This window comes from Gorilla gorilla, chromosome 4, assembly GCF_029281585.2.
Source record: "Gorilla gorilla gorilla isolate KB3781 chromosome 4, NHGRI_mGorGor1-v2.1_pri, whole genome shotgun sequence".
NCBI lineage: Eukaryota > Metazoa > Chordata > Mammalia > Primates > Hominidae > Gorilla > Gorilla gorilla.
In genome coordinates this window covers 83,366,793-83,509,617 of record NC_073228.2, presented here as the reverse complement: position 1 = coordinate 83,509,617, position 142,825 = coordinate 83,366,793, and the positions used below count along the sequence as shown (strand labels likewise).

Here is a 142,825-nt window from a genome sequence, read left to right as displayed (position 1 = left end):
GTGGCACTGCTGGGTATAGCCCCTTTGGCTGTTTTTACGGGCTGGCACTGAGTGCCTGCAGCTTTTCCAGGCACATGGTACAGCTGTTGATGGATCTACCATTCGGGAGTCTGGAGGATGGTGGCCCTCTTCTCACAGCTCCACTAGGCCATCCCCCAGCAGGGACCCTGTATGGGGGCTCCAACCCCACATTTCACTTCTGTGCTGCCCTAGCAGAGTTTCTCCATGAGGACTCTGCCCCTGCAGCAGACTTCTGCCTGGACATCTAGGTGCTTCCATACATCCTCTGAAATCTAGGCAGAGGCTCCCAAAGCTCAGCTATTCTGTGCACCTGCAGGCCCAACACCACGTGGAAGCTGCCAAGGCTTGGGGCTTGCACCCTCTGAAGCAACAGCCCAAGTTGTCCTTGGCCTCTTTAACCACGACTGGAGCTGCAGCAGCTGGGATGCAGGGTACCATGTCCCAAGGCTGCACAGAAGAGCAGCCCTGGGCCTGGCCCACAAAACCATGTTTCCCCGCTAAGCCTCTGGGTGATGGGAGGCGTTGCTGTGAAGATCTCTGACATGCCCTGGAGACATTTCCCCATTGTCTTGGCAATTAACATTTGACTCCTTGTTACTTATGCAAGTTTCTGCAGCCGGCTTGAATTTCTTTCCAGAAAAGGGTTTTCCTTTTCTACCACATAGGCTGCAAATTTTCCAAACTTTCATGCTGTCACTTCTTGAACACTTTACTGCTTAGAAATTTATTCTGCCGGATACCCCAAATCATCTCTGTCAAGTTCACCCAGATCTCTAGGTCAGGAGCAAAATGCCACTAGTCTCTTTGCTAAAGCATAGCAAGAGTGATCTTTGCTCTAGTTCCCAAAAAGTTCCTCATCTCCATCTGAGACCACCTAAGCCTGGACTTCACTGTCCACATCACTACCAGCATTTTGGTCCAAACCATTCAACAAGTCTCTAGCAAGCTCCAGATGTTCCCACATCTTCCTGTCTTTTTCTGAGCCCTCCAAACTGTTCCAACCTCTGCCCATTACCCAGTTCCAAAGTTGCTTCCACATTTTCAAGTATCTTTATAGCAGTGCCCCAAACTCTTGGTACCAATTTCCTGTATTAGTACATTTTCACACTGCTATAAAGAATACCTGAGACTGAGTAATTTATGAACAAAAGAGGCTTAATCAACTTACAATGCTGCATGGCTGGGGAGGCCTCAGGAAACTTACAATCATGGTGGAAGGCAAACGGGAAGCAGCAACTTCTTCATAAGGCATGAGGAGAGGGGAGAGCAGGGGAAACTGCCACTTATAAAACCAACAGATATTGTGAGAACTTGCTCACTATCACAAGAACAGCATAGGCGAAACTGCCCCCATGATGCAGTCACCTCCCACCAGGTTCCTCCTTTGACACATGGGGATTACAATTTGAGATGAGATTTGGGTGGAAACACAGTCAAACCATATCATCATTGTTGCTGGTGGATTAGTTGATATTCTGAGGTAGAGATACAATAAGCTATCAGTTTGATTAGGTCTGGGTTTTGCTTTTTCTATGGTAATGTAAAAGGGCAGGAAGATTAGTATGTTACAAGTTCACTGCGATTACAAATCAGTCTCTGTACATATAAGAAAGCACAAAATCACAGACCTAGGGTCTTGACAGATATGAAAGCAAACCTATGTGATATCATGTCCACATCTTCACCTCAAACTCTCACCTAAAATTACTAGTGAGGACTTTTTTGTCCTGCTGTTAGTATTTGATAATTCTAGGTAGCATGCAATAAGATATGGAATATATGTATAACTTGATTTTATAATATTAATAACAGCCTAATTTTAAATATATATGTTGTGCCTTGTACTCTACAGAAAATGCACACTTTCCTTTTTTTCTCTAAATTAGGTTTAATTTATTTCAGAAGTTTCTAGATTTTATTGTCTCTATTTAGCCAAAGCTACAAGAAAGGTCAAATTAATATCTTTAAATGCTTTCATTATCAATCAAGAAAGTGAAATGAACAAAGAATTTTACTCAAGAAACTAGTGAGAAATCAAAGAAATGTCCAAAAAGTAGAATACAAGAATTAATAAAAACAGATTAGCAGTGGAATAAATAAATGAATCCAACTGGTTCTTTGTAATGGAATGTGGAAAGACATACTCTATTCTTCTGGATAGGAAGATGAAATATCATAATCATATCAATGCAAGTTTTATGCATGCTCAAACATGTATAAACTAAGAAAAAGTCTGAAAGGACATACAGCAAAATGTTTGCAGTTTTTTTCGTTTAAGTGGTGAGATTAAAGGTAATACTTTTCTTTTTTATACTTTTCTGTATTTTCTAAATCTTCTGTAAAGAACATATAATTTTATGATCAGGAAAAAATAAGACATTTAAAAAATACCAAATTACTTCTCATTAATACGTATAATGCAAATGCCAATCAAAATACCAGAGAGACAAATGAGGGACTGGGGAAGAACTTCAAAAAGGGCCACATGGGAGATTAAACATTATGCAAAAGAGTAATGAGGAATCTTAAAGCAAAAAAAGGGAAAGTAATCTTATTCTACAAGATATTAAAACCTAATGCAAAGCTTGGCTAGTGACTTCTAATAAAATTGCTTCCATACTTTAAATAAAATACCTGCAAATTTAGAACACAGACAAAGATAGAAACTCCTCACATGACCCACCACGAAGCCCATCAGATGGCAGAATGCAGAATCAGGTTGCAATGGACTGATCTTAAAACACATGAAGCAGTAGAAAAAAATCTTCCTGGAGCTGATGGTATAATTTGCTTCTTGAAACAATGACAGTCCATGAAATAAGGTGGGAAGATGTTTTGAACCTCTCTCAGCAGCAGATCCCTAAATCACAGACCCAGAACTTGGAGGAAACAGGAAACAGGAGGCCATCTCTGCACCTCTCCAGCACTGCTCTGGTTGGTGGGCAGAATATCACACAATCATCACGATTCTTATATCAAAAACCAAAATTCTAGACTGATTAGATAATTATTTTTTTAAATGAGAAAAGTTATTGTTTATTGAATCTTGGGCTAGGGAAGATATTTCCAAGCAAAAAGGGTAAAAAGAAAGAAAAAGAAATGATTAACAGATTGAAATGCAATAACAATGTAATATCAAGTGTTGGCAAGAGCTCAGGGAAGTGTGTGTTCTCATGACTGCTGGAACAAACTGGTATAATATTTCTGAAGGGCAATCTGGCTGGATATGTTAGAAGTCTTTAAAATGTTTATGCTCTGACTCAGTAATTCAATATCTAGGAATTTTTCCTAAATCAGTAATAAGAGAGAGATGAAAAAAAGTATTTACAATATTGAAAGACTGGAAAGAACATAAATGTTCAATAATACATATATGTTCAACAACAGGGGACTAGTAAATATGAATTATTTATATGATAAAATACTATCTAACCTTAAAATAATGTTTTAAATAATATTTAATGATGAGAATATGCTGAGAAAAGTTTATCATTTTAAAAAAGTTAAATGCAAAATGAAAGTTAATAACATGTACAAGATTATTCTAAATTTTTTTGTTGTTGTTTGAGATGGAGTCTCGCTATTGTTGCCTGGGCTGGAGTGCAATGGAGTGATCTGGGCTTACTGCAACCTCCACCTCCCAAGTTCCAGCAATTCTCCTGCCTCCGCCTCCCAAGTACCTGAGATTACAGGCACCCACCACCACGCCTGGCTAATTTTTGCATTTTTAGTAGACACAGGGTTTCACTATGTTGGTCAGGCTGGTCTCGAACTCCTGACCTCAGGTGATCCAACCTCCATGGCCTCCCAAATTGCTGGGATTACAGGCGTGAGCCACTGCACCCGGTCTATTCTAAAACTTTTTAAACTTATGAGATACACATACACACACATATATCTGGAAGAAAACTCCAAAATAGTGGCAATGTTTTGGAGGGAAAATTGGGAGTGATTTTAATTGTCTGTTACTAGCAGCTAAAAGCATGCCAATAGACCTGGCAAACTCCCACTCAATCTTCAGAATTCAGCTCAGTTGTCACTTCTTCCAGGAAGTCCTCCTGTACTACTCACTACCATATTACACTAGGTGTTCTGCTTTGCACTAGACTAGAGTCTGGGCATAACTCTATGATATTCTTTCCTTCTTTCTTTCCTTCCTTCCTTCCTTCTTTCCCTCCTTCCTTCCTTTTCTCTCTGTCTTTTCTTTTTTTTCTTTCCTTCCTTCCTTCCTTCTTTCTTTCTCTCTTTCTTGATGGAGTCTCATTGTGTCACCCAGGCTGAATTGCAGTGGCATGATCTTCTCAGCTCACTGCAACCTCTGCCTCCCAGGTTCAACCAATTCTCCTGCCTCAGCCTCCCAAGTAGCTGGGATTACAGGCCCCCGCCACCACTCCCAGATAATTTTTGTATTTTTAGTAGAGATGGGGTTTTGCCATGTTGGCCAGGCTGGTCTTGAACTCCTGACCTCAGGTGATCTGCCTACCTCGGACTCCCAAAGTCCTGGGATTACAGGTGTGAGCCACTGTGCCTGGCTGATATTCTTTATCACTGCATTGTACTCTCTGCTTTGATTCTCTACATCTCAACTACACTTTGAACTGTCTACCACCAGAAATTTGGGTGTTTTCTTTTTGTATCCCAGTGCCAATCTGTCTGCAATCTAACAGGCCTTCAAGCTGGAATGCTGGCTTCATGAGTGAAATAGATGAGCAAATGCTTCTCTGTGCTCTGTGAATTTAGAGGTTAAGGGTAGAAATGTGAACAAGGACGGGCAAATACCAGTAAAAAGCTGTCTCTCGTCACCTTGGCCAGCAGGCTGGAAAGATGTTTAATTTCACCAACTGCCTTTAGTAATTCTTGTCTGAACTCATTGCGAGACTGTTCCAGTAGATCCAGAATACCATGCTGCTTACTAATGCATGAAACACATGAGTTTCCTGTGGATCTGTGACAAATGACCAAAAACTTGGTGGCTTAAAACAATAGAAATTAATTTTCTCACAGTTCTAGAGGTGAGAAATCTGCAATCAAGATGTTGGCAGGGCCCCGCTTCCTACAAAGGGCCTAGGGGGATGCCATTTCTCACCGCCTCCAGCTGCTGTGGTTCCACGTGTTTCTTCTGTGGCTACATCACTCCCCTTCAGCTTCCCAGCCCCTGCAGGTCAGGAAGGCACAGGAGGAGGAGGTGGGAATGGGTGTGGAGGGCCACACACCAGGCCAGGGCAGCAGGCGCTCAGAACACAGTGACCTAGAAGCGGGGTACCAGGAAGCCACACCAGCCTTCAGGGCCCCAGGCATGCTCCCTCCTGCCAAAGGCCTTTGCACATGTTGTTCCTGTCTTCTCAAATGTTCCTCCCTATCCTCTCTGCTGCTGCATAGCAAGGTAACTTCTACTCAGTCAAAACTATCACTTCTAGCACAACCTAAATGTCCATAAACAGAAAACATCAACAAATGACAGTGTATTCATGCAATGAAATACTATACAGCAATGAAAAAGAATGACCTATGACCACATGCAACAATATAAGAGGATCTCACAGATGTCATTGTTGAGTGAAGAAGCCGGACTCAAAAGAGCACCTTCCTCATGCGTCTATAGAAGGCAAAAAGAAGCAGAATTAATCTACAGCAAAGGGCTGAGAAGAGTGGTTACTTCTGGGGGGAGGTATTGGATGGGAGGGGACAAAAGAACCCTCTAAGGGCTGGGCTTGGTCTTGTCCAGCTTGGTCTGGGGGCTGAGACTGAGTGCACCCGTGGGTAAAAGTTCATCAAGTTGAACACTTAAACTGTGCGTTCTTCCTACAATGAAAAAATAAAAACAAAACAGGCCCCTTTCTCTGAGAAGCCTTTTCCCAGACTAGAGAACTGTCCCCAGGATGAGTTGCCAGGGTTCTGTGCAACCTTCCTGCAGGCTATTGTCGCGCTGTGATGGTCTGTGTCCCCGTGAGATGGTGAGGTGGAGTCTCTAGGTTTCTCCAAGCAGAAGATTGTATCATCTGCAAACAGAGAAAATTGGACTTTTTCCTTTCCAAGTTGGATGCAGGGCTATTATTTTATTTCAGGCCATTTTCCAAGCTCATTGGTTTTTGTCAGAATTCAGTTCCTATAGTCACAGGACTGAAGATTCTGGTTTCTTTTTGCCTGTCAATGGAGAGTTGTTCTCAAATCCTAGAGGTGGCCCACCATTTTATGGCATGCAGCCTTCCCTACAGCATGGTAATTGTTTACCGTGGAAGAAAATCTTAGAAGAAATCTTCATATCACCTACCATACAGTTGCCTCTAAATTTCAAATGTTCATATTCTCCCTAAAGGCAAAATACATTTACTCCCTTCCAAAGATTTCATCTCATCATCAGCTCAAATCCAAAGTATTATTATCTAAATCATATCATCTCATCAGCTCAAAGTCCAGAATGGCTCCTAAACATCACAAACTTGAAGTTTAGAATCTTACCTTCTAAATGTTCTAAATCAGGTGCAGATGGGTACAAATCATTTAGTGCAGCTCCTGGGGGCACACTTTCAATTTGTGGACCTGTGATGCTAAAGAAACAAGTTATTTTCTCCAACAATCCTAATATACATTAGTGGACAGGCAGAGGATAACAGTTATGTGCATCTGGATAAAGATAGGTGGCAGAGGCTGGGCACGTTGGCTCATGCCTGTAATCCCAGCACCTTGGGAGGCCGAGGCAGGTGGATCACCTGAGGTCGGGAGTTTGAGACCAGCCTGACCAACATGGAGAAACCCCATCTCTACTAAAAATACAAAATTAGCTGGGCATGGTGGCGGATGCCTGTAATCTTAGCTACTTGGGAGGCTGAGGCAGAAGAATTGCTTGAACTCGGGAGGCAGAGGTTGCAGTGAGCCAAGATCGCGCCATTGCACTCCAGCCTGGGCAACAAGAGTAAAACTATGTCTCAAAAAAATATATATATACAATATGTTCACATACTAAAACAGCATGAAAACATAAAAATTAACAAACGAGCCATAAATAGAAAGTAATTAAAAATTAAAGAAGCTATTTCATTGAATGTTATACTGGTCAGCATTGAAGTTTGCCAAAATTTAAAGATTTCAGATTGTTGAACGTGTATGTTAATAAATTATAGATAAGAATACATGTATTTATAATATATTTTAACAGTTTCACTTCCTCAGAATAGTGTTACTACTCGAGTATCAAAGAGGCCAATTGGGTCATGAACACATGTAGAAGCATAGATGCAATGTTTATAATCTAATCTCCATGGGAAAAAAATGCTCAAAAACCTAGAGATGTGAGTGGTACCAATGCAATTTCTACAATTTGTCAAGATTGTTTAAAATGAGAATTTCTATTTCCCTGGTTGGCTGTTACTTTTCTGGAAGCCTGAGGAGAGGAGAAGCTGTCAGTGGAGGTCCCTGAAGTTACCCAGGCCCAGGAGAGACACAGCATCAGCTGACAACTGCAGTAAATGCCACTGAAGACCCTCACTGGGAAGAGGCTGCAGGACCGTGTCTGCCATGCTCGTGTTTTAAATGCTGGCCAAGATGAATCAAAACTCCTTTTCCTTTTTTAAATTTCCTTTTTTAAATAGAAGAAGTTTCAGGTACTCAAAAAATGCCACACAAGACTTATTGTGTTTGCCCTGTATCACTTCTTTCTTAAACAATTTAAGCAGGAGTTATTTCACATACTGTATTTGGCAATCAGCTTTTGTTATTTCAAACCACTGAAGACAATAAATTTGCTTTCTTCCTCTATTCTTTTTCTTTCGTTTTCTTTTTTTTGAGAAGGAGTCGCGCTCTTGTGCCCAGGCTGTAGTGCAGTGGTGCGATCTCAGCTCACTGCAGCCTCTGCCCTCGCTCGCTGCATCCCTCCCTTCTGCAGGTAAGATGCCAATATTTACCCTACTGACCGTGGCCAGTTCTTGGTATTGCTCAAGTCCCCTGGGCCTTCAGACTGGCGGGTGACTTCAAGGGACCAACCACCCTGGGCCTCTCCTGGGACAAACACTTGCCTTCACCCACTATCGATGTCTTGCTCAGCCCTCAGAGGAGCGTGGTTGGCGTGGATTACTTCATGCCTTGATTCTGCCTTCCCGGAAACCACGGTGGCAGCAGGCTTGGATGTCACCAAGTCACCGTGTTTCATGCTATTTCTGGAGGTTCTCGCCTTTGTGGCCTCGGAAAGGAAGGCGATCTGGTGCTTTGGGGAAGGCCCTCGGGATGCTCCTCCAGATGGTCTTCTTCAGGCCTTTTGCTCAGCATTGGTCTGATCAGTTCTGCCAGCTCTGGGCCATGATCTCTTGGCACTGGCGCGGCTTTCCTTCAATAATTTCATAAACTCCAGACTTCGTGTCTTTTGCATGGAAAGCACGCGGTGCCCATTTCATGGACACCGCACCCCGGAGCCCAAACGTCAGCCCTGCGGGTGTGGGGTTTGTTAGGGACAATTTTGGGCTCAGGTGGAGGGGGCGCTTCCCCAGCGCGGGCGCGTCCTGGGCCCCATCTGAGGCCGTGGGCTCCTGGCAGGAGGACCTCGAGTTTTCACATCCCCGTGAAGGATGCATTTTCCCCCACTCTCGGGGACAAGCTTCCCTTTGGTGGCGTTGGGCACGGACCACCGCCTGGCAGAAGCCCGCGACAGCGTGGAGGGAGCGATGCCCCCGCCAGGACTCCTGGTGGGTGATGGCGCCGGGAGGCCTTGGCTGGGACAGATCGGACTCGCGCCCGGCTGCGGCTTTCAGAGGCCTTTGGACACCGACTGCCATCCCGCCGCGCCTCTCGGGGTCCGCTCCCCCGGACTGGCCCTGCCCACGGAGCGCGGGTAGCAGCCGGCGGCCAGGAGCCAGTGGCGGGAGCCACCGGTGGGAAAACCGGCAGGAGGCTGCGCTGGACCCCGCTGGGCAGCGCCAATCCCTAAGGCAGCCGGGCGGGTGAGCTAACGGCGGCGGGGGCGGCTGAGAGGCTGAGGGGCTGAGGCGGCTGAGGCGGCTGACGGGCTGAGGGGTTGAGGCGGCTGAGGGGCTGAGGGGCTGAGGGGCTGAGGGGCTGAGGCGGCTGAGGGGCTGAGGGGCTGAGGCGGCTGAGGCGGCTGACGGGCTGAGGGGTTGAGGCGGCTGAGGGGCTGAGGGGCTGAGGGGCTGAGGCGGCTGAGGGGCTGAGGGGCTGAGGCGGCTGAGGGGCTGAGGGGCTGAGGCGGCTGAGGGGCTGAGGGGCTGAGGGGCTGAGGCGGCTGAGGGGCTGAGGGGCTGAGGGGCTGAGGGGCTGAGGGGCTGAGGCGGCTGAGGGGCTGAGGGGCTGAGGCGGCTGAGGGGTTGAGGCGGCTGAGGGGCTGAGGCGGCTGAGGGGCTGAGGGGCTGAGGGGCTGAGGCGGCTGAGGGGCTGAGGGGCTGAGGCGGCTGAGGCGGCTGAGGGGCTGAGGGGCTGAGGCGGCTGAGGGGCTGAGGCTGATGAGGGCCTTGAGGGGCCGAGGGGATAAGGCGGCTGACGCGGCTGAAGGGACTGAGGGGCTGAGGTGGCTCAGGGGCTGACGCGGGTGAGGGGCTGAGGGGCTGAAAGGCTGAAGGGCGGGCAGCGTGCCGGGTCCCTGCGGCAGGGTCCACCGCACGTCACGTGGCAGAATCCCGGGGCTGCTTTCTCTCTGGCTGCTCAGCCACTTGTTTTCTTACTGTGAACCTCGTGGGCTCCTGCTCGGTGTCCTTCTTTGTCTCTGTTTTTGCATTCTATTGGCAAGAATGTTATTTAGGATATTTTACTGATATAACTGAGGATGAACTGTGTTTTGCAGCATTTTGTTTTATTACGCGTTTTCTCCTAGATTTTGGTATCATTTTTACGCTGACTTGATTAAACATTTTGGAAACTTTCCTGGAACTGATAAATAGCTTTTATATGATCTTTTTCTTGAGGTAATAAAATAATTTACTTTGAAATGTCTCAGCCTAACAACTTTTGTGCTTTTGTTGTTTTGTGCAGAGGTGGGAAGACTCCTTTGCATTTTTGGTATAACTTCTGTGTTAATGATTTTATTGCTTGTTTCGCAAAATCACTTAGTGATCCGTGTTTTCCAACTTAGAGTTAACATGCACCATTTTGCGAAATAAAAAAATGTCTCGTATATCTGTTTGTATGTCTCTTTTCATTTCTCATGTTTGGAATTGTCTTCATTTTTTCATCATTAGTTTAAAGTAGGAATTTATTAAATATTCCCAAAAGACCGAAGTTTTACTTCATCTCCTAGGCATTCATTTTTCAATGTGTTATTCACTGATTTCTCCACGTTCATTAATATTGGGAATAATTTATATAAATTGATTATTGCTGCGTTACAAGCTTACGGAGCAACATTCTGTCTTCAGTATTTTAATGTATTTTTTAATTAAATATACTTTAGCCACTTATACCGTATTTAAGTTTATTTTCCTGATTCTAGGCCCTCTAATTATTAACTAGAATGCTGATAGTTTTCCCTAAGCTTCAATTGTTTATAATTTATTCATTTATGACAGATGAGCATAAAACTACTTCGTTATGAAGATTTAATGATATATTGTGTAGAGATTTTATACTATGTGCTTGGACACAAACACTCTTAAATGTTATTTTTTTCTACCTGCTTTTGACATAATGAAAGTGCATTTTTAATTTTTTAATTTTTTTTATTTAGTTATAACAGACTTTAGGATATAATGGTCCCAGATTCTTTTGTTATCTGTTTTTTAGCCACATTGTTTATACTGTTGTCATTATATAGTATTTACATGCTGTATTAGTCTACTCAGGCTGCTATAACAAAATACTATAAACTGGGTGCTTTCAACAAGAGACATTTATTTTTCACAGCCCTGGAGGCTGGGAAGTTTATGACCAAGACAATGGCTGATTTGGTTCTTGAACAGGCTTTCTGGCCTCTTCTTATAAGGGCGTTAATTCCATCATAAGGACCCCACTCTCATGACCTCATGTAAACCTAATTACCTTCAAAGGCCCTATTTCCAAATCCCATCACACTCAGAGTTAGATCTTCAGCACATAAATTCTGGGGGAAACAAATGTTCATGCCATAACACACACTGCTGACCCTTTCTTTCCGTTTCCATAGTTGTTTAACTTTATTATTTATAATATTTTGGAGGAATATCATAATTATCTTTTGGGTACTTATTAATTTTTTAATACAAAATGCATTTATTAAGCAGTGAAAATGCTAATAAAGTCATATAGTAGTTGCTTCCTATACTATATATATCTTGCGACATTTGAGAAAGATTTTGCATAATATATGTAATGCTATCGTTCAAACATCTTTAATAAGTAGGTCAGAAAGAGAAGAATGTTTTCCATCTTCAACCAAACTAAGGATACATTCCAGGTCCAAATCACCAAATACATGAACTTAGATTTAAATGTTTGTAGTCAGGCATTCAACTGTTTAATTACAGTCCACCCGGAACACACATTTTATTCTCAGTTCTCATATCAGCAGGGCATTGATAATGTGTATTTGTCTAACGGCAAGTCTGAGCATTAGCTTTTGATAGCATTTTAACCCAATTTAATATTTCTGTGTGTGCTTAAGTGGATAGACAAGCATTCTCCAACACTTTTTCTGATGCTGGAAATGTTCTCTGTCTATGCTACGAAATGTGCTAACCACTACCCACATGTGGCTTTTGAGAAGTTGAAAGGTAGATAGTGTGACTAACCAAATTTTTATATTATTGTAATTAATTTAAATTTAAATGTAGTAGCCATGTGTGGCTATTGGACACCATGCCTCTAGGTTATTACCACTGGTATCTAGATAGATCAGACAATTCACAGAAGCCTCACACTTAACCCCATTCTTCTTAATGTCAAAGCATGAAGCCTGCTACTTCATCTCTCTACACTTTTGAGTTATCACTCATTTTTTATCCTAACATAAGTCAAGGTAGATATTATGCCAAAAATTATAGAAAACTATTGTTAGGCCAGGTCCGGTGGCTATAATCCCAGCCCTTTGGGAGGCTGAGGGGGGGTGGATAACGAGGTCAGGAGTTCGAGACCCACCTGACCAACATGGTGAAACTCCGTTTCTACTAAAAATACAAAAATTAGCCGGGCATGATGGTGTCCACCTGTAATCCCAGCTACTCTGGAGGCTGAGGCAGGAGAATCCCTTGAACCTGGGAGGCAGAGGTTGCAGTGAGCTGAGATCACGCCACTGCACTCCAGCCTGGATGACAGAGTGAGATTCTGTCTCAAAAATAAAAAGTAAAGAGAAAAGAAAACTAGTGACAAAATCAGTAACTTAGCAGTTTTCCTTGAACTCTTTGATGTAGTTCAATAAATAATCTTGTGTTTTTCTTTTCTTTTTTTTTTTTTTTTTTTGACTGAGTCTGGCTCTGTCACCCAGGCTGGAGTGCAATGGCATGATCTTGGCTCACTGCAACTTCTGCCTCCCGGGTTCAAGTCATTCTCCTGCCTCAGCCTCCCGAGTAGCCGGGATTACATAATCTTGTGTTTTTAGTATAATCCCTATATGTTGATTTTATTATCTTTAAAATGATAACACTAGGAAGACCTACTTCATATTATTTTATTTTTTTGAGACAGGGTCCCACTCTGGCACCCAGGCTGGAGTGCATTGGTCCTAACAGGGCTCACTGCAGCCTCAACCTTTCAGGTTCCAGTGATACTCCCACCTCAGCCTCCCAAGTAACTGGGACTACAGGTGGGTGCCACCAAGCCTGGCTAATTTTTATATTGTTTTTTGGAGACAGGTTTTCACCATGGTGTCCAGGCTGATCTCCAATTCCTGAGCTCAAGAGATCTGCCCACCTTGGCCTCCAAAAGGGCCGAGATTAAAAATGTGAGCCACCGTCCCCCGCCCTCTATAATTTTAAATTAGGCAACTGAAGTAATGCATACATCATACCGTATCATGTTTTACAAAGCATAAAGTTAGGATAATAAGGTGGTTAAGAACATGAACTTAGAGATGAAACCATGCTGGAAAAAGTTACTGAAATTTTAAAAGAAGTATTTTAAATAATACAAAATATTTATATTATCACTTTTTTTTTTGAGACACCATCTCACCCTGTCACCTGGTTGGAGTGCATTGGCACGATCTCAGCTCATTGCAACCTCCACTTGCTGAGTTCAAGCGATTCTCCTGCCTCAGCCTCCCAAGTAGCTGGGATTACAGACACCCACCACCACACCTAATTTTTGTACTTTCAATAGAGACAGGGTTTTGCCATGTTGGCCAGGTTGGTCTCAAACTCATGACCTCAGGTGATCTGCCCATCTTGGCCTCCCAAAGTGCTGGGTTAATAGGTGTGAGCAACCATGCCTGGCCTATCATTACCTTTTTGATTATTAAAGGGTTACATTAAAATGACAAGATTTAAAATATCATTTAAATTATTCAAATTGTTATTCAAAATTTGAGAAGGAAATACTGGGTCACAAAATAGGCGTTATTCTGTAAGTTCTGTGTCCTGCTCTGAGCATAAGTGGTCTGATATTAGGAAAGTCAATAATTACCTTAGTAGTACTTTCTCTTTAAATACCATAAATAAATAATGTAATTAAATGTGCCATTTAATCATTACATGTGGTAAATCAGTGACACACACACACACACACACACTCACAGTGAATTTACCAGATGCATCCCATCAGTCTGGCAAAACACCTATGATTAATAAAATATATGTGGAGACATATTGGTCCCTACTCTTCACAGTAAAATTCAGGTGGATATGGATATATTATCTTTTCCTTTGAAACTAAAATTAAGGTAATATTCTACCTTTTAAGGGGATAATCATTCTCATTTTTAACAATGAGACTATTTCTGTCATTCACTTACCTATTTCACAATTCTGAGACAGGCTGAAACAAACAAGAAAAAACCATATGTATTAACATATGTTACCTTATATAAAAATTATTTTGACTGTACTTCTGCCCTTTATTAGGATATATGCTAATTAAATATTATGTTAAAGGATCTATAAATGATGATGAAATAATTTTCAAGTACAGTTTAAGTAAAGCTACATCTACTCTTGCTGCTCCTGTCATAGCCTAGATTTATAGCTAATTTTCATGAGTTACCGTTTTGTAATACACATCCCCCCAACCATGCCACTTCCCAGCTTTTAAAAGAACTTAAGGATTTTTAATAGGAATTTAGAGAAAGTATTGCTGCCTCCTATCAGAATTTACTGGCACCTTTGCTCACAAATTGGAAGTAAAATATGTCACTGTGACCCTTACTGGTATCCCTGATGTGTGACATCAATTGCACATTTTCTTTCCTCTGATTTTATGTGTATGTTTGGTAGATCAGATAAACCTGGGACATGTCGGCCGGGCACAGTGGCTCAGTCCTGTAATCCCAGCTATTCAGGAGCCTGAGGCAGGAGAATGGCTTGAACCTGGGAGGTGGAGGTTGCAGTGAGACAAGATCACGCCATTGCACTCTAGCCTGGGGGACAAAAGTGAAACTCCATCTCAAAAAAACAAAAACAAGAAAATCTGGGACATGTCAAAATTTCTATAATGAAATGTTTGTGTTTGCCTAAAATAAATTCCTATTAGAACAATAAAAGTGAGAAACAAAACAAACGTAAAATGGAAATGATTTATATAACCTGGCAAAACACAGTAACATTAACCTATATTTAATGAACACATCGAAACTCAAAACCAATAATTTATCATTGTAGTAAAAATATACAACAGAAATTATGAGATGGCTTCCTCAGTGAAAAGCACTGTGTGTACAATCAGTCCCTAGGTGACTTCATATTTTTCTAGTCTAATCCTAAGAATTTGCTCATAATACTATAAATGGAACTGTTTTCCAAATAATATTAACGTCTATCTTTGTCTATCACCATTGTGTCAATATTTGTGTGATCCTTTAAAATTTAGAAGGCCTAGAAGGATGCTTTTGCTTTTGCAATACAAAAAATGGCCTAACACAGATACAGATGATAGAGATATAGCTAGATAGGGGGTCACATTTTGAAATTTAGTTCTCGAAGGGACTTATTTCACTGCAAGTTTGAAATTATTCTAGTTTTAAATTTAACAAATGATAAACCTTATAGAATGATAACACAATTGTACATGTTATAAAGTCACAGGTTATATCTAATGATGTACCAATCATTTTGTGTTGAGGTTGGTAGCATTTTCTTTTTTTACTGAGACTTCAATTCTCAGTAAATGAGAACAGTTTTTACACAGAGGGGCCCTAACACCACCACATACTGGGGCTGTTCTCAGACTGTGAGGTTCTGCCCACACCAAGCCAGGATGAGAATTTTATTCCTCATACTGTTCTTGGTACTTGTTTGTATCCCATAATATCCCCCCAAAAGTTCATTTTTTATGCTGTTTGCTATTCGCTTACATTTAATACATGTATCAAAAAGTTATCTTCGTTTTTTTTTTTTTTTGGGACGGAGTTTCACTTTTGTTGCCCAGGCTGGAGTACAGTGGCGCCACAGTGGCTCACCGCAACCTCTGCCCCCTGGGTTCAAGCGATTCTCCTGCCTCAGCCTCCCGAGTAGCTGGGATTACAGGCATGTGCCACCACGCCCGGCTAATTTTGTATTTTTAGTAGAGACGGGGTTTCTCCATGTTGGTCAGGCTGGTCTCGAACTCCCGACCTCAGGTGATCCATCTGCCTCAGCCTCCCAAAGTACTAGGATTACAGGTGTGAGCCACCACGCCCGGCCTATCTTCGTTTTTAAAATAAAATTTTATACTATCGTTTAATCTATGTCCGTATAGAATAATCTTGATCCATATACTTTTGTTATTACAGGCAGAACAAGATAAAATTCCTCTCTCTGGAATAAATGCCATGACCACTGCATTTTGAGAATTTTTTTTTAAATTATTTTTTAAACAGAAATGTACCTAACTTACAGTAACCAAATTCCTTTTCAAAGTAACTACATTTCTTTTAAGTGAAAAATTAAATATTTACCTTCTGTTATCAAGAATTCTCTGAATACAAAATATTTATTTTTTTAATGTTAGAAGAAATTGAAAATATCTACATGTACTAATCTAAAAATACAGGCCCATGCTGTTAACATGTCTTCCAAATTTTAAGGAATAGGTATTTAAATGCTATGCACTTTGTTTCCAAATTTAGAAAGTGTTTCAACCTTTTGGCTGGGCATGGTGGCTCATGCCTGTATTCCCAGCACTTTGGGAGGCTGAGGTGGGAGGATCACCTGAGCCCAGGTGTTCCAGACCAGCCTAGGCAACATGGTGAAATCTCATCTGTACAAAAAATTACAAAAATTGTCCAGGCGTGGTGGCACCACCTGTATTCCCAGCTACTTGAGAGGCTGAGAGGGGAGGTTTGCTGGAGCCGGAAAAGTTGAGGCTGCAGAAGGTAAAGTGTCGAGGCTAACAGATGATAAATATTTAATTTTTCACTTAAAAGAAACATTGGTTACATTGAAAAGAAAGTTGCTTAATGTAAGATAGATAAATCTCTGTTAAAAAAAATTTTAAGTGAGCCTTGTTAGCACCACTGCACTCCAGCTTGGGTGATAGAGCAAAACCTGTTGAAAGAAAGAGGAACGAAGGGAGGGAGGGAGGGAAAGAGAAAGAAAAAGCGAGGGAAGGAAGGCAGGGAGGGAAGGAGGGAAAGAAAGAAACCAAAGAAAGAAAATGTTTCAAGCTTTACAGTAGCAAAGCCACTCTGTAATGAATAAACCACAGAACCAAAACAATCTAACCAACAATATGATAAACTTCTGATTTGAATATCAAAACCAATTTCAATAATAAATATATGGTATGAAAACCCCACAAAGGTCAAGTAGGATGTGTTATACTTGAATGAAATTATGAGTTGAGAATAGGAAATCTATAAATCTAATCAAACAAATTGAAGATTTATGAGGAAATTGTACTGCCAATGTACTTGGCAAGTTATTCAGTGGAACACAAAGATATTCTTAAGGAAGTTGCATATATATTTTAAAATGTTACCATTGAAATGGATTTTTTAGGCCGGGCGTGGTGGCTCATGCCTGTAATCCCAGCACTTTGGGAGGCCGAGGTGAATGGATCACCTGAGGCCAGAAGCTCGAGACCAGCCTGGCCAACATGATGAAATGCCATCTCTGCTAAAAATACAAAAATCAGCCAGGTGTGGTGGCACGTGCCTGTAATACCAGCTACTGGGGAGGCTGAGGCAAGAGAAGCGCCTGAACCCGGGAGGTGGAGGTTGCAGTAAGCTGAGATGGTGCCACTCCACTCCAGCCTGGGCGACAGAGCAAGACTCCATCTTGAAAAAAAAAAAAAGGTGGATTTTTAAAACTGAGGACATTAATAACTTGAAAAAGTATTCAGGGATAAAGAGAGAAAAAATAAATTTAGATTGTTGTTTACATATATAAATATATTTTAAAAGATAAGCTTGTCTTTTTTTTTATTCCTGAAATAAAAGGAGCAGATATTTAAATCCCATGCCTTTCATTTTAAAATTTGGGAAATGCTTACAGCTTCCCACACTGAAATTTATACTAACACAACTAATATAATATATGGAAAACAAAATAAAAAAAAAAACGGAATTCTCTTGACCAATCTATTTTCTTGATTTTTAAAAGTCTAAATGTATACTCAAAGAAAGAAAACTATTAATAATTGATTCTCTTATTCGAAAATATTTACTGATCATTTACCTTCCACTAAGTGATTTCCAGCTCATGGAGATAGATCAGTGGAAAAATACATAAAGTTGCCCAGCTTCGTTAAGCTTAAATTATTATTATTTTTTGAGACGGAATCTGGCTCTGTCGCCCAGGCTTGAGTGCAGTGGCCCCATCTCGGCTCACTGCACGCTCCTCCTCCCGGGTTCACGCCATCCTCCTGCCTCAGCCTCCCAAGTAGCTGGGACTACAGGCGCCCGCCACCAAGCCCAGCTAATTTTTTTTTTTTTTTTAATTTTCAGTAGAGACGGGGTTTCACCGTGATAGCCAGGATGGTCTTGATCTCCTCACCTCGTGATCCCCGCGCCTCGGACTTCCAAAGTGCTGGGATTACCGGCATGAGCCACTGCGCCCGGCCCACGCAGGGACTTTAAAACATGAGTATTATGATACGGCTTGGAATTCTAAAAATTGCATACTGTGGTTGCTTTGTGGAGACTGGATTGAAAAAAAGGGCAATGATAAAGCCTAAATTCATATAGAATATGGCTAGCCTATAATTTTGAGAGTCCCTGAAATAAGAATGTATAATAGTTCTCAGGCTGGGTGCGGTGGCTCATGTCTGTATTCCCACCACTTTGGGAGGCCAAGGCAGGTGGATTGCTTGAGGTCAGGAGTTCAAGACCAGCCTGGCCAACATGGTGAAACCCCATCTCTACTAAAATACAAAAATTAGCTGGGCGTGGTGGCAGGCGCCTGTAGTCCCAGCTACTTGGGAGGCTGAGGCAGGAGAATGCTGTGAACCTGGGAGGCAGAGCTTGCAGTGGGCAGAGATGGGGCCACGGCACTCCAGCCTGGGTGACAGAGCGGGACTCCGTCTCCAAAAAAAAAAAAAAAAAAAAAAAAAAACACAAAAACCAAAACTTGTATTAAATTGGCTTTTTTAGAAATAGCATTTTGACTTATAATTTAGACACCATCAAATAATGTACAAAAATATGCTGCTTCCTTTCCTTTCTCTTCTTACCAGACAATTGTCAATTTTCTTTTCAACTTCTTTCTTCTACTTGTTTTTTTAAAAACACTCTGCACATTTCCAATCTTAGTACTGCAGAAACAAACTCTGTGGTCAAACCACATATACAGGAAGAGTTGAATTATATTCAAGCATTTTTAAAATAAACAATTCCCCCTCACTGTTCTGTGATTATTTTATATAATCGAATGTCTTCCAGATGTACGTCCCAAACCAAACATACATCTGGTTTGTACATCTGGTTTTCAAACTCTGCTGTGTTGTCTAATTGCATCAGAATTATCCAAAATTATAATAATAAATAGATAAATGGGCACAACTCCAGATTTATGAAATCAAAATTTCCAGAACCCAGGAATATACATTGAAAGATGTCTCCCTCAGGTGATTCTGACGTCACATGTGGTCCGAGGTTACAATGCAAGGAAAATTACCTTCCTTGCCCTCCAGTTGACCCCTATATCCACATGTCCTCTTCCTCTTTTGCATTCTGCTTTCTCTCCTTCTGCACCTTCGTCCGTCCTCTCTTCCCTCCACTTCTTCTAGTCCAGATCCCAAGCCCTCCCTCACCAATTCTCCTAAAACTCCAAATGGTCAGTTGCCTCTAAAGTTCCGTCTGTTCCATGAACAAGTTATGCGGGCAAATGTAGAATTTAAGCTTGGGCCCCGCTGAATCAAGAGCTGCAATTAAAGATTTCCCTAAACCCAGAGGGGACCAGCAAATACTTATAGAAGGTTATAGATTTCCTGTGAGTGCAGATGGCTCAGGGTGACCGGATGCTGTAGACCAAATCTTATTGTCCCCCTCAAATTCATGTGTTAAAATCGAATTGCCTATGTGATGGTCTTTGGAGGTGGGGCCTTGGGAGGTGATCACGTCATGAAGCAGAGACCCCATGAATGGGATTAGGCTCAGGCCTGTAATCTCAGCAACTCTGGGAGGCTGAGGCGAGTGGATCGCCTGAGATCAGGAGTTTGAGACCAGCCTGGCCACATGGTGAAACCGCGTCTCTACTAAAAATACAAAATGACAGGTGCCTGTAATCCCAGCTACTCAGGAGGCTAATCGCTTGAACCTGGGAGGCAGATGTTGCAATGAGCGGAGATCGTGCCACTGCACTCCAGCCTGGGTATCAGAGTGAGACTCTATCTCAAAAAAAGAAAAAAAAAATGAAAGCAGGGGGTAAATTGTATATACATGCAAACATCAGTGTCATGACACCTATTTATCAGGATTTGAGAAATTAATTAATTTGACTGATTTTGGGCCACAGAGTCATTGGATAACTTGATTCCATTTAAAACAAGGGATGATTGGTTTGGTTTCAACCTATTCTGTTTTTCTAATTCGTCCTTTCCCACACTCTACTCAGAATGAATTTGACATTGTAAAACTGGCTTGTATCATAATGGCTACTATGCTTTAAAATAGGGTAGGTGCTTTGGGATCGTTGGAGTTTTAATGTACAAACCATTCATAATTTATCCCCAAAGCAGTGTGGATTGTTTTGTGAATGTTCTACATCCCCTGATCTGAAAACTGACCAGAAAAGCTACCACTGAGATAAAGCAGCCATCCGACTTAGGGGCCTCCTTCCTCCCACTCTCCAACAAGCCTGGAAATAAAGGAAAATCTTGAGTTCCTTCAAGGGAAATTCCAGGCACCCAGCTGGCCCTGCAAGTAAGAGCGACTTGATAAACAAGATCATAATAGTAACTTAAAACAATAGCCAAGGCAGTTAGAGTTGTGAGATGTTTGGTTCCCTATAGAAACTAATAGTAACATTTTAACACAAGTCCCTGAGTTGTTTTTCAGAAACCCGAAGCCCCACCAAATGGATCCCCTGGCATGCAGACCTCAGATAAGGGGGAAACAGAACTGAATTTTGAATCTCTGTTCTTTCTTCTTTTTTTCTTTTCTTTTCTTTTTTTTTTTTGACAGAGTTTTGCTCTGTGGCCCAGGTTGGAGTGCAGTGGTGTGATCACAGCTCACTGCAGCCTTGACCTCCTGGGCTGTGGCAATCGTGCCATCTCAGCCTCCCAAGTAGCTGGGACTATAGGCATGTGCCACCAAGCCTGGCTAATTTGTTCTTTTTTTTTTTTTTTGGTCGGAGTTTTGCTCTTGTCGCCCAGGCTGGAGTGCAATGGCGCGATCTTGGCTCATGTCAACCTCTGCCTTCCGGGTTCAAGCAATTCTCCTGCCTCAGCCTCCCAAGTAGCTAGGATTACAGGCGTGTGCCACCACACCCGGCTAATTTTGTATTTTTAGTAGAGGGCGGGTTTCTCCATGTTGGTCAGGCTGGTCTCAAACTCCCAACGTCAGGTGATCCGCCCGCCTCGGCCTTCCAAAATGCTGGGATTACAGGCGTGAGCCACTGCGCCCTGCATTGTTTTTTTGTTGTTGTTGTTTTTGTAGAGATGGGGAGGGGGGTGGTCTCACTTTGTTCCCCAAGCTGGTCTTGAACTCCTGGCCTCAAGTGATTTTCTCCATCTTTGTCTATCACCATTGCATCAATGTTTGTGTTATCCTATAAAATTTAGAAGGCCTAGAAGGATGTTTTTGCTTTTTGCAATGTAAAAATGGCCTAACACAGACATAGATGATATAGATATGGATAGGTAGGGGGTGTATTTTGAAATTTGTTTCTCCAAGGGACTTATTTCACTTCAAATCTGAAATTATTCTGGTTTTAAATGTAACAAATGATAAACCTTATAGAATGACAACACAATTGTATATGTTATAAAGGCACAGGGTATATCAAATGATGAACCAATCATTTCATGTTGAGGTTAGTAATTTTTTTTTTTTTCCTGAGACCTCAGTTCTCGGTAAATGAGGACAGCTTTTACACAGAGGGGCCTTAACACCACCACACACTGGACTTGTTCTCAGGCTGTGAGGTTCTGCCCACACCAGGCCAGGATGAGAATTTTATTCTTCACACTGTTCTCAGTACTTGTTTATATCCCCCCAAAAGTTCATTTTTTTGTGCTGTTTGTTCTCTCACATTTAATACATGTAACAAAAAGTTATCATGGTTTTTAAAATAAAAAAGTATGTTATCTTTTAATCTATGTCCCTATAGAATTATCTTGATCCATGTACTTTTGTTGTTACAGGCAGATCAGGCTAAACTTCCTCTCTCTGGAATAAATGCCATGACCACTGCTCTTTGAGCATTATTTTTCTTAAATTATTTTTTAAACAAAAATTAATCTAACTTACATTAACCAAATTTCTTTTCAAAGTAATCACATTTCTTTTAAGTGAAAAATGTTTACCTTCTGTTATAAAGAATTCTCTGAATACAAAATATTTATTTTTTTTAAACTTTAGAAGAAATTGAAAATATCTACATATTACTAATCTAAAAATACAGGCTCTGGGTTTATATGGTGTTAACATGTCTTCCAAATTTTAAGGAATAAGTATTTAAATGCCATGCGCTTTGTTTTCCAATTTAGAAAATGTTCCAACCTTTTGGCTGGGCATGGTGGCTCATGCCTATAATCCCAGCACTTTGGGAGGCCGAGGTGGGAGGATCACTTAAGTCCAGGCATTCGAGACCAGCCTGGGCAACATGGTGAACCCCATCTCTACAAAAAATTACAAAAATTGGCCAGGCATGGTGGCACTACCTGTAGTCCCAGTTACTTAAGAGGCTGAGATGGGAGGATTGCTGGGGACAGAAAAATTGAGGCTGCAGAAGGTAAAGTGTTGAGGCTAACAGATGGTAAAGATTTAATTTTTCACTTAAAAGAAATATTGGTTACACTGAAATTTGGTTAATGTAAGATAGATAAATTTCTGTTAAAAAAAATTTAAGTGAGTCTTGTTAACACCACTGCACTCCAGCCTGGGCAACAGAGCAAAACCTGAAGAAAGAAAGAAAGAGAGAGAGAGAAAGAAAGAGAGAGAAATAAAGAAAAAGGAAGGAAGGAATGAGGGAAGGAAGGAAGAAAGGGAGGGAGGGAGCGGGGGGAGGGAGAGACAGAGAGAAAGAAAGAAGGAAGAAAAAAGGAAGGAAATAAAACAAAAAAGAAAATGTTTCAAGCTTTACAGTAGCAAAGCCACTCTGTAATGAACAAACAACAGAACCAAAACAAAAAAGGATTCTACCGACCAATCTAACCAACAATACAATTATGAAGTTGATTCAAATATCAAAAATCAATTTTAATAATAACTATATGGTATGAAAACCCCACAAAGATCAAGTAGGATGTATTATACTTGAATGAATTTATGAGTTGAGAGTAGGAAATCTATAAATTTAATCAAACCAGTCTAAGAATTATGAGGAAATTGTACTGCTAATGTATTATTTGACAAGCTATTCAGTGGAACAAAGATATTCTTAATGAAGTTGCATATATATTTTAAAATGTTATCGAGGTAGATTTTTTAAAATGAGATGAATAACTTGAAAAAGTATTCAGGGATAAAGAGAAAAATAAATTTAGATAGTTTACATATATAAAATATATTTTAAAAGCTAGGCTTGTCTTTTTTTATTCCTTAAATAAAAGGAATGGATATTTAAATCCCATGCCTTTCATTTTAAAATTTAGGAAATGCTTACAGCTTCCCACACTGAAATCTATACTAACACAGCTAATCTAATCAACGGATAACAAAATCAAAACAAATGGAAATCTCTTGACCAATCTATTTTCTTGATTTTTGAAAGTCTAAATGTATACTAAAAGAAAGAAAACTATTAATAATTGATTTTGTTATTTGAAAACATTTATTGATCATTTACCTTACACTAAGTGATCTCCAGCTCATGGAGACAGATCAGTGGAAAAGTATGTAAAGTTACCCAGGTTTGTTAAGCTTAAATTCTAATGAGGGAGAAAAGAAGTAATAGCGCAGGTACTTTAAAACAGGAGCGTTGGCCTGGCACGGTGGCTCACGCCTGTAATCCCAGCACTTTTGGGAGGCTGAAGCAGGTGGATCACCTGAAGTTGGGAGTTCGAGACCAGTCTGGGCAACATGGAGAAACCCCATCTCTACTAAAAATACAAAAAATTAGCCGGGTGTGATGGCACATGCCTATAATCCAGCCACTCGGGAGGCTGAGGCAGGAGAATTGCTTGAACCTGGGATGCGGAGGTTGTGGTGAGCCCAGATTGCGCCACTGCACTCCAGCCTGGGTAACAAGAACCAAACTCCGTCTCAAAAAAAAAAAGTGTGTTATGATACGGCTTGGAATTCTAAAAAATTGCATACTGTGGTTGCTGTGTAGAGACTGGAATGAAAAAAAGGGCAATGATAAAACCTTAAATTCATATAGAATATGGCTAGCCTATAATTTTGAGGGTGCCTGAAATAAGAATTTATAATAGTTCTCATTATTTCCCCCAAGAAATCTCTGCAGTAGAGCCCTGACCGTGTGAGGGAAGTAGTGTAGTTACCAAGTGGTGAGGGTGGGAAGGTGAATTTGAAAACACCATTTGGAATTACTGCACTTTAAAGGCAAAGCTGGCAGGTTTTCCATACACAACAGATCTGAAAATGTGTGTGTGTGTGTGTGTGTGTGTGTGTGTGTGTGATGGAGAGAAAGAGAGAGAGAGAATGAGAACCAGACAGATACAGAGAGAACTAAAAGGGGATATCAAGAATATTAAGCTGAGAAACTATAAAATGGGAGTTGCCATTAAACAGATAGGGGAAGAGCAAGTCTGGGGAGTATTGGAGGCTCCATGTGGACCTTCATTTTGAGATTCCTGACTGACACCCAAGTGAAGAAGTCAGACGGTGCTGGGTATAGTCTAGTGTTGAGGTATAATATGAAATATCAGGAAATTAATGACACAAAAATTAGTAAGAAAGTAAATAAAAGAAAGATAAGTCCAGGTCCTGAGCCTAGTGCTTCTCTAACATTTAAAAAGTAGTAAAGGTGAGAAAAAAACAGCAAAAAAGGACTAGGGGTAATTATCAAAAATGTCGGGGGGAAAGTGGGTTAAGTGTTCTGGAATTCTATCAAAGAAAGTTTTGCAGAAAGGACAGATCACCTGTGTCAAATGCTGCTGATACATAAATTAAGACAAAGGCTGAGGAATTATGCTTTAATTCATAATTTAACAATATGACTATCGTTTGTGCTTTGAGAAGAGCAATTTTGTTGGAGTGAGTAGGTGAGAAACCATATTGGAGTCCTTACTAAAAGGAATGTCTGATCTCTGGATTCTCTTTGGTGTTTTTTTTTTTTTTTTTTTTTTTGAGACAGAGTCTTGCTCTGTCACGCAGGCTGGAGTGCAGCGGCTTGATCTCAGCTCACTGCAACCTCTGCCTCCTGAGTTCAAGCAATTCTCCAGCCTCCTGCTTCTACTCACAGAAGCAGAGAGTAGAATGGAGGTTACCAGGGGTGGGAGGCAGGGGTTTGGGGAGACGGTGAAATCATTCAAAAGTGTAGTTAGACAGGAGGAATAAGTTTAAGAGATACATTGCACAACATGGTGACTGCAGTTAATGTATTGTATTCTTGAAAATGAAGAAGGGTTCTCACCACAAAAAGTAAGTATGCATATGTTCCTGAGCGCAATGTAATCATTCCACCATCTACCTATTTCTAAACAGATTTTACACAACATATATACAATTTTATTTGTCATTTAAAAAACGAATGAATTGTAAAAATAATTAAGTACTGGAAAACTTGTCACAGTTTAGGACAACTCTCTTTGTAAAATTAGTGGTTCTTGGAAGTCGAAATGCTTCCTGGTGCCGGGAGTGAGCGATGAACTGGCTTCTGTTCCTGGCTGCAGAGTCGCCTTGGCCGCCGTGCCCTGCCGCGGCTCTCGCGGGTTCGGGATGTTCTATGCCGTGAGGAGGGGCGGCAAGACCGGGGTCTTTCTGACCGGGAATGAGTGCAAAGCACAGGTGGACCGGTTTCCTGCTGCCAGATTTAAGAAGTTTGCCACAGAGGATGAGGCCTGGAACTTTGTCAGGAAATCTGCAAGCCCGGAAGTTTCAGAAGGGCAGGAAAATCAACATGGACAAGAATCGGAGACGAAAGCCAGCAAGCGACTCCGTGAGCCACTGGATGGAGATGGAGATGAAAGCGCAGAGCCATATGCAAGCACGTGAAGCCGAGCGTGAAGCCGGCGCCTCCAGTTAGCAGAGACACGTTTTCCTACATGGGAGACTTCGTCGTCGTCTACGCTGATGGCTGCTGCTCCAGTAATGGGCGTAGAAGGCCACGAGCAGGAATCCGCATTTACTGGGGGCCGGGCTATCCTTTAAATGTAGGCATTAGACTTCCTGGGTGGCAGACAAACCAAAGAGCGGAAATTCATGCAGCCTGCAAGGCCATTGAACAAGCAAAGACTCAGAACATCAATAAACTGGTTCTGTATACGACAGTATGTTTACGATAAATGGTATAACTAACTGGGTTCAAGGTTGGAAGAAAAATGGGTGGAAGACAAGTGCAGGGAAAGAGGTGATCAACAAAGAGGACTTCGTGGCACTGGAGAGGCTGACCCAGGGGATGGACATTCAGTGGGCGAGTATCTTAAATGTTCATGTCCCATGGCTATTATGACCAAATAAGCTAAGTTTACTAGAGATTAATGGTTTATGTAAGTGGTTTAATGACATAACAATTTCCATGAAGTTAATATCATAATATATATTGAAACATATTTGAGGCTGGGCGCGGTGGCTCACGCCTGTAGTCCCAGCACTTTGGGAGGCTGAGGTGGATGGATCACGGGGTCAGGAGTTCAAGACCAGCCTGGCCAGTATGGTGAAGCCCCATCTCTATTAAAGAGTACAAAAATTAGCCAGGCATGGTGGTGTGCGCCTGTGGTCCCAGCTACTCGGGAGGCTGAGGCAGGAGAATCACTTGACCTGGGAGGCTGAAGTTGCAGTGAGCTGAGATCACGCCACTGCACTCCAGCCTGAGCAACGATATGAGACTCCAAGACTCCATCTCAAAAAAAAAAAAAAAAAAAAAAAAAAAAATTTGAGACTGGGCTCAGTGGTTCACATCTGTAACCCAGCAATTTAGGAGGCCCAAATGAGCTGACTACTTTAGCCGAGAAGTTTGAGACCAGCCTGGATAACATGGTGAGACTCTGTTTCTAGAAAAAATAAAAAATTAGCCAGGTGTAGTGGTGCATGCCTGTAGTCTAGTTACTCAGGACGCTGAGGTGGGAGGATGACTTCAGCTGGGGAGGTCGAGGTTGCAGTGAGCCAAGATTGTACCACTGCACTCTAGCCTGGGCGACAGAGCGAGACCCTGTCACAAAAAAACAAAACAAACCCACCCATGTACATGCATTTGATTCTTTTCCTTATCATACAAGTAATACATTTTTTTTGGTTTGGTTTGGTTTGGTTTTTGAGACAGGTCTTACTCTGTCACCCCAGGCTATGGCGTGATCTCATTGCAACCTCTGCCTTCTGGGTTCAAGTGATTCTCGTGCCTCAGCCTCCCAAGTATCTGGGATTGCGGGCATATGCCACCACACCTGGCTGGTTTTTGTGTTTTTGTTAGCGATGGGGTTTTGTCATGTTACCCAGGCTGGTCTTGAACTCTTGGCCTCAAACAATCCACCTGCCTTGGCCTCTCAAAGTGCTGGGATTACATTTGTTTTATGTCCTTTATTTCTTTTCCATGCCTTTTTGCACTAGCTAGAACTTCCAACACCGTTTTTTGTTGTTGTTGTTTTTGGTTTTGTTTTTGAGATAGTCTTGCTCTGTCACCCAGACTGCAGTGCAATGGCGTGGTCTTGGCTCACTGCAACCTCCGCCTCCTGGGTTCAAGTGATTCTCCTGCCTCAGCCTCCTGAGTAACTGGGATTACAGGTACCTGCTACCACGCCTGGCTAATTTTTTTGTATTTTTAGTAGAGACGGAGTTTCAACATGTTTGCCAGGCCGGTCTTGAACTCCTGACCTCAGGTGATCCACCTGCCTTGGCCTCCCAAAGTGCTGGGATTACAGTCCAGTACAGTTTTAAATAGGACAAATGAAAAAGGGAATCCTTGCCTTGTTCCTGATTTTACGGGGGGAGTGGGAGTGTTTTCTGTGATTGGTTCTGTTATTTTTATTTTTACTTATTTATTTTGAGACGGAGTTTCATTCTTATTGCCCAGGCGGGAGTGGAATGGTGCCGTCTCAGCTCACTGCAACCTCCGCCTCCTTTGTTTAAGTGATTCTGCTGCCTCAGCCTCCCAAGTAGCTGGAATTACAGGCACCCACCACCACATCTGGCTATTTTTTTTGTATTTTTAGTAGAGAGAGGGTTTCATCATGTTGCTCCTGCTGGTCTCGAACTCCTGACCTCAGATAATCCACCTGCCTCGGCCTCCCAAAGTGCTGGGATTATGGGCATGAGCCACCGAGCCCAGCTGTTTTTTTTTTTTTTTTGGTTTTTGTTTTTGTTTTGTTTTGTTTTGTTTTGAGACAGAGTTTTGCTCTGTTGCTCAGGCTGGAGTGCCAGTGGCGCGATTTCAGCTCACTCAGGGGTGAGCCACCACACCTGGCCTGTGATTGGCTCTGTTTTTAGTAATTATGTGCAAACCATCTAGAACCAGCTCTGGGCAATGACGTTGCGATTTCCCTCCCTCCATGCTGGGGCCATACCAGCCCCTCTCCAATGGGAGCCCAAGTTGCCAATGACTGTGACCAAACTCTCCATTTTTGTCTGTATCCTGCTCTCTTTAGGTCAAAAAGAAGGAAAGAAACATGAAAGGCCATGTGCAATTTATTTTTATAACTCAAGGAGTTTCCCCGACTACCATTTTTTTTTTTGCCAGTGGGTGTGCATATAGAAGAGGAATGCTATATCCTGTCCCTAGAAGTACACATGGTGGTCAGGCATGGTGGCTTATGCCTGTAATCCCAGCATTTTGGGAGGCTGAGATGGGAGGATTGCTTGAGCCCAGGAGTTCGGGACCAGCCTGGGCAACATGGCAAGACCTCTGACTCCACACAAAAAAATTTTTTTTTTTTTTTTTTGAGAGAGCGTCTCACTCCGTCGCCCAGGCTGGAGTGGTATAATCTTGGCTCACTGCAACCTCTGCCTCTGTCACACACACACACACACACACACACACACACACAAAGAAAAGAAATACAGGTGGTGTTTCGGGGAAGGGAAGGTTCTGCTGGGGTCCTGGAACTGTGACTGATGGCCTCAGGGATGCAGGAATAGGCCTTCTAGCACAGCAGCTAGTAGGCTCCCCCAGGCCATCCGCTGGCGTGTGGAGGTGCAGGACCTGGGGGAGGCAGTCCTCACCCCAGCTAGGCCAAGGGGTAGGGTTTTTAGGTCTGTTTTTAACAGAACTCAGAGCACCAGGTGAAGGTGGAAAGTTGGTAAACTGGAAAAACAAGGTCAGCATCTTACATTTTCTATACTCAGCACAGTGTGCCATTTCCAATTTCTGTCCTGAGGCTTTCAGAGGCCACAACAGCCACGTTTCTTTCCATCTTCCCTCAGTCAGTATGTAGTCATTTAAAATTCTTTGGTTGTTCTGAAGATCCTTTTTTTATGTATAATTTTTACATGAAAGACAGCTGCAAAATGCAAGCCTCAGTAGAGTGGGGGAGTTTTTCAAGGTGAGAAGTCGCTGTTCTCTGCACTGAACAGGGATTGAATTTTCCTTGTCTGATGGTAGCCCATCCCCCTCCCCCCCCCACACCCCGCAGGGATAACATTCTCAGGAATTTCTCTTGTCCTAGCCCCTTTCATTTCAAAAACAATATTAGTCTTTTGTGTTCCTTTTTCATTCATTTGTTTTTTTACAGCTTTTGTAGAGACCAACCCAAGTAGATGCCAGTGGGTATTAAACAAAAACACACATACCCAGGGGACAAGCCCTCCAGCGGTGAGGAATCTCTGCCATGTTCTCTTCCCTGCTGCCCACAAACATTACGGAGACTCCCTTAGTCTCCCCCTCCTCTTCCCCACTGAGGGGCGGCTTGTGGAGATGGAGGACTCGGGCCTCTAGATGCAGACCCACTGTCAAATCCAGCAATAGTTCTCATTCTTCCAAAGCTCGAGTGCCATTTTGAGATGTCCTACCAATGACATGCAGTAAAGGACATAACCTCACAGCCTTTTTAGAAGCATTTTGAATATCTACAGTTGCCTCAATTCACGGGGCATTTCACTCCTCTGATCCAGGTTAGAGTTTTGCTAAATCTGTAACATCCTGAGTAGCACACTAATTTTTTTTTTTAGCACACTAACTTTAACTACATTAGTTGAGTGTAGTTGATACATCTGTGGCCTCGTGTCTATAAAGAGCACACTAGATTGTACCCAGCACTTTTGGATATGACATGCTAATTAGATGTATTTAACTATTCATAGGAAAGTGTATGATAAATGACTGTAATATTTCTAATAAATATATTTTGTTTCTAATTATTTTTTCTCACTGACATTTATCAATATTTTTTCAAAGTGCCACCCTTGAACTTAGTCTGTTTTCAGACCAGCATCTTCATGCGTATATCCTTGTCAGGTCACAGTCTCCACTGCAGCTGCTCTTGCGGGTGGTGCTGGAATTTTCCACAGAGGACTGGGCTCCTGCTGGTTCCTCCGCTGCCCGTGTGCAGCTTTCTTGCTCAGGCCACAGGCTTACGTGAAGATCACCCTTCAAGGCCTACCCAGGACACTGCTGAGCTGTGCAGATGTGCACACGATATGTGCAATGTCATACGTGTGACTAAATGCCAACTGAGACCCCAGAAACCACTCGCAGGGGGAATTATGCCAAGATTGAGGAGGCAGGGTGAAGATACTTTTTTTCTTTTTCTGGTTTTTTTTTTTTTTTTTTTTTTTTTTTTGAGATGGAGTCTAGCCCTGTCGCCAGGCTGGAGTACAGTGGCACGATCTTGACTCACTGCAACCTCCGCCTCCCGGGTTCAAGCAATTCTTTTGTCTCAGCCTCCCGAGTAGCTGGGACTACAGGCACGTGCCACCACGCCCAACTAATTTTTGTATTTTTAGTAGAGAACAAGGGGTCACCATGTTAGCCAGGATGGTCTTGATCTCTTGACCTCATGATCTACCCGCCTCTGCCTCCCAAAGTGCTGGGATTACAGGTGGGAGCCACTGCGCCCGGCCCCAGATATTTTGTAAATGATTGCTTCCTTACCCCTTCCTAGTTCATGTTTTCTTATACATAGTTACGTTTCTTCTTTGCTATACTAAAAATCCCTAATTTTAGTTGGTCAGAGAGAGGGATTTGAGACTGAGCTCCCATCTCCTCGGCTGCAGCATCTGATTAAAGCCTTCTTCCTTTGCAATACTTATCTCAGTGATTGGCTTTCTGTGGGTGAGCAGCACAGGATCTAGGCTGAAGCCCTGAGGCTTCAGTGACAAAATCTGTTTTTCATAATGCGATCTGTCTTAATTGTCCTCAAGAATTAGTATTTGAGTGCTCTCTAGATTCTCCTTTGTCACCCTTTCTTCCTTTCTTCCTTCCTTCTTTCCTTCTCTTTCCTTCGTTCTCTTCCTTCTTTTCTTTCTTTTTTTGAGACGGAGTCTTGCTCTGTCGCCCAGGCTGGAGTTTGGTGGCACGATATCAGCTCACTGCAACGTCCACCTCCCGGGTTCAAGCGATTCTCCTGTCTCAGCCTCTGGAGTAGCTGGGACTACAGGCGCGCGCCACCACGCCCAACTAATTTTTGTATTTTTAGTAGAGACAGGGTTTCACCATGTTGGCCAGGCTGGCCTCAAACTCCTGACCTCAAGTGATCTGCCCACCTCAACCTCCCAAAGTGCTGGGATTACAGGTGTGAGCCACCGCACCCGGCCGTCACTTTTCTTCAATCTCACTGGTGCTCGCGGGCTGAAGGGTCAGGACGGACTAGAGGCGAGCAATCCCGGTGGCACCAGGCATTCCCCGACCCGCCCGGGTCGCCAGCTGCACGGACCCTGGCAGATGCGCGCAGCGGCTGCGGCACAGGGTGGGGAGCGGCTGCTCGGCCCCATCCTAAGGCAGCTGAATGCCCAGAGCTGGTCCCTGGCTCCAGGCGCAGGCCGAGTAGGAGCTGGGCGGGCAGCGGCGTCGGGCAGGCCCTTCCAGCCGGGCTGACAGGCCGCTCTGACCCAGCCATCAGACTCCACTTGCGTCCTGGCAGCGCGGACCCTAGGGCAACTTCGCTGCAGTGGCCAAGCTGGGGGCGGAACTGGCCCGTACCCCTAACCGAGCAAGCCTAGGAGCAGGTGCGCCGGCGGCGCTGTGAAGCGGCACTCATGACAGGCAGGCTGGGCGCCGCCACCCCGAAACCTCCGAGGGAGGACCAGCCAGCCCAGGTTGGCGCTGGAGCTGCAGCGCCACCTGCAGGCCAAGGAGTCTTTTTCTGGGAGGCTGGAGCTGCAGCGCCACCTGCAGGCCAAGGAGTCTTTTTCTGGGAGGCTGGAGCTGCAGCGCCACCTGCAGGCCAAGGAGTCTTTTTCTGGGAGGCTGGAGCTGCAGATGCAGTGAAGTCACAGGTTCCGTGATGTCACAGGTGGGCGGGCGCACTGGTCTGTAACGGATTGGCTTGGCCTTACCCACGAGGCTTTGCGGTGGCTGCTTGGCTTGGCGGTGGTCGCTTGGCTTGGCGTGGCAGTGATCGCTTGGCTTGGCATTTCTGGCTTGGCGGTCCTCCTTTCGCAGATTGGAAACCGCGGGCTATCCTGCTGGGAGGTTGTGGCCGAGGCAGTAGCTCGCTACTGATGGCCTCCTGGGGTGGAGAAAAGCGGGGAGGGGCTGAGGGGTCTCCGAAGCCGGCAGTCTACGCCACGAGGAAGACCGCTAGCGTCGGGAGCCAGGGGGACCAGTGGTACTTGGGCTACCCGGGAGACCAGTGGTCCTCGGGCTTCTCCTACAGCTGGTGGAAAAACAGCGTCGGCAGCGAGAGCAAGCACGGTGAGGGCGCCTTAGACCAGCCCCAGCACGATGTCCGCCTGGAAGATCCTGGCGAGCTCCACAGAGCTGCCCGGTCGGGCTACGTCCCTGGGGTGGAGCACGTCTTGGCTCCTGGAGACACTGGCGTGGACAAGAGGGATAGGAAGAAGAGGTAATGGCCAGGCGAAGGATGCGGGCGCGCCGTCCTGTCGGGGACACTGGCTTTCTGGTGCCCGCAGGCCCCACGGCACCCGGGATGGGGAAACGTCAGAGGGGTCAGGGGCCCAGGCCTCTTAGTGAGACGGGATCAAATATAGATGATTATTACTATTGCAAAAGTGTTGGTCTACTTTACAGGAGTTTTCTTTAAAAATATTGCACTTCCCAACTGTGTTTATCCATTTTCTCAATTTATTCATCAAACATAAGCTGAATACCTATTATACAGCAGACATATTCTACTGTCGCTCAGGTTCCTTCCATCCTTAAGAACTTCATGTTGGCCGGGCTCGGTGGCTCATGCCTGTAATCCCAGCATTTTGGGAGGCCGAGGAGGGCAGATCACGAGGGCAGAAGTTCGAGACCAGCCTGACCAACATGGTGAAACCCCTCCTGTTATGCTTTTGTCTCAGCCTAGACTTAGCTAAGACCTTCATGATAAATTATCCTTTAGGCCCTCGGGGTTCAGTTCAAATAATGTTGCAGAAAGAGATGAGTTTCCTTTTTTCATTGCTACCAGATCTGTATGCTGAGGACCCTTTTCTTAGATCGTGGAATGTCCCATATTATCCTTTCCCAGATTTGTGGCAGGAAGCCATCACCAGAATTCTGAGTCTCAAGTATGTTAGTTGGATTTAACAGAGCTAAGTCTCATCCATGACTCATGAATATCCATGTATAAAGTGAGAGCTTTGGCAGGGTGCAGTGGCTCATGCCTGTAATCCCAGCAATTTGGGAGGCTAAGGTGGGCGGATCACGAGGTCAGGTGATTGAGAGCATCCTGGCTAACACGGTGAAACCCCGTCACTACTAAAAAATACAAAAAAAATAGCCGGGCGTGGTGGTGGGCGCCTGTAGTCCCCGCTACTCAGGAGGCTAAGGCAGGAGAATGGCATGAACCCGGGAGGCGGAGCTTGCAGTGAGCCGAGATCGCGCCACTGCACTCCAGCCTGGGTGACAGAGCGAGACTCAGTCTAAAACAAACAAACAAACAAAACTTGCTTCAGCAGCAAACATATACTAAAATTGGAACAAAATGGAGAGAAATTAGCATGGCCCCTGCCTGCATAAGGATGATGCACAGATTTTTGAAGTGGTCCATATTTTGCGCAGTCACTAGAAGTTCATTTGACTATTTGCTGACTAGTTCCAAAGACAGTGTGAGTCAAAGCAAACTGGGTATCACCTAATATTAAAATTGTGATTTTTCACTACAAAAATATGCAGTAAGGTGATCAATGGAGCTGAGTAACACGTGGGATGTTGTGTGCAAATATATTGTCAGTATGTATCTCAGAAATGAGAGAATGTCAACTTGCATGTCTTTCATGGAACTGAAAAAAAAAAGTAGAATTTTGTTTTCCATGTCAGTTGGAGATGAACATGGGGATTGAGCATCCTTCTAACAAAGATCTGCCGATTCAGAGTTTGAGTCTGTATGGAACAGTAGTCCAAGCTAGGTCTTGACATCTATTAGCTTTCTCCCCTTGGCGTGATTGATGAGCTCAGTAATAGTGGACAGTGTTGTTCTCTAGTTTGATGAGATAATATATTTATAAGTAAATTTAGTTACAAACTATGAACTAGCTGTGATGCCCCAAATTATAAGCCACAAAGAATAGAAAGAACTAATAAAACTAGAACTTAATAACAGTTTTGGAAAACTGCAACATTTGAATATTAGAACCTCTGGAAAAAATACACATTGGGTTTTATTTGTGATTCCAAAACCATTTCCGCAATAAAGCTCAAGAACAAATTATTTCATTGCTTCACTGTTTCTCTGAGCATTTACAAAACGTTTTCTTTCACTAGGCACAAGAAAACTGCCTAGTGAAATAAGGCAGTAAAATCCTTGCTTTTTAGAAGAATACATTGAGCCTAAGAGAAGCAACTTGTCAGGGAATAAATAGCTGCTGGTAATAGAGCTAGGACGCTTTCCATTATGCCAAGCTAATGTGAGTTAATTTACTGAGCTATACTCCCTTCAATTCATGAGTACTTCATCTTTTTTTCTTCTTCAGAAGCTTAAAGAGAAGTTGGTAGAACTCACAAATTGAAGTATATGGGATAATTAAAGTTCTGATATTAACTCTGATATTGTTTGAAATACTCTAAAAATTTAATATATTTGGTATTTTTCATTTGTTTTAAAATAGTAATTTCATTTATTACATTTTATCCATAGCATTCAGCAACTAGTTCCTGAATATAAGGAAAAACAGACACCTGAAAGTCTTCCTCAAAATAACAATCCAGGTAAGACTTCTGATAGTGAATTATTTTTGGTGGTCCTACCATAGGTAAAAAAGAAGTAAGAGTAAGGAAGTTTTGATCATGAAAGAGCAGTTTTAAAAAATCTTTATTTCTTTCTTGATAGGTTAGATTTCTTGGTAGGTTAGATGTCACAATTATTTAAAAAGTTAATTGTAGGTCATTTATTTTTTCAAACAATCTGGTCTGAAAAAAAATTAATTATGGTCCCTAAAATCCTATGTGATATTTTTGTATAAATAAGAAAAAGATTTTTTTTTTTTTTTTTTTTGAGACGGAGTCTCGCTGTCGCCCAGGCTGGAGTGCAGTGGCCGATCTCGGCTCACTGCAGGCTCCACCCCCTGCCATTCTCTTGCCTCAGCCTCCGGAGTAGCTGGGACTACAGGCGCCCGCCACCCCGCCCGGCTAATTTTTTGTGTTTTTAGTAGAGACGGGGTTTCACCGTGTTAGCCAGGATGGTCTCGATCTCTTGACCTCGTGATCCGTCCGCCTCGGCCTCCCAAAGTGCTGGGATTACAGGCGTGAGCCACCGCGCCCGGCCAAGAAAAAGATATTTTTGAGTTAGTAAGTTGTATGTTTTCTTTATAGTCACATTATAATGAATTAGACTTGTTATGAAATTGGAACTTCTATTTAATTTTTAAAATAAATGACTTATGTTTAGTAAATGAATATCAATCACAATTGACCCTTAACAATGTGGAATTTAGGGATGCTTGATTCCCTCTGCAGTCAAACATCTGTGTATAACTTTTGACTCCCCCAAGAACGTAACTACTAATAGCTAACTGTTGACCAGCAGCCTTATCGATAACATAGTCAATTAAGATATGTTTGGTATGGTATATGTATTAATATGCTGTATTCTTACAATAAAGGAAGCTAGAGAAATAAACTTAAGAAAATCATAAGGCAGAAAAAATACGCTTACTGCTCATTAAATGCAAGTGGATCATTCTATAACTCTTCATCATAGTCTTCAAGTTGAGCAGGCTAAGGAGGAGGAAGAGGAAGATTGGTCTTCGCTGTCTCAGGTGGTAGAGGTGGGAGAAAAGCTGCTCATAAGTAGACCCCTGCATTTCAAATCCGTGTTGTTCAAAGGCTAACTATATTACATAGTGATTTGTGTCACTAAAAAAAAGGAAATTAGTTTCAAAACTGGAAACTCAGCAATACCTTTCTGGCACCATAAACAAATGGCAATAAGAACTGTGAAATGGCCAGGTGTGCTGCCCACACCTGCAGTCCCAGCAAGTTGGGAGGCCTAGGTGGGAGGATCGCTTGTGTCCAGAAGTTCCAGACCAGCCTGGGTGACATAGTGAGACCACATCTCTACAAAAACAAATAAAAAATTAGCTGGGTGTTTTGGTGCACACCTGTAATCCCAGCTACTTGGGAGACTGAGATGGGAGGATCACTTGAGCCTGGGAGTCAAGGCTGTAGTGAGCTGTGATCATGATCACAACCTGGATGACAGAGTGAGACCCTGTCTCAGAAAAAAAACAAAAACAAAAACACAAACAAAACCCTGCCAAACATACCCAATGTGCACTAATACTAATGGGAAATTATTTTTTAAAGATACCTTCTGAGTGCAGAAGTCAGAAAAGCAATTCCTTGTTGAGAAGAACAGGTCATGTTACATACTTATAAACCAACAAGATGTCACTATTATTGACTTTCCCCCAATTTGAAATCGAATGAGGTATATTTACTTCATTAGAACAAGATGTGTTTTTCTACCTGCTGGTTAATTGCTATGTTAACAGTAGTTTTGTTAGAACAAGATATGCTGTTACCATTAGCTGAAAGATTATCATAATAAATATTCAAATAGCCCAACTCTAGGCTCAACAAATTATAATGAAAGTATAAAAATGTTTCACAATAACAAAAAATGCTTCTGTGCTTCCAAGATGTGATGCCTAATGCATTGGACAATCTGAACTGTAAGAGGACACCTTTAATTTAGTACATATTAATCAAAGAACTTCTCTAAGTTAGGTTTTGCACGTTATGGGAGACAAACATGAAACAGACATAGTTTTGGTCTTTGAGGTGCTCATAATAGAATAGAGCTTTCTCTATTTAATTTCTGTGTTTTTTTCAACAGAATTTTCAAGGAAATCATTTATTCATTTGTCCACTTAACAAATAATTATCAAATGTCTTTTAGTACTAAGCATTTTTTTTCTAATGTTACAGAATACAGACATTTAAAAATACTGTTGGGGCCAGCACAGTGGTGCATGCCTGTAATCTCACCACTTTGGGAGGCTGAGATGGGAGGATCACTTGAGCCCAGAAGTTCGAGACCAGCCCGGGCAACATGACAAGACCTCATCTCTACTAAATTTTTTAAAAAACAATAAAACGTTAGCTGGGCATGGTGCCAGGTGCCTGTACTTCCAGCTACTTGGGAGGCTGAGGTGGGAGGATTGCTTGAGCCTGGGTGTTTGAGGCTACAGTGAGCTATGATCATGCCACTGCACTCGTGTCTGGGTAACAGAGTGAGACCCTGTCTCAGAAAAGAAAAAAAACAAACCAACAAAACCCAGGAGCTTGTTATTATCATTGTCACTTTAATTATTTGATGAATTATTTATTCAGTGCCTACTACTGTGTTAGATGCCCTCTGGAACCGTATAGTGGTCATTTATATTGTTAAATATGTGCCAGACACTTTATGTGGTGAGGAATGAAAGCTGTAAAAAAGTGGGTAAGTTTTAAGGTAAGCATGAAGAGTGAGTAGAACTTTTCTAGGTAAAGAGGCAGAAGGATGATGTGAGCAGAAGATTGTGTGTTTGGCAGAAGGAGCAGCGAGTGCAAAAGTAAGATGCTTGAGTGAACTTTGCAGGGTTTATGAGCAGTTCAGTTTTGCCAGTGCAAAACATATGAGATGTGAATGGTTGGGAATGAAGTGAATACCTAAGACAAGCTCATGACAGACTTTTTTTTGAGACAAAGTCTCACTCTGTCACCCAGGCTGGAGTGCAGTGGCGTTCTCTTGGCTCACTGCAACCTCCGCCTCCCGAGTTCAAGTGATTCTCGTGCCTCAGCCTCCCAGGTAGCTGGGATTACAGGCGCGAGCCACCATGCCCAGCTGATTTTTGTATTTTCAGTAGAGACAGGGTTTTGGCATGTTTGACAGGCTGGTCTCAAACTCCTGACCTCAAGTGATCCACCCACCTTGGCCTCCCAGAGTGCTGGGATTACAGGCGTGAGCCGCCGTGCCCAGCCTGGACTTTTTTTTTGAACGGGTGTGATTATAGCACACTGCAGCTTTAGTTCCTAGCCTCAAGCAATCGTTCTGCCTCAGCCTCCTGAGTAGGTGGAACAACAGATGTGTGCTACTGCACCTGGCCTGCTGCACAATTATTATAAAAATGAATTAAATCCTACCTAGTGGGAGAAAATTGACTGTGATCTTATAATTTTTTGTTCCAGAAACTTTTATACTGTAGAATATATTGTCAGTCATTAAGATTTTCTATTTTTAATTGGGTTAAAATAGGATTGTTGCTTTTTAAAATTACTTTCTGACATCATTGTTTCATGCATTTTTAATGCCTTTAGTCCAGTGGATATAGAAATACAGGAATCTCCAAGGCAAATGTCAAAAAATAAAAAATAAGCAGATTAGGGAAAGGTATTCTGTGAAATTACCTTCTGATTGTAGTCACATGTAACACATCAACTTAAACAATAAAAAATTGTATAATGCAATTGTATCAGGGGTTCCCAAGACCCCCTTCACTGAGGTTTGGTAATTCACTGAGAAGGACTCACAGGACTCAGCAGATAGTCATACTTGGGGCTTTGATTTATTACATTTAATACACAAAGCAAAAAGACACAAACCAACATTTGAGAAAGGAAAAGGTGCATGTGTCAAAGTCTGGAGGAAGCCAGGCACAAGCTACAGAAGTCATCTCCTGTGTAGCTAGCAGGATATGCTTAATTCCAGGAAGCCAGGCACAAGCTACAGGAGTCATCTCCTGTGTAGCTAGCAGGATATGCTTAATTCCCCCAGCCTCAAATTTTGATGACACATGTGCAATGTTGTCTACCTTATCAGAGTTTCATTAGAGGCTCAGCACCCATGTTTTTGATGGAGGCTAGTCACATAGGCCACCTCTCCTCTCCCTCACATGTAACAAAACTCTAGACTCCCAGGAGGAAATTAATTGTTCATAGTAAACCACATTTGCACAAACAGTTTAGGCACAGTGAGCCACTCCCTTCTTCTAAGTTAGGGAATGCTGGGAACCCTCCCAAATTCAAGGTCCCAAACACCAGCCAAGGACTAGCCTTGCAAGCAAGCCTTTCTAAGGATGGGTGTCTCATGCCTGCTATATGAAATCTTTGCTGCCCAGCAGCTATGCCCCTGAGTAAATTTTTGGTGTTATCTTAAAATTTTATATAATATAATAGCAAATAATATGATAGACCATAACATGGTACTGGTTTCAGTTGCATCATTCATATTAAATAGCAAGGCTGCTTACAGTTTTGACATTTGGTGAATACTTAACAGGTATTGGTACATAAAGTTACTATGGCAATATTAAGTAATTATAATCTGTCCTTCTTATCTGATTAACCTTTCAGTAAAATTGTGGGATAAAGTAGGCATAATAAGTTCTGATTTAAAATTAGAATAAAAATTGTCTTTCATTTTATTTTCATGGATGGACCACTTTTGATTCATATTGTACTAAATCCCTGTTTACAATTATGAAATAAGATCAGATATTCAATCATTTTTGTGAATTTTTTTCGCCTAAGTATACAATTAAAATTAATTGCTTTATGTGTTTTTATATGCTTCAATTTGGGAGATAGTACTCATATTCTGTTACCTTGATCTTTAGTGATTTGCAATTTTCAAGGTGACTGTCTTTTTATAATTTAGGGTAATAGCAAGTTCAGTGAGTGTGTGCTTTAAAATGAATAATATTATTTTCTGAGCAGTTTTAGATTCACAGCAAAATTGAGAAGGTACAGAGATTTTCCATATTCCCCACGACCCCTGACATATGAATAGCCTCCCTCATTATCAGTACCCCCCATCAGAGTTCATCAGAGTTACAGTTGAGGAATCTACCTTGACAGACACATCACCCCCAAGGTCCACAGTCTACGTTAGGGTTCACTCTTGGTGTTGTACATTCTATGGTGTTGGACAAATGTGTGATGGCATGTATATACCCTTGTAGTATCACAGACAAAATAGTTTCACTGCCCTAAATATCCTCTGTCCTCCACTGTTTCGTCTCTTCCTCTCCACTGGTTTCTGGCAACCATTGGTCTTTTTGGTGTCTCAGTAGTTTTGCTTTTTCCAGACTAGTCATATAGTTGGAATAAAACAGTGGTGGATATCTTTTTGAATATTTAAACAATAAAGTTCCATGGTAATTTGATTCTGTCATTTTAGATGTTCTTTGTCCTTGCGTTTGTTTTCCTCATGTTGTGTTCATCAGAACAGGATCTGATGGCATATGATTTGACGTGCTGAGAAAGCGTGATTTCTGTAGACGTTTGCCACGTAACGGGGAGTGTGGGGAAAAATGGCATCATGCAGTATTCCACAGCACTAACTGGACCATCGTGCTCTAGGAGATGGGTCCAGATAGACTCTAGCAATGGGACGGGATAATCTCAAGAGCTGGACTTTATAAAACTAGAATCACAAAGTCTTGCATACTTACCTTGCACTTAAAAAGAAGATCAGGCAGTGAACACTACAGGTGAATAAATATGTTCCTCTCTGGTTCTCTTCCTTTTAGGGATGAGCTTGAAAACAGTCTGTATTATTATAATATGGCTCATCTACAACTAAATGCTCTGTCATAGGAAATGCCAGTGTTTTTCTTTACAATAAATGAAAAATAATTTTGTTTTCACCAGAGAGAGTAACAACTGTTGGCACATTCTGGCAGCTTGAGTGAGCTGATAGTTCTGTTCATATATATTTTTCATACCAGGTAGTACTCCCTGGCAACCTGCCACCACTGTGGCAGTGTTTCTTCTTAAGCTTCTCACTGAATGAACGGTGTGGCTCAGAGTGAATAAGCTCTTTAAGGGAGTGATCTTTCCAGTGGTTCTGTCCATAGGAGGTAAAATAGGAGGTGAATTTGAGCCTTGTTTGTGCTAGGGAAAATAGCTAGAACTCAGTAAACATTGCCAGCATCTGCCCCAGAAGAGGATTAGGGAGAGTGAGTACATTGATCTCCCTTGAGCTCTTCTCCACTGGCAGCTGAAAAGTCTTTGCAAAGATCCTTGTCCCTGGTCTCTTCCCTGTGTTTTGCCACATAACACAGCACAGCACCCATAGACCTACACAACAAAATGTACAGTTTTCCCCCCTTATCCATGGGGGATATGTTCCAAGACCCCCAGTGAATGCCTGGAACTGTGGATAGTACTGAACCCTAGATATGCAGTGTCAGGATAGAAGGAAGAGGATAAGAGTAAAAGGGGGAATAAAGAATGTGGAAGGCAGAGAGTATAGAGAGTAAATGAAGGGAAAAGAAGCAAGTGGATATGATGGAGGGTGGTAAAATGAGATAATACTTCAAAAGAAGAGTGGGGTATTAGAAAGGTGGAAAGAATATAAGGTGAACGTGCAGCACCAAAACTTATCAGATAAGACAAACTTTACTTGCCAATATGTTAGTTGTGCTTTAAGTTTAATTATTTCATCATAGTGTGGCTATACTGATGATTTTAAGCCAGTCAGATATTCTGGTCAGCAAATCATGTGTGTGTGTGTGTGTTTTGATTATCAAAAACAAAGAAAGCAATTAATTACCCTTAATAACTATATGGTGGACACAGTCTTTTAAAACATTGATTCTGAAACTTTTTGGCCTGGGGTTCGTTTTATATGATTAAATATTATTGCCTAGAGGTAACCGACACCCTGAATTAAGAATTTATTATGTCCATTCCCTTTTAAAACATTTTATTACATATGTGTATGGTCATAAATAATATGTAGAATTTGTTTTCATGTCCTAAAATTGTATATAAATTGTTTAACACTCTACATATTTTGCAACTTTCTTTTGTCTGGTCACATTACATTTTTGAGGTCAGTCCTTATTGACACAGGAAGCTCTGGTTTTCTATCAAATGACTGGATCTCAAACTCTCTTCATAATGATAAATAAATAATTCAAATAAAGAAAAATTATTGCAAATTCCAAAGAGCTTTTATTTAAGTCGGTTGTGTCTTTTGATATTTACTATTTTAGAAATAAAAACTAAAATATTTTAAAAACAAGCATGTGGCCGGGCATGGTGACTCACGCCTGTAATGCCAGCACTTTGGGAGGCCGAGGCGGGCGGATCACGAGGTCGGGAGATCGAGACCATCCTGGCTAACACGGTGATACCCCGTCTCTACTAAAAATACAAAAAATTAGCCGGGCGTGGTGGAGGGCGCCGATAGTCCCAGCTACTTGGGAGGCTGAGGCAGAGAATGGTGTGAACCCGGCAGGCGGAGCTTGCAGTGAGCCGAGATCGCGCCACTGCACTCCAGGCTGGGTGACAGAGTGAGACTCCATCTCAAAAAACAAACAAACGAACAAAAAAAAACAAGCACTCACAGCCATACATTCCAATAGCCTTTAGAACTATGACCCATTCACCATTAGAGCTATGATGTTATGACACACCATGTCTATGAAAAGCTCCACTGTACACGTGAAACAGAATGAGAGTGAAAATGGCAAATAACATTTTGTGTTATTTGACGTCTTGGCCCCTCATCTGGATCTTGAACTCCAGGGATTCTCAGATCATAATTGAGAGTCAACATTTTAAACCACATATGTGGTTGTGGATAAATGCACCCTTTATGATGAAATGGACTTTAAAGTTTCACTTATGTGTTTTTGGCTTTTTTCTTTCACTTGTCTTAAAAAATTTAAATCTCAGGCCGGGTACGGTGGCTCACGCCTGTAATCCCAGCACTTTGGGAGGCCAAGGCAGGCGGATCATGAGGTCAGGAGATCAAGACCATCCTGGCTAACGCGGTGAAACCCCGTCTCTACTAAAAATAAAAAAAATTTAGCCGGGCGTAGTGGCAGGCGCCTGTAGCCCCAGCTACTCAGGAGGCTGAGGCAGGAGAATGGCGTGAACCCGGGAGGCGGAGCTTGCAGTGAGCCGAGATCGCGCCATTGCACTCCAGCCTAGGTGACAGAGCGAGACTCCGTCTCAAAAAATACAAAAAAAAATTTAAATCCCAACAATTTTGTTTATATAGTAAAAAGGAAAATATTTTTGTTATGTATTCCTTTCCTGTCTCGTGGCACTGTGTGCTATTTGGATCTAGTGTGGTCCTAGACTAATCCTGTTCTCACATGGGAACAGTTAGAGCCCTTACAGCTCTTATTTTACAAATAAATGTATGAAGTTTATCCAAGTATTTGAAAGGAAATTCTGAAGATAGTGGTGCATTGAGGAAAGACCATCTCATTATAATTAAAATAGTTTTAAAAGTATATTTATTATGAGTTTTTGTAAATCCTGTGTCTCTACAATACATACATACAATGCGTCATGTATATTTAAGCTTAAAATGGTTAGACATAAATTCTGTTTTAAAAAATTTATATCCACGAAGAATCTTTTTTTTTTTTTTTTTTTTTTTTTTTTGAGACGGAGTCTCGCTCTGTCGCCCAGGCTGGAGTGCAGTGGTGCAATCTCGGCTCACTGCAAGCTCCGCCTCCCGGGTTCACGCCATTCTCCTGCCTCAGCCTCCCGAGTAGCTGGGACTACAGGTGCCCGCCACTGCGCCCGGCTAATTTTTTGTATTTTTAGTAGAGATGGGGTTTCACCGTGGTCTCGATCTCCTGACCTCGTGATCCGCCCACCTCGGCCTCCCAAAGTGCTGGGATTACAGGCGTGAGCCACCGCGCCCGGCCTCCACGAAGAATCTTAATGGAAAGCAAAATATGTAATGGAGACTGCTGAGTGAATAAAAGTAAGTAATAGTAAACAGTAAAAATGTAGAAAAGTGAGAGATGATAGTTAATTAAACTTACCTGAATGAATTGTAAGCATAGGACATGTAAAATATAATAAGCCTGAATGCATAGTGTGTTGTGGGAGAGAGCAGGATGTGGGACTGTTTCTGTGAAGAAAGCATGTATACAAGTTAGTCAAATTATTGTGTTATTTACATCCTAAAAATGAAAACTTCATTTTCAGATTTTTCAGATTGGCATCCTACTAATTTGACCCTTAGTGATGAGACTTGTCAGAGATCCAAGAATCTGAAAGTTGATGATAAATGTCCATCTGTATCACCATCAATGCCTGAAAATCAGTCAGCAACCAAAGAACTGGGACAGATGAACTTAACAGAACGAGAAAAGATGGACACTGGAGTTGTACTTCTCTCAGGGAATGATACTCTCCATGACCTGTGCCAATCACAGCTACCAGAAAACAAAGAGAGCAAAGAAGGTAACAAAGAAGCATAGAGAATTCAGTCCTAGAGTGCCTCTGCTTGGCTGCATAGAGCTATAGTTCTGACTTAAAAAAACTTTTTCTGGTAAAATGTGCTTTGTGTTTACTCACCTTTTGCACTGAACAGAATACCTTTTGGCAGGATATTTGTGTTCTTCCTTTAACCAAAGCAACATCTAGATAACAGAGAATTGGGGGAAAGCATGATTTTCTTTAGGAAGTAGGATTATATTTAGAATATAGGGACTAAGTATGTTTAGGGACTAACATAGGATTATATTTAGGATAACTTAGTAGAGACCTAAAGATTGCTGACTCAAACACAATGTGGTTTCTTTGCTTTATTTTTACAGCTCTGAATTCACAGCTGTTATAACTATATGCACTATAATTTAAAAGACACCTTCCCACACCTGTAATCTCAGCACTTTAGGAGGCCGAGGTGGGTGGATCACGAGGTCGGTAGTTCGAGACCAGCCTGGCCAATATGGTGAAACCCCATCTCCGCTAAAAATACAAAAAAAACTAGCCGGGCAGGGTGGTGAACGCCTGTAGTCCCAGCTACTCAGGAGGCTGAAGCAGGAGAATTGCTGGAACCCAGAAGGTGGAGGTTGCAGTGAGCCGAGATTGCGCCACTGCACTCCAACCTGGGCAATAGAGGAAGACTGTCTCAAAAAACAAAAACAAAAACAAAAAAACACCTTCCAAAAGCAAATATTAAGTGACTTCCTATCGTTTCTATGACTTTATGTATTATAGAATTGACTTTCCAAGTCAGTAATTAATGAGACTTATTGAGAATTTGCTGCATAGTATCTCCTTGGCTGTGTCCACATGGGCTACCACCTTGCGTTAATAAATGTGTTCGCTAGGGATGTTGGTTTTGGCATTGACAGTGTTCTATCACCAATGCAAATAAGACCAGGGACCACTCTTGAGAACATTAATGTCCAAGCATCTTAAAATTATACATAAGGCTTTCATAATGTGACTTCTGCTCAGCTCTCCATCTTTAGCCCTTTCCCCCGTGTGCCCTTTCTCTGGCCTTACTGAACTGCTGGTCCTGTCCTGCTGACCCATCCTTCGATTGCAGGCAAACACATATACTCTTTCAGGCCTCTTTCTGCCTTTTGTTGCTGCCTGTCATGCTCTCACTCTTTCCTGTCCCCTACCCCTTCTAATTAGGCTAGCCTCACTCTTTAAGCCTCAGCTCAGGTAGGATCTCTAGAAAAGTCATCTCTGACATGCTTTCTTTTCACTCTTTAAATCCTAGTGCCTAGCACATAGCAAGACTCAATACATAATTGCTGAGTAAAATAGATAATGACTCTTTGTACAAAGATGATTTTCAAGATTGTTCCCTACAGTCAAGGAGCAAAGGGAATAGACATGTAAAGCAATAATTGACAGTTCGGGTGGTGGAGATGCAGTAGAAAAATCAGTAAAGTTCTAGGGCAGCCCTAAGGAAGGAGATACCTAGATACCTGTTTACCTGGGGAAAAATGAGGATGAGGGTCAACTTCACCTAGCAGTCTGTTTTTTATTTTATGTATTTTATTTATTTATTTTTAGCAGTCTGTTTTAAAAGATGAAAATATTAATACATTTGTCAGAATAATAGAGGGAACCATTTCAGATGTTAGGAAGAGGTTGTACACCAATAAAGGTGTCCACAGTCATTTTGGAAATCATTAATAAGGTACTATTATGAAGTGGAGAACAACAGTATGCAGCATTGCCTGATAATATTGCTACTGCATTCCAAAATTTTGTTTTGTTTGTGATGGCTTTGTTCATTGATGTTGGGTGGATGAATCTGTGAGTGAATCTTCAACATGATTGTATTTCTTTAACCTGGTGGCATCTAGTGTCTCCCAGAAAGTGGTTTGTTGAAGTTTTTGGAGAATTAGAAGTATTTGTTAAAGAAGTAAGTATTCCACTAAAGATCAAGCTTCATTTATACTCTCAATTTATGAAATAAAATGAAATGTAATTTAAAATCTATTTTTATAAAGACTATGTCTTTTATCTAACTGTTCTAAGTAGTTTAACTGAACGTTTGGATTTTGCAGCAGAACAAGACTTGGAGCTGACATCAGAGGAAGAGCAGGAAAGACTTAAAGGATGCGAAAATAAGCAGCCACAGGTGTGGAAACGTTTGAACTAAAATCTAAATTTCTGGTTTAATACTCTTTTCTTTGCTTTAATAATATAAGCTAGCCCAAATGAAATTACCTCTCAGACTAGCCTTTGAGAATCAATAGATCCTTACTTAATATTTAATTTTAAATACATTTAAGCTAGTTATAAAACACAATATTGTTAGAATCTATCATAACTTATAGTTAATCTTTACCCTTGGAGTAGAGGCAAACATTCCAGAATTTTGTTTGCTCTTCCATTCTTACAATATCCTTACGGGATAAAGAAGGTAATGTCAATTATTGACTTATATTATTAAGCAACAGAAATTATGAACAATTTAACAGTGATGGCCACTGAGTTGGATTCATGGTATAAGAGTAATCATGGCCAGTGGCTCAAATTTTGCAGTTTTATATTGCCAGTTACTAATGCCTAGGTTTAAGATGTGGCCTTTCATTGACTTCACGGTCTACATTCAGTGAGAGTGGGGTTATGAAATCAACCCAACTGCCTATTAAGGGAATCATACCTTGCAGAATGGGATCTTTGGTGTTAGGGTACAAACAATAACTTTCTAACTTTTTAGGTGCAGAAACTTAGTAAGAATTATCTTTAAAGTTTTAGTTAGTGTTATTAGGGGACCGTAGTATATATTAGAACTGAACTGAAGAAGATAGTCTAGATATATAACCCTATGATGTTACAGTATATAATTTGAATTAAAACTTAAGAATTTGCTTTTCTTTCTGATTGGTGTTGATTCGGGCTCCTAATAATTTGAAGATTGCCTACCCTCCAGTTAGTAATCTATAGAACTTACATGTAGTAATATATAGTACTTACATGTAGTAATATATAGTACTTACATGTAGTAATATGCAGTACTTACATGTACTGTAGGGGCTCACTTTTCAAGTGAGGAAGCCTTTGTAACACTAGAAATCATCTGCTAATTCATTTTTGGTAGATTTAACACATAATGAATTAAGTTTATTCCAAACAAACAGTGACAAAGTTAAGTTTGCTGGTTCATATTTTTCTCCTCCTTTCAGCTAAGACAATTTTTTTTAACTTCTTAGTTACAAGCCAGTGATTTGGGAGTAGCTAAACCTAGATGAAGAAGTTTAACAGTTAAATTTTCATTTTAATTATTTGTGAATTTTTCTTTGTTCATACCTGTTATTTAAGGACAAAGCTATTTTTAAAACATGTAGCCCAACAGAGAAGACACCCAAGAAACAAAACAAGCAAATTAATCTTCCACTTTTGCATCTGCAGAAAATGTCTCAAGAACCAGAAATGGCTAAGGATTGTGATAGAGAGGATATACCTACATATCCAGTACTTCCTCATGTGCAAAAATCTGAGGAAATGTGGATTGAACAAGGCAAATTAGAGTGGAAAAACCAATTAAAACTTATCATAAATGAGTTAAAGCAGAGGTTTGGTGAAATTTATGAAAAATACAAAATTCTGGCTTGTCCTGAGGAAGAGCCACTACTTGATAACTCTACAAGAGGAACAGATGTGAAGGATATTCCCTTTAATTTGACAAATAACATACCTGGTTGTGAGGAAGAAGATGCATCTGAAATATCTGTCTCAGTGGTATTCGAGACATTTCCTGAACAAAAAGAACCCAGTCTCAAAAATATCATCCATCCATACTATCATCCATACTCTGGGTCCCAAGAACATGTTTGCCAGTCATCTTCTAAGCTTCATTTACATGCAAATAAATTAGACTGCGACAATGATAACAAACCAGGCATTGGACATATTTTTAGTACAGATAAGAACTTTCAAAATGATGCAAGCACTAAGAAAGCAAGGAACCCAGAAGTGGTTACGGTTGAAATGAAAGAAGACCAAGAGTTTGATTTGCAAATGACAAAAAATATGAACCAAAATAGTGACAGTGGCAGTACAAATAACTATAAAAGCCTGAAACCTAAATTGGAAAATCTGAGTTCTTTACCACCAGATTCTGACAGAACATCAGAAGTATATCTACATGAAGAATTACAGCAAGACATGCAAAAGTTTAAGAATGAGGTCAACACATTAGAAGAGTTCCTGGCTTTGAAGAAAGAAAATGTTCAACTTCATAAAGAGGTAGGGTTTTACTTGCTGCCACTCTTTGTTTTTTCTCTCAATTATCTGGTCCATTCTGATTTTCCGCTTAGGAAAAGCATATGAAAAGCATACAGTTTGGTTGTCTGAATCTGTAATTGTGTGTAGAAACAGATGATTTCTAAGTAATAGGAGTTTAGGAAAACTTTCTCATAATCTTTGTTTCTTAATTGACCTAAGTCTCTCTGTCAGTCTTCCAAGTGGCGTATGGATTGTGAAACTCATTTAGCCATATATCATGTGACCTTCAGAACCGGGAGAGGCGTCAAGAAAATCGCTAAAGGAAATGTGATGAGCTTGAGGGCTTTTTCCTTTTACCGACTTAAAGATGAGTTGTGTCTAACAATAAGATGGGAATACAGTAGAAAGGAAGCAATGACTAAGAAGAGATATAAAAATGTATCTAGCAGGCGTGGTGGCAAACACCTGTAGTCTCAGCTACTAGGGAGTCTAAGGCAGGAGGATCATTTGAGGCCAGGCATTCTGGGCTGTAGTGTGCTATGCCGATCAGGTGTTCACACTAAGTTCGGCATCAATATGGTGACCTCCTGGGAGCGGGGCACCACCAGATTTGCTAAGGAAGGGTGAACCAGCCCAGGTCGGAAATGGAGCAGGTCATAAGTAACTCCTGTGCTGATCAGTAGTGGGATCGTGCCTGTGAATAGCTACTGCATTCCAGCCTGGGCAACATAGTGAGACCTCATCTCTTACTAAAAAAAAAAAAGAAAAGAAAAAAAAGTATCCAGCCCTGAGAGCTGCAGCAAATATTCCTGGCCAATGAATCTGTTTATTGTGCTTTTCAGGTTTATCTGTTTAACTCAAACTGTTGGAACTTAGAATTGCATCATGACCACTTTAAATATTTTTCAACAACAAGTATATACACTTTAATATATTTGTTAATATAACTACTCTCCACTGTTTCTGTTGAATCAGACCTTTATGTTATGTTGCTTAATAAAGTACAGTAAGTTTTGGCATATATATTTTTTCCATGTAAGTAGCATAAATGCTCAACCAAACACTTAGTATATGATGCCAAAGTAGAAAGCTGAGTCTTCTACATTGATTAGGGCAGGCCTCCCACCCTCCTCTAAGGCATTAAATTATTTTACCCAAGTCACACTTTTAACCTATCTGATTAATTTGCTGAATTTGTCTGATTCAGCATTATGGAATTGTACTGTCTCTTTTGGTGCCACAAAATGCTAGGTAATGGCACTTTAGGGGCTTTGGATCAATCATTTTAATCTTTTTTGGCTTTAGCCCAGTTATCAATAGAGAGTGAGCTAAAGTAGATTCTTATACTGTATATCCTCCAGCTATAAACTTTTATGGCTATTGAATGTGAAATTTGGGAAGCATCTCATTTCCAGAATTCCACCCTAGCTCAGCAGTTTCACTCTGCTTTTTGTGTTGTGGCAGACTTGTATTTCAGTAAGCACCTTCACCTTTTTGATATCCCAGGATTCAAATGAAAAAAAAAAAAAAAGACAAAAGTTAGTGGGGGAAAAGAATAGCTTAGTGCAGAAAAGGGAAAGCTTCCTTTCTTTTCCTGAAACCCCACAGTGTTGTATCCTCTCAATCTGGCTGTTTAATATGAAAGTCAAGTGGCAAAGACAGAAGACACGCTTTGTGTCTTTATCTTCTTATTTCCATGTTTGTGGCAGTCAAATGAGGTAAAAATTCATAATACATAGTGAAGGGTGGTTGGGAATAAAAGCACAAAATTAAGAAGGGCCCTGGTTGAAATTTTGGAAAATTCTGTCTCATTCATTGAAACAGAAATGAAGCTGACTTTACAAAAATGTTGATGATAAAATTATAATAATTATAATTATATGATGATAGTTCCAGATGTGATAAAATTAAAGTAAGCACCAAATATTTCAATGACTAAAATTATAATTAAACTGAGTCAAGTGATGATGAAATCAATGCAAACAGAAAAAAGTTCTTTGTATTGAATAAAGCAATAACAATCATCCTGAACATCAAACTCTCACTCAAGGTTGAAGAAGAAATGGAGAAGCACAGAAGTAATAGCACAGAATTATCAGGAACCCTAAGTGATGGTACTACTGTTGGCAATGATGATGATGGACTAAATCAGCAGATTCCTAGGAAGGAAAATGGAGAGCATGACAGGTAAGCCTATAGCAGCGTTTAACAGGAGACAATTGGTCAAGTGTGGTGGCTCACACCTGTAATCCAGCAATTTGGGAGGCCAAGGGGGGTGAATCACCTGAGGTCAGGAGTTCAAGACCAGCCTGACCAACATGGATAAACCCCATCTCTACTAAAAATACAAAATTAGCCAGGTGTAGTGGTGCATGCCTGTAATCCCAGTTACTCAGGAGGCTGAGGCAAGAGAATCGTTTGAACCTGGGAGGCGGGGGTTGTGGTGAGCCGTGATCATGCCATTGCACTCGAGCCTGGGCAACAAGAGTAAAACTCCATTTCAAAAAAAAAAGCAAAAACAGAAACAAAAAACAGGAGACAATTATGTGCTATGAAATGAATCCTAATTTGGGCTAATATTCATGATGAACAGATTTTATACTTTTACTAGGATATTCAGCCTTCCTTGGTTATCAGAAAAATGCAAACTAACAATGAGACACCATGTTTTCCAATCATATTGATATTTTATTTAAAAAGTAGGAAGTATTGGCAAATGTGAAGAAAAAGGCGTTTTCATACACTTGTTAAATGAAATTGATGAATCCTTTTTGCAGGGTAATTTAGTAGCATGTATCAAAATTTCAAATATGTCACTTCTTTAACCGAACAACTTCACTTTTGGGACAAGATCCTACAGGAAAATATGACTTGTGTAAACACATACACATATGTGTTAAGGACATTGATTACATGTAGTATGTAACATACAATAGGCTAATAGGTTAAATATATATAATGTTAAGTATATATATTTATGTTAAGGATATTTATATATGTTACATATATACTTATGTATAAGGATATTTATTATAGCATTGTAATATCAAGAAGTTGGAGATAGTCTAAATCCTTAGCAATGAGGAAATAGTACAATTGTCATACCCAGAAAATAATGTAGCATGCACTCATTTTAATAAAAGAAGTTGTTAGACCAGGAGTGTACTGATTATTTCACAATTAAAGTCTATTTAAAGCCTTTAGTTTGATGACACATCTTAAGCCAGTTTTGTTGGAATTCTCGTAATATCTGCTGAGTTACAAAAGGAAGCTAGCTACAGGCTACATTGACACTGTACCTTGTTAGCAACAGAATTCTAGCTATTAAATTTTTGTTTTTTGCTGTCAATGTGTGAGTGCTGAAATACCAGATCCTCAAATTAATCTGAATATTGCCAAGGGATTGCACATGGGGATTCATGTTCCGTGTCAGCTTTTCAATATACTGGGTAAAACTTACTAAAATACAACAGAGGATCTTAGCTCTACTGAACCAAGAATTGGACAGCTCTTTTTGTAAAGAGCCAGTTAGTAAATATTTTAGGCCTTGTGAATTATAAAGGGCATAAGTGTGGCTGCATTTCAAGGAAATTTCCTTATGAAAACAGGCAGTGGGCTGGATTTGCTCCACAAGCGCCAATTTGTTGATCCTTGTGCTAAAACCAAGGTGCTGTTATGCAGTGAATCCTCTTTTTAAAGGTACCCTACATGCATGCCATTATCCTTTCTTTTAAAAGATAATGTATTTCAGTAGGAAACACACCATATTTTTCAACAGTAGCTTCACATAATTTAGACAAATTTGATTTACAAAATAAGATTATTTTCTGCACTTGTCCCCTTTTATTCTTGTTATAGAATTCCGTATTTTGACTATTACTTTGTATATTTGATGAGTATAAAATATTCTAGAGTTAGATGATTTTTATCAAGCAAGAAATACTTCTCCTGAAACTTTTAGTCTTCCTTGGTCTTTATGTATAAGCATGAGCAAAATGATAATCAGCTTATATAATCTAGAAATGTTCAAGAGGTCTTTTGGTTTTATAAGTTAATGAATTTTTATTTAATACCTTCATCTGGCATTTCAAAAATGCCATATAGATATGATTTAAAAAAACTTTTAAAGGGTAAAAATATAGTATATAGTTATATAAGAATTGAAAAATACAGCTAAACAAGAAGAAAATTAGATCATCTACAGTCATGCCCCTAGGTATGCTGGCCTTGAAAGAATGGTTTATACTCATGGATTCAGATTTCTTGTCCATTCACTCTTGAGCTGATACCAGTAATTTTCACTCCCACCACTCTTCCAAGATTGTTGTTCTCAAGTTTACCATTGATTTGTAAATCTAGACATTGTTTCTTAGACCTCATTTTATTTAACCTGTCAGCAATATTGGACCCAATGGAAAACTCTCTCCTCCATAACAGTGTCTTCACTTGGCTTTCAGGATCTCACTCACTCACCTGGCTTTTCTTCCTGCCTTTCCAGTCCATCTATCATAGTCTGTTTTGCTTTCTTCTCATATCCCACCTTTTACACATTGATATGTCCCAGGACTGATATGTCCCAGGACTCAGTCCTCAATCTTCTTTCTCATGACTTTTACCACCTTGTGTGTGCTAATGATTTCCAAATGCGTGTCTCCAGCCTAGATCTCTCTCCTTAATTCCAGACTTCTATACCAACCTGCCTACTTGACATCTCTGTTTGATTGGTCACGAAATGTTGGGTATCACAAACTTACCAGGTCCAAGATTGGGGTACCGATATTCTTTCGCATACCTACCCCTCACATGGTCTTTCCTACTTGCATTAATGGCAACTCTTGCAGTTGCTCTGCTAGAAACTAAGGTGTCATCATTGACTCCCCTCTCTCTCTGACACCTCACATCTAATCTGTCAGCAGATCTTGTCAGGAGTACCTGAAGAATATATCCAGAAGCCAGTCATATCTTCCATTTCCAAGCCACCACCATCTGCTCTCTAGATGCATGTAATAGACTGTTAATTGGTCTGTTTTTTTTTTTTTTTAAAGAAACCTCTTTTCATTAATCCTTAACTCAGTGGCCATACTTAAAACATAAGTCAGATGATGTCATTCTTCTGCTCAGATCCATCTGATTGCCTCCCATTTCACTCTGAGTATGTGTCAGGGTTCCTCCTCATACCTAGAAGGCAACACACAATATGCCCTGTTCTCTCTCTCACTTAAACTTCTGTTTCTTATTCCCTTTGCTGTGCTTCAGCTACACTAAACTTCTTGCTCTTCGTTATCTATCACACTTGCTTAAACACCCCAGGCACACCTCTGTACTGGGCAGTTCCCTGTGTCTGGGATGCCTTTTCCTCAGATAGCCTCCTGGCTTTCTTTTTCCATTCCTTCAGTTCTTTACTTAAAAGCCCCTTTCTCAATAAGGACTTTTCTGGCCATCCTAGAATTCCCACTATCCCTCCTCTCAAACCTGTAAACATTTCATTTTCCTGCTTTAGTTTTTCTCCTTTAACACTGTATATTTTGCCTAATCTATCTATGGTTATTGTGTTTATTTCACTCCCGTGAGTAGGATGTTTGTGTGCCTAGAAAAGGGCCTAGCTTGCAATAAGTAGCTACTCAATAAATATTTATTAAATGAGCAACTGAAGTTTACCCTTCGGTGTATTGTTTGAAACATTAGATTGATTCTCAGGTAAAAAAAAAAAAAAAAAAGAAAAAGAAAGGTTTCACATGGGTTCATTCTAACACTTTTGCCTGGAAATTATATGCGTTTTTGGATTTTTTGGCTCTTTGTAATAAGCTACATTCTTTGTATTAATAGTTTTCCATTTAGAGAGAAAAGCTCAATATTGTGGTTACTCACTATTTATTCTTTTACTAATAATCATGATAGTTTTACTTATGATAAAATGGATCAAAGGAATTACATAGTTCATTGGTAATTTATAAAGAAAATTAAAATATAAGGGTGGTAAATTTAATGGACTTAAAATTGTTTCCAATTGATTATGAACCTTCAGTATTTGAAGTTAAAAGACCAAGTTGGAATGTGTTGCTTTCTATAAGAGAGCTATGCTCATCAGGCACTCTGTATTCTGACAGAGCAGCTGTTGATCTTACATAGGGTTGCGGGAGGAGCGGACTTGAAGCATTGGCAGACTCTCAGCGGCATAAGAGGGTTAACATCATCTGGAGAAACATGGCTATCTGAGTGAGGCTGCTGTGGGTTGGTTAACACTCCCAGGCTTGTGGATTGGAGTGAGTTTGTGTTTAATTGGCTGTCTTTCCGAAGCAAGTGGCCCACATTGATATTGGTTGGTGAGAGAGGCCAATGGTCACTGATGATTGACTGTATTTACAACTGGGTGTGGGTGGTTGCTTGTTACAAATATAGCTACTAAGTTTGAGACAACTTTAAACTGCAGTTTTCTGTTTAAAAGTTGCCTTCCATCAACTATGTTTAAAATGAAAATGATTTCATATTCCAGAACTATAGACTTAATTTGGAAGTGTGGGTCAAGAGGAATTGTTTAATAATTGCTCTCAGGAAGATCTCTTTTTTTGATGCTTAGTCTTAACCAGAAGAATTCGCTACATAGTTAAAAAACAAGCAAACAAACAAACAAAAAGCAATTATTAATTTTGTTTCAGTTTTTAGTATTTTCAGAGACTTCTGCTAAACTCCTAATCTCCAGTGGGAAATGTTTGTCTCTTTGTTAATGTATGTAGTTATATGATAGTGATATTTTTTTTTATTCCTTAATCTTTTTTTGTTCACTTTCTCTTCCATGCAATGATAGTGATATAATGTGTGTTTACTTCATAAAAAAGTAATTACAATTTTCTGCTGGCAAATCCAGCTTTTTATATTAAGACTAAGTACTAGACTAAATATGTGGGAAATTTACCAAATTATTTTATTTTCAAACAAACATATAACTAATCAGAATATTGCTATTTTTGAACAATATATAATGACTATACTGACATTTAGGAATTTTAACACTAAGATTTTTTTCTTCCCGAGACATTTCCTTGATTTCTTTCATGTAATATGTGCCTGTTATTTTTAAAACTTGGTTTAATCTGTTTAAACATTATTACATTTAAAAACAAAACCCAAAACATAGCACAGATCTAAATATGAGTTTCATGTGTGAGAGTCATTGCCTGTGTGCAGTGGATTCCAGCTGTTTTTTTTTTTTTTTTTTGAGACGCAGTCTCGCTCTGTCGCCCAGGCTGGAGTGCAGTGGCGCCATCTCAGCTCACTGCAAGCTCCGCCTCCTGGGTTCCCGCCATTCTCCTGCCTCAGCCTCCCGAGTAGCTGGGACTACAGGCACCCGCCACCGCACCCGGCTAATTTTTTGTATTTTTAGTAGAGACGGGGTTTCACCGTGGTCTCGATCTCCTGACCTCATGATCCGCCCGCCTCGGCCTCCCAAAGTGCTGGGATTACAGGCGTGAGCCACCGCGCCCGACCAGCTGTTTTTTTTTCCTTTTCTTTTTTCTTTGTGACAGAGTCTCACTCTGTCACCAGGCTGGAGTGCAGTGGCAATCTCAGCTCACTATAACCTCCAGCTCCTGGGTTCAAGCGATTCTTCTGCCTCAGCCTCCCGAATAGCTGGGACTACAGGTGCGCCACCATGCCCAGCTAATTTTTGTATTTTTAGTAGAGATGGGTTTCACCATGTTGGCCAGGATGGTCTTGATCTATTGACCTCATGATCCGCCCGCCTCAGCCTCCCAAAGTGCTGGGATTACAGGTGTGAGCCACCGCACCCAGCTGACTCCAGCTTTTTAGTGTGGCATTCATCTTCCATTCTTACTTTCTTTGTGTTTTACACTTTTCCTTTCAAGTTCCTAGGAAACACCTAGACTCCATGGGACTAATCTTTGTGCTGTCATTCCATTCTCCAAGTGGAGTAGTTTTCTCTATTTTTTCCCTGGTGAGCTCCTCTTATATTTTGCCTCTTCTGTAATGCCTTCCTTGTGCTAAAATATAACTTTCCATATATCAACTCTTAAACTACACATTGTATCATAATTGCATATTACCTGGTTTTTGAGGCAGGAAATATATATTTCTTTATATGTTGTTGATAATTCAAAACTGTGTTTTTTGAATTAATGAATTGAGATGGAGAAGAGTTGGAATTTTACAAAATTTTTTTTATTTGTTATCAGTAGAATTATTATAAAACATTGGCTTTTTGTAGATTTTTTAAAGTTGTGGTTCTGCGTTACATATGAAGGAAGTAAAGAAAAATGAAAATAAAAAATGTACCTCAAAATAATCTCTGATTACGCCAGTGTTTGAGAAGGCTAATTTAGTAACTTGTGGTCTGCTACAAGGAGATGATGACAGCAGTTTAAGTGAAATAGATGAGGTTGAAAGAAGTTAAAATGTATAAGTTCTTTATTTCTCTGAGAAGGAATATTCCCAGTGGTTACTTTTTCTGGAAATAGAAAATAGTGTAGTCTGCCAAAGCTAGAGAATACTCAACTATATCAATGCTGAAAGACTGATTATGATGAGGGCTGGTAACTTTGACAAGGAGCAGTTTCAATAAATAATTGCTGTGGAATCCTGACTGTAGTGGATAAGCATAGATACCCCTTGAGGGAACCGTTATTGGGAAAGGCAACAGAGAAATGAGTGATAACTGAAGAAGAATGTGGGATTCAAGGGAATTTTCTTTCTTTTTTATTTCAAAATAGAAGCTTTTAGAGTGTGTTTGTATGCTGCTGGGAATGATAGGGACAAGGATAACATGTTTATGAGATTTAATTTTGTATGTCTAAGTGTTTGAAAGCTCGATTCATTATCTTTTGTAGGTTTTTAGCAAACTAATTGTCCTTAAAGTGTTTATTCATGTAGAGTTTTATGGTAAGAGTTTGTTCCTTCAGCATTGGTTCAGAAATGTAACATATTAGCATAACTGAACCTGTGAATGGTGACCTAAAATTTAAACTATCATATGCAGATTGTTTTTAATTGTGAAATAATAAACATGCAAACACTTAGGCCATACTGAATAGAATTTAAACATCCCTGATGAATAGGTATGATCTGCTGAGGTACTCTAAAATGTCAGGAGTATCAACTTTATAGTTGTTTAGATTCTGGGGAGAAGGGGAAGGTTTTGTTTAAGTACTTTAGAAAAGCTAACTGTTGACAGTCTATCAGATTATTACTTCTGGATTATAAAGTGTTTTGTTTTGTTTTTTTTTTTTGAGACAGAGTCTTGCTCTTTCACCCAGGCTAGAGTGCAGTGGCACAATCTTAGCTCACTGCAACCTCCACTTCCCAGGTTCAAGCGATTCTCCTGTCTCAGCCTCCTGAGTAGCTGGGATTGCAGGCGCCCGCCACCGTGCCCAGCTAATTTTTGTATTTTTAGTAGAGACGGGGTTTCATCATCTTGGGAAAGCTGGTCTTGAACTCCTGACCTCGTGATCCATCCACCTCGGCCTCCCAAAGTGCTGAGATTACAGGCGTGAGCCACTGCACCTGGCCTATAAAGTTTTTTTAAAAAATATTTAATCAAGTTGACCTACAATGGATTATAAAGTTCTGAAGTATCAAAACCATGTTTCCCTGGACCAACATTGCCATCAGCATGTATTGTGTGCTCAATGAGTATTTATTTGTTGAGCGCGTGAATGAATGGGTGAATACATGAATGAATACCTGTTGATGGATTTCATTAAAAATACCTTTTAGTTTTTTGAAAGTAGGTTTCTAAACTTGCCTCTGTATAAAGTTTTTTTATTAGAAAAAAATTGCAAGATTCTGACATTATTTATAGTTGTAGTCAGAAATGGAATGACAATGTGGGTTCATCTGCTATCATCTGTCTTTAAAACACTTGAAAATAAATGTTACCTTCACAGCATATCATGAAGCACATGTTTTTGAGGCAGAATTCTTGGGTTTGAGTTCTGGGTCTGCTGCTGACCAGCTGTATGGGCTGAGGACAGTCACTTGGCCCTTCTGTGCCTATTTTCTTTCTTTATAAAATTCTTAATATGTTACTGACCTCACAGAATTGTTATGAGGATTATATGAGTTTGACACATGGACAGTGCTCAGAATGATGCACAGTACCTGCATAGTAAGTCCAGAAAAAGCTTACTAATATCATCATTAAAAAAGGGTTTCCCTTATATAAGAATGTGAGTAATATTTTCCAAATAGGTTTTAGTGCCCGTAAAAGCTTGTTTTTATTGAAAAGGACGACAATGAGAAGACCCTGGTATATTTATTTTTATCACATAATGCAGGTAACATGTTTTTTTCTTTTGGTTTTACTATGAGAAATCTTGACCTAAATTTAATTCTTTGTAATTATATTAGTAGTAGTAAATTTCTTTATCCCTTAATGTTGCTGTTTCTGTTTATAGTTTAATGTCCGTTGTAGAAAATTACTGCATTTTACATTACCTGTAAAAAAATTACCTATACACTTGATGAATAGAAGTAACACAAATGCAGACATTTTATATGATAAAACAGTGGTGTTAGATATTCTTTGTATTTTACATCTTTGCTAGTTTTCTAAAAGGAATTGTTTTTTTTTTTCAGGCCTGCAGATAAAACATCTAATGAAAAGAACGAGGTATGGTAAAAAAGGAAATGATCTTAAATATTGTTTTTAAAAAACAAGTTCTAAAAGGTAAAAATGAAAAAAACAAGATGTTTTGTTGTAAGGCTGTTTGCTTAGAAAAAGTGATGAAGAAACAGTAGCCGTTGATAATGGTACCTTTTAAGAACAATCTGTTGCTTTAAGAAGTACCTGTATTTTTGCTCATACAAAAAAAATGGAGAAATACCGCTTCTGTACCTTTAGTATATGCTATAAATCTTTCGAGGACATTTTGAAACAGTATTATTTATCTTATAGGTCAAAAACCAAATATATCCTGAGGCTGACTTTGCTGACTCAGTGGAGCCATCTGAAATAGCCTCAGAGGATTGTGAATTGTCTCACTCTGTTTATGAGAATTTTATGTTGCTGATTGAACAACTTAGAATGGAGTATAAAGGTAGGACCACTGCATAAATGCAAGGCCTTTTGATGTATCCTGCAGTAATGTGTGTATACATTGCTGAGAACTGACGTGTAATAGTGAAGCTCATCTCAGAAATACGCTCAGTGTTAAAATAGAGAACTAACTTATACTCTACACCAAAGAGCTATGATAACTCCACTGTACTTTTCTCAGTGTGAGTGGCATTCCCAGTCTTTTTGTTGACTCTTTCTCTCCTATTCCTTCCCCCAATGTCAGGTTACCATTTTTTTCTCCACCTGGAATGCTGCGAGAATCTTAGGAATCTTAGAACTGTTTTCCCAAATACCCCACCTCCTAAAACCATGGTCTACTCTGCAGTCATAATGATAAATTTTTAAAAATTTGGATCTGATCATGTTACTCCTTTGCTTATAACTCAGCTACTACTTCTTATTGCTATAAGGTTAGAGATCTGAATCCTGTAGCTTTATCCTGCATCGTTTTTACTCTTCTCTTTCTCTGTGTCCCACTCTGTGTCTTATATGTTTGTTCCAGCACTGATAGCTTCAGTGAGGTATAACTGATATATGATAGACTGCACGTATATAAAATATACAATCGTGTGCACATTTGAAACCACCATAATCAAGAGAGTTAACATGTTCATCATCCATAAAAGTCTCTTCTTGTCCCTTTGTCTTTCTTTATTAAGAAACTGCTAAATTGTTTTCCAAAGTATTTACGATTTTGCATTCCAACCAGAGGTATACGACATTTCTTGTTGTTCTGTATCATCACAAGCTCTTATTATTGCTGTTTTTAAATTTTGAAATTTTAGCCATTCTGATGGGTGTGTATTATGCATATCATTATGGTTTTAATGTGCATTACCCTAAGGACTAATAATGTTGAGCATCTTGTATGTGCTTATTTGCCACCTGTGAACTGTCTTTTCCAATCTGGGTAGCTTATGAACATTTAAAATTGAGATTCGATTCAATGAGCTTTTTTACATACACCAAAGATAGTCAAACCTTTTCATTTTCAAACTATTATCTTACTAAACATAGTAAATATTTTAAACTTGTGACAAAATGGTCTCTGTCACAGCCAATCAACTCTGCCATTGTAGTATGAGACCAGCCATAGACAATACATATGTTAAAAAACACAGCTGCATTCCATTAAAACTTTATTTGCAAAAATAAGAAGCTGCCCCGCAGGTTGGATTTTACCCATCCCTATTATGTGATCATGACTGTGAATAAAGACAGTTTTACTTCTTCTTTTCAACTCAGGTAGCTTTTATTTCCTTTTCTTTCCTAACTGCACTGGCTTCAGTGCAATGCTGACTAAAATAGTGAAAGGAGACATTCCTGTATTGTTCCCGATCTTACAGGGAAAGCATTCAGTTTTTCATCATGACACATGTTAGTTGTAGGTTTATTAGAGATGCTCTTTATCATGCTGATGGCGTTCCCTTGTATTCTTTGGTTACTGAGAGGGATTTTTTTTTTTTTTTAAATCAGGAATGAATGTTGTATTTTATCAAATGCCTCTATCTACTGAGATGATCATATGGTTCTTCTCTTTTAGTTTTTTAATGTGGTGAATACTTATATTTTAATGTCAAACAAACCGTGTATTTAGGGATAAACCCCACTTGTTTATGATGTATTATCCTTCTAATGTATCATTGGATTTGATTTGCCAAAGCTTTATTTAGAGCGTTTTAAAAGACTATTTTTTAGAGTAGTTTTAGCTTCACAGCAAAATTGAAAGTAAGGCACAGAGATTATGCCTGTACTCCCTGCCCCCTCACGTGCATAGCCTCCACAATTATCAATATCCTCACCAGAGTGCTACACTTGATCTCATTTATATTCCTGAATTGATAATCATAATCACCCAAAGTCCATAGTTTATATTAGGGTTCAGTCTTGGTGTCTTATATTCTGTGAATTTGGACAAAAGTATAAGGACATGTATTTATCATTGTAGTATTATCCAAAGTAATTTCAGAGCTTTAAAACTCCTTTGTGCTTCATCTGTTCATCTTTTCCCACCTTCCCTCCCCAACTCTTGGCAACCACTGACTTTTTTTACTGTGTCTATAGTTTTGCCTTTTCCAAAATGTCATTTAGTTGGTATCAGACAGCGTGTAGCCTTTAGACTGGCATCTTTCACTTGGTAATATGCCTTTGTGGTTCCTTCATGTCTTCTCATGGCATGATAGCTCATTATCGCATGGCTGTACCAGAAGTTGTTCACTCACCTAAAGGAGGATATCTTGGTTTCTTGAGAAACTGGTTACATTTTTACGTCCATGTTCATGAGGGAGTTTTCTCTTTTTGTAATATCATTGTCAGATTTTGGTTCAGGGTAATGCTAGAGTGACAGAATGAGTTGTATTTCTCCTCTATTTTTTTTTTGAGGGCGGGGGAGAGGTCATGTAAAATTGTTATATTGCTTCTTAAATATTTGGTAGAATTCACCAGCATAGCTATCTGGGCCTGGAGTTTTCTTTTTAGGAAGGCTTTACTTATGCTTTCTTTTATAGATATAGGACAGTTCATGTTATTCCTTCTTAAATTGGACCTTGGTAATTTTTGTTTTTCAAGGAAAGTGTCCATTTTATCAAAGTTGTCATATTTAGTCACATAAAGCTTACCTTATTATATTTCTATTCTTTTAGTATCTGTAGAATCTATAAAAATGTCATATTACTATGTTTCTGAAATTAGTAATTTGCATCTTCTTTTTTATGACCAACCTGGCTAGAGTTTTATCACTTTTATTGACCTCCTCATAGTGTGTGGTTTTATTGATTTTTTTCCTATTGTTTTTCCATTTTATTGGTTTCATCTTTGATGTTTTGGTCTGTTCGGCCTGCTATAACAAAATACCATAGACTGGGTAGCTTATAAACAACAGAAATAGATTTCTCACAAAAGTCCAAGATCTAGGTGCTGGCAGATTTGGTGTCTGGTGAGGGACCAATTCCTGGTTCATAGATCTCTTTTTTCCCCTGTGTCCTCACATGGCAGAACAGGTGAATGAGCCCTCTGGGGTCTATATATATAAGGGCACTAATCCCACTAATGAGGGCTTGGCTCCCATGAGCTAATTACCTCCACAAAGCCCCACCTTCTGATAAGCCCATCACCTCTGTGATTAAGTTTCAGCATATGAGTTCTGGGAGGATGCAAATGTCAGACAATACCAGATGCTTATTGTATCATTTCCTCTGCTTGCTTTGAGTTTAATTTGTTCTTCTTCTTTTTCAGTTTCTTCTCTTTTTTTAGTTTCTTAAGATAAAAGTCAAGACCACTGACTTGAGAGTCTTCTAATATAGACATTAAGTGCTAAAAAATTTTAAGTACTGTTGTAGCTGTGTTCCACAAATCCTGATATGTAGTATTTTCATTTTCATTCAGTTCAAAATACTCTCTAATTTCTCTTTGCATCGTGTCTTTGACCTAGGGTTATTTAGATGTGTATTACTTTGTTTTAAAATATTTGAATATTTTGATGAGATATTTTGTTACTAATTTGTGACTTGATTGCCATGTGGTCAGGGAACATACTTTGTATGACTTAAATCTTTCTGACTTAATTCTTTCATTAAGATTGATTGCAGGCCGGGTGCAGTGGCTCACGCCTGTAATCCCAGCACTTTGGGAGGCTGAGGCGGATGGATCACGAGGTCAGGAGATCGAGACCATCCTGACCAATACGGTGAAACTCTGTCTCTACTAAAAATACAAAAAATTAGCAGGGCGTGGTGGCAGGCTGAGGCAGGAGAATGGCGTGAACCCGGGAGGCGGAGCTTGCAGTGAGCCGAGATCCCGCCACTGCACTCCAGCCTGGGCGACAGAGTGAGACTCCGTCTCAAAAAAAAAAAAAAAAAAAAAAAAAAAGATTGATTGCAGAACCTAGAATGTGGACTGTTTGGTAAGTGCTCACTGGGTACTTGAGAAGCATGGTGTTGTTCAAGTGTGCTCCATTCTTGCTGATTTGCAGCTCCCTTGTTTTATCACTTATTGAGTAAGTGATATTCAAATCTCAGATGTACTTGTGAATTTGTCTATTTCGTCTATTGATTTTTGCCTCATATATTTTGAAGCTGTTATTAGGTGCACAAACATTTGAGATTACACGTTCTTGATTAACTGAATTTTTTTTTTTTTTTTTTTTGGTATTTTTAGTAGAGACGGGGTTTCACCATGTTAGCCAGGATGGTCTCAATCTCCTGACCTCGTGATCCACCTGCCTCGGCCTCCCAAAGTGCTAGGATTACAGGCATGAGCCACCGCGCCCAGCCGGTTAACTGAACTCTTAAAAGTCATTAGGAAATGACTGTTTATAGCTGGTAATTTTTTTTTTTTTTTTTTTTTTTTTTTTGGTGTGAAATCTACTTTGGTATTAACATAGCCATTTCTTCTCAGGCTTCTTTTGTCAACTCTTAGCCTGGTATATCTTTTTCCATTCTTTTGAACAATTTATGTTTTTACATTTAAAGTGCTTTTTTTAATAGGAAGCATGGAGTAGGTTCTTGCCTTTTTATCCAGTCTGACAATCTGCCTTTTAATTGAGATTTTTAGGCCAGTTCCATTTATAATGTGCTTATTGATACAGTGAAATTTGTCTGTCATCAAGCTGTTTGATTTCCATTGGTCCCCCCAGTTCTTTGTTCTCTTCTTTTTCTGCTTTCTTCTCAGTTAGTCCAGTAATTTTTATGATTTATTTTTATCTCCCTTTTATGGCTTATTAGCGATAACTATTTTTTTCTATCTTAGCAGTTGCACTACAATTTATAGTATATGATTTTAACATCACAGTCCATCTTCAAAAAATATTATGGCATATCATATATGGCATAAGAAAATTATGAATGAAAACCCAAACATTGTATGTTCTCACTTGTAAGTGGGAGCTATGCTATGAGGATGCAGGGGCATAAAAATGATACAGGTTGGGGACTTGTGGGGAAAGAGTGGGAGGGGGGTGAGGGATAAAAGACTACGGATTGGATCCAGTGTATGCTGCTTGGGTGATGGGTGCACCAAAATCTCAGAAACCACCACTAAAGAACTTATTCATGTAACCAAGGACCACCTGTTAACCCAAAAGCTATTGAAATTTTTTAAAAAAGAAAATTGGAATAGTATACTTTCATTTCCTCTCTCCCAGCCAGATACTTCTGGATTTGTAGGATTATAGTTTTCTTTACATTTAGAAAGTTTTGGCCATTCTTTTTTTATTTTTCTGTCTCTCTTTTTCCCTCTTTGGGGACTTATTCCTGCTTGAAGTTTTCTCATAGTTCACTGAGGTCTCAAATTTATGAATCTTCTCTTTGGTGATGTCTAATCTGTGTTCACTTCCATCCATTTTAGCTTTCATTCCTGACATTGTAATTTGAATCTCTACAAGTGTAGTTTGCTTTAAAGAAAAATCTTCCGGCCGGGCGCGGTGGCTCAAGCCTGTAATCCCAGCACTTTGGGAGGCCGAGGTGGGCGGATCACGAGGTCAGGAGATCGAGACCATCCTGGCTAACACGGTGAAACACCATCTCTACTAAAAATACAAAAAAAATTAGCCGGGCGCGGTGGCAGGCGCCTGTAGTCCCAGCTATTCGGGAGCCTGAGGCAGGAGAATGGCGTGAACCCGGGAGGCGGAGCTTGCAGTGAGCCGAGATCAAGCCACTGCACTCCAGCCTGGGCGACAGAGCTAGACTCCGTCTCAAAAAAAAAAAAAAAGAGAGAGAAAAAAAAAAAGAAAAATCTTCCATGCCTCTGCCTGTCTGCTTGAGCTTAATTTTAATATGCAGTTGAGTTCCATATGAACAGCTTGATCTTTCTGATCTTGCTTTTATGATTTGGTCTAATTTCCTGCTCCTGAGGCAAGATCTTTGTGATGACTCTATTCATTGCCATGCGAAGTCTGAGTTTTCCCAGCATCACTCATGGGAATGGACACTCTTTTTGGCACATCGTGAACACCAGACATGTTTCTTTCCAGTGTTTTTTTAGATGTTTTTTTCCCCTTGATCTGGGGCGGTTTTCTGGCACACATGTGCTGTTTGTTACTCTGCTAGATACCCAGGAGGTATTTTTGCAAATCTTCAGTGTTCTTTCCCTGTACTCTGTCTCCTTTCCGGTGTTCTGTTTCGTGATCTCTGTCTGCCTTGGCTTTACCAGACTCTCAGCTTCATCATCTCATCTCAGGGAATCTGGTGGACTCTATGTCAGTTTTTTCTCTCTGTGCGGTAGCCTGGAAACTCCGTGAAGGCAGGGAGCTGGAGTGTTGGATGAATTTCCTTTGTTTCCTGTCTTACGGGGATCATTGTCTTCATTACCTGAAGTCCACTGCCTGGTAAATCATTGTATAATATATTTTGTCTGTTTTCTTTTTGGTTGTTTCAGGCAAGAAGGTAAATCAGTACTTGCTGTCCATTGTGGCCAGAAGCAGATTCCAGTAGAGCTTCAGCACCTGCTGTCGACTGGCAAGAATGCTTTTCTACCCCTTTGCTTAACTGCTTCCTTCTCACCCTTCATTTCTCAGTGTAGCCATCTCTTCCTCAGGGAAATCTTCCCTGGGCCCATTATAGATCACATTCTTCTGTGTGATCATAGAACTCTGTTTTCTTACACCATATATCTGAATTTATAATTGTCATTTTTGTTGTGTTTGTTCCTCACTTCACTTAAGGCTAAATGAGAGTAGAGGTCTTATCTGTTTTATCTGCAGAGCTTAGTAGAATGTCTCCCACTTTGTAGGCACTCAGTGCATATTTGTTCAATGTATGAAGGAGACAATGTTAAAAATGCACAGTTTTTTAATACCTAAAAGTACTCATATATTTTATTTCTACCTTTTCTCCCTGACACAGATTCTGCTAGCCTACCAAGAATCCAAGACACATTTTGTTTGTATGAACACTTACTGAAACTTAAGAATAATCACTGTGACCAACTTACAGTAAAACTTAAACAAATGGAAAATATGGTCAGTGTACTACAAAATGAGCTATCTGAAACAAAAAAGACAAAATTACAGTTAGAACTTCAAAAAATTGAATGGGAGAAAGAGCTGTACGATTTGAGGTATGATGTTCTAGTTCTAAAGAAATATTTATACTAAAGACAATATATCAGAATTTTTGTAACTGCTGACTTACCTTCTGCAGATTAATGGGGGAGAAACCTTTTTGGTCTTGTGGAATATGAAATTCTTGGAAATAATAAAACAAATTATTAACTGTGAACTCTTCTAATAAATAAATGTATATTCTTCGCAATCTAAATGGCCATATAGAAGTCCACCATATAAAATCTTGTTATTCATTTAACAAATTGTAATTTGGGTTTTAAAATTATCTTGTATTTATAATTAATGATGTAAGGAACATCTTTTATCGTTACTATTATTTGTAGACACAGGGTCTCTGTGCCTGGGACTGGAGTTCACTGGTGTGATCATACCTCCCTGCAGCCTTGAACTCCATCCTCCTGCCTCAGCGTCCTAAGTAGTTGGGACTCCAGGTGCACATTCTCATGCTTGGCTAACTTTTTAAGTGTTTTGTAGAGACGGGGTATCACTATGTTGCTCAGGATGATCTCCAATTCCCAACCTCAAGCATTCCTTCTGCAAAATTGGCCTCCCAAATCATTAGTATGACAGACATGAGCCATCATGCCCAGCCCAGAACATTTTTTATATAAATGTTTTTCTACATTCCTAAACTGTTTGCTTTGAATAAATTCTCCAATATAGAATTATTGGTTGAAATATAGGAACTTTTTAAAAAGACCTTTGATCAATATTTCTTAATTTTTCACAGGAATGTTTGTGTTAATTTATAGTTCAAGCAACAGAGCATGAACTGGTCACTTTTCTAAACCCAAAGTAATTTTCAAAAAATTTATACAGTTTTATTCTTTTTGAAAACTTTTTTTTAATTTCACAGCTTTAGGTATACAAGTGGTTTTCGGTTAAATGGATGAATTGTATGGTGGTGAAGTCTGGGATTTTAGTGTGCCTATCACCCGAGTAGTACACATTGTACCTCAGTAGGTAGTTTCTCATCCCTCATCCTCCTCCCACACTCTCCCACTTCTGATTCTCCGATGTCCATTATACTACTCTGTCTGCATTTGTGCACCCATAGCTTAACTCCCTATTATGAGTGAGAATGTGGTTTTATTTGGCTTTCCATTCCTGAGTTAGTTCACTTAGAATAATGGCCTCCAGTCCCTTCCAAGTTGCTGCAAAAGACATTATTTCATTCTTCTTATGGCTGAGTAGTACTCCATGACATATATATACCACATATTATTTATTCCATTCATTGGTTGATGGACACTTAGGTTGATTCTGTATCTTCGCAGTTGTGAAATGTGCTGCAATAGACATACGTTTGCAGGTGTTTTTTTTTTGATATAATGATTTCTTTTCCTTTGGGTAAGTAGGAGATTGTTGGATTGAATGGTAACTCTATTTTAGTTGTTTGAGAAATCTGTCTACTGTTTTTCATAGAGGTTGTACTAATTTACATTTCCACCAGCAGTGTATAAGCATTTCCTTTTCACCACAGCTGCACCAACATCTATTGTTTTTTGACTTTTTAATAATGAGCATTCTGGCTGGAGTAAGGTGATATCTCCTTGTTGTTTTAGTTTGTATTTCCGTGAATATTAGTGCTGTTGAGCATTTTTAAATATGTTTGTTGGCCATTTGTGCATCTTCTTTTGAAAAATGTTTGTTCATGTCATTTGTGTACTTTTTGATGGGATTATTTGCATTTTCTTGCTGATTTGTTTGTCCTTTGTCAGATGCATAGTTTGCAAATATTTTCTCCTATTCTGTAGGTTCTCTTACTCTGATGATTATTTCTTTTGCTGTGCAGAAGTCTTTTCTTTTCTTTTCTTTTCTTTTTTTTTTTTGAGGCAGAGTTTCACTCTTGTTGCCCAGGCTAGAATATAATGGCGTGATCACGGCTCATGGCTACCTCTGCCTCCCGGGTTCAAGCTATTCTCCTGCCTCAGCCTCCTGAGTAGCTGTGATTAAAGGCATTGCCACCACGCCTGGCTAATTTTGTATTTTTAGTAAGACAAGATTTCTCCATGTTGGTCAGGCTGGTCTTGAACTCCCGACCTCAGGTGATTCTCCCACCTTGGCCTCCGTGTCACTGCACTCCAGCCTGGGTGACAGAGCAAGACTCTGTCTCAAAAAAAAAAAAAAAAAAAAAAAAAAAATACATATATATATATATATATATTGGTTTTTGGTTAAATGGATGAATTGTATGGTGGTGAACTCTGGGATTTTAGTGCGCCCATCACCTGAGTAGTACATATTGTACCTCAGTAGGTAGTTTCATATATATATACATATATATATACACACATACATACATACATACTTTTTTTTTTTTTTTTTGGTAGAGATGAGGTCTCATTATGTTGCCCAGGCTGGTCTCAAACTTCTGGGCTCAAGTCATTCTCCTGCCTTAGCCTCCCAAAGTACCGGGATTACAGATGTGAGCCACATGTTAGGCCTAATCCATCTTGAGTTAATTTTTATATATGGTGAGAGATAGGGATCCAGTTTCATTCTTCTACATGTGGCTATTCAATTTTCCCAACACCATTTATTGAATAGGGTGTTCTTTGCCCAGTTTATGTCTTTGTACGCTTTGTGAAAGGTCAGTTGGTTATACATATTTGGCTTTATTTCTAGGTTCTCTATTCTGTTCCATTGGTCTATGTATGTACTTTTATACAAGTACCATGCTGTTTTGGTTACTTTAGCCTTGTCATATGGTTTTAGATCTGGTAATGTGATGTCTCTGGCTTCGTTCTTTTTGCTTGGGATTGCTTTGGCTATTCAGGCTCGTTTTTGATTCCCTGTGAATTTTAGGGGTACTTTCTCTAATTCTGTGAAGAATGACAGTGGTATGTTAATATGAATTGCATGGAATCTGTAGATTGCTTTGGTTAATATGATCATTTTCACTATATTGATTCTTCTAATCTATGAACATAGGGCATATTTCCATTTGTTTGTGTCATCTATGATTTCCTTCAGCAGTGCTTTCTAATTCTCCTTTTAGAGATCTTTCACCTCCTTGGTTAAGTATATTCCTAGGTTTTTGTTGTTGTTGTTCTTGTTGCAGCCGTTGTAAAAGGGATTAGGTTCTTGATTAGATTCTCACCTTGGTCATTCTTGATGTTTACTAGTGCTCCTGATTTGTGTACATCGATTTTGTAACATGAGACTTTTACTGATTTCATTGATTAAATCTAGGAGTCTTTAGGGTTTTCTAAGCTAAAACAGAGATAGTTTGACTTTGTCTTTTCCAATTTGGATGTCCTTTATTTATTTCTCTTACCTGATTGCTCTGGCTAGGACTTCCCAGTTTTATTCTAAATATGCACGAAATAAGTAAAATGGACAGTAATTGATGATTATTTTATTCCGTATCTCTCATATGCAGATAAAATTAATTCCAAATTCATTGTTGAAACACATATTATCCTTTACTTTTAAATTAAATATTAGATCCTGTCTTGTTCCAAAAAGGGATTTTAAAATTGGTGATGAAATACTTAAGAATCAAGAAGATAAGTTGAAAGTGTTACCCAAAAGAGAAACATAAAAAGGATGGGGTAACAGTTATAGACAGCTTAGGCTAGTCTTGGATTATAGTAATCTGCAGATACATGTTGTGTGAATGACATCTGAAGGTGTTATCTTACACTGTAAATCATTTTTATGACTACACATACACTATTTCATGAAGATGAAAATGCATTTCTAGTGAATTTCTAAACTTGTTTGTAAACAGTAACTTCTTTTAAATTAGCTAACTCTAAATGATCTGTTCCAATTAATTTTCAACTTGCATAACGTGAAAAAGAAGTAATTTTCAACTTGTAACTTTACTGAAAAATTTCAAATATGCTTTTCCATAATATTTGCCAGGGTTACTAGTAACAGAAACTTACCAGTTAATGGAATATTTCTTTCCTCACTACCTCTCAAATATATATGTCCCTTGGAAGAGATCGAAGTGAGAAATTAAAAACATGAGAACTAGAAAGGAAACAAGAGCATAGGAGTTTTTATGAGGATAATAAACCCACATGGGAAGAGCCAGATCACAGAATAAACTTTTTTATTTTTTAACAAAACACATTTTAATGTAATCCATGTTTAACTGCAGACTTGCCTTAAAACAAGAAAATGAGGAGAAAAGAAATGCCGATATGTTGTATAATAAAGATAGTGAACAGTTAAGAATAAAAGAAGAGGAGTGTGGGAAAGTGGTTGAAACAAAGCAACAACTTAAATGGAATCTGAGAAGACTTGCTAAGGAATTGAGGACAGTAAGAAATAACTTGGATCTGGTAAATTAATCTTTGGTGTAAACTTCATTTTTCTAACTTTATGTTTCATCGGTATTACTTATAATTTTTTGGCTTCATGTATATCATTTAGGTTTAAAATAAACCAAAACTGTTATTTCCTCTTAAGAATGAACTATGACATTTATAGATAAAATTATTTACTGTAAACCTTGTCATCTAATAGATGCTCAGTCTGTGTTTTTAGAGTGGAGGATAAATTGAGTTTAATCACTAATATAGCTGTTCATTTACACATTTTTTATGTTAAAATACAGGCTAAATAGCTTTGAAACTATAAGGACACTAGTTAAATGTTTTGAAAGAAATTTTATTTCACAATGCTGTATCTTCCCGTAGTTAAGAACTGTTTTTCCTCTTTGACAGATTTAGCTGTCATGTATGCAGTTAAGATTTGAGTGATTCTTGAGGGATAAAAGTTCTTGTGTTTTAACAGGCTACTTCTTTTTAACCGTTTTATAAGAGAGGCTCTGCTCTTAACCTTTTAGATTTTCTTTTTCAGTGCTATTAGACCAAAACCTCCGTGTTATCTCTAGGTTGTGCAGGAGAGGAACGATGCCCAGAAGCAACTTTCTGAAGAACAGGATGCCAGAATATTACAAGATCAGATTCTGACGAGTAAACAAAAGGAACTAGAAATGGCTCGAAAGAAAATGAATTCTGAGGTATTTTCTTTAGTCATTTTCAAATATATTTTTGTATGTGAATATATTTTTAAAAAACAACTCTGTGCAACTTGGAAAGTACAATGCATTTTTGAACTACACACACACACACACACACACACACACACACACACACACACATTTGAGGGTGGTGATGGCGGTTCTGGCATTTTTGGCTCATTGAATAAAGTCATGTTCTTAATTCAACTCCATTTGTTTGCAGGAGTCAAGTAGTGACATTCACAGTGGCCTTATCCAAAGGAGAAACATTTGTTATTTTTCATAGAATTAATGATCTTTCCACAATCTCAAAATCCTTGCTACTAACAACAGACGTTCTAGTTTTCAGACATTATTTCATCTTCCTAATATATTAATGGAGAGGTTAGATTATTATTTCCACTTGCAGTGAGGATGAAATGTATAGCCAGTTCAAAGGCCGTACTTCAGATGCCGTTTCCCTTACTTTTGAGGAGAGTAACAGTTTGCTCCAAGTAGCGTCTCATTTCAGTGCAAAGAGCTTTGAAAACAATGATATGCCATAATATAAACTTGGTGATAATTTATTGGTAAGTGTTTTTTCTTAGAAAAATAGTTCAGTGTGTGGGAGACTGAGGCGGGTGGATCACGAGGTCAGGAGATCAAGACCATCCTGGCTAACGTGGTGAAACCCCATCTCTACTAAAAATACAAAAAAAATTAGCCAGGCGTGGTGGTGGGAACGTGTAGTCCCAGCTACTCGGGAGGCTGAGGCAGGAGAATGGCGTGAACCCTGGGTGGCGGAGCTTGCAGTCAGTCAAAATTGGGCCATTGCCCTCCAGCCTGGGTAACAGTGCGAGACTCCGTCTCAAAAAAAAAAAAAAAAAGAAAAGAAAAATAGTTCAGTGTATTTCACCTTGTTTCATGCTTATTTCTGTTTCAGACATTATAAAGAGGAAACTTAAGTTATTGTAATAACAGATAATCTCATGATTTTCTAAGAAAAGCTCTGTAACTTCTTTTTTTACCACTGGTGTTTTGAAATAAGCCTCTTTTATATTTATATATACACAACACAGAAGTAATTGTGGTTTGGTGGAAGAGCACTAGAAGTAAAGTAAGGGGACCTAGGGAAAATCCTGCAACTTGGATATTTTTTGACCTCTCCTTTCAGAATTGTGATATAAATGAGTTCAGTGATACATGTACAAGTGCTTGGTACAAGGCCAGGTGCAGCGGCTCACGCCTGTAATCCCAGCACTTTGGGAGGCCGAGGTGGGTGGATCACTTGAGCCCAGGAGTTCCAGACCAGCCTGGGCAGCATGGCGAAACCCCATCTCTACAAAAAGTACAAATACATTTAGCTGCGTGTGGGGGTGTGTGCCTCTAGTTCAGCTACCCAGGAGGCTGAAGTGGGAGGATCACCTGAGCCCGGGAGGCCAAGGCTACAGTGAGTCTCGATTGCATCACTGCCCTCTAACCTGAGTGATGGAGTGGAGACCCTATCTCGGAAAAAAAAAAAAAAAAGCCTAATATAATGCTTAGATTTAGCATTTATGAATAAATGTAATTCTTATATAACTGATGAGAAAAATGTTAGAAAAATAAATAGCTATAGAATATTCTCAGGAAAAAAAAAACTTAAAGAACATTGGAACATTTCCTCTGTCCAGATATATGCAAAGCTACAGCTTTTACTATAGGGTGGTGTATAGGTTAGATGTCAGAGTGTAAAGCCAATTTTTTAATGTAGTCAAATTTATTAATCTTTAATGCCTTTGAGTTTGTTGTAATTTGGAGACCGTCTTTTCCAATTCTGAGATGCTTAAAAATTCTCTAGTTATTTATGTTCTACATTCATGGATTCATTGTCTTCAAATAAACTTATGAAGTTTTGGGAATTTATGCTCTATGAGGTTTGAAGTTTCGATAGAATATTTTTTTCCAGTTGGATATCCACTTATGGCAATCTTTTCATTGTATACATGTATAGGTTATTTAATTTCAGAGAAAATCATAATCTGTCATTTTATTGAGTGCTACTGAATGTTTCCTTTCTTACTTAGATTTCTCATAGGCATCAGAAAGAAAAGGATCTCTTTCATGAAAATTGCATGTTGCAGGAAGAAATTGCCTTGCTGAGACTGGAAATAGATACAATAAAAAATCAGAACAAGCAAAAGGAAAAGAAATATTTTGAGGACATTGAGGCTGTGAAAGAAAAGAATGATAACCTTCAAAAAATTATAAAACTAAATGAGGAAACATTAACAGAAACAATACTCCAGTACAGTGGACAGCTGAACAATCTGACAGCTGAGAACAAAATACTCAATTCTGAACTGGAGAATGGGAAACAGAACCAAGAAAGACTAGAAATAGAAATGGAATCATACCGTTGTAGACTGGCTGCTGCTGTACGTGACTGTGATCAAAGTCAGACAGCAAGAGACCTAAAACTTGATTTCCAGAGAACAAGACAAGAGTGGGTTCGTTTACATGACAAAATGAAGGTTGATATGTCTGGCCTAGAAGCTAAGAATGAGATTCTTTCTGAAAAACTTTCTAATGCTGAAAGTAAAATTAACAGCCTACAAATTCAGCTCCATAACACAAGAGATGCTCTTGGAAGAAAGAGTTTGATTTTGGAACGTGTGCAAAGAGACCTCAGCCAAACACAGTGTCAGAAGAAAGAAGCTGAACAAATGTACCAAACTGAACAAAGCAAACTGAAGAAATACATTGCCAAGCAGGAATCTGCAGAGGAGAGATTATCTCAACTACAAAGTGAAAATATGTTGCTTCGACAGCAACTGGATGATGCTCACAAGAAAGCTAACAGTCAAGAAAAGACAATCAGTACTATCCAAGACCAGTTTCATTCTGCTGCCAAAAATCTTCAAGCTGAGAGTGAAAAGCAGATTCTTTCACTACAAGAGAAGAACAAGGAGCTGATGGATGAATATAATCATTTAAAAGAAAGAATGGATCAATGTGAGAAAGAGAAAGCAGGAAGAAAAGTAAGTATTAAGAAAGATAAAATATTTTTCAACCTTCCTGAAAGAAAACGTAAAGTAATATTTGGTTATGGCTAAATGTTGTATCTAGTTGAATATAAAATGTATAGATCATAAATGTATTTGCTGTATCAGCCTAGAAATGTACCAGTGAAAAAGAAGTTAAACCTGAAAGATGCTTTACTTTGCATAAAGAAATTGTGTCACCTATGAAATTTCAAGTTCAGTTACAGTGTTAATAGGTACAGACTAATACTCATGATGTAGTCTTATGCTGCTGAAATGATCATTGCAATGCCTTTATGTGGCCATGTTTTAATACCATGATGAAGCAGATAAACAGAAATGCTCATACCTGACATGAGTATTTTGAAATTAAGATTCAGTGGGGAGGGTTGCTTTGACCGTTAATTCCAGATTTCCCAGGTGAACTGAAGTATACTGCTGTATCTCATAATACTTTTCCTTCAGTAATTTTGTAATGTATTTAAGTTGGTATAATTTTATTTTTATTCATATCAATTTGACTTAAATCTGAGACGATTTCAGTCTCAAATTACTTGTTATGACCTCTCAATTCTTTAAAGGCATTTACTTTTTTTTTTTTTTTTTGAGATGGAATCTTGCTCTGTAAGTTTTGTATTTTTAGTAGAGACGGAGTTTTGCCATGTTGGCAAGGCTGGTCTCGAACTCCTGACCTCAGGTGATCCGCCCGCCTTGGCCTCCCAAAGTGCTGGGATTAGAGGCGTGAGCCACTGTGCCCGGCCTAAAGGCATTTACTTTTTATTAAATCATAATTTGGGACAGATGTGAATTTCAGCAAAGCCATGTTACATTTAATCTTACCACTGGTATTTATAATTTACTTTGAATGTTTTTACAAAGAATTTGCTCATAATTTTCATTTCAAGGCTCACTGCCTATCATTCGGATATAACTTTGATAGTACACAGGTAACTGTGGCTATCTGTGATTTATTTGTTTGGCATTGAGTCCCATTTTCAAACTGATCAGAAGTGGCGGGATTCACATATAGCAGGAATGGACTGAATCGGTGAGACAGTTGTAGGAGCTGAGCTCAGGAGGGAGGTAGAGGCCAGGTTACCTAGGGCCTCAAAGGCCATTGGAATTTTACTTGTATTGTGAGATAGGAATCTTTTAGAAGGATCTGAGCAGGCAATTGAATATGCAAGGAACTCTGAGGTTGATTTGAGCTTCTAATAAAAAACAGGGAAAACATTTTACCAGTGTGGGATGTACCACCAGCAGCCCCACCCATGTATCAAATTCTTTTTGAGACTTCAGTAGGTTGTTAAGCACTGCAGATGTTTCAGGGAAGAGTGAGTAGTGGGCTGAATCTATTGCCTAAGTTAACAGAAAACCGATTTGGCAGGAAGATAACACCTTCTTTGTCCTTAACTAAATTCAGTAATAAACAAGAATGTGTGCACATGAGGAAAAGAAGGCGAATCATATATGTGTTGATGTTTTTCAAAGTATATAAGTTAGAGTTAAATCTTACTACCATAATTTAATAATAAGGTGATTTATAAATCAGTAACAAAAAATACCTTCACAGGTAGTTATGAGAGAATTCCAACAAGAATGGACCAATCTCCTAAAACAACAACCTACGTCAACCTCACGTTGTCACATTAATTTAGATGAGACACAGGATTCAAAGAAGAAATTGGGTCAAATCAGAAGTGAAGTATGTATGAAACATAACATGTCAACAGTTAATCTATAGGTGGTGAAATAATGTCAGATGTTTTAGGATACTGATTGCAGTGGATAGCTTTCTTTTGTATTTTTATTATAATTCATTTTATTACAATTTAATTATCTTTATAATACACTTGTTTCTTAACCTCTGGCTTTCATTCTATCCTTTTCTCCTCATAAGTACATACATTTTAAAAATAAGGATCATTTCCAAAGATCCTTAGGAAAATTGGGAATTATTCAGTATTCCTCACAGAAGTTGAGAGGCTTTTTTTTTTTCCTGTGAAGTAGTATTTTTTTAGTGATTTCTCTATTGCCATGGTGAGGCAAGCCAGATTAAATTATAGGATAATGTTTAATAGAATGTTCCAGAAAATTGTCTTATTTCTTATCTTTACTTTTGTGAATGGGTACAGAATCTGTGTATATTTATTTCATGAATTTCAGGATAACTGGCACAGAAAGGCCATAGTACTGTTCTCCAAAATGCAAATGTTTTAATTTACAAACTACTTGAAATGTTAGGTACTTCCTTTATTTTCCTTTCATTTTAAATATATTGTGCTTTTTTACAAATCATGTATAGTATGTACATCCAAAGTAGAGAATTAAGAGATATATCTAGATTCTACCACTGAATTTTTAAAAACAAGTTTACTGAGAGAGAATTCTCATACCATACAGTTTACCCATCGAACGTGTACAATTCATGGTCTCTTAATTTATTCACAGAGTTGCATAACCATCACCATCATCAATTGTAGGACATTTTCATGACCCTGAAAAGAATCAGCAATCTATTTTGTTTCCATAGATTAGCCCATTCTGGACACCACGTATCAATTGGATCACACAATGTGTGGTGGTCTTTTGTGACTGGCTTCTTCTACTTAGCATAACATTTTTAAGGTTCCTTGTGTTGTAACATGTATCAGTATTTAATTTCATCTTATTGCTGAGTAATTTTCCACTGTATGGACATACCACTAATTTATTTAGCCATTCATCAGTTGATGGACCTTTGGGTTGTTTCCATGTTTTGGCTATTATTAATCATGCTGCTGTGAACTTTTATTTACAAGTTTTTGTGTTTGTATATGTATTCCTTTCTCTTGGGTATATACATATGAGTTGAATTTCTGGGTCATATGGTAACACTATGCTTAACCTTTTGAGGAGCTGCCAGTCTGCTTTCCAAAGTGGTTGCACCATTTTACATTCCCATCAGCATTGTATGAGGGTTCTAATTTCTCCACATCCTTGCCAACATTTTTCATATTTTTGATTGAAAAAAGGATTCCAACCTAGAGGTATGAAGTGGTACCTCATTGTGGTTTTGATTCACATTTCCCTAATGATGAATGACTTTAAGCCTCTTTTTATGTGCTTATGAGCCACTTGTCTATCTTCTCTGGAGAAATATCTGTTCAAATCTTTTGCCCACATTAAAATTGGGTTGTCCTAAATTTCTGAATTTTAAGAGTTCTTCATATACCCTAAGTGTAAGTCCCTTATCAGATATGTTTCCAAATATTTTCAATGGCTTTCCTTTTTATTTTCTTTTTTATGATTTATTATGTTTTTAAAATTTATATAATTTTAAATTGTAGAGAGAAGGTCTCACTATGTTGTCCAGGCTGGTTTTGAACTCCTGAGCTCAAGCAATCCTCCCACCTCGGCCTCCCAAGTGTTGGGATTATAGGTGTAAGCCGCCATGCCCAGCCTCCTTTTCACTTTCTTGATGGTCTCTGTTCAAGCACAGAAGTTTCACATTTTGATGAAGTCCAGTTAATTGTTTTGTTTGTTTGTTTTGCAGTCACAAAGATTTATGGCTATGTTTTCTTCTAGGAATTTTATAGTTTTAGTTCTTACATTTAGCAGTTCTATTTTGTTACTTTTAGATATGACATTTGGTGAAGTCCACCTTTATTCTTTTGCATGTGGATATACCGTTTTCCCAGAACCATTTGTTGAAAAATCTATTCATTTCTCATTTAATTTTTTTTACACCCTTGTTGAAAATCAGTTGACCATAAAAGTGTGGGTTTGTTTTTGGATTCTCAGTTCTAATATATTGAGCTATGTCTATCCTTATGCCAGTAGCAAATCACATTTTAGGAAAATTCGTTTTCAGTCCTGTTGCTTATTACCAGTTGTCTTATGTAAGAATAGAAATTCAAGTAGCAGAATGTCTTTAATTTCACTTTTTGCTTCTTGAAGGAGTGTATGGCCAGCTTATGCCTTGCTGACTCCATGACATGATGAGAGTCAGGCTTACGAAGACAGATCCCATTAATTTTTTTTCTCCAGTCATACCTTTTGTCTCTCACCCAGTGCCTCTCTCTTCATTCCCATTTCCATCAAATCTTGGTCACAGGATATGCTGACTCCGTCTACTATTTACTGCATTATGTTTTTATTAACTCATTGTAAGTCATAGAGTCATGTGTAGATTTTAACTATCTATGAAGGGCAAGATTAAGTCTAGGCTGTCATCTTTCCTCATTGGAAATTGAGCTAATTCATCATGTTGCAGCTTACAGTTACATACTCTTTTGACCCAGCACCTGGTTCTCTTGTACACTCCCGGAGCTGAATCCTCTTCTTGGCACAGATACTACATTCTCAGAAACCAGAGTTCCCTGCATTTACCTCCTTTTGCTTAAATAGAGATGCATAGCTATGCTTTTATAGTTCAATACATAATTCATTGAATAAATACTTCAACCCATTCAAAGAACAACTTCCAGGAGTGCAGCAACTGGAAATCAGGTCATGTCCAGGCATTTATCAGAAACAAATGGTTGAATTAGTTGTATGAATTTCAAAATTTCAGAGCCAATTTGTATGATATGGAGAAGCATTTTGATACAACATAAAGATGAGATGCTCTTCCCTTCTCCATACAAATGAGCTTGAAGTAAGGTAAAGGGGAAATTGCATTTAATAGCTTAACACTCAAAGGACACTACATTTTTACTTCTGAGATTGTTAAAACTGATTCCATAATATTTTGTTAATTTTCTCACTGAGGAAATGGAAATTAAGATTGAATCCTAGATTGATTAATAAATATCCAAAGCTGCTTATCACTTTTAGAATTTCAGTTCATTGAAATCAGGTACAATGTCTGATTTTTGGTTATTAATCAAATATTTCTGGTTTTTTCAACTTTATGCTTCAAATTATATATCTCCTTCCTTCTTCATCTTCCTTATTTCATAACTCGGGGGACAAATTCTAAAAGCCTCACTGGCATAGTCATCAGAATTTGTAATCGAAAGGAACTTTTTCTAAACTTCCTCTGCAGTAGTTCTTACATCCTTCTCCTGGTTGTCTGCTGCTTCCCATTAGAGTTGTTTGTCATTAATAAATTAACCTCAACATTTTTTAGATCTTACTTTAAAGGAGATTAATTTCTTCTGGGTATGTTATTCTATTTCTTGTTGTCTCCTTGTTTAAATTTATTTTTCTGGTTATTTTTTCCTAACAAATTACCCAAAGTTGAGTGGCTAAGAACAACATTCGTTTAGTTCACCAATCTGTGGCTTGGGAAAACCTTGGCCGGGACAGCTTGTCTCTGCTCCCTTCAGCTTCACTTGGGATAAATCAAAGGCTGAGGGACTGGAATCATCTGAAGGTTTGTTCACTAAGATGTCTGTTGCTGATGGTGGCTATTGGTTGGAACTTTAGCTGGGGCAGGTTGCCCAAATATCTACATTGGAACTCCTAGGCTCTCTTTGTGGCCTAAGCTTCCTCACAACACGGGGGCTGGGGTCCAAGGGTGAGCAGTCTGCGGTAGAGAGCCTCTTCTAACTTAATGTTGGAAGCCACATGGTTATCACTTTTAACACTTTCTGTTCATTAGAAGCAAGTCACTAAGTTTCACCCATAGTCTATATATAGGATGAATGATTTTGCTTTTATTTTTATTGATGTATTTTTTTTTTAGACATGGTGTCTTATTATGTTACCCAGGCCGGCCTTGACCTCCATGGCTCAAGAATTCTTCCTGCCTCTGCCTCCCAAGTAGCTGAGACCACAGGAATGTGACACCACACCTGGCTTCCTTTGATTTTTTGTGGACCTGTATAATTGTACATATTTATGGTATACACAGTGATATTTTGATATGTGTAAACAATGTATAATGGTCAAATCAGGCTAATTAATATATTCCATCACCTCAAACATTTACCATTTCTTTGTGTTGTGAACTTTCAAAATCCTCTCCTCTAGCTTTTTAAATATTAGCTAGCCAAGCCAGGTGTAGTGGCACACACCTGTAATCCCAGCTGTTTGGGAGGCTGAGGCAGGAGAATGGCTTGAACCCCGGAGGCGGAGATTGCAGTGAGCTGAGATTGCACCACTGCACGCCAAGCCTGGGTGACAGAGCAAGACTCTGTCTCAAAAAAAAAAAAAAATTAGTTAACCATATTCACCCTATAATGCAACAGAACACTAGAATTCATTCCTCCTATGTAACTGTAATCTTGTATCCATTAACCAGCCTCTCCCCATCTTCTACTCCCCTTTACCTTTCTCAGCCTCTAATACCCACAGTTCTACTCTCTACTTCCGTGAACTTTTTTTTAAATTTTAGCTCCCACATGAGTGAAAACATGCAGTAGTTATTTTTCTGTGCTTGAATTATTTCACTTAGTGTCACTTAATGTCCTCATCCATGCTGTAAATGACATGATTTTATTCTTTTTTTATGGCTGAATAGTATTCCACTGTGGACATATACCACATTTTCTTTACTCATCAACCACATTGATCTGTCGATGAACATTTAGGTTGATTCTGTATCTTGGTTGTTGTGAATAGCGCTGCAATCAACATGGGAATACTGGTATCCCTTTGATATGCTGATTTTCTTTCTTTTGGATAAATACTTAGTAGTGGGATTGTTGGATCATATGACACTTCTATTTTTAGCTTTTTAAGAAACTTCCATGGTTATACTAGTTTACGTTCCCTCCACGAGTGCATAAGAGTTTTCTTTTTCTCTCCAACCTCGCCAGGATTTTTTACTTCTGGTTTCTTTGTTTTTTGTTTTTTGATTTTTTTGATAGTAGCCATTCTGTGGTGAGACGATATCTTATTTGGGATTTTGTTTTCATTTTCCTGTTAGTGATGTTGAGTACTTTTCCATACATTTGTGGACATTCATATGTCTTCTTTTTAGAAATGTCTATTTAAATTCTTTGTCCACATTTCAAGGGGGATTATTAACAATTTTTACTGTTGAGTTGTTTGAGTTCCTGGCATATTCTAGATATTAGACCTTTCTCAGATGAATAGATTTGTAAATATTTTCTCCCAGTCTACAATTGTTGGTTGTTTCCTTCACTTTGTTGATTGTTTCCTTTGCTGTGAAGAAACCTAATTTTAATATAGCTTTACTTATGTATTTTTATTTTTATACCTGTGCTTTTTTTTGCATATGCCCGTGATAACTTAGCTATAAAATCTTTGCCTTGACCAATGTCCTGAAGCATTTTCCATATATTTTCTTGTAGTAGTTTTATAATTTTGGATCTCATGTTTAAGTCTTTAATCTATTTTGAGTTGATTTTTGTATATGGTGAAAGATAGGGACCTGGTTTCATTCTTCTTTTTACAGATACCCACTTTTCCCAGCCCCATTTGTTGAAGAGAGGGTTCTTTCCCCAATGTATGTTTTTGATACTTTTGTTGAAAATCAGGTGTCTGTAAATATGTGGATTTATTTCTGCGTTCTCTATTCTGTTCCATTGGTTTAATTTTCTATTTTTATACCAAGACCTTGCTCTTTTGGTTACTGTAACCTTGTAATATATTTTGAAGTCAGGTGGAGTGATGCCTCCAGCTCTGTTCTTTTCCCTCAGGCTTGGCTTGTATAGTCTAGCCTTTTTGCAGTTCCATATGAATTTTAGGATTGTTTTTTCCATTTCTGTGAAGAATGTTATTGGTGTTTTTTTGTTGCAAGTTATAAAGGGCATTTTATTTTTATCTTATTCTTTCTCTTTCTTAACTTGCAGATTCAGGGAGTACATGTGCCGGTTTGTTACACAGGTATATTGCATAATGCTTAGGTTTAGGGTGCAGTTGAACCTATCACCCAGGTAATGAGCATAGTACCTGGCATGTCATTTTTCAACCATTGTCCAACCCAGTCCCCCTTCTTATAGTCCCCACTGTCTATTGCTCCCATCTTTATGTCCATGTGTACCCAATGTTTAGCTCCCACTTATAAGTGAGAACATGTAGTATTTGGTTTTCTGTTTCTGCATCAGTTTGCTTAGGATAATGGCCTCCAGCTGCATCCATGTTGCTGCAAAGGGCAGTATTTTGTTCTTTTTATAGTTGCATAGTATTCTATATTGTATATGTGCTACATTTTCTTAATCCAGTGCATCATTGATGAGCTTCTGGTTTTATTCCATATCTTTGCTATTGTGAATAGTGCTGCAGTGAACATTGGGTGCATGTGTCTTTTTGGTAGAATGATTTTTTGGTGATGGGAAGTGGATATTTAACCAACTAATGGGATTGCTGGGTTGAATGGCAGTTCTACCTTTAGTTCCATGAGAGAAACCTCCAAACTGCTTTCCACAGTGGCTGAACGAATTTACCATTTTCTCCAATAGTGTATTAGAATTCCCTTTTCGCTGTAGCAGCTCTGCCAAAATCTGGGTTGTTGTTGCTTATTTTTTGACTTTTTAGTAATAGCCATTATGTCTGGTGTGAGATGGTATGTCATTGTGGCTTTGATTTGCTTTTCTCTGATGATCAGTGATGATGAGCATTTTTTCATATGTTTGCTCTCCACTTTTATGTCTTTTTTTGAGAAGTGTCTGTTAATGTATTTTGCCCGCTTTTATATATATTTTTTAAATTCTTGTTTGTTAATTTAAGTTCCTTATAGGTTCTGGATGTTAGAACTTTGTTCAATGCATAGCTTGTAAATACATTCTTTCGTTGTTTAGGTTGCCTATTTAGTCTCTTGAATGGTTCCTTTTCCTATGCAGAAGCTCCTTTGTTTAACTAGGTCCCAATTTTTCTTTTCTTTTTTTTTTCATTAACAAAATTTTTATTTAATAAATGGTTAAAATCGCAGTGCCAAAAATACATTCACATTTAGCAATTTCGCTGAAAGGAAGAAACTACAGAATGCACGGTTTCAGAAAGCTATTTTAAGTTATTTACAAATAAAGTATCTAAAACTCAAAAACAGGCTCTATATGCTATATCTAGTTTATCCCTTCCTGGACAAAATTTCTGTTATTTGGGCAAATTCTTAAACCATGGTTTAAACCGTAATGGTTACAAACCACAAACACATCCATTCAAAGACTGAAACCGTTTTTATCCGGTCAGTGGCAAAACTGTTGAAAGGGCAATAGTTGAAGCTGTTGGGTTTTATATAGTGTGAACTCTGATAAATATTCCTACCAGGACTAAAACACAGCACACTTTGCAGGCATGGCTGACTCACAAAGGTTGTAACAAACAAGAACTACTCTTCACTCGACACCGTGGCTCAGAGGCCACCGAGAAGCACGAGTGACTGACAGCTCCTCTGCTTACAAACGAATGAAACCCAAAGTGGATGTCGTTCTCACAGCACTGAAAGTGCTTCAGGACTCACACTGATCCAGTACTAACTTTCTTCCCTATTTTACACATATTTTTCTACTGTCCAGTGGAAATCATTTTCTGTTTTGGCTAAACAACAAATACTAGTTTATAACAGGAATGGTAAAATCTGTGAGAATTCTGCTCAATTTAATACAAGATCACTACTTTCTTTAGAATGGTTTCTGCGTGTTTCTATGTCACCCTCTGTATTTTTAGCTTCCAGTTTCCTGGTAGGGAATAAGTTCTCCTTCCCAGTCACACTCAGGGTCATTTACACGTTTCTGGGATGCCCTCGCTCGTCCATGGAGGCCAGGTGCGTGCAGTGACTCACTCTGCCTCTTCCCTCTTCTCAGGACCAGTCCCCGAACCTTCTGCCTTGCAGATCCTCCTGTTTCCGCCACACTCTCGCGCTCGGAAGCGAGCTCCTGGATCATACAGCTGCAAGGCTGGCCGGTCCTTGTTTGCCAGTCGCTCTTTTCTGGGTGCTGGACTGTCGTCACACCTCTGCGCTCTTCCCCGTCTCTCCATGGCCTCCCCCGGAGCCCCGCTGTCCTGGCTCCCCTTCTTCCCTCTGTCTTGGCCAGGTCCTTTCCCCCGTCTCTGCTCATCCTCACTCCTTCTGGAAAGCCGGTCAGGCTCGTGGTGAGCTCTGTGCCTCCTGCCGTCATCCACATGGTGTCTTTGTGCTTCAGATTCTTGTTCTTGAGATCTCTCCACATCCCTGTGCTCTTTATCACTGCCGCTGTGTGACGTCTTCTGGGGCTCCTCCAGCGAGCCTTCCACGGGCCTGGCTTTTACGACTGCACCGGGGGCACAGGATTCCTGCTTGCCACCTCCAGTATCAATCTCCTCTTCTCTTTCTTTTGGTTTCTCTGTGGTTGGTTCCTCTCCCTTTTCTGGTTTCTTAAGAAGCTTAATCCTTACTTCTTTCTCTGCAATTTTCTTCTGTTTATCTGTCTCTTTTTTTTTTTGCATCTTTCTTCTTCTCTTCTTTTTTCCTCTTCCCGCAAACGTTTCTTTTCTAACTCTCTCCTTCTCCGTTCTTCTCGCTTCTCTTCTCGAATTCTCTGCTTTTCTAATTTTCTATTTTTAATATATTCCAAAAGAGGTGTGGTTCTTCTAGCAATGAGCTCTCTTGTCTTCGCCTCCATCTCCCCCAGCAGAGTCTCAGGGTTGGCACTGGTCTTCTCTTCCTCCACACAGTAGGTTTCTAAAAACTTCTTATATTCTGGATCTTTGCTGTCAAGGAAGATATATCCATCAAAACGATCTCTAAAAAGAAGGATGTCATCAGGATTCCTAAAATTAATGTATGCTCTTGAGTAGAGATGAGGATAAAGACTCAGGTCGGCGGCGAGGAACTCGAAGTAGTCGTGTGCTGGCAGTGGGCGCAGCTGCTCCTCCAGCTGTTCCTTGGTGAGGCCCGGAGGCAGGCGGCGGATGACCACCTGCGGGGAGCGCGCGGCCGTTCCCACCGGGGCGGAGCGTGGACAAGCAGCTCAAAAGGCACCGCGTACCGCGCTGGGAGGCCCGGCCCCCGCCCCTCCCTCCTCTCCCTCCCCTCCCTCCCCTCTAGGTCCCAATTTTTCATTTTGACTTTTGTTGCAATTGCTTTTGAGGGCTTATTCATAAATTATTTTCAGAGGCTGATTTCTAATAGTGTATTTCTTAGGTTTTCTTGTAGGATTTTTATAGTTAGAGGTCTTACTTTTAAGAATGTAATTCAGCTTTCATTAATTTTTGTATGTGGTGATAGCTAGGGGTCAAGTTTCATTCTTCTGTGTATGGATAACCAGTCATCCCAGCACCATTTATTGAATAGGGAGTCCTTTCCCCATTGCATATTTGTGTCGGCTTTGTCAAAGACCCAATGGTTGTAGGCATGTGGCTTTATTTCTGGGCTCTCTGTTCTGTTCCATTGGTCTATGTGTCTGTTTTTGTGCCAGTACCGTGCTGATATGTTTAGTGTGGGGTTTGTTTACTGTAGTATAGTTTGAAGTTGGGTAATGTGATGCATCAGGCTTGGTTCTCTTTGCTTAGGATGGCTCTGGGTGTTTGGGCTCTTTTCTGATTCCATATGAAATTTTAGAATAGTTTTTTCTAATGCTGTGAAAAATGACATTAGTAGTTTGATAGGAATGGTATTGAATCTGTAGATTGCTTTGGGCAGTATGGCCATTTTAATGCTATTGATTTTTCCAATTCATGAGCATGGAATGTTTTGCCATTTTTTTGGTGTCATCTATTTGGTGTCATGATTTTTTTCAGCAGTGTTTTGTAGTTCTCCTTGTAACCACCTTTCATCTCTGTAGTTAGATGCATTCCTAAGTATTTTGTTTTTTTGTGTGTGTGGCTATTATAAATTGGATTACATTCTTGATTTGTCTCTCAGCTTGAACTTTATTGGTATATAGAAATGCTATGGATATTTTTACATTGATTTTTGTGTCCTGACTGAAGTCATTTATCAGTTCCAGGATAAACTGGCAAAGTCTTTAGAGTTTTTTAGGTACAGAATCATATCATCAGCAAAGAGAGATAGTTTGGCTTCTTTTCCTTTTTGGATGCCTTTTCTTTCTTTCTTTTTCCTGATTGCTCTGGCTAGGAGTTCCATTACTATGTTGAATACATACGGTGAGAGTGGGCATCTTTGTCGTGTTCCAGTTGGCAAGGGGAATGCTTCCAACTGTTTTTGTTCTTTTTTCTTTAATTTTTTTCTTTACTATTTTATAGAGACAAGGTCTCACTGTGTTGCCCAGCCTGGTCTCAGACTCCTGGCCTCAAGTGATTCTCCTGTCTTCGCCTCCCAACATGCTGGGGTTACAAGCATGAGCCACTGCACTTAGCCCCCACTTCCAGCTTTTGCCCATTCTGTATGGTTTCAGCTGTGGGTTTGTTATAGAGTGGCCTTTATTATTTTGAGGTCTGTTTCTTTGATGCCTAATTTGTTGGGTGTTTTTTTCATGAAGGGATGATGGACGTTATTGAAAGCTTTTTTGCATCTTTTGAGTTGATCATATGGTTTTTCGTTTTCATTCTGTTTATGTGGTGAAACACATTTATTGATTTGTGTACTTTGAACCAATTGCATCACAAAAATAAAGCTGACTTGATTGTGGTGAAGTAAGTTTTTGATGTGTTGCTGGATTTTGTTTGCTGATATTTTATTGAGGACTTTGGTGTCTACATTCATTGGGGATATTGGGCTGTAGTTTTCTTTATTCATTGTGTCTTTGCTGGCTTTTAGTATCAAGATGATGCTGGCATCATACAATGAGTTAGGGAGAAGTATCTCCTCAATATTTTGGAATAGTTTCATTAGGTTTGTTAACAGCTCTTCTTTGTATGTCTGGTAGAAATTGGCTATGAGTCAGTCTGATCTGAATCTGTTTTTGGCTAGTAGGTTTTTTATTACTGATTCAGTTTCAGAGCTTGTTATTTGTCTGTTCATGATTTCAATTTCCTCGTGGTTCAATCTTTGTTGGTTTCCAAGGATTTATCCATTTCTCCCAGATATTCTAGTACAGTGGTGTTCGTTGTCGTCTCTGAGGGTCTTTTGTATTACTATGGGATTGGTTGTAATGTCATCTTTGTTGTTTCTGATTGTGCTTATTTAGATGTTCTCTGTTATTTATTTATTTATTTATTTAGCTAGCTAGTAGCCTGTCAGTATTTTTATCCCTTCAAAAAGCCAACTTTTGGTTTCACTGATCCTTTGTATGGATTTTTGGGCCTCAAGTTTTCTCAGTTATGCTCTAATTTTAGTTATTTCTTTTCTGTTGCCAGCTTTGGGGTTATTTTGTTCTTGTTTTTTAGTTCCTCTCGGCACAGTGTCAGATTGTTAATTACAGATCTGTCTGACTTTTCAACATATTTGTTTTGCACTATAAGCTTTCCTCTTATGCTGCTTTTGCTGTATCCCAGAAGTTTTGGTATGATGTTTCTTTTTGCTTATTACAAATCATTGTTTGATTTCTGCCTTAAATTCTTTCTTTTCCCAAAGTCATTTAGGAGCCAGTTGTTTGATTTCCATGTGATTGTGTGGTTTTCAGAGATCTTCTTGGTATTCATTTCTATTTTTATTGCACTGTGGTCCAAGAGAATGGTGTTGTGTGATTTCATTTTTTAAAAATTTATCATGACTTGCTTTATGGTCAAACATGTTGTTGATCTTGGAGTATGTTCTTTGTGCAGATGAGAAAAAAGTGTATTCTGTAGTTGTTTGGTGGAGTATTCTGTAGATGTCTGTTAGGTCCAATTAGTCAAGTGTTAAATTTAAGCCCAGAGTTTCTTTGTTAGTTTTTTGTCTCAATGATTTGCCTTAACACTATCAATGAGTTGTTGAAGATCCCCACTGTTATTGTGTGACTGAGTCTTTTGGTAGGTCTGGAAGTACTTGGTTGTTTTTGAATGTGGGTGCTCCAGTGTTGGGTGGGTATGTATTTAGGATAGGGATGTCTTCTTGGCGAAGTGAGTCCTTTATCATTGTGTAATGCCCTTCTTCATCCTTTTTTGGCTGTTGTTGGTTTAAAGTGTTTTATCTAAGAATAACAACCCCTTGCTTTTTGCATTTTATTTGCATGACAGATCTTTGTCCATCTCTTTACTCAGAGCCTGTGGGTGCCATTACATGTGAGATGTGTCTTTTGAATATAGCAGACTGTTGATTCTTATTGGTTTGTTTTATTTTAATTCAACTTGCCACTCTGTGCCTTTTAAGTGAGGCATTTAGACCATTGAATTCAGTATTAATATTTATATGTGAGATTTTGATTCCGCCATGATGTTTTTAGCTGTTTGCTTTGTACTCTCGATTGTGTAGTTGTGTAATAGGGTCTGTGGGCTATGTACTTAAGTGTGTTTTTGTGGTAGTGGGTATTGTTCTTTCTTTTCCATATTTAGAACTCCTTAAGAATCTCTTGTAAGTCTGGTCTAGCGGTAATGAATTTCTTTAGTGTTTGTCTGGAAAAGATTGTATTTCTCTGTCACTGATGAGGCTTAGATTGGAGTGGTATGAAGTTCTTGGCTGAAATTTCTTTAAGGATGCTGACAGCAGGCCCCACTTTCTGGCTTATAAGGATTTTGCCGGAAAGAGGTCAGCTTTTCACCTGATCCAGCTATTATAGCTGCCTGTGAGATTTTTCCTTTCATGTTGACCTTGGAAAGTCTGATGGGCTGTGTATCTTGGGGATGGTTGTAGAGGTTCTCTGAATTTCTTGAATTTTTCCATCAACCTCTGTAATGAGATTGGGGAAATTTCATGGACTATATCCTCAGATATGTTTTCCATGTTGCTTCCTCTCTCTCCTTCTCTTTCAGCCATGCCAATGAGTCATAGATTAGTGTCTTTACAAAATCCCACATTCCTCAGATGTTTTGTTCATTTTTAAAATTGCTTTTTCTTTATTTTTGTCTGACTGGGCTGACTCAAAAGACTGGTCTTTGAGCTCTGTAATCCTTCCCTCCGCTTGGTCTCATCTGGTTTTGAAGGTCCCTCCTGTGTTGAATTTTGCAGCTCCAGAAGTTCAGTTTGATTCTTTTTAAAAATGGCTCTGTCGTGTTTCAACTTTTGGATGGTTATACTGGCTTCCTTGGAGTGGATTTCAACTTTCTCTTTAATCTCATTGAGCTTTGTTGCCATTGAGATTCTGAATCACATGTCTGTGATAAAGCATGTCATTACACTTTAATCTGGTGAGAATTTATAGCTGGGGAGCTAGTGTGATTTTTTGGAGGTAATGAAATGCTCTGATTTGTTGAATTGCTAGAGTTCTTGTGCTGATTATTCCTCCTCTGAAAATGCTGATGTTTCTTTATCGTTTTGAAATTCCTGTCATTTGGATGGGGATTTTTGTTTTTATGTTCTTTTTTTTCTCTTGAGGGTTTGTGGTGTGTATTGTGTATAGTTGATTGGCCTTTTTTTCTGGGTGGTTTCAGATGGCCAGGACCCTACACAGGTTCCTTCCTTGTGGCTACTTTCCTACATTGGGTTTCACAGATGTGTGTTGAAGGTATATAATGATTTTTGTTTGGTGGTGTAATTCAGTCTGCAATCCAGGAGATGGTGCTCTAGAGTACGGGCTGGCATGCCTCTTTTCTATTTCAGCGTGTTGGCAGCAGTACTCTGGGGAAGGGGGAGAAGTAGGATTGGGAAGGCAAGAGATAACCCCCTCACCAAATCAGTTCCTGGAACTTGGGAGAGCCCCTTCCAATCACTGGTGCCACACCTGAATTTTGAGGGCTGCACACCTCCCACCCTTAGGGCAGCGGCCCAAGCCAAAAGTTAGGTTGCCGAGAGACCTAGAACTCTCTGGGGACGTGCTGGTTGTCTGGGCTTGGTAGAGTCAGAGCAGGTTGTAGAGTATGTCTGCGGATCTGCGGGTCGTCTGTTGATATAATGTGGGTCAAGGGGGGAGGATCCCCGGGCAGGGCTGTGGTTCTGTGGGTGTGCACCTGGTGTGGTGCCTGCAGCCCAGGGTTTTTTGCCCAGCAGATGGCTGTGGGGAGCACTTAGCTCGCACTCACCCAACCAGGCCTCCCTCCAGTGTCTGCCCCCAGGGCAGGCCCAACTAGGTAGTTTTGTCCCCCAGCCTTCCGTGCCCAGATCAACTGGACTGTTAGCTGTTTCAGGCAGTGGTGCTCCCTCAGGCAGAGGCTGTGGACAGACAGGTTACACCGTTCCTGGACAGATCTTGTAGAACAGGGTCCCCAACCTCCAGGTGGCAGACCAGTACTGGTCTGTGGCCTGTTAGGAACTGGGCCGCACAGCAGGAGGTGAGGGGAGGGCTGGTGAGTGAGCATTACCACGTGAGCTTCGCCTCTTGTCACATCAGCAGCGGCATTAGATTCTCATAGGAGCGCGAGCCCTGTTGTGAACTGTGCACATGAGGGATCTAGGTTGCGTGCTCCTTATGAGAATCTAATGCCTGACGATCTGAGGTGGAACAGTTCCATCGCGAAACCATCCCCACCCCACCGTCTGTGGAAAAATTGTTTTCCACAATGCCAGCACCTGGTGCCAAAAAGGTTGGGGACTGCTGTTGCAGAGGGAGCACACCCGGCTCCCACACTGGCATATGAACTTGGGCCCTCTCTTCTCGGCATTGTGAGAGAGAAAGCTACTCCTCTTCTTGAGCTCAGGCCACAGATACCAGCTCAGTATACTTGAGCAGTGTGCTTGAATCCTGGGGGTATTGAGACCAGGTTCATGACTTTGTCTTCTGGTCTCATTGGGTTGAGCTTTGGCTGTGCTGAGGGTGGGGGCTGAACTGCTCCCAGGCCTCCGGCAAAGCACTCAGATGGGGCAGTGGAGGCTGTGCTGTGTGCTTACCCTTGCGTGAGTAGCTAGGCAGGGGCCTTGGGAGGGGCTGGTGGACAAGAAGGTACACAGACCAGATATGCTGCAGTCCCATGGTAAATGCAGCCCTACTGTCTTCTGGCCTGGCAGTAAGCAGGAGCTAGAGTCACTCAGAGCAAGATGGAGAGCCTTGGGGGATGGGTGCGTATGGTCATGTTTTGCTGCAGCTGTACCAGGTGCAAAACCTTCTGGGCTGTATGCGGGTTTGAGCTCTGCCTCTGCCTATTCGCCAGCCAGTTCCTCTTGCCAGTTCAGATGTCTGTGTGGGTCCAGGGATCTCTGGGAGCTAGTATCCCAGAGTTCGTTGGTGGGAGTGTGGTGCTGCACAGTTCCTTCACCCACCCCTTCCTTAGTTTCTGGATTGGGAGGTAATCCTGGTGCTTGGTGACTCTGTGCAGGCTTCCCAGATTTATTCCTCTTCAGCCTTGATGCCTGCATTACCTATCAAATTTCAGTGTTTTCTCTCCAAAGACCTACTCCAAGTGTGATAATTTACTTGATATTTTGGTTTCTCTCTCACAGAGAGGCATTTCCTGGCTGCATGTGGTGACCATCTTGTCTTCCCCTAAAAACATCAAAATTGGTATTTAATAGAGCTTGCGTTCAATCTGTAGACTGCTTTCAGTAATAAGGTCATTTAACCAATATTCTTCCAGTCCGTGAGCATGCAATATCTTTCCATGTTTGTGTCCTCTACAATTTCTTTTGTCGGTGTTTTGTAGTTTTTTTTTTTTTTTTTTTTGGAAAGCTCTTTACAAAATCTCTCTGGTTAACTTTATTCTGAGCCATTTTATTATTTTGTAGCTAGAATAGTGGGACGGCCTTCTTGATGTCTTTTTATGCTAGTTGATTATTAGTGAATAGAAATGTTACACATGCTATTGGCATTATTTTTGTATGCTGATTTTGTGGCCTGCACCTTTGCTGAATTCTTTAGTTCTAACAGGCTTTTTTAGTGGCATGTTTATGGTTTTCTGTATATGAGATCAGGTCATGTGCACAGGGAGACAATTTGACTTTCTGTTTTCCAATCTGGATCCCCTTTATTTCTCTGACAATTTTTGTATCTGCATCCTTCAGGGATATTGGCATGTAGTTTTCTTTGTTGTTGTGTCTTTGTCTGGGTTTGGCCTTAGAGTAATACTGACCTTTAGAATAAACTAGGAAGATTTTGGAATAATTTATGAAAAATTGGTGTTAGTTTTTCCTTAAAAGTTTAGTAGAATTCAGAGTAACTTACCCAGTTTTAGACCTTTCTTTGTTGGTAAACTTTATTACTGATTCAATTAAATTACCGTTATTGGTCTGTCCAGGTTTCCTTTTCTTCTTGGTTCATTCTTGCTGGTTATGCAGTTCCAGGAATGTATCCATTTTCCATACGTTTCCAGTTTGTTGGCATATAGTTGTTCATAATAGTCTCTCATGACTCCATGTATTTCTTTGCTATCTCCTTTTATGTTTCCCTCTTTATTTACTTGAGTTTTCTCTTTTTTTCTTGTTTAATATGGTTTGCAGTTTTGCAGTCTTGAACTCCTGAGCTCAAGCAATCCCCCCACCTTGGCCTCCCAAAGTGCTAGGATTACAGGGATGAACCACTGCACCTGGCCCCTCTTTTTCAGTTTTAAAGGATAGCTTTGCTAGGTATAATATTCTTGACAGGCAGTCTTTTTCTTCCCGCATATTAAATATATCATGTCATTCTCTCCTATCCTCTAAGGTTTCTGCTGACAAATATGCTATTTGATATGGATTCCCTTGTATGTGACTTGGTGTTTTTCTCTTGCTCTTTGTCTTTGACTTTTGACATTTGACTCTGATGTGCCGCAGAGAAGACATTTTTTATTGTATTTCTTTGGGGATCTTTGAGACATCTGTATCCAGATGTTTACATCTCTCACAAGACTTGGTAGTTTTTCAGCTATTATGTCATTAGATAGGTTTTCTGTGCCTTTTCCCATCTCCTCTATTTCTGCAACTCCCAATATCCGAAAAAATTTTGGCTCATGATGGCCCATATATTACATACACTGTCTTCATTCTTTTTATTTTCTTTTTTTTCTTTTTGCTTTTTGTTTGCCTGGCCTCATATAAAGACCTCTCTTCAAGTTCAGAAATTCATTCTTCTACTTGATCTAGTCTATTGCCAACATTCTCAGTTGTTTTTATTTTATGTATTGAATTCTCAGTTCCAGGATTTCTGTTTGGTTCCTTTTAATGCTATCTTTTTCATTGTTGAATTTCTTATTTAGATCATAAATTGTTTTCCTGATTCATTTGTATTACCTATCTTTCCTATCAGGAATCTTTCCTGATTCCTTTGTATTATTGTGTATCTCACTATGTTTCCTTAAGATCATTATTTTGAATTTTATAGGTTTTGTTTTCTTTGGGATCTGTTACTGGAGAATTACTCTGTTCCTTTGGAGGTGTCATGTTTCTTTGATTTTTCATGCTTCTTGTGTCCTTAATGTTGATAACTGTGCAGCTGGTGTAACAGTCACTTCATCTAGTTTTAGGGGTTGACTTTTTTCTGTAGATGTATCTATGTTGTTGGTTGAATATGGTGCTCTGGCATTGATGATGGGTGGGTGCATTGGTGTGGTCTCCATATACTTATGCTTTCTTCTGCTGTAATCAACATCAGCGTCTGTAAGTTCCTCAGTGGCTTACAGTGTGGTTGTTAGTAGCAGGGGATGCTGTGGTGAGGCCTTGATGGTGATGGGGAGGACAGCAGGCCAGTCCTCAGGCACATTGATGGCATACACAAGGATGTATGTGTGATTGGCAGCACCAGGCCATGCTTCCCAGTTTTTGTGGCAGTGGGTTACCTGAGTGGGCTGGCCCTTGGGCCTCCAGGTGGTGTGTGCTGGGATCAGAGGTGGCAATAGCAGGCCAGGCCAAAGGATCTTGGTGACACTTGTGGCACTGGAGATGACAGTAGCAGCTGGGGGCCGGACCTTGGATCCCTTGGTAGCATGCATGGGCACTGGTAGTGGTGAAAGCAGGCTGCATGGGCATTTCTCTGGCCCCCTATGAGGAACATTTAGGTGGGTACCTAAGGCAGTGTGTGGAGCAGGCTTGTCCACAGGTTAACTGAAGACACGTTCAGGAGCCTTTGCCAGTGGCCGGTGAGGCAGCCCTGTCTTTATGCTCCTGGATGCCATGTGCAGGTGCCGGTGGGGCAGTAGGACTCTCCTTGGTATTAGTGGTAGACGGGGCCTGGGTAAAGGCACAGAGGCCTGGGTGGGGTGGGCTGCTCCTCAGGGTCCTGGACAGTGTATGTGAGCACTGATAGCAACAATAGCAGCAGCAAGCAAAGTGGCCTTGTCTTCAGGCTCTCATATGGCTCACATGGGCGCCACCCCTGGTGGGTTTGACAGGCTTGTTCTCAGGCTCCTGCATGGTACACTTGAGTGGGCCAGTCCTCCGGCCTCCTAAAGGTATGTACAGGTACGCACAGCACTGCCCCTGAAGGGGATAGGGCTGCTGGTGGTGGCAGTGGTGGCAGTCAGGTGGCTCCTAGGCTCTAGACAGCACACACTTAGGATCCCTTTGACCTAGAGTAGTTTCCCTGGTGGGCTATTAGGTGACCACCTATTTCCACAGGTATATGGTGCTGTGGGGCTAGGGATTTGGGGGAATCGGTCCTGGTTTTGAGATGATCCTGGCTGGGCTGGCTACCTCAGTTCCCTTTCCTTCTGTCATCAGAGGATCCCTATCAATTTCCTGCTGAATTCCAGTATACTCTCTTTGATGTTTTCCTCAAGGTGTGGTTACCTACTTGCTGTTTTGGTTTTTCTTTTTGAAAGAGGTGAGTGCTGGGTATTCCCAGTCAGCCATCTCGATGATGTCTCTGTCTATGCTGTGCATATTAAGGAATGTATAGACATGTTTTAAAACCTGCACAATTGACCCTATAACTATAATTTAAAAGATTTCTACCACTTGAAAAACACACTAATTTCTAATTATTACCTCTCACCCCACACACAGGTTTTATTTAATATGGCAGCAGACTCAGGCTTAAAGTGCAAGATCCTAACCTCCCACCACACACACACAAGTTTCATTTAATATGGCAGCAAGCTCAGGCTTGAAGTGCAAGATCCTACCATCTTTATCACAGATGGTAGGGATGCACCCTGGGTTTGGTTTCTGCGGTATAACCGCTTGGCATTTCTTGTCAACGCAAAGACGTAAGAACTAAAGGGACAACTTGTCTACCACTCACCCACCCAGGATTCTCCTAAACTGCCAGAGACCCTCCTATTGAACAGAGAGAAAATGGGAGTCACAAAGGGAATATTAGACCATAGAAATTCTGAAATACAGCCTGATGTGTGCTTCCGCTTACTTGATTTGGACTTCATGGGAACCATCCTCTGTGGCTTTTTGTGGTACCTTCTTGGCTCTTTGTTGTATCCTTTTCATAAGCAATGACCTGTGTTTTCAGCTAAGTAGTTTCTTCAGCCAGCTTCCTCCCTGTAGAACCTCTTAGGTCCTAAGGCCTCTTTTCATTTTTACTGTCTTGTTGTCTTTTAAGCCAAGCTAGCAAGCAGTGCTATTGTTACTATAATTCTCTTAGAGTCTCTTGTGAATTTTACTTGAGTTCTTGTCATTGGAAAAACCACTCGTCCCAATCTCTGAGATAAGCACTTCACCTTGTGCTTCCTGTGAAGGAAGCACACTGTTCTGTGTAGTAGGACAGTGCCTTAAGATGCTTATACCCTTAAGATCTTTAAGGGAATTTGAGGCACCACCTTAAATCTTTCTAAGGTCTTAAAATAGGGCCTTACACTGACAGTCTTGGCTTCACCTTCAGACTTTCTCCTGGCAGCACCCTGGATTTGATCTTATCTCAGGGGCCATTTATCTCAGCAATACAGATGCTCCTCAGATTAGGATGGGTTTATGTCTGGATGGCGTTTGCATTTGTTATGCCTGATATTTGCAATTTATAGGCCATCATAAATTGCAAATATCAGAAGTTATGGGTGGGTTTTCCATTTACGATAATTTCCATTTACAGTGACTTTATCCTGATGTAACCACCCCTGTAAGCCAAAAGGCTTACACATATCATTTCATTACTCAACACATATCATTTTCACAGTATTATAAAAAGTCAGAAAATGGTGAGTCGAACCATGCTAAGTCAAGGACTGTCTATATTTGGGAATCTGACATGTGGAGAGGCTATAAAAAGGATACCGAACCTAGAAAGTCCTGGTTCTTTTATATGTAGTAGTCTTTCTTTAGCTTATCTCTTGCATTGGTTTTACTTTCAGCGGCTGTGTAGTAACAGTGCCCTTTCCTTCAGGTTCCCATATCGTTTTCTTCACTATCCTTGAAGCCCTTCCTACCAGCTTCTTCGAGGCCCATCAGGCTTCCACTAACAGTCTCTTTAAAACTCTTCTTGTTTTTGTGCTTATTCTTCTGTAGGTCCTTTCAGCTTCTGATTAGCTCCGGTCCAATGGTAATCCTACATGTTTTAGTAGTTTTTGTTGTGTTGCTGTTGTGCAATCTATATGTAGTGTCAATATCTGTATCAGTTATTTCTTGGTGTATAAGAAAATGCAGTGTCTCAAAACAACATCTATTTTGTTCACAATCTGCAGTTTTAGGCAAGGCTCAGTGGGGCCAACTCACTTTTTCTTTACTTGGCATCAGCTGAGGTGACTTAAAGCTGGGGACTAGAATCATCTAAAGGCTTGTTTATTTACCTGTGCGGCATTCGAAGCTGGCTTTTGGCTGGGATGTTAGGTAGGGAAGTCAGCTCGAACACCTACCTACGTGAGGATTCACGGTGTGATCTGGGCTTTCTCATGGCATGTTGGCTGCATTTTAAGGACAAGCGTCCCTAGAGAGAGAGAGTCAGGTAGAAGCTGTGTGACGTTTTGTAACCAACTTTAGAAGTCACACAGCAGTTCTGCCACATTGTGTTCAGGAGAAACCGGTTGTCAATGCCAGCTTGTATTCAGGAGAGGGAATGTCATGGGAGAAGTGGCAAGCGATTTGTAGATGTTTTAAAACCACCACTTCACTTACCTTTATAAAATAAAAAACAATCATAATTATTTCCTCTAAAGGAAAGCAGTTATTTCCAACTCAGCACCACTGAAATTTCAGTGCAATTTTTTGTTGTCATTCTTTAATGTGCTCCGTTATTTTGTGTAAAGTAACAATGAATTACAAGATTGTGCTACTGAATTAAGGCATTTTTCTTCAGAAAAATGGTATAGATCATGCCACTGAACTTTTATACTGGGAGATGTGATTGCTTCTTAACTCCAAGTATCATTACTCTTTGAAATGTAACTCAAATTAGTGTAAGACATTTGCAGTTCAGCAAAAGGCTTATGGTATTGGAATCCTTTTTTTTTTTTTTCAAAATGTATTAATTAGACTCTTATTTTCAGAGTCCTATTATGGGAGCCATTTATTGACTCAGGCCCAAATAATTCAATATGATGCCCCTAAAACTTCTCTGCAAATTATGGAGAATGATAGTGGGTTAAAGGAATAAGAGACTTTGTGCTAAAGGGGTAACTTAGAGCCATTTTAAGGAGGAAAGCCATGAAACAGTCATAGGAAAACAGAAGTCTAAGATCAAGTCCAAATGTTGTGTGGCAAAGATGATGAAAGTAAAGGATGTATTTTTGTGAATTCTGGTGGTTTTAACTTTGTTTTTAATTTTCTGAGTAATCCAAGGGTCTGTATTTTATGAATCTACAACAGTATAGGTAACATTTTATTGCAACTGAATTTATTTCAAAAATTATTAGTTTTGGCTGGGCGCGGTGGCTCACGTCTGTAATCTCAGCACTTTGGGAGGCCGAGGCGAGTGGATCATGAGGTCAGGAGATCGAGACCATCCTGGCTAACACGGTGAAACCCCATCTACTAAAAATAAAAAATAAATTAAAAAAAATTTAGCCAGGGGTGGTGGTGGGCGCCTGTAGTCCCAGCTACTCCAGCTACGCAGGAGAATGGCCTGAACCCGGGAGGCAGAGCTTGTAGTGAGCCGAGATCCCGTCACTGTACTCCAGCCTGGATGACAGAGCGAGACTCCATCTCAAAAAAAAAAAAAAAAAAAAATTATTAGTTTTTTGTTAGACCATTCTCAGTCTACCTTCTTCATTACCAAACTATATTGTTTTACTCATGCAGATTGACCTTACAGAAGCACAGGAAACTGTACCTTCACGATGTCTACATCTGGATGCAGAGAATGAAGTTCTTCAACTTCAACAGACATTATTCTCTATGAAAGCAATACAAAAGCAATGTGAAACACTACAGAAGAATAAGAAGCAGCTGAAACAAGAAGTAGTAAACCTCAAAAGTTATATGGAAAGAAATATGTTAGAACGTGGTGAAGCTGAATGGCATAAACTGTTGATTGAAGAAAGAGCAAGGAAGGAGATAGAAGAAAAATTAAACGAAGCCATTCTCACCTTGCAGGTTGGTTTATTTATCTGTAATGTGCTTTCATTCATTTCGCTGCAAATTTTATTTTGGATATATACATTGTACATGTTTTCTCTACTTTCCTTACAGCAATTTGTTTGGTAGACTTCTAGAAGGAAGGTGGTATTTGTTTCTCCATTTAAATATTTTTGTTTCCATCATTCTTATAACTAAATTGATCTTCCATAAGAATAATTCTCACTAGAGAATCATTTAATTACTAAAGCCAGTTGGCATAAAACAAGACTAATAGAAAAAGTAAAAAAAAAAAATTGTGATTTAGAAATTATACCATACTCTTGAACTGCTTTTAAGTTACGTTGTTCCACTTTTAAAATTTTAACTTGGTTCTGTCATTCTTTGGAGAATTGTTCAACAATTCAGATTCAGTTATTAATTCAGTTGGTACTGGTGATAAATATGTTAAGCTTGAGCTTCTTTCTTTCTTCACATTTTTCTTAAAATTGTTCTCTGAATCACATACTTAAAATTGTTCTCTGAATCACTGACTCCAAACAAAAGGAAACAAATACACAGTAATTATTCAGGTTACAATTACTTTTAAAATGTTCCCTTTTAATTTATTTTAGAAACAAGCAGCAGTATCTCATGAACAGTTAGTACAGTTAAGGGAGGATAATACTACTTCAATAAAAACTCAGATGGAACTCAGAATCAAAGATCTGGAATCTGAAATCTCCAGAATGAAAACTTCACAAGCCGACTTTAATAAAACCGAATTGGAAAGATATAAGGAACTCTACCTAGAAGAAGTAAAAGTTAGAGAATCCTTGTCAAATGAACTCAGTAGGTAAGTCAATATGCAGAATCATAGAAAATAAGTTAAGCTCATTAATTTGCCTTCAAAAGCATGACTTTTAGTGAGACAGGTTCATGAGATTTGTGGGAAGTGAAAGCTAACTAGATCATACAATTTTGGAAAATTGTAAATTATAAATAGTAAATGAACTTAACCTTTAAGTAAAATTGAAAATAGTAAATGAACGTAACCTTTAAAATCTTAGTCCAGGACAGTTCCTGTCTCTCCTGTTTTTTGGTTTTATGTGGCTTCCCCCCACCCCTTAATATTCTTATATAGTTAACCTGATCTATTAGGGTTTCAGCTAAATATTTATGAAGCTTCATAATTTAGACAGTGATACCATTATAAAAATTGCTTGTCAGTATTCCCTTAATTCAAAATATTAATGAATTTAATTAATTTCTGGAAGACGACAGCTGAAAACCGAAAGGGTCAAGTACGACTACTCTGGACACATTCTGGCACTCAGTAAATTCACTGTGCTTGATTGTGATCATTAGAGGGTGCCTTGAGAAGAAGTGTCCTGTATAGTTTTTCCAATCCACATAAAGGCACACTTGTGAAGCAGAGAATGATCAACTAGGGTTGAAGGGAAGTATAACTTACTAAGTGATAAAAAATAACACCTTGGTCAGCCTGAGGGGGTATGTGGAAGACAGAAAGGACAGGCCCCACCTCTGATACATGGGCCGCAGTGTTAGGAGCTGATTGTCCTCGATGCTGCTTTAGTTCTCTTTGATTTCAGCAGTCTTATTCTCCCCAAGCAAAAGTCGCCTTGAATGATTCCTCAGTGCCAAATGCTCAATTTTTTCCAGATAATGGGTGAAATATACAAGGGTGGTGAAAACAATTGTTTGAAAATGTCTTTGAGAGAGAGTTTTTTAGACAATCTCTAACAACATGTATTGTTTACTAAATACAAGTATTTCTAGCTTTTATTTTTACTTTTAGTTTTTTCTTGTATATATTTAAGGAGTACAACTTGATGTTTTGATATATTTATACGCAGTGAAATGGTTATTTTGTCAAGCAAATTAATATCTTCATCATTTCACATAGTTACCCTTGGAATACAAGTAATTCTAATGGCATCCTTGAGAATCGTATAAGTAGAGTCATTCCAGATGGGCAACAAGTGTTAACTATGAAGCCATACATCATTGATAGTCTTTTCTGTCCCCTCCCTCTCTTTGAACTACTTGTTTGTTAGAAATCCCTCTAGAAATAGATGTACTTCTTTAGAACAATGTTAAAACTATAATTGGATACAGTAGGCATGCTCTAACACATTTTCAGAGTTAAAACACAGCTTATGGTATATTCCATTTACTCTTAATGGCAACTTTTAGAACAATCGCAGTCATTTAGGAATCATTTAGGAAAAAATGAAATACTAAGCATTTGTCTTTTGCAATCTTCATAGAACTAATGAGATGATAGCAGAGGTCAGTACGCAACTTACTGTGGAGAAAGAGCAGACCAGATCCCGATCTCTATTCACTGCTTATGCTACAAGGCCAGTCCTAGAGTCACCTTGCGTTGGAAATCTTAATGCTAGTGAAGGTCTCAACAGAAAACATATTCCAAGAAAAAAGAGGTCTGCTCTTAAGGACATGGAGAGCTACTTGTTGAAGGTTAGCTATCTTTTTTCCTTTGGCGTTCAGATTTCTGATATAATTCTTGTATGTTATTTGGTAAAATACTCAGTTACTTAATTGTCTTGTGTATGGTAAGTAAAAGTAATAATTACCTGTGTTAATAAAGAGAGGAGACAGAAATTTTACAGTTATTTTTAAGTCTCTGGAGCTCTCATTCATAAGAGATTACTCCTTTGTTAACTTTATTTAATAAATGTAACCAAACTGACACATTTTAAATTTTTTTAAAAACTGCATTTAAGTTAGATTTTAACCAAAGGTTTACTTTGATGTGCTTTGTCTTACTAATTGATTTTAGTTTGTCTGGGGTTCACTTTTAATGGGTTTAGTGTGCCTGGGGTCACTTTTAAAGTTTTTCTGCATCATCTCAGGTTTTCTACCCGTCATCATATGTGAATGATTGGTGTCCAAACACTAACCACCCATGGATGTTTATTATTTAAAAGGACCCAAGGTGAATACTTTTATGTGTTATATAAACCTGCAACACTTGATTAATCTGTTCTTTAAGTTAAAAGTTTTGTGATTTTCTTACAAGAGTACATCTGTAATTGCTATTGCACTTAATAGTGTTTTAATCCCAATTTTAGTAAAATGTGTCTGTTGCTATGCAATAGCACAGTGGTTTTGAAATAGTTAAATCAAATAAATATTTGAATTTTTAAAGTAAAGCTCACATAAGTTTTGTCTCTCTACCTGGCCATAACTTTAGTAATTGATGACTAAGATGGCAATGGTATCTAGAGTCCTTCAATAGCAAATGTGACCAAACAGAATCAGTTCTATTCTTAATACCCCAAATTCCATGTAAAGCTGCACATGGACATCTCCCCTGGACATGTAACAGGAACCTTTTAGTTCAACCGTGTGGTTTCACTCAGAGTAAGAGTCTATTTCTGGGGATTTCAAAATGGATCCAAAAATGACGAGCTGTATCAACTATAGAGTTGGTAAGGAAAAAAAAAACAAAACGTAGTTCAACTGTGCTTGACCCAGATTAAGGTATTTGTCTAACATTTGTCCATTTTTCAACTGAGGGAAAAATTACAAAAACTGGGCACAGTGGCACACACCTGTAGTCCCAGCTGCTCCTGAGGCTGAGGCAGGAAGATCACTTGAACCCAGGAGTTCAAATCTGCAGTGCGCAATGATTATTCCTGTGAGTAGCTATGGCACTGCAGCATTCCAATCTGGGCAACATAGCAAGATTCTGTCTCTTAAAAAAATTACAAAATCCATAAAACATTTGTTTGAACAACAATAAATAAATAGTTTTCTTTGTGTATATTGTTGTTTTTAAAATTTTCAATCGATGCACATTGGCTTATAGTTTTGATGTTTTTATGATCTCCTTAACGCACAGAAAAGTAGCGCAGGCCCACATGGAATGAACCTCAACCTTGTTGTGTTTACCTGGCTATTTCGTGTCCTAACAAATCACAGAAGAGCAAATCTAAGGTTTCTTAGATAGCATTGTGGCCAAATAGCTTAAAAGGGAATGCATTAAATGATTGTTTTAATACATAGATTACAAGAGCCCAGCTAGCTGATATTTTTAATCATATTGTTCGCTTAGGTTTTATTTTTCTGAAAAAAATGAGATGATCAGCGTCCAAATGCCTCAGTCACGAAATTGTACCACTGGGTACTAATGGGAAATGAATGTTAAATACGTCTGTAAATGGTTAAGCAAGATATAAATATAATGTTCTCATTAGTACTGTGAACCCCCAAAATTTGAGACAAGTCTCAATTAATTTAGAAAGTTTATTTTGCTGAGGTTGAGGACACACATCCGTGACACAGCCTCAGGAAGTCCTGATGACATGTGTCCAAGTTGGTTGGGGCACAGCTTGGTTTTATACATTTTAGGGAGACATGAGACATCAATCAATATATTTAAGAAGTACATTGGTTCACTCTGGAAAGGCGGGACAATTTGAGGCAAAGGGAGGAAGACTGGTAGCGGGGAGGGGGCTTCCAGGTCACAGATAGGTGAGAGACAAACAGTTGCACTCTTTTGAGTTTCTGATTAGCCTTTCCAAAGGAGACAGTCAGATCTGCATTTATCTTAGTGAGCAGAGAGGTAACTTTGAATAGAATGGGAGGCAGGTTTGCCCTAAGCAGTTTCCAGCCTGAGTTTTCCTTTTAGCTTAGTGATTTTGGAGGCCCAAGATATTTTCCTTTCACAATACTTACCAGAAAAACAAGGTAATGTATCATTTTACAAGATGGTGCTGAGAGAGTATAAAAAGCAGATGTAGGCCGGGCACTGTAGCTCAAACCTATAATCCCAGCACTTTGGGAGGCCAAGGTGGGTGGATCACCTGAGGTCAGGAGTTCGAGACCAACCTCCAACATGGTGAAACCCTGTCCCTAATAAAAATACAAAAATTAGCTGGGCATGGTGGTGTGCGCCTGCAGTCCCAGTTACTTGGGAGGCTGAGGCAGGAGAATCGCTTGAACCTGGGAGGCAAAGGTTGCAGTGAGCTGAGATTGTGCTGCTGCACTCCAACCTGGGCGACAGAGCAAGACTCCATCTCATGGGTGGGGGAAAAAAATAAATAAAATAAATAAAAGCAGATGTGATGCAAGGGAAGATTTTTGAGGAACTTTTTTTTTTTTAATTTCTGTTTTGTGGGGAAGGGGGTGTTCATTTTTTAGTATTTCTAGATAAGTAGAAAATTTGTTTGTTTTAAAGTTAATGTTAATGTAGTAGTTCCAAGGCATACCTAGTTTCCTTGTGGGGCATTTTTTGCCCAATCATGTTAGATTTACTAAAAGAGATTTAAAAGCATGATTATATCAAGATGTGAGTGCTGGGTGCGGAGGCTCACACCTGTAATCCCAGCACTTTGGGAGGCCGAGGCGAGTGGGTCACTTGAGGTCAGGAATTCGAGACCAGCCTGGACAACATGGTGAAACCCTGTCTCTGCTAAAAATACAAAAATTAGCCTGGCGTGGTGGCGGGTGCCTATAATCCTAGCTACTCGGGAGGCTGAGGCAGGAGAATCGCTTGAACCCAGGAGGCAGAGGTTGCAGTGAGCCAAGATTGTGCCACTGCACTGCAGCCCAGGTGACAGAGCAAGACTCCATCTCAAAAAAAAAAAAGATGCAAAGGCATGTCTCCATAATCACACCTTGGAAGAGTTCTTATACAGCTGTTGTCTACAGAATTTTGAGAGTTACAGAAAGAAGGTGCCTTCTAGAGTTGCTAGGAACTTAAGTATTTCCTATAGGAAAACATCAGCTAATACAAGGAGGAGGAGGTAACATACCATCTAAACTGAGATTTACAAAAAAAGGTAGGGGGTGGGGCGGGTTTCTGGGTGGGGCGGGTTTCTGGGTGGGGCATTACAAAACAGGATATTTAGAAATTTTTAGCTACGATTTTCAAAAGCAAAATGTTAAAAATAGCACTAATATTGGATCTGTTTATACATCTCCTTTTTTGCAAGATTTTAACACTTTGGACTATTCCTACTGTGAAGTGCTATCGTACTCAGCATTTTCTCTAACCTCAAGAAAAATGGTTATAATTTTGTATGAAATCACACACCAGAGAAATAATATATTATAACTGGTTGTTGAAACAAGTTTTCTCTACATTCATGACAGTTAGCATTTATTGCATCTCTCACCCCATTATATGAAGTCTAGAGTCTGACTGTTCCCAGACCAAACTGAGAGTCGGGCTGCTATTTATCATGGTCCAGTAATGAGATGCAGATGAATTGGGAAGAGAGGTTTTATTTTCTGCAACCGGTTACAGGGTTACAAGGAAGGCCTGGAAATTATTACCACACCAATTCAAAATTACAAAGTTTTCCAGAGCTTATATACCTTCTAAGCTATATATCTACATGTAAGTGTGCATTCGTCTATAGACATAAGTGATTAACTTCTTTTAATCTATAACTAAGATCTAAGTCCCGCAGACCTTCCTCTGGAGCTTCAGTAAATTTATTTAATCTAAATGGGTCCAGGTGCTGGGGCGGTTACCCTTATCTTGTCTCCTGCTAAATCATGGAGGTTTGGGAGTTCCATTAGACCCCCAATAAACTTATCTGTGGAGGCCTGGGGGGTTTCTTCAGATCCCCAATAAAACTTGTTTAATACCAAACAGGTCCTATTAAGAATTCCTTCATTATTTTGTCATACTTTAAGGCCCAGGGAAGGCCTAGGCAAGATTCTTGGTGGGCTTTTGTTACATTCCAGCCTGTATAAGGGCACTGGCTCTTTCAGCTTTTAATGTTTAACTTAACTACTCAGTCAGTGCCAAAGCAGTTGTTATGGAGGCCTGCGTTAGTGAGACCTGGCCTGCCACATAGCCTTGCCACTTAACACCATTGTAGTGATAATAGATTGCTATGCCTATGTTTTACTGATTTTTACTTACAGGTTTCACATTCTAGATTAACCCTGGGATCCTTTGTCCTATATATCAGAAGTACTTTTTATAGTTTTATTGGCTCCTTATTTTCCAGCCTGTAATCTCAAGTATAATTTAGCAGTAGCCTGTCAATAAGTTATTGCTGAAGAGTGAACTTTGTATTTATTGGACTTTGCCATTGGTACTGATTTCACTATATTTCTTTAAAAAAATTTTCTAACTCCTCCCCTCTTTAAAGTGGAGGTAGTTGTGAAGAATGTATGGTAAGATTAGAAAAGTCAAGGAAGAAGAAACTATTTCTATAAGTGTTATACAGTCATTTTTCTTGTTCAGGCTGTGGTGGATAGGCAGCAAATGGTGCTCCTCCTTCCCTTCTGAGTTCAGAACACAGGAGTCAGATAGATGGACATCAACACACTAGCTCTATTGCAGACTCATGATAACTAATGGGAGGATGTGGCTCAGATGTGCAGCCACAGTATTTTATCCCAGATTAGGCACTAACCCACAGAGTTTTAAGTGGAGAAAACAAATGCTTGACACCCATCGCAGGTGCGTGCTGCTTACTGCAGAGATGACAGCAGACCTGAACTCATGTCACTGTGGGCAGACACATCTTTTGAAAGAGACCCTGAGCCAAGCAAGCACACTGTGTGCTTTGCCCAAATTCACCCATTAGGTAGATCTGATATCCTCTCAAGAGGAAGCTATAGGTAGAGAGAGTCTAAGTCCTCATTTGAAACCTGAGGCCCGGAAAATGAAGGTTCTCCTATCATTTATGGCTGGATTTAAGTGATAATTGAAATCAATCCCATGTCTTTGTATGTACAAATTAATGATGAGAAGTTGGACAGACGTATGCTAGACGGTAAAGAGAAATCTGTTTTGTGTTTTCAGTTTTTCTATAAATAACTCACAACATGGATAATTGGCTTGATTGATTTTCCTAAACCACGTCTTATTTGGAGGAGAATGAATAGTTCTTTTAAGGAACAGTTTTCTTAATTTCTGCTTGCTTGGTTCAACTAAAGATTTTCTCCTTCAAGTTTTCTGTTCTGTGGTTTGAAAAATGGGTTCTTTATAAATTGAGTGTCTTGACTGGTACTAGCCAGAAGTTATGATATTAATTGTTCTTTAAATTTGATTCATAACTTACAATTTGGAGAGCTACTATTTTTTGTCTCATGCTTAAACATTATAGAGCATCATGACAGTTTATAGATGCATTTTCTCTTTTTTGTTGTTGTTGTTGTTGTTTTTGAGACAGAGTTTCACTCTTGTCTCCCAGGCTGGAGTGCAGTGGCGTGATCTCTGCTCACTGCAACCTCTGCCTGCCGGGTTCAAGCGATTCTCCTGCCTCAGCCTCCTGAGTAGCTGGGACTACAGGTGCACACCACCACGCCTGGCTAATTTTTATATTTTTAGTAGAGACTGGGTTTCACCGTATTGTCCAGGCTGGTCTTGAACTCCTAACCTTGTGATCCACCCAATTTGGCCTCCCAAAGTGCTGAGATTACAGGCGTGAGCCACCACACCCGGACTGTCTGAGTTATTTTTTTATTTTTATTATTATTATTATATTTTTGATGCGGAGTCTGACTCTGTCACCCAGGCTGGAGTGCAGTGGCACGATCTCGGCTCACTGCAAGTTCCGCCTCCTGGGTTCACGCCATTCTCCTGCCTCAGCCTCCTGAGTAGCTGGGACTACAGGCGCCCACCACCATGCCCGGCTAATTTTGTGTATTTTTAGTAGAGACGGGGTTTCGTTGTGTTAGCCAGGATGGTCTTGATCTTCTGATCTTGTGATCCTCCCACCTTGGCCTCCCAAAGTGCTGGGATTACAGGTGTGAGCCACCGCGCCCAGCCTGAGTTATTTTAAAAAATCTGTATTTCTTTTCTGAATATGAAGGAAGGTGCTGGCATAGAATAACTCCAGGCTCAGTGAAAGTTCTGAAGCCCACTCCTACCTTGTAACTAATTGGTTTTGTGACCTCAGGTAAGCTGCAGTCTCTCTGAGCCTGTTTTGTTTCTTATGTAAAATTAAGGACTTTGACTAAATCAGTGACATTCATACGTTTAAGTAAATCTCTTTTTTTTTAAGAATGGAACTTTTTTAAATTGCGTAAAACCACATTATAGAAAACAGAAATAGTGCTGCCTGACTAAAGGAAGGATCAGTGCTCTGAAGCTGTGACTTTCTTATCCCTTAATCCTTCAGCATCCTCTGTGGAACCTTAGATTTCTGTGGGACATAGCTTGAAAAGGATCATTTCTTGAATTATTACTTTTATAAGGCCTGGATGGTAATGCTGTTGTCATGTTACCTACTCTATAAAGCCTATCTATAATGTTTTTGTCACAGAAATGTTATGGAAAGGAGTCTCAAAATATTGGTAAACCTGTTAGTAAAACAAAAAAATTGACTTGACACCTAAAATTTGTAAAGGCATTGGATATCATTATCTTTATCACCACAAACCATCTCAGACCCTGTTCTAGGCATTTAGTGAGAGAATACTTATTCTAAAAAAAAATTAAATAAGAGCACTCTAGATAGGGACACTGGCAATAAGTTTGAAATATTCCCACACCTTTCATAATTAAGTAGATACCTATAACTTGTCAGATGCTTAAAAAATGGGTACTAATTTCTGAAAAGAAATCAAAGTTGCAGTTAAATAACTCTAAATTGTTTTCCTAGTTTTTAATTCTAGACACTCATGAATCAAAGAAACTAAGATTGAAAACTGGCTCTAACCTGTATTTATCCTTGTTTTTATGTAAATTTTCTGAAATCTTTGTGTCCATATGAATGAAGAAATGTTAATCATAATAGCATAATATTTTTAATCTTTTGCCAGTGGAACTTTCACATGGCATCACAACAATACTGCTTCCTTCAAGTATGTATTAAAGATTCTGTGCTGAATTAATAGCAAAGAACATACTTTGAAATTATTATTTTCTAAAAGTGGAGAATGGAGAGTTCATTGTAAGGAACTATTCATTAAAGTGAAAAACTGGTTAGACCTTGATAAAGGGCAGAGTTTTGATAAGAATGGGAAAGTAATGCATTCATTGCAGAATATGACTTGAATTGTGTAACCTCTGTACTAATAAGGGAAAACATCACACTTTTGAAATGACATAGAGCCAACAGACCAATATTAATTGTACTTTTGTGAGATTAATCTAAACAGCATAACACATATATGTTCTCCATTATCTAAACTTAAAATAGGTAGGAATTTATATGATATTTTTAATTTAAGCAATCTTCAAGTTAGGTCTAGTCTGTAAAAGTATTATTTAAAGGCCACATTTTGTAATTAATGTTCCTTACCATGATAATGTCTCTTCTTAAACGTTATAAATAATATTTGACTTATTTCAGATGCAGCAGAAGTTGCAAAATGATCTAACTGCAGAAGTAGCAGGTATGTTACCAAAATTTATGAATTAAATTTAGATTAAGTAATATATATCTGAAATAAACTGCAAACGACATCCCTTTCCGTTCTTGGGCTAGTAGATACTACATTAAATATTCTTTCATATACATCTAATGAAAGATGCGAAAACTTGAACATGTATAATGAAGAGCATACTTATGCCTCATGAATTCATCACGTTCCATAGCTTGAAAAAAATAGCTCAAGAAGTCTGGCTCTACTCTTCACTTCTGCCATCCCTATGGAATTGTCAGCCAGCACACAGAAACGGTTCTCAGAAAACAGAGGCATCATCAACTTCTCAGGGTTATGGTAGTGATTTTTAAGGCCAAAACATCCCAGTCTCATCTAGTAACCTATTCAAGCAGTTACAGTTTATAAGCAGTCGCTTGAGAGGTAACACTTTAAATCTCCAGTCATTTACAGTGTCATTGGTTTACTTTTGCCCTCAGAAAAAGTTCCAAATTCCCTAACATGTAATATAAACACCCACATTCATTTGGTTCTTGTCAAGTTACTCAGGCTTATCTCTCACCACTTACTTTACTCTGCCCCTTTGCTCTAGGATCCAGCCAAACTGGACTGCACAGAATTCCACAGTGCTCGTCCTTCTCCTCCAGCTCTTTGCACTTGCTTCTTTGCTCTATCTGCCAACCTTTTTTTCTCATCCTTCAGCTATCCACTAACCATGCCTCCACCGAAAAGCCTACAATATCGAGACAAAACTGGGATAGGTGTCCCTCTTGCATTCCAATAGTGCCCTGTTTTATACCTGTCAGGGTATCTATGACTTGGTATGGAAATTGCCTATTTGTCTGCTTTTTCAGGTTATAGCATATGATTGCTGAGGGGTGGACTGTATCATCTTCATCTTGTAACTCCAGGGCATAGTCTAGTACCTTAGCATGTGGTTGTTGAATAAATGAATGAAGAATGAGAAAACCAGAAGCTGTGATACACAACCACAGTGATCATTTAGTGTGCAACTATGTGCAGATTCTTATCTAATAATAAGTTAGCATTGTAGTCATACATACTTTTCATTCTTGTTAACACTGAAAAAGCTCTCAACTCTTTTTTACTGATTTGCACTTAGTTAACTATGAAATATATAGAATATAATTCTTTGGCCAGGCATGTTGGCTCACGTTTGTAGTCCCAGCACTTTGGGAGCCTGAGGCAGGCAGATCACTGGAGCCCAGGAGTTTGAGAGCAGCCTGTGCCAACATGACGAAACCCTGCCCCTATAAAAAATACAAAAGCTTGCCAGGCACAGTGGCTCATGCCTGCAGTTCCAAGTACTTGGGGCTGAGGCGGGAGAATTGCTTAAGCCTGGGAGGACGAGACTGCAGTGACCTGTGATCACACCACGGCACTCCAGCATAGGTGAAACAGTGAGACCCTATCTTAAAATAATAACAATAATAATAATAATAATAATAATAATAATATAATTCTTGCTTTTTTTTTCAGCTGCTACTAAATATGAACCTGGATCCAATATAGCTTCTCCTCTAGGATTTACACACAAGGAAAATCTGAATCAAGATCCAGTTTTGGAAGTAACAAAAGAATATGCACAGATTTTAAGAAGAAAATACATACTCTGAAAGATAAGGCAATTTTATTTGGGCTATTCACATGATATTTTGTTTCCCATTAAATATATGATGTGAACATTTTTACTAAAGGGAAATATTCTATATTATACATGTCTGATGAAAATTTATATAGTATTTTAAATAATGTTTCTTGGCCTCTTCAGCTAACTTTTAAATAGATTTTGCAAATGAAAACCAGTATTACTGAGTTTTACATACTCGAACTGCCCAAATGTTAGCTGTTTAAACAGCCAAATAATCAAGTTGCCATTAATAATTTAGTGGAGCCAATTGATGGCTTGTTTGTATTTTATAATTTTATCTTTATACATAGTGATAGATTTAAGTTTAGATAGACATCATTTTGGTATACTGGTACTGTGGTCATTGTCAATGTTTGGATGTATTACAATTGTTATAGTGCAATCGAACTTAGATAATTTTAATTTTAAGCACTAATTTATTTAGATCTTTCCTTGTGGAAAAATAAGGTTTGCCTAAGGCTTTTTGCTTTTTTATTTATTGTTTCATTTCTTTATTAGATTAACTTTTGGGAAACAGTCTTAAAATTGGAGAAAATTTCCACATTTTAGGAAAAACAACTTTCCCCCTGTGGGCCATTTGAGAGTAAATTGCTGACATTATGCCATCACATCTGGTATGTGGGTATTCCCACAAGTCAGGACATTTTATATAACTACTTCATAATCAGAAAGTTAACATCAATACACTTGTTTAACATTTAATTCTCAGTTTCTTTTCAAGTTTTCTTAATTGTCTATAATGTTCTTTGTAGCAGAAGGATCCCATTCAGGTCCATGAATTTCATTTAGTTGTCATGACTCTTTCAGTCTGGAACAGTTCCTCAGTTTTTCTTTGACCTTTATGACCTTAAATCTTTTGAAGAGTAAAGTCCAATAATACAGAATGTCCCTCCATTGGATTTCTCCGAATTTTTTTTATGATAAGATTTAGATGATAATTTTTTTTTTTGGCAAGAGTATCACAGAAGTTATCCCATGATCTTCTCACTGCATTCTATCAGGTGACCTGCAATTATTAGTATTTTTTATTTTCATCTTTTAAGTTCAGGGGTACATGTGCAGGATGTGCAGGATGTCCAGGTTTGTTACATAGGTAAATATGTGCCATGGTGGTTTGCTGCACAGATCATCCCATCACCTAGGTATTAATAATAGCCCAGCATCCATTAGCTGTTCTTCACGATGCTCTCCCTTCCCTCACCCGCCACCATCCCACATGCCCCTGTGTGTGTTGTTCCCCGCCATGTGTCCATGTGTTCTCATTATTCAGCTCCCACTTGTAAGTGAGAGCATGCAGTATTTCATTTTATATTTCTGCGTTGGTTTGCTGAGGATAATGCTCTGCAGCTCCACCCATGTCCCTGCAAAGGACATGTCTCATTCCTTTTCATGGCTGCATAGTATTCCATGGTGTATATGTACCACATTTTCTTTATCCAGTTTATCATTGATGGGCTTTTAGGTTGATTCTTTGTCTTTGCTGTTGTGAATAGTGCTGCAATGAACATACGTGTGCATGTATCTTTATACTAGAATTAGTTATATTCCTTTGGGTATATACCAAGTAATGGGATTGCTGGGTTAAATGGTATTTCAGGTTCTAGATCTTTGAGGAATCACCACACTGTCTTCCACACTGGTTGAACTAATTTACACTCCTATCAACAGTGTAAAAGCATTCCTGTTTCTCCATAATCTTGCCAGCATCTTTTCATTTTTTTGAATTATAGCCATTCTGACTGTTGTGAGATGGTGTCTCATTGTGGTTTTGATTTGCATTTCTCAGATGATCAGTGATGTTGAGGTTTTTTTGTTTGTTGGCTGCATGTATGCCTTCTTTTGAAAAGTGTCTGTTTGTGTCCTTTGACCACTTTCTAATGGGGTTGAGTTTTTTTCTCTTGTAAATTTGTTTAAGTTCCTTGTAGATGCTGGATATTAGACCTTTGTCAGATGGATAGAGTGCAAAAATTTTCTCCCATTCTGTAGGTTGTCGGTTTACTCTGTTGATAGGTTCTCAATGCTGTGCAGAAGCTCTTTAGTTTATTTAGATCCCATTTGTCAATTTTGGCTTTTGTTGCAATTGCTTTTGGCATCTTCGTCATGAAATCTTTGCCCTTGCCTGTGTCCTGAATGGCATTGCCTAGGTTTTCTTCCAGGATTTTTATAGTTTTGGGTTGTAGATTTAAGTCTTTAATCCATCTTGAGTTAACTTTTGTATATGGGTTAAGGAAGCGGTCCAGTTTCAATTTGCTGCATATGGCTAGCCAGTTCTCCCAGCACCATTTATTAAATAGGGAATCTTTTCCCCATTGCTTCCTTTTGTCAGGTTTGTCAAAGATCACATGGTTGTAGGTGTGTGGTCTTATTTCTGGGTTCTCTATTCTGTTCCATTGGTCTATGTGTCAGTTCTTGTGCCAGCACCACGCTGTTTTGGTTACTGTAGTCTTGTAGTATATTTTGAAGCTGGGTAGCATGATGCCTCTAGCTTTGCTCTTCTTGCTTAGGATTGTCTTGGCTATTTGGGCTCTTTTTTGGTTCCATATGAATTTTAAAATAGCTTTTTCTAGGTCTTAAAGAATGTCAATAGTAGTTTAATGGGCCTAGCATTTAATTTACAGATTGCCTTGGGCAGTGTGGTCATTTTCATGATATTGATCCTTCCTGTCTGTGAGCATATGTTTTTCCATTTGTTTGTGTCACCTTTGATTTCTTTGAATAATGGTTTATAGTTATCCTTGAAAAGGTCCTTCACTTTTCTTGTTAGCTGTATTCCTAGGTATTATACTCTTCTTGTGGCAATTGTGAATGGGAGTTAATTCATGATTTTTCTCTCGGCTTGCCTGTTGTTGGTGTATAGGAATGCTAGTGACTTTTGCACATTGATTTTGTATCCTGAGACTTTGTTGAAGTTGCTTATCAGCTAAGAAGTTTTTGAGCTGAGATGATGGAGTTTTCTAGATATAGGATCATATCATCTGCAAACAAAGATAGTTTGACTTCCTGTCTTCCTATTTGAATAGCTTTTCTTTCTTTCTCTTGCCTGATTGCCTTGGTGAGAATTTCTAATACTGTGTTGAATAGGAGTGGTGAGAGAGGGCATCTTTGTCTTGTGTCAGTTTTGAAGGGAATGCTTCCAGGTTTTCAGGTACTCAGGCAACAAATAGCGTTAAGAATAGAATAGTACCTCACAACTCAATGCTAATGTTGAATGTAAATGGCCTAAATGCTCCACTTAAAAGATATAGAATGGCAGAATGGGTAAGAATTCACCAACCAAGTTGCTGCTGTCTTCAGGAGACTCACCTAACACATACAGACTCACATAAACTTAAGGCAAAGGGTTGGAAAAAGACACTTCGTCTAAATGGACACATCAAAAGCAAGCAGGAGTAGCGGTTCTTATATCAGACAAAATGGACTTTAAGACAACAGCAGTTTTAAAAAGACAAAGAGGGACATTATATAATGATAAGAGGACTAGTTCAACAGGAAAATATCACAGTCCTAAATATATATGCACCTAATATTGGAGATCCCAAATTTATAAAACAATTACTACTAGACATAAGAAATGAGGTAGTTGGCAACACAATAATAGTGGGGGATGTTAATACTCCGCTGGCAGCACTAGGCAGATCACCAAGACAGAAAGTCAACAAAGAAACAATGGACTTAAACTATACCCTAGAACAAATGGACTTAACAGATACTTACAGAACATTCTACCCAACAAGCATAGAATATACATTGTATACATCAGAACACGGGACATTCTCAAAAATAGACCATATGATAGGGCACAAAACAAGTCTCAGTAAATTTAAGAAAATCAGAATTATATCAAGTACTCTCTCAGACTACAGTGGAATAAAATTGGAAATTAATTCCAAAAGGAACACTCAAAAGCATGCAAATACATGGTAATTAAATAACCTACTCCTGAATGATTGTTGGGTCAACAATGATATCAAGAGGGAAATTTAAAAATTCTTTGAACTGAACAATAATAGTGACACAACCTATCAAAAACTCTGGGATACAGCAAAAGTGGAGCTAAGAAGAAAATTCATAGCATTAAATGCCTGTATCAAAAAGTCTGAAAGAGCACAAATAAACAATCTAAGGTCACACCTCACAGAATTGGAGAAACTAGAACAGTCCAAATCCAAACCCAGCAGAAGAAAAGAAATAACAAAATCAGAACAAAACTAAATGGAATTGAAACAAAAAAATACAACAGATAAATGAAACAAAAAGCTGGTTCTTTGAAAAGATAAATAAAATTGATAAGCATTAGCAAGACTAATCAAGAAAAGAAGAGAGAAGATCCAAATAAGCTCTATTAGAAATGAAATGGGAGATATTACCACTGATACCACAGAAATACAAAAGATTATTCAAGACTACTATGAACATCTTCACATCCATAAACTAGAAAACCTACAGGAGATCGATAAATTCCTGGAAATATACAACCCTCCTGGATTAAATTAGGAAGATATAGAAACTCTGAACAGACCAATCAGAAGCAGCAAGATTGAAAATGGTAATTTAAAAATTGCCAACAACAAAAAAGTCCAGGACCAGATGGATTCACACCTGAATTCTATCAGACATTCAAAGAATTGGTACCCATCCTATTAACACTATTTCACAGGATAGAGAAAGAGAAATCTTCCCTAAATCATTTGATGAAACCAAAATCACCATGATATGGTTTGGCTCTGTGTCCCCACCCAAATCTCATCTTGTAGCTCCCATAATTCCCACATGTTTTGAGAAGGACCCAGTAGGAGATGATTGAATCATGAGGGCAGGTCTTTTCCATGCTGTTCTCATGACAGTGAGTGAGTGTCACAAGATCTGATGGTTTTAAAAACAGGACTTTCTCTACACAAGCTCTTTCTTTTTGCCTGCTGCCATCCACGTAGGATGTGACTTGCTCTTCCTTGACTCCACCATGACTTTGAGGCCTCCCCAAATATGTGGAACTGTAAGTCAAATAAACCTCTTTCTTTTGTAAATTGCCCAGTCTCAGGTATGTCTTTATCAGCAGTGTGAAAATGGACTAATACACACCCTAATACTGAAACAGACTAATAGACACCCTAATACCAAAAGCAAGGAAGGACATAATGAGAAAAGAAAGCTACAGACCAACATCCCTGATGAACAGAGATGCAGTAATCCTCAAAAAAATACTAGCTAGCTGAATCTAACAACATATCAAAAAGATAATCCATCATGATCAAGTGGGTTTCATACCAGGGATGCAGGGATGGTTTAACATCTACAAGTCAATAAATGCGATACACTACATAAACAGAATTAAAAAACAAAAGTCACATGATCATCTCAATAGATGCAGAAAAACCACTTGAGAAAATCCAGCATCCTTATTTTATTAAGACCCTCAGCAAAATCAGCATAGAAGGGACATACATTAAGGTAACAAAAGCCATCTATGACAAACCCACAGCCAGCATTATACTGAACAGGGAAAAGTTGAAAGCATTCGTCCTGAAAACTGGAAGAAGACAAGATTGCCCACCTTCTATTCAACATGGTACTGGAAGTTCTAGCCAGAGCAATCAGACAAGAGAAAGAAATCAAGGGCCTCCAAAGTGGTAAAGAAGAAGTCTGCCTATTGCTGTTTCCCAATGATGTGATTGTATACCTAGAAAACCCTAAAGACTCATCCAAAAAGCTTCTAGAACTGGTAAATGCATTCAGCAAAGTTTCAGGATACAGAGTTACACACAAGTGTGCACAAATCCATAGCTGTGCTATACACCTTCAGCGACCAAGCCAAGAATCAAATCAATAACTCAACCCTTTTTACAATAGCTACAAATAATAATAATAATAATAATAATATTAATAATAATAATAATAATAAAATACTTAGGAATATTCCTAACCAAGGAGGTGAAAGATCTCTGCATGGAAAACTACAAAACACTACTGAAAGAAATCACAGATGACACAAACAAATGGCAGCACATCCCATGCTCATGGATGGGTAGAATCAATATTGTGAAAATGACCATACTGCCAAAAGCAATCTACAAATTTAATCCAATTCCCATCAAAATACCACCATCATTCTTTACAAAATGATGAAAAATAATCCCAAAATTCATATGGAACCAAAAAAGAGCCTACATAGCCAAAGGAAGACTAACCAAAAAGAATAAATCTGGTGACATCACATTACCTAACTTCAAACTATTCTGTAACACCATAGTCACTAAAACAGCATGATACTGGTATAAAAATAGGCACATAGACCAGTGGAACAGAATAGAGAACCCAGAATTAAAGCCAAATACTTACAGCCAGCTGATCTTCAACAAAGTGAGGAAAGGACACCCTATTCAACAAATAGTGCTGGGATAATTGGCTAGCCACATTTAGGAGAATGAAACTGGATCCTTATCTCTCACCTTATACAAAAATCAACTCAAGATGGATCAAGAACTTAAGACCTGAAGCCTTAAAAATTCTAGAAGATAACATTGGAAAAACCCTTCTAGACATTGGCTTAGGCAAAGACTTCATGACCAAGAAGCTCAAAACAAATGCAACAAAAACAAAAGATAAATAGATGGGACTTAACTAAACTAAAAAGCTTTTGCACAGCAAAAGAAATAATTAGCAGAGTTAACAGACAACACACAGAGTGGGAGAAAATCTTCACAACCTACACATCCAACAAAGGACTAATATTCAGAATCTACAAAGAACTCAGATCAGTAAGAAAAAAACCAATCCCATAAAAAAGTGGGCTAAGGACACGAATAGACAATTCTCAAAAGAAAATATACAAATGGCCAACAAGCATATGGAAAAATGCTCAACATCACTAATGATCAGGGAAATGCAAATCAAAACCACAACGCGATATCACCTCATTCCTGTAAGAATGGCAATATTAAAAAAATTAAAAAATAATAGATGTCGGCATGGATGTGGTGGAAAGGGAACACTTTTATAGTGTTGATGCTAATGTAAACTAGTACAACCACTATGGAAAACGGTGTGGAGATTGCTTAAAGAACTAAAAGTAGATCTACCATTTGATCCAACAACCCCATTCCTCAGTATCTACCCAGAGGAAAAGAAGACATTATACAAAAAAGATACTTGTACACACGTTTATAGCAGCAAAATTCATAATTGTGAAAATATGGAACCAGCCCAAATGCCCATCAATCAATGAGTGGATAAAGAAAATGTGATATGTGCACACACACCCCATGGAATACTACTCAGCCATAAAAAGGAGCAAACTGGATGGAATTGGAGACCATTCTTCTAAGTGAAGTAGCTCAAGAATGGAAAACCAAACATCATATGTTCTCAAATGTGGCAACTAAGCTATGAGAATGTAAAGGCATAAGAATGATACAGTGGACTTTGGGGACTCAGGGGAAAGGGTGGGAAGGGAGTGAGAAATAAAAGACTACACATTGAGTACAGTGTACACTGCTCGGGTGAGGGATGCACCAAAATCTCAAAAATCACCACTAAAGAACTTATTTATATAACCAAACACCACCTGTTCCTTAAAAACCTATTGAAATAAAAAGTAAATTATAAAAAACCTCCTGGATTCATTGATTTTTTTGAAGGTTTTTTTGTGTCTCTATTTCAGTTCAGCTCTGATCTTGGTTATTTCTTGTCTTCTGCTAGCTTGGGAGTTTGTTTCCTCTTGGTTCTCTAGTCCTTTTAGTTGTAATATTAGGTTGTTAACTTGAGATCTTTCTCTCTTTTTGATGTGGGCATTTAGTGCTATAGATTTTCCTCTTAACATCGCTTTAGCTGAGTCCTGGAGATTCTGTTATGTTGTATCTTTGTTCTAATTAGTTTTAAAACACTTCTTGATCTCTGCCATAATTTTATTATTTACCCCAAAGTCATTCAGGAGCAGATTGTTCAATTTCCATATAGTTGTGTGGTTTTAAGTGAATTTCTTAATCTTGAGTTCTAATTTGATTGTGCTGTGGTCTGAGAGACTCTTTGTTATGATTTCAGTTATTTTTCATTCGCTGAGGAGTGTTTTTCTTCCTAATTTATGATTAGTTTTAGGGTAAGTGTCATGTGGCTATGAGAAGAATGTATATTCGCTTGTTTTTTTGTTGGAGAGTTCTGTAGATATCTATCATGTCTACTTGATCCACAGCTGAGTTCAGGTCCTGAATATCTTTGTTAATTTTCTGTCTCCATGATGTGTCTAATATTGTCATTGCGGTGTTAAAGTCTCCCACTATTATTGTGTGGGAGTCTAAGTCTCTTTGAAGGTCTCCAATAACTTGCTTTATGAACCTGGGTGCTCTTGTATAGGGTGCATATATATTTAGGATAGTTAACTCTTCTGGTTGAATTGAACCCTTTACCAACAAGTAGTCCTCTTCTTTGTCTTTTTTGATCTTTGTTAATTTAAAGTCTGTTTTGTTAGAAACTAGGATTGCAAGCTTTGTTTTTTTCTGCTTTCTGTTTGCTTGGTAAATTTTCCTCCATCCCTTTATTTTTAGCCTATGTGTTTCTTTGTGTGTGAGATGGGTCTCTTGAATACAGCATGCTGATGGGTCTTGGTTCTTTATCTAGCTTGCCATTCTGTGTCTTTCATTGGAGAACACATTGAGATTTAAGGTTAGTAGTATTATATGTGGATTTGATCTCATCATCATGATGCTAGCTGGCTATTTTGCTAACTTGTTTATGTGGTTGCTTCACAGTGTCACTGTTCTTTGTACTTTAGTGTGTTTTTCTGGTGCCTGGTAATGGTTTTTCCTTTTCATATTTACTGCTTCCTTCAGGAGCTCTTGCAAGACAGGTCTGGTAGTAACAAGTTCCCTCAGCATTTGCTTGTCTGAAAAGCATCTTATTTATCCTTTGCTTATGAAGCTTGGTTTGGCCAGATGTGAAATTCTGGGTTGGAAATTCTTTTCTTTAAGAATGTTGAATATTGGTTCCCAGTATCTACTGACTTGTAGGGTTTCCACTGAGAGGTCGGCTGTTCATCTGATGGGGTTCCCTTTGTAGGTGACCTGGCCTTTCTGTCTGACTGCCCTTAACATTTTTTCTTTCATTTAGAGTTTGGAGAATCTGATGATTATGTGTCTCGGGGATGATCTCCTTGTGGAGTATCTCACTGGAGTTCTCTGGATTTCTTGAATTTGAGTGTTGGCCTGTCTTGCTAGAACTAACTTGGGGAAGTTAGTTGTCTTGGATCCTATGCTGAAGTATGTTTTCCAACTTGGTTCCATTCTCCTTGTCTTTTTCAGGTACCCCAATCCATCATAGATTCGTTCTCTTTATGTAATCGCATATTTTTTGATGGTATCGTTCATTCCTTTTCATTCTTTTATCTCTATTCTTGTCTGCCTGTCTTATTTCAGAAAGATCGTCTTCAAGCTCTGAGATTCTTTTCTTGGCCTATTCTGCTGTTAATAATTGTGATTTCATTGTGAAGTTCTTGTAGTGTGTTTTTCAGCTCTAACAGGTGAGTTATGTTTTTCTCTAGACCGGCTGTTTTGGCTGTCCGCTCCTGTATTGTTTTGTCATGATTCTTAGTTTCTTTGCATTGGGTTACAAGATGCTCCTTTAGGTCATTGAAGTTCACTGTTATTCACATTCTGAAGCCTACTCTGTCATTTCAGCCATCTCAGGCTCAACCCAGTTCTGAGCCCTTGCTGGAGAGGTGTTGCAGGGATACTCTGGCTTTTTGAGTCCTCAGGATTTTGGGGTTATTTCTCATCTCTGTGGGTCTATCTTAAATTTTGACCTTGAGGATGGGATTTTTGTGGCTTTTTAAATTGTTATTGTTGTTGTTTCCTGCTTGTTTTTCTTTTAACAGTCTGGCCACTCTTCTGCAGGGCTGCTGCAGTTTGCTGGGGGTTCGCACTATACCCTAGTTGCCTCGGTTTTTCCCATAGCTGGAGGTATCATCAGTGAAGTCTGTGAAACAGCAAAGATGGCTGCCTGCCACTTCCTCTGGAAGCTCCAGCCCAGCAGGGTACTGACCTATTGCTGGCTCGAAAGTGCCTGTAGGAGGTGGCTGGAGACCCCAGTTGGGAGGTCTCCTCCAGTCAGGAGAAATGGGATAAGGGACCTGCTTAAAGAATGATTCTGGCTACTTTTTGGTAGACCAGCTGTGCTGTGTTGGGGATCCCTTCAGTTCCCATTCAGTTTGGGCTGTCCAAAGGCCCACAGGCTGAACTGGCTGAGAAGCTTGAAAGGCCTGGGTGGCAGCCTGCCCCACCCCTCAGGCACTCCATCCCGGGAAGAAATTAGAGCTCTGTTAGCCCCATAGAACATGAGTGACCTACAATTTTGATTTGCCCTTTTACTGGTGATGTTGGCATTGATCACAAACAGTGGTGTCTGCTAGCTTTCTCCTCTGTAATGTTACTTTTTCACCTTGTAATTAATTAGTATTAATATTTTGTGGGGAGGTAATTTGAGACTATGTAGATATCTCTGTTCTTCATCAAACTCAATTTATTCATTTACTTGATTTGATATTTACTTGTGGTTTATTTCATTTAATAGGTTATAATTTGACAATTTTTTTAACAATTTTTTTTTTTTAGAAATGTTTTATTTTGACAATTTTAGACTTATAGAAAAATAGTAAGAAAACTACAAAACATTCTTGGATACTATTCCCCAAATGTGAACATTTTACTGTATTTGCTTTATCCTTTCTCCCCCTTTTCCTCTTCTCTTTCTAGGTAAATATAAATGTAGGTGCATAATATAGACTTTTTCTGAATGGTTTATAAGTTGCAGGTATGATGCCTCTTTACTTCTAAATAATTTTATGTGTGTCTCCTAAAAACAAGGCATTATCTTGCATAATTATAGTATAACTATCAAAATCAGGAAATTAAAAATGGTTTACTGTTAATATCTCATCCATAAACCTTATTTTACTTTTTTCAGTTGTCTCAATAATATTTTTTATAGCCAAATAATTTAAGATGGGTGATTTTACAGTCCATGATGTTGACTTTCATAATCCATGATGTTGAGAGGTTTCATCATTTTTACATTGATTCTTTCTCATCTCTGTGGGCCTATCTACCTTTGATGTTTGAGGTTGCTGACCTTTGGAGGAGGTCGATCTGTGTCAAATTATTCTGTCTTTTTAGTCTCTTTTAGTCCAGGATGATTCCTGAGTCTTTCCTTGATTTTCATGGCATTTATGTGTTTGAAGAGTATGGGTCAGTTTTTTGTGGATTTTCTCTCAGTTTGGGTTCATAGGATGTTTCTTCATGATTCAGTTCAGGTTATACCATTCAGGCAGGAAGGTCACACAAGTGAGGCTGAGTTCTTCCCAATGCAGCATATCTGGAGGCATATGCTGTTACTTGGCTCCATTACTGGCCAATGTTGACTTTGGTTGAGAATCTGCCAGGTCTGTCCATGATAAAGTGACTATCTACCCTTTGTTTTTCACCAATGTCTTATGTGAACATAGTTTGAGGCTCTGTAAATATATGGTTACTCTCAACATCTCACCCACTAGATTTAGCATTTCATTGATTATTTTTGTTGGGTCAATTATTATTATGGTGGTTGCCAAATCATGATTGTCTTCATCTTTCATTCCTTCTACGTGGATAAGTAAAACAAAACAAAACCAACCAACAAATAGGGGAGAAGGGAAAATTTATTGTTTTGCTGTTCAGGTTCCCTCCGCTTTGACCAGTGGTAGCCATTTCAAGCTGAGTTCATGTCTTTTTGAACTGTCCTTATTGTTCTTTGAATACTTCCTTACTTTCTGGCATAAGCTGTTTCAACCATACTTTGTATTTTCTCTGCCCCAGCCCTTGAATCAGCCATTTTCATTTTTTTCCAGAAGCCCTGACTCTCTTTAGGGGACAGTAATTAGAAACCAATATCTGGGCAGTAATTGTGGTAGATACGTATGGCTATTGGAGTTGTCATTGCTCATAGGCTTCCTCAGTGAACAGAGCAGAAAAATACAGCTAGATGGATAAATATACAAACATACATGCTTATATTCATCGATATTTCTATATTAGAATATACTGAAAACCATGAGTTCTTCCTGGTGATTCTAATTCCAGTTGAATCACACATGGCTCATTTTAGGTTTTTTTTCCCTTTCAGTACTCTTGACCTTTGAACAATGTGGAAGTTAGAGGGGCTGAACCCCACACAGCCAAAAATTTGCCTAAATTTTGACTTCCCTGTAATGTAACTGCTGACTGACCTGATTAACTACTGTTGACCAGAAACCTTAGCCATAACAAAGTTGATTAATATATATGCTGTATATTCTATGTATTATACACTATATTCTTATAAAAGTAAGCTAGAATTGCCTTAGCTATTCCAGCTGTTTTGGGGTTCGATATAAATTTTAAAATAGTTTATCCTAATTCTGTGAAGAATGTCATTGGTAGTTTGGTAGCTGACTTCAAACTATACTACAAACCTGCAGTAACAGAAATAGCATGGTACTGTTACAACAGCAGACACATATACCAATGGAACAGAATAGAGAGCTAAGAAATAATGCAGCACACCCACAACCATCCAACCTTCAACAACTCCACTTAAAAAAAGCAATGGGGAAAGCAATGGGACTTCTGGGTCAAATGGCAATTCTAAGTTCTTTGAGAAATCGCCAAACTGCTTTCCGCAATGACTAAACAAGTTTAAATTCCCACCAGAAGTGCATAAACATCCCCTTTTCTCCACAACCTTGCCAGCTTCTGTTAGTTTTTGACCTTTTAATAATAGTCATTCTGACTGGTGTGAGATGGTGTCTCACTGTGATTTTGATTTGCATTTCTCTAATGATTAGTGAGTTTGAGCATTTTTTTCATAGCCTTGTTGGCCACATGTTATGTCTTCTTTTGAAAAGTATCTGTTCATGTCCTTTGCCCATTTTTGATGGGGTTGTTTGTTTTTTTTTCTTGTAAATTTAAGTTCCTTGCAGATGCTGGATATTAGACCTTTGTCAGATGGCTAGGTTGCAAATATTTTCTCCCTTTCTGTGAGCTGTTTACTCTGTTGATAGTTTCTTTTGCCGTAAAGAAGCTCTTTAGTTTAATTAGGTCCCATTTGCCAATTTTTGTTTTTCTTGCAATTACTTTTGGCATCTTTGTCATGAAGATCATTTCCAGATCCTATGTCCGCAATGGTATTTCCTAGATTATCGTCCAAGGTTTTAATATGTTTTCATTTTAGATTTAAGTTTTTAATCCTGCCTTTGCCTCCCAAAGTGCTGGGATTACAAGCGTGAGCTACCACACCCAGCGAGGAAGCCAAGTTTAACGTGTGTGCTCCACTCCTCCAACCTGGCCAAAGGGCAGTCATCATCACTGGCCACTACTGACCACAGCCTTTAGAAACTCCCCTTGAACGTGCTGGGCTGACCTTCCTCTGATCGCAGGCAAGGTAACCATACACTCAAGGCCAATGATCCCATCTGCTGTGGGCTGGGTCATGCTCCCAATGCTTACAGAACCTGGGAGGCAGAGGAAAACTCTGCCCATCCCATGGGACGTTACCTGTAAGCTTTGAACACCAGAATCTTGAGGCCTATCTCTTTCTGGAAGGCTTTGTCTTCCTCTAAACCAGGAAGCTGGAGCAATTCCACCAGATTCTGTACAACAGATGCAACAAGAAAATTCATGAAGAGTAGATCTTAGGTTGAATTTTTCACAGAAGACCTTGTAAGAACAGACAATGGTGAGAAAAAAAAAAGCCCCAGGTCAATACAATGGGGAAAAGCCTGTGAAGTGACCTGGCAGCAGCCACACCTGCTGTCGCCTCCATTCCCCTCTCATCCTGGAAACAGATTTGCCCTTTACAACTCAACTCATAGCTCACCCGCCTTCAGAGACTTCTTGGCCCATCTTAGCTGGAAGGGATCTGTTCCAGCGCTGAGCTTTTATTTTGCTTAGCATCTACTCAGATGCCTTGACTGTGTGTGTCGCACAGTCCTACTGACTGACAAACTCCCTGAGGGCCGAGATGGCATGGATTCAGGTCTCAGATGCTCTATGGCACCTGGGAGCATCTTACACAGGTGAAGTGCTCAGTGATGATCTGGGGTCACTATTCTCTGCAGATCAGCATGTCTGAGAGGTAGGGGCTCACAGACTGTGGAACTGGTGTAAGACCTTTGTCTTTTCCCAGCTACTAACAGGTCCTGCTTGTCACAGCCCTTCCATGATATAAAGTTAAGTCATTTTGTGTCTGACACAGGCAAAGGAAAACGACAGGCCCTTGCCTTCCCGGTCGTCAAGGGTCAGCTGTAAGATGATGTCATAAAGCCAGATCAGGTCCTGGGGCCAGGGGAAGCACTTGCTGTCATCCTCTGGCTGCTGCAGCAGAGCCCTCTGCAGACCTTTGGCCATGCTTTCATTACGCTTGATTGCCATTGACAGCTTGATGTAAGTCAGGTAACTGGAATGCACCACACGTCAGCTCAAGTTACACTCAGAGAAGCAGAGGAACTGGGAGGACTGGACTACGAGTTGGGGCTGACCCAGAGGAAGTTGGGGGGTGAGTTGGGGCAAGGCCACAGCAGGGCCATTTGTCCTGGGCTTCAAGGGACCCTGTAATCCCAACTACTTGGCAGGCTGAGGCAGGAGAATCACTTGAATCCGGGAGGTGGAGGTTTCAGTGAGCCGAGATAGTGCCACTTCACTGCAGCCTGGGCGACAAGAGTGAAACTCCGTCTCAAAGAAAACTAAAATAGGCTGGGTGCAGTGACTCACGCCAGTAATCCCAGCACTTTGGGAGGCCGAGATGGGTGGATCACCTGAGGCTGGGAGTTCAAGACCAGCCTGACCAACATGGAGAAACCCCATCTCTACTAAAAATACAAAATTAGCTGGGCGTGGTGGCTCATGCCTGTAATCCCAGCTACTCAGGAGGCTGAGGCAGGAGAATTGCTTGAACCTGAGAGGCAGAGGTTGTAGTGAGCTGGGATTGCTCCATTGCACTCCAGCCTGGGCAACAAGAGCGAACCTCCGTCTCAAAAAATAAATAAATAAATAAAATAAATACATAAATAAAATAGATATGTATTTATGCAAACCATAGAAAAATGTTTGGCAACCATCGCAAGATACCTGACAATGTGAAATAGTTTTATTACAACTGGCCTGACCTTCAAAGGCCTTCACAGCTCCTGCCTTCATGTTACCGTCTACTATGTTCCTCGTGCACCTTCCACTCAGCACAAACAGGCTGCACTGCCTTCGAAACACATCACTGGAATCCTGCCTCTGCTCCTTTGTCCATCTGAATCACCCTCTCCACATTTCTGACCCTGTAATCCTGATCTCACTTCATGAGGCAGTTCGCTTCTCTTTTGCATTTAGCTTTCCCCGGGGTACACTGTCAATAGCCTACTGTCTGATGTCATCAGTCAGCACTTCATCAGAGGCAATTATGTCCACAGAGCTTTTGGCTAATTACTGTCACTCCTCTTTACATGTGTGCATATGCATATCATCTTTCCCTAATGAGACTGGAAATCATGATTCATTCCCTGGAGCAGTGGTTTCCATAAGTGACCAACCCACAGACCGGTGCAAACTGGCTGCAAAAGAGCTTCCTCTGAGGAACTTATTAGAATGCAGATACTTTGACTGCATGGGAGAGGAGGATCTCATAAATCTGGGTGTAATAGGCACAGAACGTTTGTTGTAATATGGGCGGGACTCTGGACTCAGCATATCCAACAAGCTGCTGGCTGATTCCGACGATGCCGATGAATTGCCAGGTTGGGAACTGCTGCCCCCAGAGAACATAGCAGAGAGCTCTGTACGTGGTAGGTGCTCACTCCCCTATTGTTTGGGTGTATGCCTCCTGATAATGAACTTGATCGTAACATTATTGTTGTATTATGCCTGTATTGTTTCCTTAAGTGAAAGAAGAATGCTTTTGAGTACCTAATAGGTGGCAAGCTCTGTGCCTACTTACATACATGAACTATTCCTTTTAATAACCTTTGGAAATAAAGTGGCATTTCCATTGGGCATTAGAAATCTGAAGACTTTCGTTTACAGCTGTTGCAACAGCAGAACTAGAATTCGACCTCCGACATTTCTGCTCACCAGAGGGCATGAACTGCTGGTTTGTACCTGGCTTGCAGATACCTTCTTTGGGCAGCACAATGTTCAAAATTTAAAAAACTACCAACACTTCTAAACTGGATACTTTGTATCAATATCTGGGTTTCTGGCTTCTCTTCATGGGAAACAAACAAACAAAAAAAAAGGTTTGGTGAACACTGGGGCCCACATTCCTGCAGGGCAACAGTCACATGGAGACTTTAGATGGGCACATGCCCAGAACACACTAGAGTCCCCATCGCTCCCCATTCTCTTACATTCTATTCCCAACTAGGTTCTTATAGGCCTGGGTTTGTGCCTGTTGCACACTTATCTACTCTCTTGCTTCCCACTGGTCAGGAAGTCTGGCAAACTTAAAAGGCCTCTTTTTGTTGCTCTCTCCTGTATGGATCTCTCATCATAGAGGTGTGTGCATTTCTGACTTTGTGATTTCAATACTAAGGAAGCTGTCGGCACATTATCAAGGAAAACGGGGATCGCTGCTCCCCAACGTACACATTCTGATGTGCCCCAGTAAAATTCTATATTCAGCCTCCAAACTAGCTGGGAAAAATGTGGCAAATCATCTACTTGCTCCAATTCAATGGTGTTTAGAAGTAAGAAGTCACTGTGAGCAATGCCACCAAGTGGTGGAGAGACTCCATGCAGAATCGCCACCTTCAGCCAGAGAGGCTGGGAGGCCGAAGACCTCTCTCAATGCACAGGGCCATTCAGAAACTAGAAACAAAATGCTTGCTCATCTCCCTAGGCCACTCCTTCTGAGGCTTTTTGAGACAAGGTCTCACTGTCACCCAGGCCGGAGTGCAGTGGCACAATCAAGGCTCACTGCAACCTCAACCTTCTGGGTTCAAGCGATCCTCCCACTTCAGCCTTTCGAGTAGCTGGGATGACTACAGGCATGGGCCACCACACCCAGCTATTTTGTATTTTTAGTAGAGACGGGGTTTCTCTATGTTGGTCAGGCTGGTCTGGAACTCTCAACCTTAGGTGATCTGCCTGCCTTGGCCTTCCAAAGTGCTGGGATTACAGGCGTAAGCCACTGGGCCTGGCCCATTTTATACATTTTTAATGTGTATTCTTGCTTTTGGAAAATGTGACCAGAGGACTATTAAACTCTTTTAGCATCAGTATAGCAAGGAGGTAAAAAAACAAACAACAAAACAAACAAAAAAAAACCCTTTTTGTAAAATAGGATTGAGTATCGTTGGATTGAGCACTTACCAAGCAACTGTGCCAGGCATTTGTGTCCTTCATTTAATTCTTACAAGCCTGAGTGTTCAGTATTTTAATTTTATAGGTGAACAAATAGAAGCTGAGGGTGAAGGACCTACAGCTGTCACCTTCATCTCTTCTCAACACTGCCAACTGTCCCCTTGGATCTCCCAGACAGACAACAGGGGACATCTCTGGTTTCTCGGTGCCCCCTAGAAACCTCGGGTCATTTCAAGGCATTATGCAAATGAGAAGCTTTCCTTCTCTTCACCTCATCTCCTGATCTGCACAAAAATGACTGTAGGACCCAGTGTAGGTACCGATGTAGGCACCAATCCTCAGTTTACCACCTGCTCTCTACTTGCTTCCCTGCCATAACTTTCTAAAAGGGATGTGAGCCATGTTTAAAGTCACTTGGTCACTGGAGGGATCTTGTTCTACCCTCTGTAGTAGTACCTCTGTAGGGTAGTACCCACTGTAGGAATCTTGTTCTACATCAGTGGTTGCCAACCTTTTTGGCACCAGGGGCTGGTGTTGTGGAAGACAATTTTCCACGGACTGGGGGGCTGGGGGGAATGGTTTCGGGATAAAACTGTTCCACCTCAAATCATCAGGCATTAGATTCTCATAAGGAGCACACAACCTAGATTGCTAGCATGCGCAGTTCGCAATAGGGTTCGTTCTCCTGCGAGAATGGCATGCCGCTGCTGAACTAACAGGAGGCAGAGCTCAGGCGGTAATGGGAGCAAGGGGGAGCGGCTATAAATACAGCTCACCGCTCACCTCCTGCTGTGCAGCCTGGTTCCTAACAGGCCATGGACGGTGCTGGTCTGTAGCCCAGGAGTTGGGGAATCCTGCTCTACAGAGTTTCCAACCTCAGAGATGAAGCATCCCCTCTGTAAGTCAGAAAGAAATTATTCAAGTAGGAGAATTAAAACAGGATCACAGAGAGGGAGGCTGAAGAATTTGACATTCTGTGTTTACTTGTATGAGGAAAAACAGTACATAGAGGCATCCACAGTATTTAATTTGTTTGGATAACAGTTACAGATAAACAGGTACACCCCATATACAATTACCAATACTTTTTATACAGTTCATATTTCAGTACATCGACACTATTTTATTTACACTCTATTTATATACATTAACATCTTTTTAAATTGGGATTATTGTCCATATGCTTTATATTTTTTATTCCAGTGATTTCCCTTTTAGGAATTTATCTGAGGGGAGAATACTCTGTAATTACTCCATAATTTGCAGGCAAATATCATCATAGCATTTTTTAGGAGAGTAAAAAGTTATTAACAACTTATATTTGTCTCACATTAGAGGAATGGTTAAATAAAGCATGGTGTATTCATTGGGTAAACTATAATGCAGTTGTTGAAAATGATTACCAGGAGTTTTTGCTAACATTTATGGGAACATGCTTATGATGTGTGAACATTTTTTTAAAAACAAGACATAAAGTTGCATATACTGGAAATAATACCTTCAATATTGAAAAAAAAACTATTTAGGAAAAAGGACAGAAGAAAATCTGCCAAAATTTTGACAGTGGTTGCCTTTGTATTAAGAATATAAAAGGATTCCCTGCCTTTTTACATTTTTCTCTGCTTTCCAAAATTTCCACATGAATATTATACCTAGTAATCAGAAAAAAATACAGGGACACGCACTCTTATCCTTTACATTTCTCTCCTGTTTGGACCTCAGATTCCTCAGTAGAAAATTAAACTAGATGCCAGCCTGGGCAATATGATGTCACCCTGTCTTTACAAAAAATGCACAAATTAGCCAGGTGTGGTGTTGTGCACCTATAGTCCCAGCTGCTTGGGAGGCTGAGGTTGGAGGATTGCTTGAGCCCAAGAGATCAAGGCCGCAGTGAGCTGTGATCTCGCCACTGCACTCTAGCCTGGGTAACAAAGCAAGACCCTGTCTCAAAAAAAAAGAAAAAGGAAAGAAAAAAAGAAATTTAAACTAGACAAATTCTTAGGCCTCTCTTTTTTTTTAATAGTCTTATATGAAAACTATTACTTCATTTCCTGTGTTTTGTGTTAAGATGAGCTTTAAAGCAACTCTGAAAAAGAAGAGGGTGCCTATAAGTAATTCATAGACTGTTTAAACAATAGTAGAGGATCTAAGCATAGATCCCAAGAGGTAAAGGGAATCTTTATCACTTTGGGAAATTTTACTGATAAATAGAAATTATTGTCAGTACAGTCCACAAATATGTTTTTTATCAGCCTTCTTTCCTCCCTGTCTTCATCTAGCACTGTAGCCTGTGTTCCACAGAAAATATAGTCAATAAAATTCAACATTCTTTACTAGCTTACTCTAATTTGTGGTTGGCCATAAAGTATTCCTGGTAGAGATAATAGAGATAATATTTAACTGGCTATGAGAAAGGAAACACTATCGTATATGATACACCCCTTTTTCTACTCATTCCAACAACTATGATACAGCATGTTTCCTTTTGAAGCACATCAGTTTTTTCCTTGAGTGACCATTTCAAAAGATGATGACAGTTAATATCTTGTTACTACAGAATTTGTACTCAAAAAAGAAGTCTATAACGCAAGTCCAAGCTAGATTTACTTTTCTAAAAAAAGAATTTTCCTCTAAGTTCCCGTTTTTAAATGAGCTCTTTAGCCTGGATAATTATGCAGTGCTAGAACCTTAACTGCATGATCAAACCCAACCTTGCTTGTTTATAACAGCATTTGACAGCCTCGTGACTCTCACGTAGGGAAAAAGTCTCGCCTGAAAACCCATGCTAAGCTGGTGCATGTCTTGAGCTGTGCCAATTTGTATTCCAGGCAGTCTCAGGTTCCCATCGTGAGTTTCAGGAAGGGAAATTCATGGAGGAAGTTCACCTCTGGAAGGGTGAGGAGCAATAAATAGGGTGGGTGATGGACATATGTGACGTTTGCCACAGAGAGGCAGTCAGTATGGGCCTTGTGGTCCAGGCTGTGCTTTGGGACACAAATATAAACTGTGTGAAGTCTTATGGTAGCATTCATAACCCTGATGCTTCACCCACCTTCCCATACGTTAGAGAGACAAACAGAAGGATCCCAGCTCTATGGTTCTTGATTGTTTGTCAGGTAGCAGCCAGGCATGGAGAGGGAAAAATTATTTCTTTTCTGCTGCACTCTAGATCCTTCCTTCTCTCCTCCTTCTTCATTCTACACCACCCCCAACACATATCCCTGCACCCCGCCCATTCTTTGCTCTCTCTCCTTTCTTACACTTAACTCCTTCTTGCTCCACAGCCTAACATGCTGATTAACAGGACCCCAAAGGTTTGGGTGGGTATTAGGGGCCTTCTCAACAAAAGCAGCACACTCTTGAGCTTGTTCTTCCTTTTGTTGCCATCTCAGATAAAAAGGCCCCATGAGGGAGGAGACAGATAAGTATAGACTTGGTATTCTGATAACTCTGTGTTACATGGGATCAGATGTAAATGAGTTGTACCCTGTGGTGTTTCATGCTCTGCTGTGTTGTCTTCTCATGGTGAGCTTTTCTGTGCCCTTATTTCATCCAGCTCTGGTTTCTGTGTTTCATGTTATTTCTCCTAGCCTCTGTAAACTCTGCAGCATACTAATAATGCTCTGGCTTTCTGATTAAAGATAAATGGCTTACTATCATCACCCCTGGCTTGAGGGCCAGCTCACATGTAATCCCTTATAGAATTCCAAAGTTGTTAAATAAATGAAGTTCTTTTTGTCATTTTGAAGCATTCAAAAATTTTTCAAGAAAAGCTATGATCATATAAATAGAAATTTTATCCAGAATGTTACAATGTAACATTTGTGAATAAATGTGTAGGTGCTGTATTTGCTCAGACTCTAGTTTGGGTTGTGTTTTCTTTTCCCTTTTTTTTTTTTGAGACAGGGTCTCTCTCTGTCATCTGGGCTGCAGTGCAGTGGCGTAATCACAGCTCACTGCAACCTCTACTCCCAGGCTCAAGCAATCCTCCTGAGTAGCTGGGACTAGAGACATGCGCCACAACGCCCAGCTAATTTTTAGGTTTTTCTTTTACATAGACAGGGTCTCACTCTGTTGGCCAGGCTGGTTTCGAACTCCTGGACTCAAGCAATTCCCCCCACCTCAGCCTCCTAAAGTGCTGGGATTACAGGTCTGAGCCACCATACCCAGCCAGTTATATTTTCTTTTTCCTTATATAGAGTAAAATAAGGGTGAGTGACCGAGAGGTTGATGCATAGCTAGATCACCAGTTTAAATGCCTTCCCACACACCCCTTTCCTCCTGTTCCCTCTACCTACAGGTTGTAGATGAGCATGAGAGTGTGGAGCAGAGTCGGCGAGCGCAAGTCGAGCCCATCAACCTGGACAGCTGTCTCCGTGCTTTCACCAGTGAGGAAGAGCTAGGGGAAGATGAGATGTACTACTGTTCCAAGTGTAAGACCCACTGCTTAGCAACAAAGAAGCTGGATCTCTGGAGGCTTCCACCCTTCCTGGTATGTTACAGTCCTGCCTCTGAGAGAGCAGGAATCTAGCATAAAAGAAAGAAGACATGAACAAACAGGAGGTTTTGTTATTTTTGAGAATAAGACTTTTCCTGCAGCAGTGTTTAAAACACTTTCTGTACAAGGTTTTTATGTTGAATACAGAGATGAATCTTTCTACAAATATTTGGTAGTTCCTTTTCCTAAAGAGCTTACAACCTAGAAGAAGAGATCAATCATGTAGACCAGTAACTGCAATTCAGTGTGATGTGAGAACTGCCACAAGGGGTACAACGTGGTGAATTTGAACTTCAGGAGAGGGTGAACTTCTGGCTCTGTGGAGAGAGGAAGCTCAGGCTAGCCCTTTGTGGACTCTAGAAGAGCAGCTGAGCCCGGAGCCCCCAACACTCACTGCACATAGTCATGTGGCTGTGGCACGCTGCTGAGTTGAGAGTGTGTGCACAAGCACGCCAGTGCACTAGGGCCTGTGTGTTCTTTTAGATTTAATTTACTTCTGCCTTCTCCCTTCATGGATTAGGAGACTGTCCTTTTGTTTGTCAGGAGAGTTTGAAGTGACAAATCTTCCTATTCATTAAGGTCAGTGTAACTGTAAGGTACTGGCCTATTTTAATCAGATATTTATATGTATTTTCTTTCTTTTTCTTTTTTTTTTTTGGAGACAGGGTCTCACTGTGTCACCCAGGCTGTAGTGCAGTGTTGTAATCTCAGCTCACCGCAACGTCCACCTTTTGGGCTCAAGTGATTCTCTTGCCTCAGTCTCCTGAGTAGCTGAGATTACAGGCATGCACCACTACCACCTGGCTAATTTTTGTACTTTTAGTAGAGATGGGGTTTCACCATGTTGGCCAGGCTGGTCTCGAATTCCTGACCTCAGGTGATCCGCCCACCTTGGCCTCCCAAAGTGCTGGAATTACAGGCATGAGCCACCATGCCCAGCCGTATTTTCTTATTCTAATCATGTCTCTGTCACACTACTCTGTGAAGCTGAATGTAGGTTTTTCTTAGACCAGAACAGCTTCCCGGGGAATGATGCACAAGAAATTAATAACACTGGTTGTTAGCTAGCTCCACAGATAGGAACTAGAGGGAAGGGGCAGGCTTGGGGACAAGGTGGTTGGGGAGGAGGGGGAGACCTTTTTTTTTTTTTTTTTGAGATGGAATCTTGCTCTGTCGCCCAGGCTGGAGTGCAGTGGCAAGATCTCAGTTCACTGCAAGCCCCACCTCCCAGGTTCACACCATTCTCCTGCCTTAGCCTCCCGGGTAGCTGGGACTACAGGCGCCTACTACCACGCCTGACTAATTTTTTGTGTGTTTTTTATTTATTTTTTTTAGTAGAGACGAGGATTCACTGTGTTAGCCAGGATGGTCTCGATCTCCTGACCTCATGATCCACCCACCTCGGCCTCCCAAAGTGTGGGGATTACAGGTGTGAGCCACCATGCCTGGCCCAGGGGGAGACCTTTTAAAAAAAATTGAGGTATAATTAACATACGATTAAAAGCATAGATTTTTAAATCCAGTTTGATGAATTTTAACAAGTATATATTTTCATATAATCATCAAATAAAACAAGCAGAGCAGTCATGTAGCCCAGTAACTGCAATTCAGTGTGATGTGAGAACTGCCACAAGGGGTACAACGTGGTGAATTTGAACTTCAGGAGAGGGTGAACTTCTGGCTCTGTGGAGAGTGGAAGCTCAGGCTAGCCCTTTGTGGACTCTAGAAGAGCAACTGAGCCTGGAGGCAATACCCACTGCGCAGTCAGGTGGCTGTGCCACACTGCTGAGTTGAGTGTGTGCACAAGCACACCAGTGCACTGGGGCCTGTGTAGAGGCCTTTAGGAAACCATATTTTTGAAGTCTTTAAAAAATAATGAAGAGTAAATGTTCTGTTATATATTCCCAAACATTCACATGTATTTGACTTGTTTTTTCCATGTAAATTTTGTATCTTCAGAACGCTTTAATGTGATGTTTTCTACCTTTACTTCTCCAGATTATTCACCTTAAGCGATTTCAATTTGTAAATGATCAGTGGATAAAATCACAGAAAATTGTCAAATTTCCTCGGGAAAGTTTTGATCCGAGTGCTTTTTTGGTACCGCGAGACCCGGCTCTCTGCCAGCATCAACCACTCACACCCCAGGGGGATGAGCTCTCCAAGCCCAGGATTCTGGCAAGAGAGGTGAAGAAAGTGGATGTCCAGAGTTTGGCTGGGGAAGAGGACATGCTCCTGAGCAAAAGCCCATCCTCACTCAGCGCTAACATCAGCAGCAGCCCAAAAGGTGAGGCCTGGGGGCCTTATGCAGTTGCTTTCTTGGGACTCCTGTAGGCTACATATGTTTCTCTGTCTTCCGTTCTGGAACATCAGGTTGGTTGGGTGGAAGGAACCTATCTGGAATCAGACCTATCTGTATTTGAGCTATGTACGTTTTATCAAGAGATTCAGCCTCCCTGAATCTATTTTCTCATCTGTAAAATGGAGATAATGCCAGGTTTACAGAGTTGAGAGTTTGACACATGGAGAGTAAAGCACTTCACACAGTGCCTGATGTATGGTAAACAGGAATGGTAGCTGCTGTCTTGTCCCCTTATAGTGAAAGTTCTGAGGTTACCCATCTTTCAGGGGGTCTAGAGGATCAAAACTCTTTATTTATTTATTTATTTATTTTATTTTTTATTTTTTTGAGACAGGTTCTCACTCTGTCACCCAGGCTGGAGTGCAGTGGTGCAACACAGATCACAGCTCACTGCAGCCTCGACCTCCTGGGGTCAATCAATCCTCCCACCTCAGCCTCCTGAGTAGCTGGGACTACAGGCACCCACCACTGCACCTAGCTAATTTTTGTATTTTTTGTAGAGATGGTGCTTTGCCATGTTTCCCAGGCTGGGCTCGAACTCCTGCACCCAAGTGAACCTCCTGCTTCGGCCTCCTGAACTGCTGGGATTACAGGTGTGAGCCACTGTGCCTGGCCCAAAACTATTTTCATAAAAATACTAAGACAATATGTGCCTTTTCACTTTTATTCTCTCACAGATGTACAATGGTGTAAGAGACAACATGACATGGAATAATATCGTCACTTTGACAGTGAAGTCTGTGCTAATGTATTGTACTTTTTCATGCCTCAGTTTTAGTTTCTAATACAGGAAATATTGATAGATAAAATTCACCTAAAAGTTCTAAAGGTTCTCAATAATTTTTAAAGGTATAAAAGGGGGTAGGGGTAAGAGGCTATAACCAAAAAGTTTAAAGCCTTACAGGATTTTTGTGAGACATAGAGGTAACAATGGACAGCAAGAAATTCCCAGTACCATGCCTAACAATAGGAAGTACTCAGTAAATGGTGGTCGCATTTTTTGTCTAATTTTACAAAGGAGAGGAATATGTATTTGGAAAACTCCTTACTCTTAATAATTAGATTTTTTTCAACTGAATCTGACATAAATCATCTTTCTGCTATTTTCTGAGTCCCTATAACCTACTTTACATTTTCAGGACATTGTTGCTTATAGGGACTCGGCATTGAAGAAGACAAAAATGTAACTTACTGGCTACATAATAGGAACTAAAGGGTAGCCAGTCACGACTCCCCTGTCTTTACCTTTGTGTGTATATTTGTGAAGCTAACCTCAGAGTTAGCATTTGGGGCTGGCTTACTTTGTGGCATTTGGATTTGTGAATCTTTTCTTCTGTCCTGTTCACAGGTTCTCCTTCTTCATCAAGAAAAAGTGGAACCAGCTGTCCCTCCAGCAAAAACAGCAGCCCTAATAGCTGCCCACGGACTATGAGGAGGAGCAAAGGGAGGCTCCGGCTGCCCCAGATTGGCAGCAAAAATAAACTGTCAAGTAGTAAGAAGAACTTGGATGCCAGCAAAGAGAATGGGGCTGGGCAGATCTATGAGCTGGCTGACGCCTTGAGCCGAGGGCATATGCGGGGGGGCAGCCAACCAGAGCTGGTCACTCCTCAGGACCACGAGGTAGCTTTGGCCAATGGATTCCTTTATGAGCATGAAGCATATGGCAATGGCTACAGCAATGGTCAGCTTGGAAACCACAGTGAAGAAGACAGCACTGATGACCAAAGAGAAGACACTCATAGTAAGCCTATTTATAATCTATATGCAATTTCAGTAAGTGGTTTATTGTATGGTTTTCGGAGAGTGGTCTGTGTTTTGTTCACTTGTCTTCATGTATTCATCAGCAAGTATTTTTCAGGTCCTGCTTATTTCCTAGCGTTGAACTTAGTGATAGAGAAAGTTAACATAGAAATCTGGGCCTGCCCAGGTGTGGTGGCTCACACCTGTAATCCCAGCACTTTAGAAGGCTGAGGCAGAAGGATCGCTTGAGCCCAGGAGTTTGAGACCAGCCTGGGCCCCATCTCTACAAATAATTTTAAAATGGAGCGAGGTATGGTGGCATTGCCTGTGGTCCCAGCTACTTGGAAGGCTGAGGCAGAAGGATCACCTGAGCCCAGGAGGCCAAGTCTTTACAGAGTTGTGATCACTCGACTGCACCCCAGCCTGGGTGATAGAGCAAGCCCCGTCTCAAAATAATAATAATAATAGTAATTACATTATAAAATGATTGTTTATCCACACAAGACTTGGAGCTTATGACTTTTGTATTTTGCTTTTTGCTTATTTTGGTTTTAGAGAAAGTTAGAGGGTTCTAAAATATTTTCTCACCTACTGATCATTTACATGATCACTGTTCTCCTGCTCAGATCCTAGTGCTATACCCTGGCCATAGTACAGTTAACTACTAACATACATCCACTCTCTTATCTCTTACAGTGCCATTCAGGAATTCTGAGTGGGGGCCATTATGTCACTTATGCCAAAAACCCAAACTGCAAGTGGTACTGCTACAATGGCAGCATCTGTGAGGTAAACATTCTCAATCTTTGAATGAAAGTTAGAAACAGAATATCAACAGAACTGGGGAACATTTGTTGAAATAATGGACTATCTCTTGAATAGGAAATAGATATTTCTGTTAGAATCAATATATAGATGCTGTCAGTATTAAAGAAACAAAAGTGATATGCAGAGTAGGGAATGAAAACATGAGTAGTGAGGAAAAATAAAGAGTTAGTTGACCGGGCGCCGTGGCTCATGCCTGTAATCCCAGAACTTTGGGAGGCTGAGGCAGGCTTAGGAGGTGGATCACTTGATGTCAGGAGTTCAAGACCAGACTGGCCAACATGGTGAAACCCCATCTCTGCTAAAAATACAAAAATTAGTTGGGCATGTTGGCACATGCCTGTAATCCCAGCTACTCAGGAGGCTGAGGCAGGAGAATGGCTTGAACCTGGGAGGTGGAGGTTGCAGTGAGCCAAGACTGCACCGCTGCACTCCAGCCTGGGCAACAGAGCAAGACTCTGTCTCAAAAAAAAAAAAAAAAAAAAAAAGGAGTTAGTTAATGCAAAAAGCTCCTATCTTCTAGACTGTTAGAATTTGATGGGGTTGGGCCAAGTGCAGTGGCTCACGACTGTAATCCCAGCACTTTGGGAGGCCAAGGTGGGCAGATGATGAAGTCAGGAGATCGAGACCATCCTGGCTAATATGATGAAAGCCCAACTCTACTAAAAATACAAAAAATTAGCCAGGCGTGGTGGCACATGCCTGTAGTCCCAGCTACTCAGGAGGCTGAGGCAGGAGAATCACTTGAACCCAGGAGGCAGAGGTTGCAGTGAGCTGAGATCGTGCCAGTGCACACCAGCCTGGTGACAGAGCAAGACTCCGTCTGAAAAAAATAAATAAATACAAAATAAATAAATAGAATTTGATGAGGTTTTAGGTCATTCTGTTTTGACTTGTCTATGGTCAAAATATTTTCTCCAAAGCAAACATTGGAAATAATGGGGCTCATTTTAAAGGGGCAGGTGTGAGACAGCCAAACTAGTGAGCTTATTGGAAGCAATCAGGTTTAGTAATTACAGAGGGTTGGTCTTCCCTTTCCTGGCAAGGATTTAGAGCCATAATAGTGATGGCTTTTTGTTAAAGGTTTTTCTTGCCCTTTCAGGAACGTCACCCTGATGAAATTGACACCGACTCTGCCTACATTCTTTTCTATGAGCAGCAGAGGATAGACTACGCACAATTTCTGCCAAAGATTGATGGCAAAAAGATGGCAGACACAAGCAGTATGGATGAAGACTTTGAGTCTGATTACAAAAAGTACTGTGTGTTACAGTAAAGCTACCACTCTGGCTGCTAGACAGCTTGGTGGGGAGGGAGATGACTCCTTGTAGCTGATACTTGGCAAAAGTGTCACTGAGAAGCAAGCTAAATGTAGTTATTTTATCCTGTTAGAATACAAATTCTAATTAAAATAGTTAACTTTAAGAGTAGTAGTAATTTTATTTTGAAGTCTCATGCAAGTTGTCCGATAGAGAATTTTCAGGCAGATCCCACCATTAGCCTGTAAACAAAAGGTTTGGCACCAGCCACCTGGGACCAAATAAGAATTCAGTTGTGCTTGTCCAGATATGAACAAATATGTAGTGAGTATAGAGTTTATCAATAATCATAACAAATATTAAAGATTTCCTTGGAGTCAAAAAACAAAAAATTGTAATGTTGTCTAGGGATGACATGATATGCTACCTCCTTTTTCCTGAAGTTTTATTCCATTCTGTTGACAAGATGGAGAAAGCAAGATCATGAAGGTGTGCAAATGATTCTTACGGCATGGGCGAGGATTTTTCAATTTATTTTTTAAAGTTTCCATACCCTTTCTTTGTCTTTCTTGCTTTTTGTTTTTGCCGTTGTGTTTATGTTTGAGATACAACCAGTCATTAGTGGCAGGGGCATAGAGTGGTCAGTCTGAAAGGGAGGCTCTCTTAAGAGCTATGTGCCTTCCACCCAGAGGGAGACCCAGTAGAAAGAAAAACATCCTGGGAAATCCAGCTACCATGGCCCTCCCAGTGGAGGCATCTTACATTTAGGATACTTCAAGTATCCTCAGAAATGTATTCTGCACCCCCGGCCCCGCCCATGCTGAGGGAAGGGGAGCAGTTGCCAATATTTGCACCATCTTCACATGCACATGTTGCAACAAGAGTTTCTGGGAAGGTAAGCGGCATCGGAGCTAGATCACGTTTCACAATTAGTGGTTGTTCTTTTCCATGTTTGTTTTGCACTTTAAAAAGAGAACACGTGCAAATGAACTTGCTTGTGTGTATTTGATGGCTCTAAGGGCTATAAATTACAAATAAAACACATCCCAGACATTAGGAGTTCATAAGTATATTTAATGAAATTGGTGGTTTTAGGAAGTCAACTTTAGTTTTGCTTTGTTAGCATGTCCACTAATTTTTTTATTTTGATATTAGTCTTTTTTTAAAAATTTTACAGTAGTCATTGAAAGTTATGTTTCTTTGTTTACTTCATTTTTTCCTCTAATCAAGACTGGGACAAAAGTATAAATATTATTTATTTCAGGTAGAATTTTTTTGGTGTAGTTTTTTAATATATACTTGAAGGAAATGTTTCACCTTATTTTTGGTCTTTGTTTATTCATTTAGACCCTGCAAGTTGATTCTCATTAATTGTCAGATTCCGCTACCCTTTCTTCCTCATAGGTAGTCATTACCAGTGTAACTAAGCATTTGTATTCTGATATCTGAGGCCAGTAACTATTAATATCTAGTTTTCAGAGCATTTGGAAAGGTTATCTTAAATGGCTACCTAAATTGAAATCCTTTTCAGAAAAAATATAATTGCAAATAGGTAGGAGTGGCCTAAATCATCTAATGTAAAAAAGTCAGACAAAATGTATACTTTATAGTTTCAAGATTTTCAGTATATAAAATCTATCCTTTCCTACCTGGACATGTCCCATTAAAAAGTGGAAGATTTTAAATAATTTCTTTACAGATGTTTTATTTAAGCAGGTAGCACAATCGACTAATGTTGTTTGATCTGTGTTTGTTATACTGGTTGTAATTAATTTTTTTAATTCATGAACTAGCGGAAAATTTATTAAATTAACTATTAACCACATTCACCTTGTAAATGACTGTATAAAACTTGTTGACAATGCACTGACTTTAGAAAGATGTTAATGTGCATAAACAGAGTGTAAATAAAATAGTGTTGATGTACTGAAATATGAACTGTATAAAAAGTATTGGTAATTGTATATGGGGTGTACCTATTTATCTGTAACTATTATCCAAACAAATTAAATACTGTGGATGCCTCTATGTACTGTTTTTCCTCATACAAGTAAACACAGAAAGTCAAATTCTTCAGCCTCCCTCTCTGTGATCCTGTTTTAATTCTCCTACTTGAATAATTTCTTTCTGACTTACAGAGGGGATGCTTCATCTCTGAGGCTGGAAACTCTGTAGAGCAGGATTCCCCAACTCCTGGGCTACAGACCAGTACCATCCATGGCCTGTTAGGAACCGGGCTGCACAGCAGCAGGTGAGCAGTGAGCTGTGTTTATAGCCACTCCCCCTTGTTCCCATTACCGCCTGAGCTCTGCCTCCTGTTAGTTCAGCAGCGGCATGCCATTCTCGCAGGAGAACGAACCCTATTGTGAACTGCGCATGCTAGCAATCTAGGTTGTGTGCTCCTTATGAGAATCTAATGCCTGATGATTTGAGGTGGAACAGTTTTATCCCGAAACCATTCCCCCCAGCCCCCCAGTCCGTGGAAAATTGTCTTCCACAACACCAGTCCCGGAGGATTGTGAGCAGAGCGGTGCAATGGCCTGACCTACCAGGTAAAGGCTCCCTCTCGATCAGGATTTCTCAACCCGGCACTAGTGACACTTGGGGCAGGATCATTCCTTGTTACGGAGACTGTCCTATGCAGTGTGGGATGTTCAGTAGCACCCCCGACCTCTGCCTACAAGACGCCAGGAAGGACCCTCTGTCCGAGTCGTGACAAAGAAAAACATCCCCAGACCCTGCCAAATGTAACCTGGGGGGCAAAAACACCCACATTTGAGAACCATGGTTCTAGGATATAGGAGTGTGGACACAGGCAGCTCAGGTTTACAGAGGCTGGATTTGAGGTGCCTATGAGACCTGCTTGCTGAGATTCTTTTGAGCAGTCAGACAGGAGGGGCTGGAGCCCAGGAGAAAAGTCTGGGCAGCTTTGCTGTCTTCAGGCTAGGTGGCTGTTAGAAGGAATGTGGCAGAAAAAAAGCGATACCCAAAGAGTCTATTTCATTTAATTTAATTTTTTGAGCAAGGATTATGCTAAAGTCACCAGGCAAGAGACCAAGATGAGCCCACCTCACAAACCCAGAAACCTCAGATCCCAGGCAGCTGTATAAGGTACAGATCTTTCCGGACTGTAGAAGAGAGGGTTAATCCAACTTCATCAGGAGAGAAATGCCATTATCCACTGAAATATTTCTTGACTATCTCCTGTATGCTGGTCAGTTTCACTCACATTGTCTCATTTAATCTTTGACAAACTAAATAAAAGTGTGAAGTAAATATTTTCCCCTCCCTTTTTTTTAAAGATTAGAAAACAGAGGCTCAAAAGGACCCACATACTCAGAGTCACCCTGTCAATGACAGAGGTGGAGTTTGAACACAGGCTGTTTAATGCCAAAGCCCAATACTGGCTTCTGGAAGCTTCTAGAAGGAGGGGCTGGAACTTCTCATTGAAGACATTGAGGGGCAGTGTTGCAGGAAAATGGGAGAGGGAAACATACCAGGCAAAGGGAACTGCTTGGGCATGGCTTCGGCAGAGAATGAGGTACAGAGATTTGAGGACAGGATGATTTCTTGGAACACAGAGCTTGGTTCAGTAGAAAGAGCCCAGGAAAGCCAGGATGTGGCCAGTTGAAAGGGAGGGGCTTTGAGCCATTTTGCATTTGTGGTGAGCCATTTTGCATTTTACCCTATTGGCATCAAGGAGACAAGTAATGAGAACTCTGACTTG

The 142,825-nt window shown here is 39.8% G+C and overlaps 3 protein-coding genes, 1 non-coding gene and 1 pseudogene across 14 annotated transcripts; 4 read left to right on the top strand and 1 right to left on the bottom strand.

The window, feature by feature from the left end:
- The first annotated feature begins 25,487 nt into the window (after positions 1-25,487).
- Positions 25,488-26,294, top strand: LOC101152618 (ribonuclease H1-like; annotated as a pseudogene).
- Positions 26,295-30,957: 4,663 nt separating this feature from the next.
- CCDC144A (coiled-coil domain containing 144A) lies at positions 30,958-113,159 on the top strand. 10 transcript variants are annotated; one of them, XR_010133870.1, is made up of 19 exons: positions 31,831-32,775; positions 35,011-35,081; positions 44,316-44,573; positions 46,649-46,722; positions 48,000-48,836; positions 50,866-51,002; positions 59,403-59,436; positions 59,722-59,863; positions 66,723-66,936; positions 71,058-71,241; positions 71,796-71,924; positions 73,970-74,923; positions 76,500-76,631; positions 98,799-99,092; positions 99,689-99,909; positions 101,345-101,555; positions 107,882-107,968; positions 109,367-109,409; positions 110,898-110,956. XR_010133870.1 is itself a non-coding variant. In XM_055386082.2 (18 exons), exons 1-18 carry the CDS (start codon positions 32,432-32,434, stop codon positions 111,032-111,034), a joined length of 4,413 nt encoding a protein of 1,470 aa, XP_055242057.2. In that variant the 5' UTR covers positions 30,958-32,431; the 3' UTR covers positions 111,035-113,159. The 10 variants fall into 10 exon arrangements, 9 of the variants coding, with proteins under 9 accessions (XP_055242057.2, XP_055242056.2, XP_055242058.2 ...); XM_055386082.2 differs by lacking the exon at positions 107,882-107,968 and having other exon boundaries at positions 30,958-32,775; positions 46,652-46,722; positions 110,898-113,159; XM_055386081.2 differs by lacking the exon at positions 107,882-107,968 and having other exon boundaries at positions 31,025-32,775; positions 110,898-113,159.
- On the top strand, positions 33,823-33,930 carry LOC115931314 (U6 spliceosomal RNA). Its single transcript, XR_004067823.1, has one exon. It is a non-coding gene; the product is annotated as a U6 spliceosomal RNA (small nuclear RNA).
- LOC101127370 (regulator of nonsense transcripts 3A-like) lies at positions 84,518-94,646 on the bottom strand. The gene is given in 3 exon segments (XM_055389524.2): positions 84,518-85,240; positions 85,243-85,769; positions 94,457-94,646. Coding segments are annotated over 3 exon segments (1,359 nt in total). The 3' UTR covers positions 84,518-84,598.
- A 2,141-nt stretch (positions 113,160-115,300) lies between the features above and the next one.
- LOC115934575 (ubiquitin carboxyl-terminal hydrolase 6-like) lies at positions 115,301-141,167 on the top strand. Of its 2 annotated transcripts, XM_063706637.1 has the most exons (9): positions 115,301-119,724; positions 120,474-120,577; positions 124,335-124,509; positions 128,500-128,726; positions 132,715-132,906; positions 134,911-135,199; positions 136,623-137,047; positions 137,711-137,803; positions 138,942-141,167. In XM_063706637.1, exons 4-9 carry the CDS (start codon positions 128,709-128,711, stop codon positions 139,113-139,115), a joined length of 1,191 nt encoding a protein of 396 aa, XP_063562707.1. In that variant the 5' UTR covers positions 115,301-119,724; positions 120,474-120,577; positions 124,335-124,509; positions 128,500-128,708; the 3' UTR covers positions 139,116-141,167. The 2 variants fall into 2 exon arrangements, with proteins under 2 accessions (XP_063562707.1, XP_063562706.1); XM_063706636.1 differs by lacking the exons at positions 115,301-119,724; positions 120,474-120,577 and having other exon boundaries at positions 121,924-124,509; positions 136,623-137,015.
- Positions 141,168-142,825: the final 1,658 nt, after the last annotated feature.

Excerpts from the sequence above, each read along its gene's own strand:
- CCDC144A (XM_055386081.2), top strand. The coding sequence starts at position 32,432 with ATGGCCTCCTGGGGTGGAGAAAAGCGGGGAGGGGCTGAGGGGTCTCCG. Across the intron at positions 59,864-66,722 it reads ACTTAGAATGGAGTATAAAG|ATTCTGCTAGCCTACCAAGA; the intron begins GTAGGACCACTG and ends TCCCTGACACAG. Across the intron at positions 71,925-73,969 it reads GAAAGAAAATGAATTCTGAG|ATTTCTCATAGGCATCAGAA; the intron begins GTATTTTCTTTA and ends TTTCTTACTTAG.
- LOC115934575 (XM_063706637.1), top strand. Across the intron at positions 132,907-134,910 it reads GGAGGCTTCCACCCTTCCTG|ATTATTCACCTTAAGCGATT; the intron begins GTATGTTACAGT and ends TTACTTCTCCAG. Across the intron at positions 137,804-138,941 it reads ACAATGGCAGCATCTGTGAG|GAACGTCACCCTGATGAAAT; the intron begins GTAAACATTCTC and ends TTGCCCTTTCAG.